The sequence below is a fragment of the Triturus cristatus genome, chromosome 4_1 (genome assembly GCF_964204655.1).
Source record: "Triturus cristatus chromosome 4_1, aTriCri1.1, whole genome shotgun sequence".
NCBI classification, from domain to species: domain Eukaryota; kingdom Metazoa; phylum Chordata; class Amphibia; order Caudata; family Salamandridae; genus Triturus; species Triturus cristatus.
The window spans coordinates 1,181,717,178-1,181,839,040 of NC_140585.1; the positions used below are offsets into that span (position 1 = coordinate 1,181,717,178).

At 45.3% G+C, this 121,863-nt stretch overlaps 1 protein-coding gene across 1 annotated transcript; it reads left to right on the top strand.

Annotated features, from left to right (window-relative positions):
- Nucleotides 1-30,968: 30,968 nt before the first annotated feature.
- LOC146856313 (uncharacterized) lies at nucleotides 30,969-73,760 on the top strand. The gene is made up of 3 exons (XM_085654423.1): nucleotides 30,969-31,109; nucleotides 38,970-39,084; nucleotides 69,335-73,760. The coding sequence occupies exons 1-3, from the start codon at nucleotides 31,077-31,079 to the stop codon at nucleotides 71,242-71,244; spliced, it is 2,058 nt and encodes a 685-aa protein (XP_085510549.1). The 5' UTR covers nucleotides 30,969-31,076; the 3' UTR covers nucleotides 71,245-73,760.
- The last annotated feature ends 48,103 nt before the right edge of the window (nucleotides 73,761-121,863 follow it).

Sequence of the window (121,863 nt, forward strand, 5' to 3'; positions counted from 1 at the left end):
CACTGGAGTGGTTCCAATCCTATCTTTTAGATAGGGAACAGGCGGTTGCCCGCCCCACGTACCAATCTCAGTTTATGAAAGTCCAGCATAGTGTGCCACAGGGGTCTGCAATCAGCCCCATCTTGTTTAATATCTATATGAGGCCTCTGGTTGCAGTCATCAAATCACACAATATCAATCTGGTGAACTATGCTGATAACACCCAATTGATTCTTTCTTTGGAAGGCCATCAGGCACTCTCACTGGATACATTTCATAACTGCTTGCAAGATACGGCTCTCTGGCTTCAAAACAACTATTTGCAATTTAATGGGGAAAAGACTGAGATCCTCTGCTGCTCAGTAGGGAAGGTCCCCCATCCATTCCCTACAGAGTTTAGGCCACTACTGGTGACAGCTCCGCTGACCCCTGCACAGGTTGTACGCAATCTAGGAATCAGCTTTGATTGTAATCTGAGCCTAGAGTCCTAAGTAAACAAGACAGTTGGTAGCTGCTTTGCTCTGATGAGAGTGCTACGAAGGATTCTTCCACTGCTCCCTAAACAGACTAGACCGCAGGTAGTAGGGAGTATTATCCTTAGCCGACTGGATTATTGCAATGCTTTGCTGCTGGAGTCTCCTAAATATTTGATGGGGAGACTCCAGAGAATCCAGTCAATGGCGTACAAGCTGGCACTAATGAGACCATGCCAGTTTTCATCATCTCAGGCCTTGGCTGAGCTCCACTGGCTCCCAGTTGTGCAGAGGGTACAATTCAAATCAATGTACATAGTTTTTAAGGATCTCTATGGCATTGGGCCCAAGCCTCTACAGAGCAGATTTGAATGGTATGTTCCCCCACGTAATCTCCGTTCCTCCTGAGCCAAATTGGTGAGAGTATCCAGGTTTAGAAGAGTTAGATCTGGTTGAAGAGCTTTTAGCATCGCAGCAGCTTCGGCCTGGAATAAACTCCCAGTCGAGCTGAGACAGATAGGTAACCTGTTGCCATTTAGAAAGAAGTTGAAGACTTGGCTGTTTCCTAGGGCGTAGTTTATAGGCGTGACCTTCCTATCGTTCAACCTTATACCCGTCGCTACACTCTAGGGTTACTGATCTCACATGTTTAAGCACCAGGATACATGTAGGGTCACAGTGCGCTCTATAAATTCTGTATACAATACTATACAATACACCATTCAATCTGTAACTGCTCCTGGGCTGCGCACGCCAGGAATTTCCCCTGCGCAGCCCCTACACGTGTGTAAATGTGTGTACACACATGTCGGCATGTAACCAGCCCTTTGCCCCTTACTCAGGCTGCAGCGGCCTACTCTCACTAGGGGGACACTGGTAAAATCCACATGCAGTCCCTTTTATCACAAGTTCACTAATGAGGTTCTCACACAGTAAAAGCTCAACAATTAGGTGTTCAAAAAGCGAAATATCCGGGTGGTTCAGATGGTCAGAACCACAGTCTAACAGGAACTCAGTGGAGCCTGCTGGTTCTCCAAATTGTACTTGCGTTCTGGCTATCACCAGCTTGTCCTTGCAAAGGAGTCCCGCTATATCACGACTTTCTCAACTATTGTAGGTCTGCTGTGATACAAGCAACTGAATTTTGGAATCTCGAGCGCGGAGAAAGTATTCCAAAATACCATACATAAACTACTAGTTGACCTCCCAGGAGTCGCCATTGATATACATGCAAGGACCATTCCAGAACATAACAATACGATTGAAAAAGGTACTTTACCGGATTCAAGACTCTGGCCTCACCCTACACTGCAGCAAGTGCAAATCCCTGAAACAGAAGTTGCATTTCTTCGGGTATGTGTTCTCGTCAGAAGGAGTTGCGCCTTACCCTGACAAGGTAAGAGATATCAAAGAAGCCTCCCCGCCAACTACAGTGACTAAAATGTGCAGTTTTTTAGGTATTGTAAATTACTGTGGCTGTTTTATCAGAGACCTTACGATGCTCACACAATCACTCAGAGACCTCACCAAATCCTCAACCCCATAGTCGTGGGGTTGTGAACAAGAACAAACTTTTCAAGCTACTGAAGAAGCCTTGTCAGCTGACAAAACTAATCTATTTTGACCCTCAGAAGGAGACAACAATAGCAGTGGACGCGGGTCCAAAAGGTCTAGGTGAGGTGCTGATGCAATGACAAGGAGAAGAGTGTATCCTTGTAGTGCTTGCAAGTCGAGCCCTCACTGTGACAGAGCAGCGATATTCTCAGATTGAGAAGGAGGCAATCGCTATTCACTGGGGATGTTTCCACTTTCATCTACATGTATATGGCAATCTGTTTACCCTCATAACTGACAACAAACCCCTCATACCACTATTTAATGCCACCGCCTCAAAGCCACCTCCGTGGATCGAAAAGTGGATGCTCCAACTTCAGGAGTACAATTGTAAAGTAGGTTACCGTCCTGGCTCCATAACCCCGCCGACACTCGAGGCGGCACCCTCGTGCTGCCACGCTCCAAGAGGAAGAAGAGGCGGACAAAAGCGAAGAATACTGTTAGACCTGGCATCATTGGCATGAGTCTCTCCTCCATTTTTTTCTGTTGGCCTCCTCTGTTTACGATGTTTTGCTGGAATATTGCTTTGGGCACTGTGCCACTGCTGATCAGTGCCACAGTGCAAGTGCTCCCTATATTAAATTGATACATTGATTGGTGTTACCATGATTGGCTTGGTTGACTTACTGTTCAGACCCTAGTCTATTGCACTGCGTGTGCCAAGGGCATGTAAGTTAACTGCTGCTGGTGGGCTTGCAGCACTGGTTGTGCCACCCACAGAAGCAGCTTGTAAAATGTGTCCCAGGCCTGCCATCGCAGAGCCTGTGTGCAGTCCCTGACTGCCATGTCGACTTGGCAAGGAAACCTACTTGCCAGTCTCTAAAACCTTCCCTTTGCCACATTTCAGACACCTCTATGGTAGGCCCTAGGGCTGGGTGCATTGTTGGTAAAAGGTAGGTCATGCCCTGATGTGTGTGGCATGACCTAATAGTGAATTACAGCCATTTTCGTTTTTCACTATTGAAGGGCTACCTGCCTTCCATAGGCAAGAATGGGTAGACTGATTATTAACTCCATTATAATCTTATCTGACTCAGGGAGCATGGTAGCGTCTCGAGTTTAGTATCCCTGAACTCAGAATTTAATAACACATCCTTTAGGATGGATGGTTTTTAAATTCTGTGTTTGAAAATAGCCCTTTTAGAAAGTGGCTATTTTCTTGTCCAACTATCCACCGGTCTCTGCAGGTTTGGTGTGTGTGTCAGGGGCTGGGTGGCTCCAGAGGTCTGACTGAGTCAGTGTGGGGGTGAATGAGGCATTTACATTTAGAGTGGGGGAAGAGTAGTCCCTGGTAGCCTGCCCTGCCTGACACAATGCTGGCTCCACCTCCTGCCGGGCGACTGATGGCCCTGCCCCTGCCAGTGACAATACTGGCTCCGCCTCCGGCTGGGCGGCTGATGACCCTGCCCTGCTCAGTGAATAGGCCAGGTGCCTCGGCCTGGCAACACCCACAACAAACCTGGGATGGGGGGAATTTCCCTGCTTGGACAAAGGGAACAAAGCAGAAAAGGGGTATAAAAGAAGGACCCCTGAACCAAAGAACTTAGATCACTTCTGACAAGGAAACCTCGACCAAGGACAAGAAGTCTGCTGATCCAAGGACTTGCCTCCCCCTTCTGCCAGTGTGCTGTTTGCTGGGGGGAACCTGAAGCTGCTTCTTTATTTTTGCCAAGGGACAAGGAGAGAGGAACTTAGTGTGTACTCCCAAGCTTGCAAGAAAATCTCCAAGGGCTGGAAGAGTGCCAGCCTCCTGTTGAAGTCACAGGGCTAAAGGACTTCACCCTCTGCTGAATTGCTTGTTGCTGGAACGTGGTGTTTCCAGTGCACAGGGGAAATCTGCAATCTCGACGTCGCCGGATGCCGCCGAATCCAGCTCGACATCGTGAGTACGGCTCCAGTGTTCCGAGCCTTCGACGCCGGCCGCCGGGTCCGATCGACGCCAGTAGCGACGCCAGTGAGTAGTGAGTTCGGCTCCAGCTCCAAGTGACCCGTCTCGACGCCGCTGCTGATCACATCGACGCTGCGCCCTTCTTGACACAGTGAGCGCTGCTCCGGCCCGACACCTCTGTACGCCGCTGCGGATCGACCCCGACTCCGAGGCACGATCGACGCCGACCTCTCGACGCCAACCTCTTGACGCCGTGGATCATCGTGTGGCTTCATTCTAAAGGTACTGTGTTTGCGGGGTCTGTTGCAACTCCAGGCTCGACGTAGCGCTCCTCGCGGTCGACGCCGAACCTTGGGAATATCGTAAACTCGACGTCGTGTGACTCCTGTGGGGGTTACATTGTTGCCAAGAACTGTGTTTTAAGAAGAATACTTACTTTTGTTGCTAAAGAACTATTTCCTAAGAAGAAACTTTACCTGAACTATTATTTTTCCTTCCAAAGAGTATTTATTAAGATTGTGGTATATTTTTATCGTTATTTGGTCTTGTGCTAAGCCTTATATAAAAATACTTATTTTTTATAATAACTCCTGTGTTGTGTCCGTTTGTAGTGTATTCATTTTATTACTGTAGGTGGTCATAAATGCTTAACACACTGCCTCTGAGATAAGCCTGTCTGCTCTGCCAAGCTACCAAGGGGGTGAGCAGGGGTTATCTGAGTGTGTAATCCCCTTACCCTGACTAGAGAAGGTGGGTCCCTATTTGTTAGAAGTGTATACCTCTGCCAACTAGAGACCGCCGGTTCTAACAAATACGTTAGATGTTACTCCAGTGATGTAACTGAATTGTGGGATTGTCCAATTGAGCACTAGGGGTTTCCATGTACACACCCCTTGCTGTATATGATAGTTGGAGCAGACCCCAAGACCATGTGGGGCAAAGTAATACATGGTGGGAGTCAGTGTAGTGTGATTCATTCTTACTTGTCCTGTTATGTGCACGCATGGATGTAATCACGCAACTGATGATGTTTGTACATCAAAAGCGTGATCATGCGAGCTGCTTGCTTTTAACTTGTACTGTGTTACGCGAGTCTCGTGGCCGCGTTCCTTCTCCATGGTATACACAACCGTATCTCCAGATGCAGTTTCATGGAGGGCTGACCTGCGGCCAGAGGTCTCCTGTATATTTGAGAATAAACTTCTTGATCTTAATCTTTATCATTCGTACTCAACATTTTGTCGACAAGCGGCAGGAGCCCGCTGTGCCTTTTTCTCTTCTTCGATGTCTACGGACTCCGCCAGCATCTCAGACCTCTCTGACACTGCCTGCGCCTGACTCTCCCCGCCTGAAGTGTAATTGTGGGCTTTCCCTGAACGCAAGGAACGGCTGGATCCTTTGTCATAACTGTAGTTCTTATTTGCTGGCTTGTTTGGATTCTACATTCAGTCCCCCTTATACTTGCTTCCATCTCATGCGAGGCATACACGCGTTCAGTCAGTCTGCCCTTTGACCCTTACGTAAACCTCATTCCTACGTGGCGGCCATTTTGCGTAGGGTCAGATTTTTTATTTTATTTGGATTCCAATGCAAACTCTGTTTTAACTTGGAACTCACTTTCTTTCAATTTAAAAAATAAATAACAAATAAAGTACATTGTTAAGTGAGATAATTGCTAAGAGAGAGTGATGTCTAACTTTCAGCAATTTGTTCAGATACAACCATGTTTACTAAATACCGGCAAACCTCTTCAACCTTGGTATAAATGGCACAATTCTTTTGAAAACTTTCTGGTTGCAACTGATGCAGAGACATTTAATGCGAAAAGGAAAAAGGCAATCGTATACTGCAACCTAGGTATTGAGAGACAGCAAGTCTTTGACAGCTTACCCCTAATAACGTCATCAGGACAGGGCGAGGGCTGGAATGAACACTTAGAAGACATAACCAAACTGAGGATTAATTTACAGAACAGCCAAGTGTGTTATTAGAAAGATTTAATTTCAACAAGAGGAAGCAGTCATCAGATAAGTCTGTGGAAGAATACAGCTTCGCGTTCAGGATTTTAGCTGCAAAATGCAAATGTTGCTTTATCTGTTGAAGATTCCATTAGATATCAATTTCGTATTTGGGTGCAATTCAAAGAAAATTCAAGAACGCCTTCTTTCATTCAGGGATCTAACTTTGATGGAAGCAATTGACATGGCGCAAGCAATTGAACTATCCATTGTCTCCAGTAGATGTATTTCTTCAGATGTAGTGACTCAACCTATTAGCACCGTTTAGATTCCTGAATCCATTAACCCTTTGTCTTTCAGGTCTAAAAATAACAAGCTCCATGGTAAAAAGACTTTTTTGCTACAGTTGCGGATCTAATACACACCTTAGGAACAACCCTGGTTGCCTTACCATTGGTAAGAAGTGTACCAAATATCATAAGACGGGTCATTTTTCAGGTGTATGCAGGAGTGGTGGGGATATCACTAGGGTGTGATCTGTTGACATTGCCACTGTCACAAAGGATTGTACACAGGACCTATCCAGAATTGTCCTCACCCTTGATGTTGACACAATTGATGCTATTCCAATAAAAGGACCCATCTGTGATCTCTACATTGGTGTCACCAAGCTGGATTTGATGGCAGATTTGGGTGCACCCATCACAATAATTTCAGATACCCTGTATGAACAAATTTGGTCGGCAACCAAACCCTTAGAAAGACCAGATGTATTTCCAAAAGTTTATGGTGTAAAATACATTGATATGTTTGGGTTCTTTATAGGAACTGTAGAGTGCTTGGGTAGAGAGGCATACACTAAAATCTGTGTGGCTAAGAAAGGTAAATTGATTTTGGGGTGGTTAGACTTTGCAAGGTTGGGTTTAATGCTGGTCCCTAGGTCACCCAATTCAGTCAGGATATGTGATGTTAACTTAGCTTCTATGCCATTGCCTTGCTGAAAAGTTAAAAACTTTTCCTGATGTGTTTTCCAACAAAACTGGCATGATTTACATGTTTGAACGCAAACTTAAGTTAAAGAGGAATGCTATTCCCATTTCACACAACTACATTTATCAGTTAGACCTGAACTTAAAACTTTACTTGATACTCTGGTGAAAGATCAGGTAATTACCCAGACTGACCCTTCTGGGACAGTCCCATCGTAATAGTCCGCAACAAGGATGGCAATATCAGGTTATGTGCAGACCTATGCAACTTAAACAAAAATATAGTCATTGATTGCAATCCATTGCCTAAAATCAATGAATTGCTGTCAAAATCAGTGGAGTGAAAATTTTCTCACTGTTGGGCCTTCGCTCTGCCTATCACCACCAGATTCTACGCGCTGCAGAATCTCAGGACCTTACTACATTTATCATTCCTTTTGGGGCATATAAATTCCTACGGCTCCAGTTTGGTCTAGCTTCTGCAGCAAGTGTGTTTCAAAAGTTCCTGGATTACATATAGTCTGGAATCCCGGGAACGCCTATCAAGACGATGTCCTCATTTTCTCAAGTACAAAAGCGGAACATAAACTCATTTTTTCAAAGGAATTGGAAGTATTTAAAACCGTTGGTATATCTCTTAAATCTGACAAATATAATATGTGTAAAACGGAAGTAGACTATCTTGGAATTTCTGACACAGGAATTCATCCAAAGTTTTCCTTAATACAAGCAATACAAGACATTCCCCCTCGCAAACATACGGATTCTCTCAGATATTTTTGGGGAATGAGTGAGTACTATGCAAACTTCATTCAAGGGTATGCCATCATTGTTCAACCCCTCAGGAATTTCATAAAAAAGAATGCTGATTTTATTTGGGATGAGATTACTGACCATGGGCCAGATGTACAACATGATTTTGCGTGTGGTAAATGGGCTTGTGAACCGTTTGCGCATGCAAAATCATTGTGGGCCATGTACAAACACTATTTCGCGATTCGCAAAAAATTGGAATTCGCAAAACAGTGTTTAGCAACTCGCAATTAGGAAGGGAGTGTTCCAAGGGCGTCCCTTCCTAATTGCGACTCCCAGCCCTATGTGTGAATGTTTAGCGACCGCAATTGCGGTTGCAAAACACTTGCAATTTACTGCCTTCTTCAAGAGGGTAGTAATGCATTCACAAAAGGGAAGGGGACCCCTTCTGTGAGAAAGTGGCTCTGTATATACTGTTCCTTAATAGGTACAGGGTGTACAGTGTCCACAGACCCCAAGGGTTTAACAGAGGTTAAAGTTAGATATAACCTTACTCTCCAAAGTGATAGCCTGGTCGAGCAGTAAGGCAGTATCAGAGGACGTATAAAGCATTTGTTGTACACACTCAGTCAGCAAATAGTTCCACACACTCAATGACTGAACTCTAGGCCAATGGTTTGTATATAACAAAATATATGCTTGTTTTATTTTAGAACCAACACTTGGAATTAAAATATACTTTCTCGACAGGAGATGTTTCATAAAAATACTTTTGTATATGCAATTGACTTTTTAGTAAACTGTTACAAATAGTTGCAATAGGCAACTCTATTTCTAAACACAATACATTGAGCTCATTGATAAATTCAGATTATATGCAACAGATTACTTTGTAGATTACTTTTGTAATTCCAGGCTTGGATCCTAGATCCAGTCCTGGGTCAGTTCTCAGAATCAGCTGTTAAAAGTCGACTTTGGTACTGTAATGATTTTTAACTAATATTTAGCTATTTCAAAAGTGAGCACTTAGAAAATATTTCAGAGCAAACAATCAATGATTCCCTATGGAAGGAAATGTAGGTTACAGGTACAGTAGGTTATCGTTACTTTTGTAATCCAGTACTGGGTGTCTAGACTCAGTACTGGGACATTTATCCAAAACAGATAAGTAATTACGTTTTCAGATGTTATACGATTTTTGAGGAATATTTAGAAATTGCAGAAATCAACACTTAGAAGAAATGTCACAGAAAAGCAGTCAATGGTTTCCTATGGAAGAAAAAGGAGTTAAAGGTAAGCATAGTTGTGGGTACTTTTCAGAGTCAGTGCTGGGCACCAAGATCCAGCACTGGGAGTTCACTTAAGAGCAGGTGAGTAAATTCGTTTTTGGTACTCGGCTGATTTTTGGTGAATATTTTGAGTTTTGAAAAGTTCACACTTAGAAGATTTTCCAAGAAAAAGCCAGTCAATGTTACCCTATGAGAAAAATGAAGTTAGCGGTTTAGGGGTAAGTATTCGACTGGCAGAGTTGAAGTTCTGGGCATAGACTCAGGGGTCCCCCAGTGTCAGGTAAGTACAGTCAGTTCACCCTCAGCGGTTTCAGGACAGCTGGGTGCAGAGAGAGTTAGGCCCAATGTTATCCTATGAGGGATAGGGGGGGCCTGGGTTGGTGGCTGCTGTCGGGCAAGCCACGCGGCTGTGGGAGCTGGGCTCCTGGTCACTTACTCAGGGCAAGTGTGGAAGTAGGTTAGAGTAGAGTTTTCACTGCCAGGGCCACTCGGGCGGCTGGCTGCAGGGTGCTTTTGAGCCGTCGGGCGCTCTATTGATTTCTATGGGAAATCTCCGGTTTGGAAAAAGACTGCAGGCTTGGGGACGAGGACTCTTCGGGTGCCACCACCACTTCGAGGGGTAAGTTGGGTAGTTGGAGGATAGGTAGGTACCACGGGATTGGGCACAGAGGGCCGTGGGGCGCCGGGTGCAGGGGTGCCTTTTGATGTCGGATATCTTACCCTCTTGTTGATCGCGGTTGGGGTGGCACTCTGTTCTGAGGCTGCAAGCTTCTTCAGGATAGTCGAGGGGGGTCCTTGGGTGCCGGACTCGGGGTCACAGTCGCCGTGGGGTCGTCCTCGTGGGTTTAGTTCACTCCGGCACCGGCCAGGCTTGGCGGGTGCATAGTGGGCTGGGATCGCGGTTCCGGGCTGCTGCCAGGGGTGAAAGGTAGGTTCTGAGTAGAGCCTCTACTCATGGGAGTCCCAGGGGATTAGAGTTCAAAGGTAGCCAGGTCCTCCGGGGTTTCTGAGGTTGCTGGCCACAAGAGATGCCGGGTTTGGAGCAGGAGCAAGTCCGAGGTCGACAGGCCGGTAGGGCTGGGGCCAAAGCAGTTGGTGTCTCCCTCTCCTTTGCAGCTGCAGGGCAGGTCTTCTTTTCTTCTCGCTCTTCTTGTAGTTTCGGAATCTGGAATCTAGGAAAGGAAGGTTCAGGGTGCCCCTAAATACTAGATTTAGGGGCGTTACAGGTAGGTGAAGGTCAGGGACCAATGAGTCCTTGTCCTGGGGTGGGTACACCCCCTATCCTGCCCCTCTCCTGTGGGAGGGGGGCAGTAGCCTAATCCTGATAGGGTAGGGCCTCCCATCTTCAAGATGGCGAGAGCCCGGAGATGTGCTTCACCTCGCCTCCCCCACCTGAGGGGTGGGATGGGCAGGCTGGCACATCCCCTGTCCTTGTATGGGGTTTCCAGCCAAGCTTCCCGCCAGAGTGGGGGGTTGCAGTGGCCTGGGGAAACTCCTAGAGGCGGCAGGCCTTTGAAGCTTCCCTTTGCTCATCCTGGGGGAGGAGATTTATCACCTCACCCAGGATGTGCATTGTTGCAGGCCCGGGAGAGCAGGGGCTCTCCCACCCAGGGGTCCAGCAACGTGTCTGCTGTGTGGCAGCCTGGGCAGCCTCAGAGCAGACGTGGATTGTAGGTTAGTTGTAAGGGGGCATCTCTAAGATGCCCTCTGGGGTGCTTGGTACATTAAATCTCACACTGGCATCAGTGTGGGTTTAATGTGCTGAGAAGTTTGATACCAAACTTCCCAGTCTTTAGTGTTGCCATTATGGTGCTGTGGAGCTCGTGTTTGACGAGCTCTCAGCACCATGTACTCTTAAATGGTAGCACTGCACTTACAGTGCCCGGGAATGGACCTGGGTACTGTAGGGGCACAGGGCTCCTGCTCCTGTGCCCACACCATGGGCATAAGGCACCCAGCCAGAGGGGTGACTGACATATGCCTTGGCAGTGTGGGTGTTGGGCATGGCACACAGGGATGTGTGCCATGTCGTCTCTTCATTTTGTCCTGCACCCAGACACTCAGCCTGCAAAGGCAGTGTGTGTGTGTAAGGGTACAGGGCCCCTAAGGGTGGCACAATGAGTGCTGCAGCCCTTAGGGGCCTTCCCTGGTCGCAAGGCCCTGGGTACCTAGGGTACCATTTACTAGGGGCTGACATGTGGCCAGGGCTTGCCAATTTGGAGTTTGTGTGTTTAAGGAAGGAACATAGGCCCTGGGCACCTGATTGGCAGGAGTCCAGGGTACACTCAGTCAAAGTACATTCAGCAATTTAGCAAAAAGTGGGGGCATACCATGTAAGAAAGAGGGCAATTTCTCACACCTTCCCCTTTGCATATGCAGGAAAAATATTTTTTAGGGGAAGGCAGTGGTCCCATGGACCACTACTCGCCCAAAAAACGAAACAAAAACGTTTCATTTTTTTTTTTTTAAATGCATCCTGTTTTCCTTTAAGGAAAACGGGCTGCATTTAAAAAGAAAAAACAGCTTTATTTAAGAGCAGTCCCAGACAAGGAGGTCTGCTGAGCCCAGCAGGCCACCAACTCTGGGAGGGCCAGCCATTCCCAATGGGGTCGCAAATTTCGAGTGCCTCATTAATAGTCATGATTCTCGCATTTTGAAACCCCATTGGGAATCGCAATTAGTGTCTCAGACACTGTTGTACATTTGAAATTGCAAATTGCGACTCACAATCGAGCGCAATTTGCGAGTCGCAATATCAAATGGTCGCACATCTGGCCCCAAGTGTTCAACACAGTAAAAAATGTAACCAGGTGCAAGATGTTTAGTGACTGTTGACGCCAGTCAAATTGGTATAGGAGCAGTATTTTCACAGTCTTACAGTAACAGTGAACACACTGTTAATTTTGCTTAACGGTCTCTCAAATCATCTGAATCTCGTTACAGTACCATCGAGAGAGAAGCTTTAGCCTGTTCCTGGGCCATTGAGAAATTCAAGACCTACCTATGGGAATGATTGTTATTCTGCTCACTGATCACAAGTCACTTATTCATCTTCTTAATGGAAATGGGTCAGGGAAAGCTTCCTCTAGGTTGGTCAGGTTGTTATAACAATTGCATGAGTACAATTTCACAATTTTATTTATTCCAGGTAGCAGAAATTCCAGAGTGGATTTTTTTACCAGGATGCCTATTCAGGAAATTGATGTGGGTGAAGATCATGAAGAAGTTGAGTCAGTGGTGGCTACCCTGGACGATATACTGAGTACTGATAGCATTGTTAGTAGTGATGAATGGATGTCTGCTGTTTCAGATGATGTAATAAAAGAGCCACTTTTGTGGTTGGGCACCCTATGATGACCTTCAACTGCCACCATTTTAACTGACTTTAGTGTGTTATTTTGCCCTAGCCTTGATGTAGGACGGTCCTGCATATGCCTGCTTCTCTTCTGTCCTGAAATCTTGCTGTCTTTCAGTGGGAGCTGTCACGGAGTAGAATAGTCTTGCCAAGAATAGAAGGTGTGGGATGTGCATTTGAAAGCGTGAGAGGGAGAGAGGTGTGGAATGTACTTTTTGGTCTTGAAGGGCAGTGTTGTGAGCGGTGGTGCACACGTGCTCGGTGTTGTACATTGAGAGATAAAGTATGCGATGCTATAGGACATTAAGAGATAAAGTATGTGATGCTATAAGCAGTTGTGTAGAAATGTGTATGGTGTTGTTTGGGTTATGTGAATTATGAGCTCTGACTATTGGCTTTGACATGGCCTCATGTCATCTTCTTTTCTGACTTTGATTATTGGCTTTGACATGGCCTCATGTATAGGTGCTTACAATTGGCTTTGACATGGTCTCATGTCTTCTTGCTTTCTGACTCTGCCTTGCTGCTGCAGGCACAACAGTGCTTGCAAGTTGTTTGGGCTATTCACAGTCAAGGCCTTTCTTTTTTTCTAGCGATTGCTTTTGTTTAATGTACTCTGGAAGGCCTTGTGGGAGCTTCGTTAAGATAGAGGCTGGAAGACGTGAGAAGGGAGGAAGGGACGTGAGAGCTCCTTACTGCCATGGGGATGCTTGCTTGGAACTAGGCCAGTTCTGGTAAAATCCCTCTGGCGCTGGGAGGAAGTCTTTCGCGAATCTTCTAGTGTGTTTAAAGCTGAGGGTTGCAGACTGAGAAACTGGGAGTTTGGAATCTGAGCGAGGGCAGACGTGTCTATCTCTGAGTAAGGACCCTGGTTGCTGAGCTCTGAACCCCGGCTGTGAACTCCCCCGGTCAGAAGTGGGCTAAGATGCAGATGCAGTGTTTGCACCAGGTGATGTATTGAGTTTTGGTTATTGCCATTGTGATGTTTAGCCAGTGGCTTTGATCATTGGAGGTGTTTTCTTTGGGGTGTGGGAGGTGCACATCCAGAGTGATCCTCTGCTGTATATATATATATATATATATATATATATATCTTATATCTTGTTTATTAATCAGTATTATTCATACATTTGATGAGTATTAATCAGTATTATTCATGCATTTAGATTATAGTTTGCTACATATATTTGAGTCTTGTGCATGTGGCATCTGAGACAGACTTTTGTTTAGAGAGCATTGTGTAATAAACCCCAAGCCTTATTCTAAAAGAGAGTCCCTGCATTTTATTTTACTGGTTCATTTAAAAATGTTTGATACCTAATGAATCTGCATTTACTGATATATTTGGCCTACCGTTCATTAATAAACTTGTGTGTGTTATTTCAAAGCATCTTATTAGAAATGGGATTTCTGGTTGGCTAAGGCTTGCGCAAAAGCCAGGCAGAAACCACCACTCTAGTCAGGGCAAGGAAGTTACACGCCAAAGATAACCCCTGCTCACCCCCTTGGTAGCTTGGCACGAGCACTCAGGCTTATCCCGGAGGCAATATGTAAAGCATTTGCGCACGCACACAGCAACAACATCCCAGGCACACCACAAAAGAAACTACACACAAGGTTATATCAAAAATAGCCTTTGTATTATCATAACACATTAGAATAGTAAGCACATATTATACATGGTGCCACCTGGCACTAGGTCATATTTACAAGGGATTATTTACACATGACAGGGCCACCTGGACCACTGTCAGAACCATCACAACGTGAACTTCGTAAATGCAGAACATATCATAATCATAGGACACAACCAGTAACTACTGGTAAGCACTGTACTTAGCATCAGCCTGTAACATAAACTACATTATGCACAGTATCACATCAGGCGCGAATTACATTCTGCGCCAACCTCACCATCATAAACACGAGGCCATCATCTCACAAGTCTAAACGCTTTAGACCCTGACCTCCTAAGTATAACTACATTAGGAAATAAATCTCACTAGCATAAACCATAATATGCGAACCAACCTCATAATCATAAAATACATTTAGAGGTATCAACACAGGTGCGTAAATCATTCTACATGAATCACATTTCCTAGCACCCAAAATCACAGTAGGGCCTGGTATAAACCTCACAATCCCCCTGGCCAACTGGCAATCCCAAAGGGGCTCAACTGCCCTCTGTCAAAAGTCAGGGCTGCTGCAGCGACAGTCAAGGGTGCGCACTTTGCGTAGGCCTAAACCTAGCAGCTGGCACTAAGTGCTGCGCAGCTGTGTAGGAAAAGATGGGGGCGAAGGAGTGCGTCTCACTCCTGAATTCAGCATGTCCCCTAAAATAAAGCAAGGCCTAAATGGTGCAGATGCCCACTACTTGCTGGGCAGCTGTGAAAGTTAAAAATGAGGCAGGGGCTCTCAGTGGCCCATAGAAGCAATATGCAAAACGTTGGAGCCACGCACGGCTCTATAAATAATCATGTCCCATGGAGCACACTGGCTCCTGAAGTAATTAGGCCACAATCAAGAAAAATAACTTGCCCTCAAAACGTGGAGCGCACTGGCGCTTTAAAAGTAACTAAGGCCAAGTGTTGGAGCCACACGGGGCTCAGTAATTAATTAATGCGAAGCGTAGGAGCCACTCAGGCTCTAGAAATTAACATGCTCTCAGGGAGCGCACTGGCTCCTGGAATAATCATACCCGAGCGGTGGAGCCACCAGGGCCCTAAGAACAAAGCTGGGGACAACACGGGCCCCTCTGGGCCCTTCAATAAGACTGTGCCGCCTTGGGGGAGGCACACGGGGCTCAGAAGATAATTATGCAAAAACGTTGGAGTGGCCCGCAACGGCGGGTCCGCTCATGGAGCATAGGCATGGTCACTGAACAGCACAAGCCCCTCAGGTTAGCCCTCCTCCACAGATCTGCCCCCTCAGCCCTCACTCACCGGCTATGCGGGGGCTCCTCTCCGTGGCGGTGATCTCTTTGCTCCAGGAACCGGCAACACTCCTCTTGCGGCGCGGGGCTTCACTGTCCCTATTGGGAGCCTCGCGCTGCCATCGGCGGCCGCTGCCGCCTCTTCACTTCTTCCGGGCCGATTCCTCTTCCGGGGCTCCCCACAGCTCGTGGGAGCCAACCAACTCTTGCTCAGGGCTTGTGTATTCTTAATTCATAGAATTCCTCTAAAACAAAGCCGTCATATCTCATGCCAGTAAATATCCAAAAACGCCAAACTAGAGCAATATTTAAATCCGAAGGTACCTCAGATTCCAGGACCTTACAGAATTCGTTTTTCAAAAGTCGCTTATAATCCAAACATTTCTTTCATAGTATCAAGAGGTACCCTAGAGTACTGGGACCTTCAAAATGACACTGCTACCCGAATACAGGCTACATTGGCCGATGTAGCCTGTATTCGGGTAGCAGTGTCATTTTTAAATATTGCTCTAGTTTGGCGTTTTTGGATATTTACTGGCATGAGATATGACGGCTTTGTTTTAGAGGAATTCTATGAATTAAGAATACACAAGCCCTGAGGAAGTCGCTTGGGTTAATCCCTACTGCGACGAAACGCGTTCGGAACGGAAGATTTCTTTTCAAGAATAAAGAAGAACAAGAGTTCTAATCAATGCCATTTGTCTATTGATTTTGTATACTTGTATTTAAAAGATTGTGTGTGCATCAATAGCTTGTCTTTAGTCTAATCAATCTTTGATTGAGTTATTTAGGGAATTGGGTGATATTCCCTACTATGATAGCACCGCATTTATTTGGTTCAGATTAATGAATATAATTGTGGATTCCTGTTGGAGCGCTAGTTTCGCTTCCCCTTACACCCATTAAGTATATACCCCGCAACTCTTGTGTTGCTTCCGTCCCAGCCGCAGGCCCCGCCTTGGCACAGGCAGACTTGCCTGACTTCCGGGCGGCCACGGCTGGGCAGCAGCGGCAATTTTTCCGAGCACAACGAGGGGTAGGCTCCCTCGAGAGTGAAAATAAATGTAGAAGCGGGGTGGGCACCCGCCGCCATTATCGTTGCGGGGGAATCCCGACGCTGGGGATTCCCTCTTAAAGGGCTTACAAAGCAAATAAGCACAGTGCTCCCAGGGCGCAACCAGGGCTGCCAAAGTCTCTTTAGGGTCCTGGAGTCCAAGCAATGCAGAAGGGTCCCAAGAAGAAGTCCTCCAGGCATCCAGGGGCAGGGCAGAGCCCAGGGAGGCAAGCCTTCCCCTGGGCCAAGTGCAAAAACAACAGTTGATGGAGAGAATGCAGAACAATGTCATACATTCACCCCAGTACAGAGATCTGGGCCTAAATCCATCGTTTTTTTGCTCACCATGCCATTCCAGTTTGAACCCAGCCATATGCAAATCAGTCTTGACCCTGTCCCTCATGGGAACAGTCCAGCCCGAACTGCCAAGCTAGGTCCTCCCTGGACTGGAAACAAGCATCCTAGGACCGGTTTCGGGGTTTCAACCCTCTTCAGCCAGGATAGCTTGATTCCAGTGGCATGGTGAGCACGGGACCCACGTCTGGGCATACCCTTCCCACTCGGGGTGACAAATGCAAAAACAACAGTTGCTGGACAGAATACAGAACAATGTCATACATTCACCCCAGCACAGAGATCTGGGCCTAAATCCATCTTTTTTTGCTCACCATGCCGTTCCAGTTTGAACCCAGCCATATGCAAATCAGTCTTGACCCTGTGCCTCATGGGAACAGTCCAGCTCGAACTGCCAAGCCAGGTCCTCCCTGGACTGGAAACAAGCATCCTAGGACTGGTTTCGGGGTTTCACCCCTATTCAGCCAGGATAGCTTGATTCCAGTGGCATGGTGAGCACGCCCCTGGCAGATTCGAGTCCAAGAGCAAGAACATTTACATGGGGTCACAACCCCTCTATTTATATCAGCAAATCCTTTGTTTTAAAAGTATAGGCAAGGGGAGAACCAGATACAACTGGTTCAGGGGAGTTGTTGAGCACTTTGTTTTGCTCAGCTCCTCTCTCCCTTTCACAGGACGGGCTAGGTGCTCAGACGCACCACAGGGGGCGGAGCCAGCATTGTGGAGGGAAGGCACAGTCCTATTCAGGTCCCAGGTGCAACTCCTCCCTCCCATGTACATGCAGATCTCTCCATTCACCACCGGGCAGACTCACCCTGGCTCCTGGAATTCCCCAGCCCTTTCAGCTCCTGTCAATCACAAGCCAGACATGCACTCCACTTCAGGCAGGCAGCCACACAGTACACAGAAAGGCCAACTTCTAGAAGTGGCACTTCTCCAATAGTCACCATAAATCTGCGCACACCATTGCCCAGCATTTATTCTCACGAGTTCGCACATACTAAATTCGACCCTGCACTCCTCTCACATCAGGAATTAGTATGGACACACATATCCTCCATGCATTCCTATGGGAGGGCAGGCCAATCTCACCACACGCACTCAGAGAGCGCACGCACTTTAGACTGGGCCACAGTGCTAAAGTGCCCAGAGGCCTAAAACCACTACCACCATGTCAGAGCTTAAGGCAAAATGTTCAGGGGTGAACCTGCCAAAAAGGGCCAAGTCCAACACACCTGAATTTGTCTTTTGCCTCCAAAGTAGGAGTGCTGTGCAAAGTGTGTATTTTAAAGGTGCAGTGGCAAATTAGCCTCCCAGGTGGGAGTGCAGGGTTTGGGTACGTCCTTTTTGTGAAAAGCAGATTTGTTACAGATGATAATATTTTATCCCAGATCATGGAATTTGTCACTAAAGGGTGGCCTAAAGAGAGGTGTCTATCGGTTCCAATTAGACCTTTTTCACAAGTTTAAAGTGAGTTGTCCATAGTGATGGTCTACTGGTTCGCAATGACCTTGTTGTTCCTCTAGTTGAAGTTAGATCCAAATTGTTTCAAGCAGCTCACGCTGGTCATTTAGGTATTGGAGCTACTTCCAAAAATGTAAAACTACACTTTTGGTGGCCCTCACTGGATTCCTAGGTTGCTGGTTGGATATCATCTTGCAGTATATGTTTATTAGCAGATAAACATTGGCTTACTCACAATACTCCCTTACATGTAGTGTCCTTACCAGAGGAGCCCAGGTCTAAAGTTGCTCTTGACATTGCTGGCCCATTTCACGTGCTGTCTTCTGACAAAAGTTTCTTAATAGGTTTAGTTAATTACTTTTTTAAGTGGATTTTTTTTTAGTTTTTCCTAATGCAAACACTGCATCAGTAATTACATTTTAGACAATATATTTGATTGTGAAGGACCCCCAGGGACCTCGTGACCGACAATGGTACACACTTTGTTTCAACACAGATGAAGGAGTTTGTTGAGAAACACCACATTAGATATTTCAAGGTAGCTTTATATTCTCCAACCTCTAATGGTTTAGCTGAGAGGGTAAATAGATTCTTGAAAGAGTGTGTGCAATTTGTTTTGGCAACTGGGATTCCAGTTGATATTTTTCTGAAACAGAAGGTTAGGGCATATCAACTGACCCCACGGGAGTGTCTCCTTTTTCTTGTTAAAGAAAATAAATCTTAAGTCAGATGTGTGTCTGGATTGGTTAAAAGACATGTTACCTAAAGACAAACTTTGTCATTGTACTATTAACAAAATGCTCAAACAGAAAGTGGAGTCTGTACAAGTGAAACAGAAACTATATTATGATGCCACTCATGGTACAAAATGTTTTGATTTTGAAAAGGATGACTGGGCTCTGGTTAGACAGCCTTAGAAGGTTAACAAGCATTGGCATAGCCAATAGGTCTCGCTTTTGGGACCCTATAAGTATTTAGTTATGCAGCATAATATCCTTGGTGTAACAACATTAACTGTTGCATAGTTAAACACTTATAAGGTCCCAAAGGCGAGACCTATTGGCTATGACAATGCTTGACACTCAATCACGAGTTGGCAACCTCACTTAATAGGGCCTAGGCGTCATGTTAATGAGGTATAGAACACCTCTCAGTGGAGTGGGTGGGAGTAGAACGCATAAGTAGTGTAACAGAGAGGGGCAGGGTTGATGCTGTGTTGTACACGTCTGCGTATTTGGTAAGAGGAGAAAGGTCGAAATAACTATACTTTAAAAAAGCCTTGAAGCTAGTTGGCAGCATTAGTGAAACAATTGCATTGAAAGGCAATATCAGATTCTGAATTACTTTAAAGAATTGTACTTCAACTGCAGAAGGAGAAATACCAGAACTGTGAAAATGTGTTCAAAACGTATTAGCAGTAACAAAGCAGTGTAATTGGTTCCCAGTTTACATAAACAGAGCAATGGAGTGTTCAGATGCGAGGGCCATCTGGCTGGATTGGGGTCAGGTGGGAGGGAGGGGGAAAGAGGCTACTGGAAACAGAGCGAGCGGACAGCTGTATTATAAACCCCGGACACGCATGCACCTAGACTTCAGACAAATCTGTTTGTGAAACGTATTAATATGACCGGGCGTTCTTTGCTCTGCATACCAAACGTAGCTACTCGATAACAGAATACAACGCAAAACCGGCGTATTTCAGTAATGTTTACAGCTCACTTGTGCTTCAAAGGAGTGGAGGTTAATGGAAAAGACGAGTCAGAACGGCTTCCTGTGAGGTCACAGTGTGCATCTATCCAGGCTCCCATGTACTTACCAGCCTGCCTTGTGTATGTGGTACAGCTTACTACAGCCGAGCATTTAATTTGTCCACTGTAGTGTCAGTCGATGTGCACCTGCACCCCTTTGCTACATGCTAACGTGCTGCAGTGTTCATCCAAGGAAAGCATACATTTGAATAAATTAGGCACCCTCTGAAAACAGCTGATCTCTAAGATCATGCTTTATAGGACCATTTACTAAAACGGTGCTCAGAGCCTAGGAGCCAGTGACAACACAAGGGCTTATGAGGACTGCTCTTACCGGCTGAACTGAACAAAGCAAACTCAAAGTTTGAAAATGCAAATGTCGTGAACTGTGCTGACACGAGCCGAGGCAAACAAAAACAAATACTGTGCATAAAGGAACCTATACAAATGTCGGGCAGCAGAGTGACACGATATGTGGTGGGGGAGGGAATTGAAGTGCAAGCAAGGCGGAAAGAGGCACGCAAGGCTTAATGAGCCTTGACAGAAACCCACATGGCGGCTGCGCGTGTGAACGCAAGCTGGAGGCCAGCAAAAGCCTCTGGTAGCACTTTCAAAAAGCCACTCACTAAATTTCTTGCAGCGCATGGCTGGCTCAGCAAGACCTAAAAAGGGAGAATCTACATATTCATAACCAATTCAAGTCTAAAAGGTCTCTAAAGATGCTGTTTTCTCACAAGGTAAGGGGCGGTGGTGTAAAAGAGATTTGATTAAGTTGACACCTGAGCAAGCTTGTGACATCTGTAGATACAATAAGTTGGAATCCGAAAGCTGGTTTAATGTGGGAAGTGAAGATTTATCTCCTGGCATGGTTCAACCATAGTTCCCTCGATTGTAACCAATTTTGACGTTGTAAGAGAAATTGCCACTGATCCAATACATGACGATATTTGTTTGCAGTTTCATAATTACTCCTCTCCCTGTGCATCTGACACAAGTGGGCAGTGACTCCAGAGCAGCACGCAATGTTTCCATGCCTGCCAGGCTTAAAGATTTTTATGTACATTAAAATTGTTTGTTCATTATAAACGAGGAGACGATGTAGCGTGCATCATTCTTACTAGTCCTGTTACGTGCACGCACGAATGTGATCACTTGACTGATGAGGTGTGTACAGCACAAGCATGCTCACGCGCGCTGCTTACTTTTAACTTGTACTCAGCGGCGGCAGGTGACATATGAAAATGGCGGGGCGTAAAAGTGCTGGAGGAAACATGCAAAACTCACGTTTAACATGGGCTCCTATGGCAGCTCTTTCCCTTCCTCGACTTTGCCAAAAAACACCCTTCCCATCGATCGATTCCTCCCAAACTTCCTGCACACCCATCAATTCCACCTCCCTGCCACTCACAGCAGCCCCGTTCCTGTCGATCCACTGGAACCCCCTAAAAAACACTTCTCCACGCACCCCAACACCGACCATTGGATAACATTGCAATCCGGGCCTTCACAAAAAATGCTCTTTTTTCGCACTTCCACTACTTCGATCATCTTCAAACTCACTGGGACACTAGTTCCAGCCATTCCCAAGAATCTCAGCAAGAATTACACAAATCCATCAACTGGAAGGGGTACGACTTTTCACCCAAACACAAATCCCCCGCAAACCCACAAAAACCCCCCAAAATCAGCCAAATCTGGATGGAATTTTGCAAAACCACCCTAAAACCTTCCCAACACCATTATGCACGAACCTGAATCGGGCCCTAAGCCCTAGACTCCGGGAACCCTAGCAAATTTCAACCCTAAACACCACCCCAACTCTACCACCTAACCCTAAACACCACCCCAACCCTACCACCAGCAGCGGGAGAACTGAATTAACCCCTTGTGTGCCACGCCCTTTCCCCGCCCTGTGCCGGGCGTTGCATTAGCGGGCGGGGTTCATGACGAGCTGGACTCGTCATGGGCACAGCGCAACCGCGGCCCATGACGAGTCCAGCTCGTCATGGGCACACAAGGGGTTAAAATAAAACCAAACACTTACCTGACCGCCTCTGCTCCTGGTCTGCGTTGGCGCCTCTGCCCCCTTCAAACCGGAACACCACGTCAGCACTGGAGTGGCAACCCCTCAGCCAATTCTGGCACTGCTGCAGCGCCAGGATTGGCTGAGGGCACAGCTTGCGCTACGCCCGCCGCCTGCCCATTAGGAGACCGAGGGGCTCCTAATGGGCATGCGCACGGCAGTAAAAACACAAGTACGCATGACTGGGCACGGGCTAAATATTTCTCTCCATGCCCACTCATGCGCACTTGTGCTGCCTTTCCCTGGCAATGCATGTCAGTCAACATGACGCCGGACCGCCCACGGTCCGACGTCATGCTGACTGACATGCATTGTCAGTTCTCCCCACCCTCGGTGTCTCTGAACTTAAGTAAACTAAGTTCAGAGACACCGAGGAGGGAGCTGCGGGCGGGTGCGGTGGCGGGGGGGCAACGCCCCAACGCCCCAATGGACGCACCGCGCCTGCTTGTACTGCGTTACATGAGTCTCATGGCCGCGTTCTTTCTCGATGGTATCCGCAACCCCATCTCCAGATGCTGTTGCAGTTTCATGGAGGGCGAACCTGAGGCCTCCTGCATATTTGAAAATGAACTTCTCGATCTTACCACGACTCCCTCTTCATCATTTGTACTCAACAGTCAGCTAGGCATGGTCAGAAAATAGATGACTCGCTGATGCAGGACACTACGCAACATGTACCAAAGCTGTGTGTTTCGTCATTTGATAAGGCCTTAGAATATCTTGTGCCTCTCAGAACGAGGACCGCGTTACATCAAACAAATGATGGACGGAATGCTGACAATGCAGACATTCTCCCCCAGTCAAGAGATCTGGGTTAAATCCATCGTTCTTTTGCCCACTACGCCACCCCAGTTCAGACATGGCCATATGCAAATCAGTCTTGACCCTGTGCCTCATGGGAACAGTCCAGCCCGAACTGCCAAGCCATGTCTTCCCTGGACCGGAATCAAGCATCCTAGGACCGGTTTCTGGCTATCAGCCGTCATCAGCCAGGATAGCTTGACTCCAGTGGCGTAGTCAGCATTCCGTCCATCATTTGTTTGTTGTAACGCTTTTCGCCCTAAGTGGGATGGGTATTCCCAGACGTGGGACCCGTGCTCACTACGCCACTGGAGTCAAGCTATCCTGGCTGATGACGGCTGATAGCCAGAAACCGGTCCAAGGATGCTTGATTCCGGTCCAGGGAAGACATGGCTTGGCAGTTCGGGCTGGACTGTTCCCATGAGGCACAGGGTCAAGACTGATTTGCATATGGCCATGTCTGAACTGGGGTGGTGTAGTGGGCAAAAGAACAATGGATTTAACCCAGATCTCTTGACTGGGGGAGAATGTATGCATTGTCAGCATTCCGTCCATCATTTGTTTGTTGTAACGCTTTTCGCCCTAAGTGGGATGGGTATTCCCAGACGTGGGACCCGTGCTCACTACGCCACTGGAGTCAAGCTATCCTGGCTGATGACGGCTGATAGCCAGAAACCGGTCCTAGGATGCTTGATTCCGGTCCAGGGAAGACATGGCTTGGCAGTTCGGGCTGGACTGTTCCCATGAGGCACAGGGTCAAGACTGATTTGCATATGGCCATGTCTGAACTGGGGTGGTGTAGTAGGCAAAAGAACGATGGATTTAACCCAGATCTCTTGACTGGGGGAGAATGTATGCATTGTCAGCATTCCGTCCATCATTTTTTTGTTGTAACGCTTTTCGCCCTAAGTGGGATGGGTATTCCCTGACGTGGGACCCGTGCTCACTACGCCACTGGAGTCAAGCTATCCTGGCTGATGACGGCTGATAGCCAGAAACCGGTCCTAGGATGCTTGATTCCGGTCCAGGGAAGACATGGCTTGGCAGTTCGGGCTGGACTGTTCCCATGAGGCACAGGGTCAAGACAGATTTGCATATGGCCATGTCTGAACTGGGGTGGTGTAGTGGGCAAAAGAACGATGGATTTAACCCAGATCTCTTGACTGGGGGAGAATGTATGCATTGTCAGCATTCCGTCCATCATTTGTTTGTTGTAACGCTTTTCGCCCTAAGTGGGATGGGTATTCCCAGACGTGGGACCCGTGCTCACTACGCCACTGGAGTCAAGCTATCCTGGCTGATGACGGCTGATAGCCAGAAACCGGTCCTAGGATGCTTGATTCCGGTCCAGGGAAGACATGGCTTGGCAGTTCGGGCTGGACTGTTCCCATGAGGCACAGGGTCAAGACTGATTTGCATATGGCCATGTCTGAACTGGGGTGGTGTAGTGGGCAAAAGAACAATGGATTTAACCCAGATCTCTTGACTGGGGGAGAATGTATGCATTGTCAGCATTCCGTCCATCATTTGTTTGTTGTAACGCTTTTCGCCCTAAGTGGGATGGGTATTCCCAGACGTGGGACCCGTGCTCACTACGCCACTGGAGTCAAGCTATCCTGGCTGATGACGGCTGATAGCCAGAAACCGGTCCTAGGATGCTTGATTCCGGTCCAGGGAAGACATGGCTTGGCAATTCGGGCTGGACTGTTCCCATGAGGCACAGGGTCAAGACTGATTTGCATATGGCCATGTCTGAACTGGGGTGGTGTAGTGGGCAAAAGAACGATGGATTTAACCCAGATCTCTTGACTGGGGGAGAATGTATGCATTGTCAGCATTCCGTCCATCATTTGTTTGTTGTAACTCTCAGAACGAGGACAACACAATATCACTGGCCACGACACACAACTAACGGTGAGGGTCGATAAGAGTTGAATGTGTACCCGATTGAACCATTCTGCGAGTCCGTTCCCTGCTGGGTGGTTGACTGGGGTGTGTTTGACCTCTATCCCATTTCTGGTCATGAAGGAGTTCCATCTCGCTGACACACATTGTGGGCCATTGTCACACGTTATCACCTTGGGTATTCCTTCCCTCAGGAACGTGGCCGTGAGAAATGCTAACACTGCCTCGGTGTCTACCGTTTCGCATACTTCCACCTCCGGCCATTTAGAGTACCTGTCCATCAGTACTATGACGTATTTGAGCACACCTTCTGCGTTCAGGACTGGACCCAGTATGTCCACGGAAATCGCTTCCCATGGGCTAGACAGCCCAATGAATTTTCCCAGCGGCGGGCGTAGTAAGGTTTGTGTTTTATCGGCCCTACTGCACTGTTCGCACATTCTGATGTGTCTCTCCACGTGCCCATCTATCGCTGGCCACCAGTATGCCTGCTTCACTCTCGCCTTGGTCTTCATGATCCCCAGATGTCCTTTGTGTAGAATGGTGAGGAGATGGCTCACCAGGGATTGCGGTGGAACCACCTTGTCACCTCTCAGTAGGAATACGGGGTTGTCTCCCAGGGATAGTTCTTCTCTGACTTCCCAGTATTTCCTCAGCTCACTGTCGAGGTGCCGTTTGTCAGGCCATCCTTGGGTCACGTAGCTTTTTACTGTACCAAGGGTTTCGTCTGCCGCGTATGCCTCTTCCCACTCTTGTGCGCTGACGGCTCCTTCATGGTCCTGCGTGAGCGCTACCATGTATTCCTCCCATTCCGAAGGTTCCAGATTGTCTGCTGGTTCCATTGCGGCTGCTCTGCTCAAGAAGTCTGCTACCTTATTCTTGGACCCTGGGAGGTACTCCACGTCATACACATAATCCAAAAGCCTCAGGCTCATCTTCGCTATGCGGGGTGTCGCATGCGCATGTCCGCTTGAGGTCAGAACTTTCACCAGCGGTTTGTGGTCGGTATGGAGCAGAAACTTCGAGCCCCACAAGAACTGTCTGAATCGTTCCATTGCCCAGACAGTCGCCAGCATTTCTTTCTCTATGATGCTGAATTTCTCTTCATTGGCCGCTAAGGATCTCGAGGCAAAGCTGACCATGGTGATGTCTCCGCTCCTGACTTTTTGCATTAAGACCGCCCCCAGGCCTTTGTCACTGGCGTCCGTGGTTAGTATAGATAAAGCTTCTTGATCAAAACCTTCCAGGGGAATTGCTGTGCAGACGTCGTGTTTTATCTCCTCGAACTCCTTTTGTTCCTCCCGTGTCCATTTGAACGTGTTCTTCTCTTTCAAGAGTTGCCTCAGTTGGTGCGTTTTGGTCACGAAATGAGGGACAAACTTACTGTAGATCTCCGCCATGCCTAGGAGGGATCGGACATCTTCCTTCCTTGTTGGTGTTGGTGCTTCTTTGATGGCCGCCATGTTCGCTCTTTTTGGTTCTATTCCTCTCCCTGTCAAGACCGCGCACTCCTAACCCGAAATCACCTAGTACACTTCCTGGTTCAACGCGCTAAATCGCTCAGAGACTACACGTCCCATGAGCATTAGCGGTCACGGCATGCGCGCGCAGACGCGGAAGGCTTCAAAGAGCACTTCCGCGCTGGCGGCGTTGCCGATTATTCCTTGGAGCAGAGAGGTCACGGCGCGTCCAAATGCCGGTCATCATTCTTCCAGCGAGAACGGTTTGGAGCTTTCAGGGGCCTTGAAGCTGCGCTAAGCGGCAGCATCTTGTGTGGGTGAGAACTAGGTCTGATTTCACGCTACGCGGTAGTGCTTCCGGTAGGTGAAATCGTGGAAGGAGTTTGCTATACTCCCTCAACCTTTGGACATACGCCCAGCAGATGCGGTAAGGGTGCGGTGCACCGCTTCTTTTCCGATTGTGTCCTCCGTTGACTCTTGGCTAATAGATACAAACAATTGTAGGCTACCAGGTTACGCAAGGATATATGCTTAGAGTGCTACCTAAGACACTTCGAAGCTAGGCATTGCATGGATAAACCACACCTGGTGTTCCTCCTCGTTGGAGAGCCACGCGTATGTAGGCTCATGCGAGTGGCAGGAATACCGGTGTAGGGGAGACATCCATATCCGGGGCATTTATGTATATGCTACTCTGTCAGTGATACCGTGTGGAGTATAACACGGAACCTTGGTCACAAACGTTCCACAAACAAGTGTGTGTGATATTGGACATTGCATTTTTCTCTCTGGATTGTGCAAAACGGATATAGAAAGAGCCGCGTGTAAATTGTCATGATTATGTTTCCCTAGCAGGGGGATTGTGGTTGAGTCGAGAAGAACTCATACAACCTCTGCGATGCCCTGACCTATAGCATTTAGGTACGTGTTGGTTTGGAAGAGGAATGCGTGCATAGCGAGATTACCCTGAGTGTAGCAAAGGCGTATGACTAATGATGTTTTCCTCATTATAGTGGTACATACATCTTATGTGATACGAAGCATTGTCCTCAGGACCCTCAAGCTGGGGGTGAAACACAAAGCCTAATATCTGATGAATTTCACAAATCGTTCTTTTCTTTTACAGGTAGTTATTTGTTATTAGAGAGGCACGCCCATACAGACCTAGGGGGGGTATAGAGGTGGGAGGAGGAATAGTGTTTTATAACGTGTTGGTCTTATCTCATTACAGGTCTCCTTCCCTGCTGTCCCCTCCCTTTCCTTCCCTCGCTCGATCACTTCACTGATCTGCGCTATAATAGCCATCAGACTTGAAGCTATCGAGAGGTGGACCATATTGAGCATCGATCCGATCCCGAGGAGCCGAGGAATCCGACACTCCCACTGATTTCGTGACCCAGGTACGTCACCGAGTCTATTCCAAATCTACACTTTTGCCATTCCGCCGTGAGCCCGTTTTGGGCTAAGATCGCCAATACTGCGTGCAGTTTCTCATCGTGATCTTCTTTGGATTTCCCCATGATGAGGATGTCGTCTTGGAAGTACTGGACTCCTTCCGCCTTCTGGAACAGCCGATGCATGAGTTTTTGGAAAACGGCTGAAGCTGACGCTAGGCCAAATGGCATCCGGAGGAACTTGTAACACCCAAACGGCGTGATAAATGACGTCAGATGATTGCAGGAGGCATGTAGTACGATTTGGTGGTATGCAGAGGTGAGGTCTATTGTTGAGAACCACTTGACTCCTTTCGTTTTTGCCAACATCTCATTTATCCGGGGCAATGGGAACTTGTCTACTAGGATGTTCTTGTTAAGTTCCCTCAAGTCCACGCACAGGCGTACCTTCCCATTCGGCTTCTGGGCTACTACCAGCGGTGCGAGCCATTCCGCACTTTCGATTGCTTCTATGACTCAGTTTTTCTCCAGTCGACGCAGTTCTTCTTGGACCGCTTCTCTTCTTCTGAAGGGAATGTTGCGAGCTTTGTGGCTCACTGGCTTAGCTCCTGCCATGAGGCGGATTCTGTGCGTGAATTTCGTCATCCTCCTATGGTACCCTTGAACACTTCTGGGTATTCTGTCTTCCATCTGCTTTCTTCGTGCACTTGTTTTGTTTCGATCATCAGCACTTGTGTGGACCCACCCGGGTTGAGTTGTATCCCTAAATTTCCTTGGTCCATCCATCCTAGCACGGACGGTCCCTTCTCTGCCACGTACAGATTCCCTTCCGCTCTGCGTCCTTTGAATTCGAATCGTAGCCTTCGGTACCCCACCATGGGTATGGGTTCACCTGTGAACGTGACTGGGTGGATGTCTGTGGGTAGTAGCTCTTCCCCTACTCTGTGCCTGAACTCATTTTCCCATATGGTCCTTTGGATGGTTGTGTATGGGGAGCCAGAGTCCGCCACCATGTTCACTTGCACCCCGCCGATCTCCATCTGTAACGCTGGTTTCTTGGAACGCGTGCAGTTTACTCCCAACACCTGGTCGTCGATGCATAGTACTTTGTCTTCCTCTTCTCCCTCTTCTTGGGTTTCCTCCTCACCCTCTGGTTCTTGAGCAACGTACTTCACTTCCGTCCTGCTGAGCTTACGCCTGCATACTTTCTCGTAATACCCCATAATATTGCAGTAGGAGCATTTGGCTCGAAATGCAGGGCATGCTCTGTCGTTGCCCGCATGTGTTTGGCTGCCACACCTGTAGCACATGTTTTTGCTCTCTCCTTGTGGTTTCTGGTTTCTCGTGGTCTTCTGAGGGTATCTTCTCTGGTACTTTGTGTTGGTAGGTGTCTGCTGCTTTGGAGTTTCTGGTTTGCTTTTGTCTGTTATCCTACAGACCGGTGTTCTGTCGCCACTCTCTCTTTTGGCCGCTTCTGCGCATCTTTTTGATAGCTCTGCTTTCTTCACCAACGCCACCACCTCCTTCAGCGGCGCATCGCCGTTGACCCATAGTTTCTCCTGTATGGCCGTGTGCATAACGATCTGGTCTCTGATGAGTTCGTCATGAAGTGTGCAGAATCTACATGTCAACGCCAACTTCTGTAAAGCTGACACATACTCATCTATAGACTCTCCCTTGCTCTGTTTTCTTTGGAAGAAATTGCATCTATCTATGGCCGTGCACACGACTGGGCGGTAGTGAGCGTCTAGGTCTTCCAGCGCGTGTTGAAACACTTCTGCATCCCCCGCTGGTCTGGTCACCTTCACTAGGCTGTCGTATACCCTGATGCCCTCCGGGCCTAGGTTGTGTAGTAGTATTTTCTTTTTCCTTGAACTTGAGAATCCTCCTTCCCCTTCTTCTTCTAAGGCTTCAAGATAGTTCAGGAAAAAACGCTTCCAATCCTCCCAGGGCATCGCTGGTTCTCCTCTCTTGGGTAGGAAGGGAACTAGGTTGGTGAGAGACATCGCTTGGGCGCACATCCTGCCCCTGTCGCGTTGGGCTAGGCTGCGTCTGTCTCCAGTGGACTCCCTGGAGCCTGCCTCTCGCCTGATCTGCCGGGTTGGGTGGGTGAAAGGCTTCCTTGCCCTCTCCGCGATGACCCTGGGTTCGCCAGATCTGTTGCTTCCCTTGGCTGGCCGGACGCAGGTTACCCTCTGGATGGTGCGCTCTGTTGCTCCGCTTCTGACTGCTGCTCCCGCTTGCTCCCCGTGTCGTTTCGTGTGCCTCGCGGTGAGCCTTGCCTTTATTCGGCCGGTCTTGCTCTCTCTGGGTGTTGCCCCCTCGCTTTGGGGAGTCCTGTCTCATTTGGGGTGTTGCCTGGGTCTTTCCCTCTAGGCCAAGGGCCTCAGGTGCTTGCACGGCCCCCCCCCCCCCGTGACTCTCATCCTCGAGGCGTGCCTGGCCTCTCCTTCTGTCGCTCCTCCGGCTCACTCGCGGTTCCACGGGGCGCCGGTGACTGCGCCGGACTCCTCCGTACCGTGTGTCGGCCTCGGCCTGTGTTGATGCTCCTCTGCCACGCTCGGTTCTTCCCCGGTCTTGGGTGTCTGGGTTCTGTAGTTTCTCAACTCCCTCAGGGGTGATATCTCATCCTCGTCGCCATTTTATAGGAAGCCGGGTTAATATACATATATAAGACGCTTACGCTTCGTGGGGAGGTTAATTAACTTTATTTAATTCCGAGCGCCGGGACGCATCTGCCCGCTAGCTCTCCCCGCGGCTAACTGGCGCGAACGCGCGCCGCTACCCAGCATGCACTGGGGCGCTCAAACACTAGAGCGCGTCGCTACAGAATGGTGCAAAATTATTGACAGAAAAAAACCTTGTTCATTTTCTCGCAAGTCGATTAGGAGCAATAAACAATTTCCCACAGCTTCTCCTCATAGATCACTCGTTTCCAATTTGTTGTGTATGTACAACTGAAGGTAGGTCTGAACAGCTACTCTGCCTCAAGTGTTCTGTGCTACTACAGAACACCCTCCCCCATGCATCATTGGAATTCTCTACAGAATTTCATTGCATCAGAGAATCTCATTACATCAAACCAACACAATAACTCTCCCACAATAATAACAGTGCAAGCAATCATTTTACGTTACGCCACGGGGCACCACTTAGCAGGACAGCGAGTGGCTGTCCTGCTCCTCAATGCATTTTATCAATTGGACTCATGCCTACCCCGAACTACTACGCTACCGCCGAAGTTACTATCTGATGCTGCTGCTGCCTGCCTTCCCCTCCAGAAACATGAGACGCACTAAGGTCTGCGCAGCCAGTCAGTGCCCAGTTCAGACAATGTTTCTGAGACTTGGTGGCACTGGTTGACTCCACAGCCAATAAGCACGTCGGAAAACCATGCAACGGACTAGGATAGGCTGAGGCGCTAAAATGTTCCAATCCTAGCTCAGCCTACGTTTTGCTAGCTCCTCCCACTACTCGAGGACTACCAGAATATGCTAGAGCCGTGGGATTGGCTGCCGTGCGACCCGGAAGTACTGAAGTTACAGACCAGTGTCGTCTGCAAGCATATCAGTAACGGGCAATGGATATTGGGTTGAATTTACGGATGGTCCATGTAAGTAGGAGGCAAGTGGTCACCTTCGGACCTCTCGTTTCCAGTTGCACCTCTAGTACGCTCTGTATAGGAAGTGTGTAGTATCACCAGATTTACTGTTTATAGGTATTATTACCCACCATCTATATAGTAATCTGTGTGTATAAACTATGAGCCACATGTCCCCAGATTCGATACTAAGTTCTGTGTTCCCCGGCAGTGTATATTACCCTACCATAAATCAGTTTCAGTGGCTTTGTTGAGAGCAGAGTGAATGCCATGTGTTTATTTTTCCACTGGTCCTCCGTGTACCGTCTCGTTTTCTGTGGTTCTTTAGGCTTTCTCAGTTTATTTGTGTTGTATCACTTCTCTAAATATCGGTAGCTTGTGCTGCGATGCCCCCACTGTACCTGTTTTTTCCAGATGGGATGTCTCTCGCTGCTGAAAGTCGTATTTTATCAGTTCTTTGTTTGAGGGGGTACATTTCACTACTTGTGGCCATTCTGTACTTATTGTAGGTAAGCTTATATTCCTGATTACGTGCTGTACCTATTCCATGAGTGTTGGCAAATGTCACTACTGATGTACCTATTTTTCAGTGAACGATGGAAGCTTGTACTATAAGCTTGCTTTACCAATTCCCTGTTCTATGACTAACGAAAGCTAGAAATGCGAATGCTCATACTATAGCTGTGCTTTAGGTGAGGGAGGGAGAACATTCACAGTAGAACCTCAATGTTGCCCCTGTGTGTTATTTATTTGAATAATGTACTCAATCTAACTGTAATATACTTGACCCACAAACCGGTCTCAAAAATTGTGATGCTGGGCAAATATTTTATTTCACTGAACCACCTTTCTCTTCATTATCACAAATGAGAGCACTTTGAAATATGTGACTTCAGTGTGTCTGCTGTACCAAAAATATTTTTCTTTGAGTTAATAGACTAAACCTTTGCCCTATGTAATATATACATCTAGCCTACATGACAGATAAACATGACCCTCATACTTGCCTCTTAGTTCACTATCCGCATTATCTTCAGGGCATAAGTAGAACTGTTTCTCAGTTCATGTTTAAAAACTCTCCCTTTTAATACTCCAGTAATGGGGAGAACCCAGCTGCGATAGTTTCTTGCCCTGTGCGACCGCCCCATGCCCCCTCAGATCCCCAGACTGTTCAGGAACTCGGAGATCCTTTTACAGTGGCGGAGCCGAGTAGAGCCCTGAAAGGGCTCTCGGTTGGAAAAACGCCAGTCACAGACAGCTTGGTAGTATCTTTTTATAAGCTTTTCTTCTCCCACCTGAAAGACCACTTGCTTGAGCTTTATAACATATTTATGCACTACACCTTCCTAATGCAAATGATGTCTGCAGCCTAGAATACACTTATCCCCAAACCAGGCTAGGACCCCACCCTTTGGGCTTCTTATGTGCCAATTACATTGCTTAACACAGATGCCAAGCTTTACTCAAAAATGCTGGCTGACCCTGAAGGGATGTGGAATTTAATAAAATATCTACTTGTCCATCGGGTAGGTTGCTTCTTAAATCTACTTGTCCTGTAACAAAGTCCACTTGCCCCTTTTGTGTCATGTAATGCAGCGACAAATTATGGCAGCAATCTCATTCTATAAGAGCTCTGATACAGCCTTTCCGATTATGCCAGGACTTATACCACATTAGGGTTTGAATACCATCAATTCACTTATGTTTCCACGTTTCCACGAATCTACATACTGGGGCTGAAGGCAGTGGTAAACAATAGATCTATAGTTGGAAGGCACTTTTGAGTCTGTGCAAGCCTACTAACTTGCATGTTTTAAGGGTTTTCACCAACTCTTCTCTAATCTTTTCTCATACTGAGAAAGGTTGAAAATGTACTCCTGATAATGGCAGACATAAAACTACAAGTTTTATCAAAACTGGACGAACCCAAAAGGTGTTGGTACGATCACTGACAAGCAGTGCTTGGGAACCCACCAGGTGAGTAAAAGGCCCCTCACACACCAACCTAGTTGGTGTCATGCTCCATCATAGGGGCCCCAACCGGGTGGCCGAGCGCCTCCCGGTTGTGCTGCGACGCCTGACTACAGCGGAGCTGGTGTGGTGTAATAGTGTGATGTGGTGGAAGTTTAAAAATACCTCTGAGAATCCTTGCCGAGGGAAGTTTATTAATGGCGGCTCAGGATATATTAAAATTAAGATTATGTGATGCAACTACGAAAGAGTTTAATTTCTAATAGTTGACTATGTGGTTGGTCTACATGTTTCAGCCCACGTCAGGGTGTAAGGGGCTTTCTTCAGGACCAGGAAGTGCAGTGAGTGGCAAAGTGGAGCCACGTGAATAGTGAAAAAATAAAAAGGTAATTTACCTACACACTCTCTAAGGTGTGTGGAAACGGTATCGGCTCAGTGGCAGACACCGCAGCGAAAAAAGACACTATGGCTGATTTTGATCGCTGATCAGGAAAGGGAGGAGTGCGCTCCTCGGAACACAGATTTTAGTCAGGAAGCAGCACCCGCTTGGCACCTACTGTGGTCTCCCGGATCCTGGATGGGGACATAAAACTACTTCCAGGGTTGGGAAAAAAAGATGTTGGAGGGAAAGTTAACTTGCAGACACTCAGATTTTTGCATGATCAAATCTACACATGCATATTTGCCCATGCTAAAATGCAGTTCACAAATATTTTCTAGGAGTACTATTTCTTGGCCTACTTCTGTAAATCCTTTTGAATTTATGAAAGTCATATATCTGCATTTAATGCAAGGACATACACAGTGGGTGCACTTTTGAGACTTTCTTTAATAATTGGTCTTCTAATGAGGTCTGGCGTTAACCATCACCTTTTGTGTTTATTAAAATTCTGTCTCTCTCTTTCTCCCTAACCTCACTGTTAGTGAAAGTAGTCTGCTCTTTCACAAGGAGCATATCGGCACACAAGGTTGTTTTGTTCAGTGCCACCACCTACTGTGTGCTTTTTGGGACCAACATTTTTATTTTGCTTTTGCCAATGTTTGTTATAAAGGTGAGGGCCTGGCAGCTTCCACACCAATAGGGTTTCCCAGAAACCATGCCAAAACAAGTCATGCATTGACAAAACTGAAAGGCTGACTACAAATTTCAGATCTACCGGCTTTGCCAAAGCTTGTTTATTTTGATGATTTCCATAATCTTATTGAAACTAGCTACACTGATTTTCCATTAAGAATATTTTTGGGAAATACTAGCATACATCAACACATTTTACTAAATGATGCTGCAAAGAAATGGCCCACTGCTTCTAGCTTCGCCACTGAGCCCTTTTCCCCTCTAATAGTGCAGGTGCTACGAGTCCCTTCACGTCCTTTGAGACTTTGGTGCATGGTTTGGAGAGATCTCATTTTTTTCAAAACATACAGTGTTCTACAGCAGTCCCACTTACTCCCCTGACATACCTATCAAGCTATATGGGAGGTAGATGGCACCCTGGGCATTTCCCAGGAATAATGAGAATTACTGTGGCTTGAGATCCCCTCAACCCACAGTATTACGCAACAAAAAAACACTTATAAGCTCGTGATACAGTGGTCCTACACCCCTGCACTGCTACATTCCATGTTCCCAGTGACCGCAGACTCCTGTAGGAGATGCAGGTCGGTGATTTCCAACATATATGGTGGTCGTGCCCCAATCACTATTTCTGTAAGGATATCCTGGGACGTATTAAGAACACCCTGGGATACCCCATACCAGAAGACTATTGCACAGTCATCTTGGGAACTCTCCCAGTTACGCTAACAGCAGCAACCCATGCGGACTGTTATCTCATCCACCATATGACCGGAGCAGCGAAGCAACTAATAGCCTTACCCTGGAAAACCACGGCTGCCTCTTCTGTCGCTGCTTAGTTTACACGGCTGTGGCACATCTTAGCCATGGAGCAAATGCCTCATAAGATTTCATTCTCTGAAAAGAAATTTACACACTTCGGCGACCCTTGATTGACTACATGTCTCAAATGGAATATCTCTTTTTTTCTGGTCACAGACTCCGAGCCCATCACCTGTTTAACTGATGAATATCCGCAGCAGCACAATGGCTCCCCGTACATTATTGGGCAGCGATGGAGGGGTGGTTCTGCCCCAACGAGGTCCCCTCTGCTACCCGTTGCTGCTCTTCCCTCCATAGGCCTATAAAACTTGCTGGCACCATCCCCCTTCTTCCCCATTCTGCTAAGCTGGAAGTTTTAGTTTAAGTCCTGTTTGGCCTTTTGGTCTTGCTGTGCAGAGCCCGATCGCTCTCCCTCAGTCGTCACTCCCTCGCATTGCTAGAATTCCAGATTCAGGGGGAGAGGAGATATTGTTTAGCGGGCTCTGCACTCATACTTATGCATAGACATAGTCAATTTGATTATCCCTAAATGTTAATGCCATGGTGTCTTCTATCACTTTCTCTTAAAATATCTCCTTAACCTTAGGCCTCAATATGCAAAGCTTGTCATACCTTTTCTAAATATTGCAACTGTTGAACAGTGTAATTTATATATATGTATCAAGCTTGCCTCAAAACCGCCACCGATATGGTGCAATTCTCTGCTTTGTTATTGTGCTGATTGTTGAAAATCTAATAAACAGATATTGAGCACACAAAAAAACCTATCACTTTTAATAAATATGTTACTAAAGTATGATTTGGTTGTGTGCTGTAATTTATAGTCAGCATATTTTGCATTTAAATGGCCAAAACATTTCCCACTGACATGCAGTTTTCTGAAAAAAACGACATATTATCCAAAAGATAATGTTTGGATATCGGGTTTTAACAAATATTTATCATGTGCACATCACCAAGTTAAGTTTTATTATTTGTATTGAGCCTGTTAAAATATTTGTTACCGTCACACCTGTTAATTACAGAAAGAATGTGCTTTTGTATTTGGTGATATAGTTTAAAATATTTGTGCTGTTCATTTGCAAGCTATATAAATACTGTGTTAGGGAAAAAACTGACATCTTACCATCTTTCGTTTAATGATTAGCAGACAGTTCATTTTGCAAAATCCTCTAACTTTGCAGTCAGAGAAAGAAAAGTAAACCCCATTCTCCAGGATAAAGTAGACCGTAATCTGTAAGAAAACATACGCTGACATTTGATCTGTCTTTGAATGCGCTGCAAATATGACCAGATAAAAAACAAGATTTAAAGACAACTTTATTGCTCATTCCTTTTCTGAATGAAAAGAACACCTGTGATTTTGCCAGCTGGAGCTCTCGCCAGAAGGGGCCAGTAGGCCCCATAAATAGTTTGCCCTGATAAAATCTGGTTAACCATAGGATTGAGTGAGTGGATTTTTCGAGGCCTGCTTGATGCATAGTTTTTCTCCTGCCAAGATGCTGAGACCCAATTATAGAACATGGGGTAAACAAAAATTGCAACTTTTCTTTGGACGTTTTATCCCCTTGCTTAGCCAATGCAGTGAGCAAGTAAAAATAATCAACCTTGCACTCTGTCAAAGAGTCAGAATGAATCAACAAGTCCTCAATGTACAGAACCAAAGTGATCCCTCATAGAAATACAAGGGTACCTAGGTCTTTCTTAAGTGCTAGTGAAAAGATAGATGATGACTTGGTATACCCCAGGGGAGAGTTGGGACCCGAAGCAACTGAAAGCGGAAACTACCTGGCTTTTGGGATGTACAGCAATAGAGAAAAAAGGCAAAATGTTAATCAAGAACAATAAACCATGTTTTTTCGCTGGTACGCTTGACAGAATTGGAGGTGGGTTTGGTACCATGGGCAAACTAGGCAATGTAACAGTTTTTATAGCATCTAAGTCTTATAAAAATTAGTTGGTGTCTGTACTAGACTTTCTGAGAGCCACCATTGAGGGTTTTTTGGATGCTTACAGTGGGTACCAAAACCTTTTGCATTATCGAAGCAGGAGAAATTGGGCAGATTCCTGCTTCCGCCTCGGGCGCAAGGGTCATTGAGATATACTCAGGAGCTTTTTCCTTAGGTTAAAACTAATATTGACTGGTTCAGCAACTCACATTGCTAGAATGTTGAGACCACATTAAAAGTGAATCTTAATCCAAAACATCAAACATAATTTGGAATGGAATAAAGCAGCATGTTGTCTATATCTGTAAGACAAAGAGATATCTTAAGTACATGGTTTGCTCTTACTTGTAATATTGAATGTATACCGTAGCTATTTATAACTTTAATGAACTCTCTCTACTTTGATGTGAAACTGGTAACTCCTGAGAACTAAAATGTAGAGCGAATGGGTATCTAGAACATACATACGGAATCTAGAGTGAATAACTACCTCAGCCTTCGTCACTATGCATTCTCTTAAGGAAGTTTAGTAATAGTTTCTCTTTGACTGATGTAGAACTGCAAAATAACCGACAATGTTAATATTCAGTTACCTATTTTTAGTAATTCATATATGAATAGTAAAATGCTAATAAATTGTACATAATATTCGTGTATACATGTCCAACATAGTCAAGTTGAAGAATCCTTACTACTGTGTCATAGGACAGCTCTTAGTGTAGTGTAACATCCCCAAGTCTTAAAAGAGTTTGGATAAGTGTTAAAGTAATAGTTCACAGTTGGTCTGCATCAACAACACAACTTTTTTGAAAATATTTCTGTATTCCAGCTTGCATTAGTACAAATCTTTAGAAAGCAACTAGTCTTTGCAATGGAAATTTGAGAGATGTAAAACAAGGACCCGGTTGCAGAAACATTGTAACGTAGTTGCCTGACAAAAAAACGCTGTGAACCACGAAAACAGTTTTTTTCAATCCAAGATGGCCACCACCATATCAGAGTATGCAAGAGTTAATGACCATGGTGCCACGTAGCATATTTATGAGCATCTTCTGTCCAGACAGCAACGAGGTGTCTAACATCCTTTCCTTCTCTGAAAGAAACTCATCACAATTACGTTTTGAGTGTCACTTCCGCATGCAAAAACCACAGTAAGCAGTGACTCCAGCTTGCTTCCTTACACCAAGTAGGAGAAAGATTTACCTCAAGATTGGAGATGATGGATGTGTATTATTCCAAACTGTTTCCCTCTACCCGCAAGAAGAGTGCTTAATTGAAGATAAGCATATTTCTCTCTACAAAGGAATGTTAAGACAGCACTCATACGTACCTCGATGTAAAGTATAAAAAAAACTTTAATAGTAGAATGCTATTCTATTTTGTCACAGCTTAGCTTATGGTTCCCATTCCATTCAGGTCTAGGCTAGTAAAAAAACGTTTTGGGGAAATTTAATCAGTTTAGTACCCTTACCGAAGAGGATCTAGGTATCTAAATGAAAATTGTTTAATTGGCTGAAGTGTACGTCATGATTTAATGCTGTGCATATAGTTCACAGAGCAGGCCATAAATGGTAATTGTAGCTGGACATTTACATGGTTCAGGGGGCTTTTATTTTGCTAAACAATAAGGGGGGGGGGGTGATCTTATGGATCATAACAGTGCTCTGGTTCAATGTCACCCTAAGCATTGTCGTTACAGAGTTCCTGTTTGTGGCCCCAGCAAGGTGCTGCTTTGGGCACTGTCATGCTAAGATGTCTGTTAAGCAGTCAGCATCTCTTTCATGATGATTGAGCTTGAGTGGCTATTTTTTCAGCTCCACCTTTACCTTCTCTTCATTATTAAGGTTTTATTTCTCTACCCAAACTGTGTACTTCAATGACAGTTAAGGTCAAGAGACTCCAATTATGTAACACTAATAGACCAGCTAGAGCAGAGTAGGTTATCATACTAGGATTTAGTTGATGACATGTATCTGATTTTGTTTAAAGCAGGAAGGGAAAATCTCTAGTGAGATTAATAAAACTAAAATATAATTTTGTCTCTTGTTGTTACAGGGGCCACTTTCATGCCATGATTATGCCATCAAAGAGGAGCTTGAATGTATTGAGACATCTTCACTGCAGTCTGATGGCACACCAGTGGAACCTAACCATGCTTTACTATCATCGGGTGAGTATTTGTTAATGTGTTTCCCACTGTCATTTGAATTGGTTATGCATTCACAATATAAAAGCTCTGATACTGCAGTCTCCGCAAAACATTCATTGGATCTTAGTGACTTTTATTGTTGTCTTTAAAGTGCTAGATGTAGCACACTATATTTTTCAATAATCACCATAGTACCAACTAGAGAAAATGTTTACAGAACAAAGTGTAGGATGGTCTCTTAAACTGAGTTACACTTAAGGTTGTGCAGATTAATACTACATTGTTTTTAAAAATCATATGCATTGTGTTTAAGAGCCTTCATCAACTCTATGCAATCTGTCTCTCTTCCAAACCTGAGCAACAAGTTTATCCTTGAGATAATGGTTGTCAGATCCCTTTTCAGAGGGCCACCGGGCAAGCAGGAGCTACTGGACCGAACCATAGAGGTGTACATCTGTTACTCCTGATGTTGTGGGGCCTGACCAACTATGGGTTCTGAGAAGCTGGGCACAGTAGCCCTTCAGCACTTGATTTTCAGTGGTAGTGCAGGTGAAGCAGTCCAGGTCTTCTCTGGGGAAAGGTAGATTCAGGTGAGTGAACACAGGCCCACTGCCCAAAATACTTGCTGTATCAGCAATAATTATTTTTGCTCCCCGGGGTCAGGCCTCTAGTGTTCAATAGGCAATTTCCTAAGTCCCGCTTCCTTCTCACTAGTGGTGGTAGTTCTTCTCCATTCACTATAGGAGACATTCAGGCTAGGCTCCACTAGTAGTCAGTCTCAGGAGTCCCACTCTGACCCTGATACAAGTCAAGTGTTCCAGCATCCAAAGTGCTGTGTAGTAAAACAAGTTCCCCCGGGGTCTTCCGGCCCTGAAATCAGTCTTACCCACTCCTGGATGAATGGCGCGACTGGAGTCTCAGCAGGGAACGGCTGCTTTGGTGAGTGCTTTTGCTGAGTATCTCTCACGGCTCCGCAGGGGCCGTGCCTGGGCATCCATGCCATTTTTCCACCGAGACTGAAGTTTCTCTGGTTCTAATCATTTGGGGTTTCGTCCCTTATCGGTTACCACAACTGCCTCTCCTCATGATCATGGCTTGAACCAGACTACAGTCCTTGTCCATTCTCTTTGCCCCATCTGGCATGCAGGGTCACTGACATTACTCTGCACACGGTCTACAGCCTGACGGTAGCCCTAACTCCCCTGGGTGATCGCCAATTTTTCTCTGCACGTGGACCTTCTCAGTCCTTCTCAGCACAGCAGTGATGCTGACCACGGCTAACTTTATGGCGGACCCCTCTGACATATGGGGACACCGACTTGAAACTGAACGTGGGTGACAACCCGATTGGTGCAGCAGCCGTCTCCTCACACCCTTACTCACCCAGCACCTTCCTCTTCCTCACAGGGCACACTGGTTTTGGCAAGCACACAGACAATGGTGTTCCAGGGACAAAGGTCTTGGATATCCTTGGGTAATGGCCCCTCACCCAGCTGGGAGACTGGCAGACTGGTCATAGACTGAAGACTTGCAGTCCCTAAAGATAGCCTCCTTGATTTTGCAATTCCTACAGACTGATTTTAAGTTCTCAACTATACTTTTAAACTTGTGGAAAAGCTGATTTTCTGCCTTTGTGGCTAGGCAGCAGTTAGATCAGCAGCAAGTGGTTCCATTGCTGTGATGTGCACTATATCATTGCTATCATATTGTACGTTCTCCTTAGACAATGGGAATGTGATTTTGCTTGAAAGTTCTTATACATTCAAGGACCTTTACTCTTCAGTAAGTTTTCATTAACAGCCTGAACCAATCATTTAAGTTTGAGTTTTTCCTCAGTACCTCATTTATATCCTGTGCCTCCAAACTTGCCTCCAGATCCTCAACTTGTGCTCTAGGTTTTCATTTGCGTGTGCAGTTGTATTGCCAAAGCAGGGGTGGGGAAATCATATCGTTCAATGCCCGAACCAAGTAGATTTTTATAATGGGCAAGAAGATTTTTTGTCTATTTTGCCCGACGGACAAGTAGACATTAAATCACTAAAGATATTTGAGCTGTGGGCACTCCGGGGCTCACAGCCAATTAGAAATGCGGTCAGAAAGCTTTTGGAGGCCATTGACTGGCTGGAAGCCCACGACTAGGCTCTATCTAGCCAGTGATTGGCGGGGGAGTCTTGAGCTAAACGTCAGTGTTCTAGCACGGATTCCGTCACTGGTGCAGCCCACCTGCTCTTGGAACCCAGCTGCTGAACGTGCAAGGGCAGGCCCCGAGGCAGGAAACAGTTTTTCCACTGCCAGGTCACAGCGCTGTGGGCCGAAAGGTCTCTCTGCCGTGGATTGCTGCATGGCTCGATCGCCCTGTCCCGTGGGATCCGTCCAAGGCAGGTCACTGATCTTTGGTGCGCTGCTGCGCACTTCCTGGAATTGGGAGCAACAAGTCGGCGTCTCACTGTATGCCTCCCCAGCAGGTGAGTCCGTCTGATAATGGGTTTTGCAGCAGTCCGAGCTTTAAGAAAATAATATTAACCGTGATTCTGCATGCAATAGTCTGGATTCAGTGAGCGTGGGGGCAGGGTTAAATGTGTGGCATGTTAACAATTTACCATAAGGCGGGAACCTCTCCTTTTGCAATCTAGCAATGGAACCAGTACAGTGCGAAAACACTATGAAAGAAAGTTTACTATAGAGAGACATTGACCTTTACTTTGTGTCTGCTTTTATGGACGAGGTCACATTTGGGGGCACGGAGCGAACGATAATACTTTAAACACCTGGCAGGCTTGCAGAAAATGAAGCCTTGAAAGATTATGCGTGCCGCTGTTAATAGAAACATTTTTTAAATTGCATTGTTGTCTTGTTGTTAAACAAAACAAGCTATAGTCGAATAAAGGAAACACCACATAATGCAGAAGGCAGAAAGTATCCTCGTAATCCAGGCAATGCTATGTGTGCAGCGTATTTCACACTGTTCACTGAGATGTGGGCCTCTCTTGGTGTCTGAAACGTTTCACTGCCCACATTTTTGCCCAAGATGAGATCTCCTTCACCAATACCCTCCCCCACAGTTTTTTTTTTGCCTTTTCCTTATTCCGTTACCTCTCCCTCAATTAGTGCCCACACTGTATTTTTTAATCTTGTCAGTGCTGCAGAGGAAAAGCCTCCCATCCGTGTCAATTTTTATAGGCGTAATCCTGTCAAGAAACGGGGTTTTCTCCACATTTAGGGCTCATTTCTGTTAGCCTGTACCTTTTTTTGGTTGCATTTCTCGTCTCCTGTACCTACTGTAAACAGCCCTCACCATGCACAGTTCTCTAGCAGTTTGGGCTAAATAAGCAAAGCCATTGTAATGAAGCGGTAGGGAAGGTCTAATTTATGCGGCAGGGAAGGTCTAAATTACGCAGCAGGGTTGACTAAATCATGAGGCCACAAAAATGAGAATTATGTAGCATAATGCAGCAAATTTTCGTTGATAGTATTACTTCATTATTTTGACATCTGTACACCTTAACACTGTATAAATGCTTTGCCTCATTACTTTCAGATTAAGACCCAAATACAGCAATAGCAATGTAAAAGAGACGAGTCACTACTTGTGATGGGCTTTTCTCTGTGTGGCAGGACGTTACTCCCTTTTAAGTAACTTGATCTGTTTAAGCTAGTATCAACATTTTGTTGTTGTTAAAATATGCAGTTTAGGCAGCATGTGTACTATTATATGGCAAATTATGTGGGAAACGCCTCGTCTGTAGAACCTCATAATTAGAGTGGCTCTGTATATAAATCACACGGGACCTGTCACCAGTGGGGTCCCATATTTCATTTGCAACAATATAAAATGGCAAAAATTGCAGAAGCAAGCTCAATATAAAGCAGAAATTATCAAAATATAAATTTGTAGGTATTACAATCATGTTTTATTCACAACTGAGTGAAAATATACAATGTTCCAACCTCAGAATTTTATGCAACCGTTGTAGTGATGCATTTTTGTGGCACAGTTACGTCAGCAGTAAAAACGAGCCCATTCCAGATCTAAGGAAAAGTGACTCTTCCGCATGTGTGAATATTCGTCCTATGTAGACATAAAGGTTTGTTTTTCTTTCCCTACATGATTATTTTGCCAATGAGTGTTTTTCCTGTGTGTCTGTCTTTGTGCCTTCTTTATGCATGTGCCCATTTTCAAATATCCAAGTTAGTATCATCCCTTGGACCCTCATGATGCTCAGCTTCTGAAATAAAGAAACTGATTGCACAAGTTGCTGCAACGTTAAAACTGTGTCTTTCACCAGGCTTCCCAATACTCGGATATCAGCTTCCTGCAACAGAATTACAGGATTTCCCAGAAGATCACACACACATTTCAGTGGGCAGTGGGGAGCTGGGGACATTGGAAGGAGAGAGACGAGTGGCAGAGAACTTGGATTTTAAAGAAAAAACTGAGTACTTTACAAATCTCAGTGAGACAAACTTGCACATCTATTGCTGATCTGCACCCCTTCATGTTAGGGAAGCTTACTCTGCTGGTGCCATTGCTAACCAGTACTTTGCACAAGAGAACCCTGTACTGCTACTGCCAGTGTTGCATATGCTCTTTGTGTGGTAGAAGAATGTGGAGATGTAGCAGTGAGTGCACATTAATATAATCACACCACACCTGCCCAGGAGTGTAAAAGTCGAGATTGATTTAACTGCCCATTACTTTCTCTTGTGTATTCGTACTTGTGGATACTGCTTCAGTGAACTAAACACCTCTGCTATGTGATTTTTGCTGCCCCATGAACAGTTCATAAGCTCTGCCAAGAAGCCGTTATTCCCATCCACACGTTTATCAGAGCATGATCACATGTGAGTATTTTTGAAACTGGACAGCTATGAGTTGGCCCTAGGACTGATAACACCCTTTTGCCCTACAGGTTCATATTCCGGCACAGTCTATGCCAAATACGCTTCAAGAAATGTAGTCAATTACCAGCCTGCACTCTGCCTTTAGGTACTAATTCTCTAAATTTGAAAATGTGTCACATGCATACTGTTTAATAATTGAGTGCAGTGAACACTGACACATATGCTGTACATCCAGCCAGTACAACAGTTGAATTTAAGGATGTATGACCATGCACTGCACAATTGGACTTGCATTTGAAGTATACATTGCACAGTATCTTGCACTGATTGCCGTGCAGGTTCTCTCCGTGCAGACCCACCTCGTGATTTATGGAATAGGTGGGGCAAGCAGATATTTCCCCAGGACAAGTAGATTTCTGTAACATTTTGTCCATTGGCCAAGTAGAGTTTTGTAAAATTTCCACACCCTTGGCCAAAGGCATATCTGATGCATCCCCTATTAATATGTGCATCAATTGGCACCACATTTCGTTCAAGTTCATGCACAAGCTTAACAATTACCTTTTTTGACTTGCTTTAAAAAAAATACAGTATCCAAATCACTAATTGTGGTTGATATCCATTCTAAAGTAGGTGGTGGGTGTGTTATCCTGTACATTCACCTTTAAGCCATTGTAAGGTTATTGGGGAGAATGTTTAATGTATGTCATCACCTTTATGGAACTCTGTTTACCCAAGCTCCATGTATAGAATGTGATGATTCAAGACAGAATGGTTGGATGAACTGGATCTGGATTAGCAGGCTGAGGTGTGAAGACCATCTTAATAAAGGATACATAAAGTTACCATTTGCTGTTGGAGTAATATTTACAATGGCAACGAGTTGAAAGAACCCAGATGGATCTCTGGATACACTCATAAGTGGGACTGCCTATTACCTGCTTTGTGCTCGCTAAGAGGGGAAAGAGACTGCCAGGTGTGTTCTATTGGAAATTCACTGTGCATCTAGGAAGTATTAAACCAGCCACGCTTTGCGCGTGGGAAAGAATAAAAGGTACTGCCCCTGTCGGGGCCTATGGAGGAGGGAGATAGTTGTGTGCATTTTATTTCAGTTGCTTACTAGGCGTGTTATTACAAATCAAGGTAAATCTCGTATACTTTGTGCGTGTGAAAGACAATGGTATTACGTTGTTTGTGCCGCTTTGTGACTTTTCTTGAGAGAAGGTAAGCACACTTCATGTGTCAGTTGCTATTCATTGTTTTTTTTAAACGCTCAACGAGCCACAGGCTCGCCCCAGTGAGCACAACCTAAAACTCTTACCTGCTACCTCTTGTGACTCACGCTCCTCAAGAGCCTGTGTTCGTGGCCAAAGACGTCTTCTTCCTTTCCGGTTGCTTATGTCGTTCTCTTCCGAGAACTAGCCTGCCAACCTCTTTCAAGATTGTTTTCATTACCTCTGTAGAAATTGGAGCATTTGGAAACAAAGATTCTTTTCTTTATTCACACGTTCTCCGGCTGGATAGTCTTCAAAAGAATTTCAATAACAATCACATATTCATTCTGAAGAACCTTCTTGTTGTTGTTGCGGGCCAAAACTTGACTTGTGCATTGTTTCTTATGAAAGCCTATTGTTTCGTATGGAAAAAGTTCCACATGCTTCACAAATAAATAAAAAAAAAAAGGTGTTATCAGACATCACATAAGAAGATAATACACAGTGACAGGCACACTTAAACGTACGCCTGTTAGGAAGGAAGCAGCACTCAGATACATAAAAAAAAGATTTGTCTGTCATTTCTTCTGCCAATGACAAGCGCACTAAAAAAATGTATACACCTGTTGTCCCCAATTCTTCAACCAGTGACAGGCACACTTAAAAACAACGCTGACTTCCTTCCATTCTACTGCACATGGTAGTGTTCTGTGACAGTTACACTTAATAAGGCGTCCATTGTGCTTGGTTGCTGAATTTGCTAGGTGTGAATTTTTCTTTTTCCTAGCAGGTAGATTCTTGGTTAATAATTGTACACATGCGGTAACCTATTACTTTATAGGTGGAGTCTCGGGTACTAATCAGGTACTGGAGTTATATCGTAAATTGTTTTGTACATTTTTCTTTCTGTTGACTTATTCTGTACACCATGCAAAATGTACCACCTCCTCCATTTTTTTATTGTCTCCTGGTGATCCTCCTATTCCGTGGAAACAATGAAAAAATGTTTTTTCACACTATTCTCGTGTATGCGGCGTCTGTTAGTACAGAGTGGAAAATTTCACTTGTTTTACACTGTTTAGATCCGGAAGGAGGAGAAAGTTTTCACCATCTTCCAGAGTTACCTTCATAGGAAGCTATCAGTTTAAATGATTACCAAATCTGTCTTAAGAAACTTGATTTGCATTGTCTACCTAAAGTATCAACAGTGTTAGAAAGGCATTCTTTTGGGAGACGAATGCAAAGGTTGGGGGGAGAGTGCTGAAGAATATATTACGGTGTTAAGAAAGTTAGCCTCTGCTTGCAATTTTGGGGCTAACTTTGGGGAAAGATTAAGAGACCAATTTATGTTGGGTTGCACTTTGGACAAGGTTAAAGAAGTATGCTGGGAGAAGGCTAATCCATCCCTTTCTGATGTTATCACCATAGCTAAGTCTTGTGAACATACCAAATCATGTGTAGAAGAATTAAAAGAAAGGATGATGAGGTGTGTAAGGAAGGTAATGTACAAATTGTTAACAAATTTAAGGATAAATAAAACAGCGCAATGTTCCTTCATCAGAACAAAAGTGGTAGTAGGAGTTTGCAACAAAACAAAGGCGGTGGTAGTAGAAAAAATGAATTTTCCTCGAAAGTTTCACCCGATGGGTGATAGAGTGGGGGGGAAAGGAGAAACCCTCGACACACAAACGTCTCTCCCTCTCAAAAAGATGGAGTGAAAGAGCAAGAAGGAGCGAGAAGCACTCCGTACCGGAGTTAAACACCTCAAAACAGTTGAAGTGGGACTACTCTGCAACTCGTCAGGTCTATAGCGATGTGGAAGGAGAGAGATCTGGTACACCACGAGGGACTTCACTACCTGACACGAATCCTGCTCCCACATTGGACACAATCTTCTCTATGCTGAAGCAGATGCAATCAGAGGCAAGAAATGAACATAAGAAAGCACATCTAGCCACAAAGAAGATGCAAGGCGCAGTACGAAAAGTCACCAAAATCTGCTCTGAGATGGCAGAACGAGTCACCTTAGTGGAGGATCGGACTGCTGCAGCAGAAGCACAGTGGCAACAATCAAGAAAAACAAAAACTTCAAGAAGCACTGCTAGTTGACGTGATGTGGAAGATTGAGGATTTTGAGAACCGGCAGCGCAGAAACAACTTGCGTTTTCTTGGCCTCACAGAAAACGTAGAGGGAAACGACATTACACACTTCATGATCGAGCTGCTTAATGGTGCCTTTCCAGAGCTTGCCCGATGGGATTGGGATGCTGAAATTCGAAGGGTCCATTGATTTCCCCTGACTCCCAAGAAAAATTCCTCTCCTCAACCAGGTCATCCTGGAGCCATCATGGTTTACTTTGGTAATTTCATTCTACGCCAGGCGATCTTTGACAAAGAAAGGCCGGAGGCTAAGAGATCATTTGACAGGCATACCTTCTCGTACGCCCGGACTTTTGCCATGTGACAGTCGAAAGGAGGTGGAGACTCCGGCAGCTATTTTCTCCCTTCCAACATTTTGGATGTCATGTATTTTTGCTAAATCCGGCCAGTCTCAAGGTGATCTTCAAGGGAAACCTCCGGACTTTTCTCTTGGAGGTCAAGGCACAAGAATATTTGAAAGAAATATCTAACGAAGCTGGACCGATCTGATAAGACTTCCTCTTTGTATTTTCGCACCTCCGGAATAAAATGAACACTTTGCTAGATCATACTGTTCTTTCCCCTTAGGGGATCTTTATTTCGCTCAAAATATGTCTTGAGGATTCTTATAAGGCCTTTCTAGGCTCATTGTGCTGTGGATCTTTCCCCGTTGATGTTGGATGTTTCCTTTCCCATTTTCCCTTTTCTTTTTTATTTTTTTTGTTTCTCTTTCTCTATGGCTTCTTTTTCTGTGTTTGACAAGGAGCCGAGCGGTTTGGGGCGGGGGGCTCTGGAAGCAGTGGCGGCATATGGGTTGACACCATCACCAGGGTCAGGACTGATCCTTTTGCTCATGGAATGGGGGGTGATGGGTGGCGGTGGGATTGTGGAGGTGGGCGGAGGGGGGCAGGGGGGATCCAAGCACAGTTGGGGGTTGAGTTTGTGGTGTGTAACCTGCAAGCAGTTATACTTTGTATTAAAGAATGATTAGTTTAAGAATTGCCTTAGTTAATAAATGTGTTTTTTATTAATTTCCGGAAAAGACAGAGGGTTAATATTGATATACAGTATCTAAAAGGCAATATACTCTGTATCCAGGATACCCACGTTGAAGGGTCTCAGAAATATCTATTGGAATTAAAGGTAGCAAGTTTTTTCTAGAACGTTACAAGGTACCCGCACGGGAGGGGTGGCAATACTTGCACGTAAGCTTAGATTCATTAGATCTAATGTGGTTAAATTCGGGAGATAGGCCATTGCAGAATGCATATATGATGGAGGGGTGTGTACACTCTGCTCTATATACGGCCCTGTCACCGATGATTCTGCACTATTGGACTGGAATAGTGTTGAATTGGTGGGGTGGCCTATGCCTTTAGTATTATGTGGGGATTTCAACGTTAATCTAAAAAGGGAGGCCTTGTTATCAAGTACTGCAGTGTATCAAGGGCGTAAGGCCAATGTTTTTCGAGCATTGGCTCAGTTGATTAATTTACATGGGCTACTTGATGTATGGGCTGATAAAGAACCACTAGACCCAGGCTACTCCTATTATTCCGCCCCTCATCAGTTCCATTGACGCCTAGACTACTGTTTTTTTTATCTCTAATATGTTGGTCACTGCCTCTCGTATGTTTAAATATACACGGGTAATGTCCGACCATAACCCCCTTGTATTAGAACTTGATATCCATGCAACTTTACAACCTAGAGTGGGATGGTCATTTGAAAGGGCTATGCTGCTGGATGAGAATATTTCATATACTAGGGAGTGGATTTCGCTATTTATGGCTGAAAATCATGGGACAGCTGCCATTGAAGTAGTGTGGGACACTTTTAAAGCCAGGATCTGTGGGGAAACTACGAGAAACAGCTGGAATAGGCAGACAAAATCGAAACGCCATCTGCAGGGACTCTACCAGGTTCAACAACAGGCGGAGGTAGGCCTGGTGGAGGCTGTTACCAGGGGCCTGGGCATCGAAGCAGCCCAACTTCAGGTTATATTAGCAAAATCAGCTATAGGGGCTATCTCAGCTAAAAAAGCTGGTGAAAAATATACGTTATGGAAAACAAAGCCTATGAATTGAGTGAAAAGTGGGGCATAACTTAGCATTTCGCGCTAGACAGCAGACAACATACATCGATATCAAACAAATTTTAGATCCAGAGCTGGGCCCCATCTCTGAAGCAGGGGGGATACGCTCCTCCTTCCAAAGATTCTACCAGAAACCGTATGCTGAGGAGGAAACGGATCTGGAAGCGATAGTCATATTTAGATCAAGTGTCTATGGATAGTCTGGGCAGGGAGGATCGGGAGTACTTAGATCTTCCCATTTCAATTGGAGAAATCACAGGAGCAGTGTCTGGATTAGCACCTGGAAAGGCCGTTTCAAAGGATTTCATCCTGGGAGAATTTTACAAAGTTTTCGCTTCTACCCTTAATAATTTTATACTGGAGGTATTTCTGGCCATTCAGAAGGGTAACTCTCCTCCTGATTCATGGGCTTCAGCTAGGATGGTAGTGTTTCCTAAAAAGGGAAAACCAATGAATCAACTAGGATCCTATCGGCCCATCACATTAATTAATTCGAACACTACGCTTTTCACTAGAATTTTAACCTCAAGACTATCCAAGGTTATCAAAAAAAATGTCTCACCTGTTCAACATGGTTTCATCCCAGGAATGGACACTACAGGCCACATCCGTCGGGTAATCACACTATTTGACATGGCCAAAATCCAAGGAGACCCTATGGCGCTGTTATTAGATGCGGAGAAAGCATTTGATAGGGTCTCCTGGCCCTATCTGTGGGCGATATTGGAGAAGAAGGGTCTAGCGCGGATTTCATATCATGGGTGAAGATGCTGTATATCAATCCAACGGCTAACATTTCTCTAATGGGGAGAGTCGGAGATGGTTAAGATCTAGCGGGGCACAAGGCAGGGTTGCCTGTGCTCTCCCTTATCATTTGCCTTCTATATAGACCCTTTAATCCTCCGGATTCAAGATAATGCTGTTATTTCACCAATGGTCACTAGAGACTGGGAGACGAAAATTCTTGCTTACGCAGACAATCTTGCGATTGTTACTCCCGCTCCAAGTGAAGCAGTTGGGGAATTGAAGAGGAGGCCGACTGCTTTGGGCACATCACGGGATACAGACTTAATAGGGACAGATCCCAAATACTTATAAATGAATACATTAAGTTTGAGGATACACCGGTGGTCCTCAACGCAATGGACCTGGGCGTTCATATTAGTGCAGATCCGGATGATGTGGTAAAGGGCAATTTGGGCCCAGTAATTAATAACATTTAAGTTGAGCTGTCAAGATGGAATAATCCCAGACTCTCCCTGATAGGAAGGTGCAATTCAATCAAAATTATGTTTCTTCCAAGAGTTTTGTATTTCTTTAGGGCTTTATCCCTTGAGGTGGATAATTCTTGGTTCACGGCTTAGGATAGTATGATTGGGCGGTTTCTCTGGGCATATGCCAGGCCCCAGAGGGCCCTGAAGTTCCTCTCCTTTTCCAGGGAACGGTGCAGGTTGGCCATTACAAACTTTCGGTTGTACTACTGGGCCTCGGCACTATGACGAATAACACCACTAATTGATCCGCCTCATGAAGAGCTCAGTCGAAATACGGTTCCCTCATGCTTCGAAGTAACCATTGGAGCTTCAGTTTGTGGCTCCTTGTTCCGGCAATTAGAATTTGGCTATTTTAAAAAGGTTTGGTTTAAGACACTTATATATGCTTTCAGATAATGGACTAATGTTAGGAAAAAACTTGGGATTGGTCGCTTCAGTATCTATACTCCTCTTTTTGATAACCCTCTCTTACCGGATATTTTTCACGACTCGTATATTAAGCGATGGAGGACAAATTTAGGTCCATTTATTTTTGGGGATTTCTTTTTTGATAATAGTTTTACAACTTTCAGAAATCTGAGGAGTAAATTTCCCCAAGTGAATAACTAATTCTTTGAATTTCTGCAAATTAGGGATTTTATAGGGAAGAAAAGGGGTGGTGTGGAGGGGTTTAACTGGTGTCAACTTGTAGAAGTACTAGCTCGGCACAAACCTAAGATTAGAGACACGTTCAAACTATTAAATGATAGGATGGGGGATGATCTAGATAAGCACACTGCTCGCTGGGTGAAGTCTCTACAATCAACAGAGGAGGACGCTCACTCTTCCTTAGAATTAGCTCGATCAACACTTATATCTAACAACCTCCAGATCCAACATTATAAAACCTGGTTCAATCTATATATCACCCCGGCTAAAATCTGTAAAAGGGGGGGAATTTCCGGCACAAACTGCCCACTGTATCGGGAAATGGGGGCAGATTTGGTACATATGCTGGCAGAATGTCCGGGCCTGGCAAATCTGAGAAGGGAGGTATCTCCGTTTTTCGAGGCACAAATAACCCTGCGGATCAAGGTATTTAGATATGCAGCACAATATCCTTTGCTGCAACAACATCAACTGTTGCATGGCTAAGCATTTATAAGGTCGCCAGACCAGCGCATGCGCTGGCTCAGGCGAGACCTAAAAAGCACTGTGATGCTTCCAGCGATTGCTGCTTGACAGCACTGTTTCTGTACTGTCCCCTTTCCACGCCTTCCCTTTCTCCACCGCACCAGCCTTCCCGTTCTCCACCCCCACCCGATTGGCAAGGTCAATAATTCACCATCGGCAAGACCGATTAGCTTTGCCAGTACTTGTTTTTCTGTCCAAAACCAGTTTCTCTGCTACACCACTCAAGCACTTGCTCTTTTACTGCCCTTCTAGCTTTTACCCCTTCTGTCCCAACCTACTAGTACATTCTGTCATCTGCTCCACCCACAAGTACTCTTATCTCCTCTGTTGCCATAAACCTATTCTTCTCTCTCCCGCTGTCTTTCAAATACACCTAAGATATCCATTCTCTCTTACTTGTCTGTCAAGTGTTCTCTCCCCTCTTCCATCCTCTTCATACACCCATTCTGCTTTTACCAGGACTTCAATATACTTTATACCCCTCACACTTAAATTAATCTCCATCCGCTTCAGGTATCTCCTATCTCTGATAACCATGCCCTGCCATCTGTTTTGCATAGGCATTCCAAATTCTCTGGATGTGTTCAAATCCAACTGGAGTTTTCACCGTATTGAATACATGCACTTCAGGATTTCTTGTTTGGGAATGCTCATGTAAAGAGCTTCAACGTCGATGCTAATCATCAGCTCTTAAATCATGACCAAAACTCATGTTGATCAGGATATTTAGTATTTCTTATGTATCCTTGGATATGTCGGGAGTTTTTCTACTAGACGTCCAAGCAGCCAATCGCAGAATTTGGATAGTGGTTCTAGGGCCAAGCCAAAACAGTGGTTCTCCCTAGAGGAGGGTGGACACCGGTATGCACCTTTGAAAAAATATAAAGATAAGTATGTGGCTGCGGTGTGATTATAAATCCTGCTGCTTTTTTGTAATTAAATTGTTTTCCAGTCCGGTGTTCACCAGGAATTTCACTTCCTCTTGTACATCCCCTGTGTGGTCTTTTGTCAGCTTTTTATAATTCCTTCCAACCTCCAGCAGTTTCATGCACTATTGCCACCGCCCTTATTGAATGGTTTAATGATTTCTGTGTCATCCGAAAGCTGAGTAATAGCTTGTTGTTCAGCTCTCGTCATATTGTGGAAATGCTTATATGCCTCGTTACTCTGGTTTATCTGTCACTGTTGACTGCTACTTCAAATGACAACATTGGCATTTCGTGAGTGGGAGGTGTGAAAGTCGCCTTTCTCCTCAACCTAGTGTCCCGTTCTCTATCCAGTGTGTTCATCTGATCTTTGAAAAATATCTGTAGTCATATCTTTCTAAAAGAAAAAAGAAAAGGCCATTTATGTGCATAGCTCGCCGTTTGGAATAGGGATGTAGCCTAAGCCTTTGAGTATGCTGATCTCTGTCTCTTTCAGAGTCTTTCCTCTCCAGTTGAGTATTGTGTTGGTATCCTTTGTAAGTTTTTGATGGTGCGCCGTCCCTTCCTCATCTAATTCCACGCCCGACTCTATAAAAAAACCTGTTGTGCTTACTATTGCAATGGGAAGTATGATTGTGACAATGTTGCAGGTATCCATAGATATATGCCCTACCCTATTGTGGTTAGCCTGGACCATATGGTCTTGGAAGTGACGCAGCTCCCCTAGGGGTACTTTTCCCTTATGGTCTGTATTTACCTCAATAACTTCTACCTGAGTCACAGGAGCCGCCACTACTGGAAGAAGCTCCAAATTGACTGTTCTCACTCCATTCGTAATCCTCTTTTGAATAAGTGTAGATCTTCTTATGAGAATTTTTTTCAATCAATATGTTTATTTCGTAACAAAAATACCCTTAAAATAGTCTTCACAGTACTAACGAGTTGAGACTAAATACAGTAAGTAAAATACAATTCATCATTTATCTTAGCATATTCTAAAATCGACTGTAACATTGTATGTGTGTAAAAAACACAATACATCATCAGTGTTTATAAGTAAATCTAAAATCAACCGTAATATAAGTATTTTAAAAAGTACACGATCAATTTATTGATTTATCATCGAAGTTCTGTTAGGCTATAGTACAGGATTTCCTTCTCATTTTAGATATTTTAAAATGTATGCACTTAATTCATTGAGTCACCATCCAAATTTGTTGCGTATAGCACCAAATTTCTTTCTTGTTGTCCACATAGAAGTTAAACATTTTCGTAATCCATAGCAGTGAAAATCACAGGACCGGTAGAAGTAAGACATATTCTTTTTTTTTTTTTGTCCTCATTTATGCAGTTAATTAGGTTACGGGAGACAAGGTCTTTTTTCTTTGTGCCATCCCATAAACTGACCATCGTACAATTTCCAAATCTGGAAAGAACCTTGTCTTCAAACCTTCAAATTCTTTACACAAAAAAGCAGTCCAGGGGCCCCCGTGCTGCTTTATCGAATTTGAAAGACCACATTAAGTGAAATCATAGGACAAAATCTCCCTATCCTACCTCAAACATTTTTGTCCCATAATTCCCAAAACCTGGTTCTATTCAACTTCCCTCGCAAATTATCTAATGCTCTAACCTTATTTACAGAAGAAACCCATTCAGACAACTCAGGAGGAATACTACAAACCCACTTAATGCATATCTCACGTCTTGAAAATAATATAAGCATAAATAATAAACTTTTTTGTTTTTTGCTTAGAACTACAGACAAATTGTTACTATCCAAAATGGCAAAAATAATAGTAAACGGGCTTACCTCAATCCTGGCATTGAATACTTTATCGATACTCTTACCAACATCTTTCCAAAATTGTAAAAGTTGAGGGCACTGATAAAACATGTGTATATCATTCACTTTAGGTTCCCCACATTTTGGGCACTTCTTCACCTCTTACTTATTCATCTTAGATATTTTTTCCGGAGTCCAATACGGCCTGTGCAGAGTAAAGAGATGGTTTCTCCTAAGAGGTGCAGAAATTACAGTTTGCCATAAAAGGATACAAGATACTTGCCAATGATGTTGCAGGTCTTGAGCTGGAAGGACCTTCTCCCCATACTTCATCTAGAACTTTAAAATCGACATCTCCCCGTTGAATCAAATGCCAGTACCATCTGGAAATTTCCTTTTTCATTGGATCTCGTTGTAGTTCGTTCTCTAGAGTTTCCGTGGACTCTCCTGGCTTTTCTTGATCCTTTGACCAGCTCAGCAGCTGGTAGTATTTAAACCTGGAAATTCGTCCTTGTGTTTCTTTCTATAAATCGTCCCAGCTTTTTAAATTGCCCAAATCCAACAACTGTCCCCATCTTGTCACCCCTGCTTCTCTCAGTGAAATTGCAAGAGTGTCTTTTAAGCAGTCTGGGGTTTCCGGAGATCTCCAAATAGGGGCAAGTTGACTGTAGTACGGGATCCTCCATATTCTCCTTATTTCATACCAAAGCTTATAAACTGAACTAAGTATTTTTATTCTAATCTTCTTAAAATACTTTGGGTGTCCAATTTTGTACAAGCTATAATCTCCGTCTGTTACACTTTTCCAAAACAGGGGATATTCCACATATGGTCTGAATAGAATTCTTATATTTTTAAATTGAAAAGCCCTAAAGTAGGCAATCAAGTCCGGACTTGCTATACCCCCTCGATTCTTTCTCTGGCACAATTTTCTCCATGCTATTCTTACCCCTCTAGAAGCCCAAATGAAACTATTAATCTCACCTTTTTAAGCCAATGAATTTTAAATTCTAGGGGAATAGCATTAAATAAAAACATGAACTTGGGCAGAATAGACATTTTTATCACATTTGATCGCCCCAGAAAAGAGAGGAATAAGCCACTCAATGATTTTAATAACTTCCTCATCTCTTTAATTTTTAGATTCAAATTAACTTGAGCTATTTCATCAATGTTTTTCGAAACCTCAATTCCCAGGTACTTAATTCTATTTTTTGTATCCACTATTACTGACTCTTGATTCCAGCACAATATTTCTGTTTTCTTAATATTCACTTGGTACCTAGAGATTTCACCATAATCCGCTATTATCTTTGTAATAATAGGGACAGATTTATTTACATCACTCATGTAAACCAATAGGTCGTCAGCGTAAAGCGCCACTTTGTTAGACCACCCATTGAAGTGGAAAGGGACAATTTCCTGTGATCTCCTTAATGTGCTAGCCAGAGGTTCAATATAGAAATTGAATAGATGGGGAGACAGGGGGCAGCCGTGTCTTGTCCCTCTCTTAATCTTAATTTCTTTTGATAAGGTGCCATTTATCAAGATTTTCACGACTGGAGCTGTATATATATTTTTTATTACTCTCTCAAATTTCCCTCCATGGCCAAAATGGTTTATTGCGTTCTGCAGAAATAACCAATTGACACGATCAAACGCTTTAGCAGCGTCAAACGCAAGAAATGCTAGTGGGATCTTTTTTTGTGTTGCTATATCGATGGCGCCAATAAGCTGATGGATAAGATTGTGTAATTGTCTCCCTTTTATGAATCCTTTTTGATCGCTGTGTATAAGATTACCAGAAAAGACAGCAACCCGGGCAGCCAATATTTGCATAAAGATTTTGTAATCATTATTTAATAATGATATAGGTCGTTATGACTCGCATCTGAGGGGGTCCTTTCCAGGTTTCAGTATTAAACTTATTGTTGCTTCGTTCCACGATCTAGGAGGCAGCAACCCCTTCAAGTAAATATTGTTGAAGAGCCCCACTAATCTAGGAGTTATTATTTCCTTTAAAACTACATACACTCAGATATTTTTTTAGTAAGTTCCTCTTTCACACTTTCTAGATCTTGTTCAGGAATTGCTGCCTCCAAGATTTTATTATGGTCAGCGATATCCAACTCTAATTTATGTGTTGTATACCTGGTTTCCCTGTTTCTCTTTGCAGCTAAACTAATCAAAAGTTCCTCTAATGACTGCTTTATAAGCATCCTATACTATCTGCAAAGAGACTTCTCCATTCATATTTTTATTAAAATATTCCTCTGTAGTTTCTTTGTTTTTCTACCACTTGATTATTCAACAGAAGTGTACGATCTAGCGTCCATCTGAACTCACCCTGCTGCTTGTCTTGCTTTATTTCTAATTGCACTAACGAGTGATCAGACAAATGGGCAGGTATATGTTCTACCGTACTTACATATTTACTTAGCGTTTTATCTACCAAAAAAAGTCTATTCTTGATGCATGACCATATTTTTGATTTATATATGTGAATCTATTTTTTTCATCTCCCTTACTCTTCCATACATCCACTAGGCCTAAATCTTCTTTAAACCTCGTCATCCACTCCCTCATTCTAGGAAGATTTAGTGCTTTCCCTGGCGGAAGTCTATCCTTTTCAGGGTCGAGTAGTAAATTAAAGTCTCCCCCCAAAACAATCGGGGTGGAGATGTCAATCAAGTGTGCATATAAAGCCTTCAGGGGAGCTGGGTCGTCAATATTTGGACCATAGTATCCAACCACATAAAACAAATTCCGCTCTGTTTTAATCTTGGCTGCTGCCCATCTGCCTCTTAGATCGACGTATTCTTCTAAGATGCAAATGTTCAATATATTTTTTTTTTTAAATAATAATTGCCACTCCTTTAATACAGCAAGTCTGATTCGTGCAGACATATGATTCCACCCACTTTTCATATTTAATAACATCCGACCATTGTGATTTCAGCAAGTGGGTTTCCTGTAAAATTATGGCATCACATTTAATTAATTTAAGATATTCAAAAATCCTTTGTCCTCTTCTTTTTACTCTCAACCCATTAACATTCCAAGTTATGATTTTTATTTTTCCCTCCGATGCCATCCTTTTTTTTTATTTTCATCCTAACTTTAATAACCTTAAATGGTATTAAGTAGGCAAAACCATTCCCAGGACCTTGGTTTCCCTGTTTTTTACATATCGGACAATTTTTTTTAGTTTTTTCCCCCCAAATGCTCCCCACCAAAACAAAATCAGAAATTTGTATACAACATAAACCTTAAACTCCGCGTTCCCTACACCCTTCCTGGAGAACCCTCCCTTCTCTCTTTTGGACAATTCTGGTTGCCCCATTTGAACTCTGCTGTCCTGAGGCATAGTGACATATTAATCTAGCCCTTATTTTTTGCTTTGATTTGATCTAACAGTGCCTCTACTTCTGTTGGATCTCTAATATTGTAGGTTTTGTTATCCCACATAATCTTAGTAGGGCCGGGAACTTTAACTGGACTGTAGCTCCAAAAGACCTTAATTCCTGCATAAAGCCCCCCAATGCCCACTGTTTGTCGAGTGTAGCTTTTGATATATCTGATCGATTTTTAAAACTGTAGTCAGATTTGGAGAGAGTGCCTGCTTTTAAAGCCATACTTAGTATGTTCTCCTTCAAAGTATACGTTTTAAAACATACAAGTATTTTCCCGAGGAGTTTTCTTTGAGATGTTCCGTCTGAAAGGATCTCTATGTATTCTTTGAATGTCATTTTCTATCATCTTTTCACCTAAGTCCGAAAAACATTCTTTCAGCAAATTTACTTCAAGGCTTTGTATATTTTGCCCTTCCGAACCTTCTGGAATATTTAATATGCGAATATTGTTTCTCCTTGAATTATTCTCCAAAACTTCAATCTTATCCCGAAGCTCTTTCTCGTTTAATTTCAGATTGTTTATGTCGCTTTGGCAGCTATAGACATCTATTCTGATTTGCTCGACCTTATTTCCTACTTCCGAAACCCGACCTATTAAGGAATTTACTTTATGTTCTAACATCTCGCAAGTGGCTTGGATTTTGTTCTGATTTTGTGAAGCCTGATTTTGTTTCCTTCATTAAAGAGGTTATCATTTTGCGTAAATCTTCTTGCATAGTGGGCTCCGCCTTTCCTCCTTGATTATTAATGGGCATATCTTCCTCCACCTCCAAGGTTTCTACCCCATCTGGTGTGCTTCCCTCTACATTGTCTGTTACCGTCAAAACCTGAAAATATGGGGATTCCATTATTCCCACCTTGAAAGAGGATATCGGATACTGGCTTTTCTGTATCTTATTAAGCGGATTCTCTTCTTTTTGCGGAGCAGTGTTTGAGCCGGGTTTCTCCTGCACCTTAAAAAATGTGCGGAGAGAAGGTGTTATTTTTAAATTGGCTCCCTTCTTACTTGCTCTCTCTTTGCCGCTTTGATAGTTCTGGTTGATGCCACTGTTGCTGTCTTGCCTATGGTTTTTTGCCCCCTTTGCTTCTTGTTAGACCATTTTCTTATTTCTTTTCCAGAAACAGACGTCAGAACTTCCTCCGTTTCGCCTTCGCCCACCGCCTTTAAGCCCCCTGCCAATAAGCCAGTAGTCAAACGCCTATTTCTCAAGGCGTCATTACCATTTTACTGTCTGATTTAGATAAGCAGGGCGCTTGAGTCTTAGACTCTCCGTTCAGATCCAAGTGAGAGGGGGAAGCAAAGGCTGTCACCTGAGGCGCTTGGGGCAAGTCATCTTGAAAAGGAGTAACCACAATCTTTGAGGCTGACAGACCCCCTGCTTTACCCCTTCCCCTTCTCCTTACCGGACTCATACAAACAAAGTATCTCCGTATTTTCTCAGAGCATTCCCGCTTCTCTTCTCTTTGAAACTTCAGCCCGTGGCTGCAGGCAAAACCACTGCCACTGCCGCCTGGGCTCCCAATGCTTGTTTTTGCTTGCGCTCTACGACAGGCTTGGAGGCACCAACCTGCAGCAGCCCAAACCCCGCTTTTCCCCAGCGCCTCCCTCGAGACCGGGCGCTGCTTCTCCCTGAGACCCGCCTCCACCTTGAATCCGCGTCTATGCAGACGCCGCTCCACACAAGCCACCTCCTCGCTGCAAGAATCTGTTCCTCGAGGGGATATTTCTCAACAAAACCAGGTATCGTTTTCTATTCCACTAAAAAGTTAATTCGGGCTTATCATATTGTGATCTTGGGCTCACTTGCAGCCCATTTTCATGCCTCTCGCAGTGGAGCTCCCAACCGCGCTCTTAGCCGGCCGCCATGTTCTCCTCCTCCTATCCATACACCTCCTGCAATTCAAGACATATTCTTACCTGCATGTAAACAGTAGTACTTGGGGCAAACTTTAGGGGGTTCCTTTGTTAGGCAGTCTGGGATTTAAGAGAGGCTAAAACATGTTGGCATATCTTGAAAAAAACAGGATGATCGAGACCTAATCTCTTACTAATCATTCAAAAGGTTTTTTTTTGTGGTTTTTTTCCCCCTGCTCTGTGTACTCTTCAAACACAGGTAATTACTGGTGTATACACAGAGGTAGTTTTAAAATATGGTCTGGACCCCTTGTGCAGCTAGAGTCACTTATTATCATCTCCCTCCTCCTGCGCTTGCGATCACCATGGTGATATTATCCTTCCATGGTGGAACGAACTATCCAATGATGAAGCATGCCACAATAATGTGGGTGAAGCTTTTTCTTTCAAAATCTTAAGTCTTTTGTTGCCGTAGGACAGAATCACTTATTCTAGTGAGAATAAGGGAATGAAGGCTACCATACCTTTTGCGTGGACTAGTTATGTGTGAAGGATGTATATTAGCTCGGAATAACCTCTAATTTTTACGTGATATATCAGTCATAACTGGCCCAGCCTAGTGGACTTTGTGTGCACTTGTTTTAGTTACGCCCTTTACTGCCACACATTACCTTTTAAATTCTTCATAGTGCACTCAGCTGCATGTGTTTTACATGATGGTTTGTAGCCAATGAGAGCACATTTAGTCATGTTTTGAGGGAAGTAACTGAGGCGGATAGCCCCCCCCCCCCTTCACAGCGCCTTGAGATCCTAAATGGGAAAGTAGTCATGCTTTACATGAATCTTGATTGGAGGGGCGATTTTACGTGTGTTTGCAGACTTGCCTTGGTGTCGAAAGTCTGCATCAGTCGAGATGTAAATGCTAACTCAGATGAGTATAACCTCAGCATAGCAGCCCGATGGTCCCATGCCATGTGGCACACATTCAGCTTATCGTTCCTTTTAAGGCATATACACAGTGTATTCTAGAAAGTATAGTTACCTTTTTTAAGTTGCAGGACTGGGTTCAGAAACGGCTGCTTGCAAAATGCTTTTAACACAAACTTAGAACTGGCTGAAGGTGTATTGTGATTGCATATGCATAGCGCTACGTATCGCTGGCAAGGCACAGAAACATTTTGCAGATTATAATCTAATAGTGGGGGTACAACTTTGAGCAGAGAATTTCAGCAGTTTAATTGCATTTCTGTTCTGGCGGACTTAATAGGGTAAACCTAGTAAAAATAGCACAGTTAATTGCATATTTCTTAATGTCCCGGTTCATGCAAGCAGATCATTTATATTTCAGTTGTATTGGCCCTTAGGAGAGAAGACATAATAATAAGAGTTTTAAGTGAGTACATGCTAACCCTGTGGTCAGGTTCATGGAAAGACGGCAGAGCATACCTTTCCTAGAGGCACAGTTTATGATACTGACTGTTATGGCTCGGCGTGCAGGATCAATAAATTAGAGTGCCACTTACATGGATCTTGTCCAGTGTTGGGTTCAGCATATGGGGGGCTGCACACCAGCTTCCAGTGTCTGTGGGCTCCATGGTTGTAATGAAGTGAACACATCTTTAGGGGGCAAGCATAAATGTTCTCCACCTAGGCGCTGCACAAACTGTTGACAGTGTAGATAATAGACTTTCAATTCTGGTAGTTAAGATGTGGCTGTTTCCACCCCCAGCAAAAGGAAGGCATGATTGGTGAATACAGAGAAAAAATTCACCCGATTGGCCGAAGGCTCAGGTGAGCATGTACTTAATTAAAAGGACTTATTAAATTGCGCAACTAATCCCTATGTTCACAAGAATGCAATATTTCCATCAAATGGCCTAGTCACGTATTCTGTGCCTCTTGGCAGGCAGGAAGTAACACTTACCCTATTTGTTCCCCATAGGCCTGCATTCGCAACTCCACAAACACCCTTTTACCAGTGTTCAGGGTTCACTGTACTGATGTGCATTGCTCTGGCCGAAAAAGTAATACAGAAATTCGATTAGACCAATGCAATGATTGTGAGACTGGACCTGCTACACTACTTGTGTGAAGTCCATCGGGGTAACTGTGTCCTGGGCTCTCTGTCACCCTCTGTCCCAGATATAATCACAGGCTTGCAACTGTTGCTGCAGTAGTCATCCTTTGCCATAAGCAGCATGAGACCTACCCTGAGACCGTCTTTACTAATGAAGAGCAGTGTTTTATTTGATGACTAGGTCAGTTCTCGCAGTCCAGTGATATTGCTTGACCCCGTACAATGCTAAAGCACAGGAGAAGGAGTGAGTCTGTGCAGGTCGCACACTAATCTAGAAACATAATCCTTGATCAATTGAAGTTTCTGGCCCAAAAATGCTGGAAGATTTAAATGTATGGCATTACAGTAATCTAGTCGGGGCTAGACAATCCATTCAAAAGCTGGGGTAAAACGTATGGAGTTGAGAACAGGATTTGGTTTCAGCCATAATTTGTTCAAGTGCCAAAGCCGAATCAATTTCATATTTACGTTTATTTCACCTTCTCAGGGTAGTGTGGCTTACACAGACAATCTGGCCAAAAGCAAAGTTCCTAAATTCAAAAGGTTTTAAAGGACACAGAGGTTTAGTCTTGCTTCCATTTATCTTCATATGATTGGCAGTCATCCAGAGATGAACAATAGACTGACAGATATTAAGTTGTATGACTATGATCTGTATGACTGTTGATCTAGGTTCAAAGTAGAGGAGAGGCTTGACCCATCCTCATCCTTGGAAGCAAAGAGGTTGACTCTCCTCTTCCATCCCATCATCAGTAACCAGTAAGCTCTGACCTCTTGAAGTAGGTCTTGGGCCGATTGACATGAAGGACCCTTAAAGGGTTTTTGAGAGTCTTGAGGTCCACCAAGTAGGTGACATCACTCTTGCGCTCCTTCACCTCATAATGCCTAGACCAATGGTTTGGAGGGCTCCATTACCCACACTTTTTGACAAGCCTGAAACTCAGCCAAAATGGAATTCTGGTTATACCAGCGTTTCATGTCCTCCCGGCTAGCTTCCAGATTCTCCTGTGAGTTTTCGGAAGTGGGCTGTCTGGTTGCGGAATGCCAGCATGTAGCTAACTACATCCTGGGGTTGCTTTTTTGGAGCTTGCTCCCAGCCTTCCTTAACCAAACTAAAAGGTCCTCTCACACGGTGCCCGTACAGAACTTCAAAAGGGTTGCAGCCAACCCTCATCTGTGGTACCTCCCTGTAGGCCTGAGGTCTTCAAACTGTGGGGCGCGCCCCCCTGGGGGGCGTGGATGGGTTCCCAGGGGGGCGCTAATGCCTCTGAAAGTACATGTAAATGAAGATGGCCTGGAAGTGCAGCGATCTTTATTTGCTGCATTTCCAGGCCGTCTTACACCCAGGCCTTGAAGTGAAAGTGAGAACTGTTAGCAGAGTGCGGTGGGGTCGGGGGTCAGTGAGTGTGCTGGCAGGATCAAAGAAGTTTCTTTAAAAAAAAAAAAAAGGCAAGTGTTTTGTGTTATCACAGTCTTTTAAGTGTGTATGAAATAATGCAATAACAGAAGAATTGAAAAAATTGAAAAATAAATGCAAGTTAAACTAACTGGTGATAAATGCACTCTTTTAGGTTATGAAACCTCAGTTTGCAACTACCATCACTGTAGATGTGTGTGTATGTGTGTTAGCATTTTGAGCATAGTTATGGATTTCTTGCATTTGCCACATAATCCATCATCTGCTGCATGATTTGCCGATTTAAAAAAATACTCATTTCGAGCTCAAACGGCAGCAGCAACACGTTACCTTGCAGTGGAAAGCCCTTTCTAAAGATTGACTGGTCACCTTTCTGTTGCTTATTGCTATATGTGAGTGTTAAAGTGGTACTAATGAGGGGAAATATATGCCAGGACACTGTTAACAAGTCGAAAAATGGCAAAATAATGCTATCACAAAATAGGCAAGATTATGCAGCATTATTCGCCTCTGCTTGTTGCATAATTTGGCCTTTTCCTGCCACATAATTCCAGTGGCCCTGTTTATAGTGCTATGAGGTCCCAGCCTGTAGCAGAAAGCACTCTGAATATGTAAGTCAATATTTTAAAATAGTATTTAAATAGTCTAAACTAGGCTGCTGCTGCAGCAAAATGATGCAGTGCTTGAGGTAAAACAAGTTCTTACATAATATATTTTTTAGTAATAAGTAATAAAACTGTATCGAATGCAGACATTTTTGTAAGTGCCTCCACATTTCCAAATCTCAGCTAACATCCCTACATTACATCTCAAAAAAAAAAATCTTTGCCTCCATGAAGCTTTAAGCAGAGCTGCTGGAATAATTCAGTAGGAGAGGACCACATTATGCTGCAGGGTTGACCAAATAATGCAACAAAAACAGGTTAATTATGCGGCACATTTTGTGGTTAGCATTACTTCATTATTTTGTAATTTTAACTCATGGTAACGCTGTCAAGGGAAATATTTCATCTCACCCAAATACAGCCGTAAGCAACTACAAGATTGCCAGTCAATCTTTGCAAAGGGACTTCCACTGCTCCGAACACTTTGCCTCATTTTAAGTAACTTTTGTTCCGTTTAAGCTAAAATCAAGTTTTTATTGTTGGAATCTGCAGATTATGGATTATGTAACAAATGCGGTAAACTCATAATTATGTGCAAAAATGATACTGCTGCAGAAACTCATAATTCCAGTGGCCCTGGCTTTAAGTGACTCAATCAATTAATGGCTGGTTTCTTTTTCAACTTTCTGCACTACCACCACACCCTAAGCTTTCAGGCAGAGACACCTCAAAGTCAATATTAACCATTCTGGAGCAGTTTTTTGTGTGAAAGCTGAGCCCATGGAGTGGCAGGTAGAAGGCCAGCAGGGTTGCATTCAGATGCAGAGCCCCAATCCTCTCGACTACTGGAGCCTCACAGTAAAAGTCTAGGAGACAGAGGAAAGGATTGAGATTCATTGATATTGTCAAAGAGAATGCCCAGATTATGGAGCACTGTATGGGGACTCATTTTTATGTTTACAAATGGCCAGAGATAGCTTCTTCAGAGAGATACCCCAAAGAAGGGGACAATATAAGTGGCCTCTTTTTTAATTTCTTTTTAAAAAGGCCATTCATTAGTGAAGCTGGTACTGCTGCCAGGTGTGTAAGTGGCCACTGCTGGTTATCATTAGGGAAGCACATGAAGCCGGACTGGGGCTCAGGGGTTTGAGGGGCCCACTGCATCACAATTATGACAGTTTACATTTAAAAAAGGGCATGGAAGAATATTTTTCTTTCTAGCATTAGGGCCGAGGTGATGATCCGCCAAGGTGGGGAAGAGGTTAAGAGAATTGCAGCAGGTGTAGTTGCATTGGGGGCAAAAGTGGGAGGGGCTCACAACACCCCAATTATGGGGGTAAGTATGTTTGGGATAATAGATGTTTTTGTTTGAAGCTTTTGCTGTTTTAGAAGTCTTATATTTAGTGAGGCTTATAAGCTATAGAAAAAGTACACCTGAAATCAGCTCATAAGCCCCACTCCCTATACGCACCCATTTCCCTCCTACTCCCCCCAATCCTTGCCATAATGTTTTGGAGGGGGGCCCGACTTCGAAATATTTTGCTTAGGGGGCGCTCTGAGCAAAAAAGTTTGAAGACCTCTGCTGTAGGCGAACAGATGACATGGCAGGAGGACGTCCCACTTACACATCATGGGTTCGGGTAGACCCATAATCATGCCTTTTATGGGAACAGTTGAATCTTTCAGCCAACCCATTGGTTTGGAGGTGGTAAGGAGTGGAGAACTTGTAGGTTACCCCTCTCTTGTTCTACAGCGCCTGCATGTATCCAGACATGAAATTGATAACCCTCTTTGGGCAAACTCTTGCGTGTCAAAATACCCATCCGTGCCCTGGCCACAACAGGCACAGTCACAGTCCTCAAAGGGATAGTTTCAGGGTACCGAGTAGCATGGTCCACCAAGACCAGAATGAATCTGTTGCCCATGGCTGTCTTGGGATCCAGAGACCCCACAATGTTGATGTCAACCCGCTCAAAAAGGTTGCTTACGACAGGAAACGATTGCAGAGGGGCCTTGCACTTCCCCACTGACTTGCCACTTGGCATATAGGACCGGACCTACAGAACGCATTTGAGGTCTTCCTCATTTGAGGCCAATAGAAGTGTGTGATAAGCCTGTCAAAAGTCTTGTCTTGAGCCAAATGACCTGCCAGTAGCACTTCTGAGCCAGACCCAGTAGGAAGGCCCTGAATCACTTGGGGTTCACCAATCCTCGTGTTGCACTAGGTCATTCTCCCAGTAGATCAGGTGTTTGCCAGAGGTGTCACCAGCTGCCTGGGTCTCAGCATTTTGCTGTAGACCCAAAAGAGTAGGGTACTCCTTCTGCTTCTTGCAGAACTCCTACCTGGTGGGACCTCCTTCCTGCTGCCATTTGGACAGCTCAAGCAGGTTCCGCAGTTCGACCACATCCTCCTCTGTAGGTACTGGGCATCCTCTTCAGGGTCAGCGTCCTCCCGGATATTGCAAGTTTCAGGAGCGGGTTTCCAACGCCTCTTGCCCTTCCTCCTCTTTGCAGGCACTTGGGCTTTTGTTCCAGGCTCCAGTTCAGCTTGACCACCCTCACTAGCTGCCACATACCATGTTGTCAGGCACACCCACTCGGGCAACCCCAACGTCTCCAAGTGTGACCGGAGCTCTGCCTCCTTCCAGGGGGTATCATCCAGGTGGTTACCGTACAGACAATCCACAGGCATTGCTCCCAGTTAACCTCAAGGAAACTGAAACACCCCATCCCCCTTCCTCCCCACTCCAAGGGAACCAGAACCACTGGGTAGTGGCTCTCTCGGTTGGCAGCAGCAACAACTTGGTGGAACACATTAGGGACTACCTGCTCTGAACATGCCAGATGACGCCAAATGCTTGTCATGTTAGCTCCTGTGTCTCTCAGAGCCTCCACACTTCGTCCATTAATGGTGACCTACTACCCGTGCTTTCTTGTATTACTGGGCATGTGGTTCTCTACACCATATCTCAGTTACCCAGGGACATTAGGGTAACCTCAACTCTGTCTCCCCCACTAGCTAGACAAGGTCCTCCCCAAGTGCTACAGCCAGCCTTAGTAACTGCCCACCAGTGGGGTAGTTGTGCCAGCTTGGGATACTTTTCATCCCCCTTGTAGTGTCCTTCCTATTGACACTTATAAGATTTCTGGACTGCCTTCCATGCAGACTTACTGTTAGGGAACCACCTCTTCTCAGCAGGTTGGGTGGAAATGCTTTTGTTTATTGCCCCCCCCCCCCTCCTTCTGGTGAGGACCCTGCCCACCCTTGTGGTGATGCCCAACGCCCAAGCTACCTTCTTATGGACCCTGGTGCTGACCCAGCAGTCTGCCTCCTTAGCAAGATCCCTGGGGTCAAAGAGCTTACTACCAATCAAGTGTTGGTGCAGATCTTTGATTGCAAAACATGTACTCTTTTGCAATCCAGTCATACAGCCCCTGATAATCTTTAACATCACAGCCTTTCATCCAACTATCCAGTTCCTTGCGAAACGAATGAAAACAATCTACCTAGGTCTGTGGGTAAAGTTTTCTAACTGTCCCTAAACTTATGCCTGTACTTCTCTGGGTTCAAACCATATTAACTGATTAGGGCTTCCTTCATGAAGAAATACCTCATCCTGTCATTCCCATCTAGGGAATTGCAAGAGAGATTATACACATGCACTCTCATGGAGTGCTTTACAAATAGGAAAAATGATTTCCTTCCAAGCAAGCATTTGTAGAAGGCCACAAGGAGCCATCCATTAAGGCAGTAAAGAGGCTAGGCTTCAAAGGAGGGACAAACGTAAGCTGGACTTCCAAACCAAACTAGAGCCAGCGAATAAAAAATAAAAATAAACCGCAAATGTGAGTGACAAAATGCAAAACCAATGGTAAGCAATGGACGGAATGCATTTCTAAGTAAGCTTTCAGAATGTCTTTTTTAGAGAGTCCTTTGCATACATGCATGCTTGTCATGTGTGCTGAGGCCAAAAATCAAAAGCATCAAAAGAAACTCTGAATAGGCCACTTAGAGCAGAGGTGTACACTCTCCAGAGCCATGAAGGCGATATTTCTGTTGCAGAAAATAAATAAATACCAAGTCAATTTAGCAAGAATTCTACCTTAATTTATTTTAATTTTAGGGTGTTTGGTCTCTTCTAGATGGGGTACGCCATAAAACCGATGTAGATGTGCCTTTTACCAGGAAGACGATATACAAATGCATTATTATATATGAGCTGTAGTTTCCAGTTTGTAGAAAATGTGACATTTTTTTATAGTTGTAAGTAAATAAGCGATAATGTTTGTATTTGAGTGCTTTTTGGAGCCGTTTTAAGAATCAACTTGAGGTATCCATATGTCCTTGGCATTGGGCAATACAATTCCACAGTCCCTGGCATTTAACAGGGGTATAGCTGTCATGAATTGAAAATGGGTAGTGGTAGGTTCCACTCTAGTGAGGATCTGCACATACATAAAAGTTAATCTGACTGGATACCGCCACCTACCTACCTGTGAACATTTTTGTTTTTGGAGAGGGGCTAGAATATGTATACATGCCGGGTTCAATCTCCTTGATGAAAATTGTCAACTAAGTGCAAAAATGGCCTACATCTTGCAATACACTCACAAGTGTAGTCCATTAGTCTCTAGCTCTCATTCTTCCAGGTACAATTGTATACACATACCCACCACCAATGAAAAGTACTTTATCTAAAAGGGAGAGAGGTCCCGCAACGGGGTTCAGGTAAGAAGGCATATGGCCCTAACTAGAGTCTGCCCTGCCACCACTGTTGGGTTCTCACATCCCCTGTATAGGGGACCATTGGCACTCTCTTAAGAGAAGCGCTCCTTTGATAATACAGCAATATCAGAACTCATCTCTGATGTTAGAAGAAAAGGCACTCCTCCAGTCTGCTTGTTTTATTGTTGATCTCGCTGGGCAAAAAGAAACACTGGGATGGTCAGAAACCTACTAGAGCCGGGCTTCACAGGCACACTAAGGTATGCAGAAGTCTTTGGTCCAACCATAAAGAAATTAGTGTCCTTTTTTTCAGCGATTCCATTTATTTATTTATTTTTGAATTGTAAAATATGTAAGGTAGTTCAGTAATGGATCTGTGTAATCAGAGGGTCACATTCTCTAATCCACATGTGTAGTACATAGCTACATTGAGTGCCATCATGCTGGATAACAATATGACCTGTTCCGTCGTAAGCTGATGTCTTGACTATCCTGTCTTTACTAAGATACTTGCCTGTTAATTATGTGCAATAAATGCTGAATTAGCGACTTGAAAAATCCTTTGTGCATAAGCTTAGCATTTGTAGTGCTCCCATTGAGGCTCTATTCCTTATATTTAATACTTATCAGTAGAATCTCATGCAACAGATCTAAAATTTGATATTTCAGGACTTTAAGATGTGAAACCTGCTCGGAAATTAACATGTTATTTTTCTGCCTATCCTACAGGAACTGAAATAGTTATCAAAAGTGAGGATAGCAGTCATCAAGAATGTGCTGAAAACCTTGCATCACAAACAAAAACCACAAGAAATTCCAAAGAAAAAGACTCGCAGAGCAGTGAGGAGACCTGCATAATACAGAACAAATTGCCTTGGAAAAAAGGAAGCCATGTCAGTGGAAACTCTGACAACTCAACCATTTGTAAAAGAGTTACCCGACAATCCACAAAGTCTAAAGGACAGAGGAGATCAAAAAAGACAAAAACTTCATACACATGCACGGACTGCGGGAAAGTTTGCCACCATCGGTCAAACTTAATCATCCATCAAAGAACTCACACAGGAGAAAAACCATATACGTGCACTGATTGTGGAAAAAGTTTCAGCCAGCGGGCAAATCTTAACATTCATCAGCGAACTCACACAGGTGAAAAGCCACACATATGTTTCGAATGTGGAGCCAGTTTCACTCAGTCATCCACTTTGATGAATCACAAGCAGACACACAGTGAGGGGAAACCTTATACATGTAGTCAGTGTGGTAAGAAATACGGTATGCTATTGTCATTGATCAGACACCAGAAAACTCATTCGGGAACTAAACCTTGCACTTGTAGCGACTGTGGAAAAAGCTTCAGCCGTACCTCATATTTGATTATACACAAGAGAATTCACAAAGGAGAGAAACCATATTTATGTTGTGAATGTGGTAAAAGCTTCAGTCAGAAATCACATCTTGCTATCCATCAGAGAGTACACACAGGAGAAAAACCCTATACATGCAAACAATGTGGAAAAGGTTTCAGCAGTCGGACACATCTTAGTGGTCATCAAAGAACACACACAGGTGAAAAACCATTCAAATGTACGGATTGTGGGAAAAGCTTCAAACAGAGCGCTCACCTTCGTACTCATCGAAGAACACACACAGGTGAGGCTCCCTACACATGTACAGTGTGTGGAAAAAGCTGCACTCAGAAATCAAATCTAATTACCCATCAGAGAATTCACACGGGAGAGAAACCGTTTACATGTGAGTGCGGAAAAAGCTTTGTTCAAAAATCAGAACTTGTTGCTCATCAGGGTACACACCTAAGAGCTAAAACAGCAGAGTCAAATGCAGCAAAACTAAAAGAAAATCCAGAAATTGATGGTGCCAACAAACAAGTTCTATCAAATGTTTCAGATGAGGAGCAGGCAAAGGAGAATCCCACCCTCTTTGAGAATAAGCAAACCAGGAACTGGGATAGAAAGAAGAAAATAGACCTCATGTGGAGCTGTGTTTATGTTGAAATACAATCCGAAAGGAATGATCTGAGCAGTCATCAAAAAAATGATTTATTGGAAGAAATGTTTCGGAAAAGACAGCCTAACATGACAGAACTCACTAGAAAAAACTTAATCAAGCATAAAAACTACATAAAAAACCATAAACTGTTTAATAGCACTAGAAAAGAGATTCTACGACAAGAGGTATTGGAATACATGAAAAGGGAAGAGATGGTGATTCAAGCTTCTAAACTTGATAACACAAACACACAGAGAAGAGACAAACATCCTCCAGTAGAGAATGGTGCAATTTTGCTATCAGCATCTTCTCTAACTGTGCCATTGCACATTGCTTTAACGCCTAGTGTACCCCAGACTCATGAAACAAGACACTCAGGTGAACCAAACTCCATTTCAGACACTGGGGTCCTTGAGAAGGAAAACACAAATGAACAGAACAGCATAGTCTTGCTGCCTACATCACAAGCAACTCTCCCAGGCGATACAGGAATAACCTGCATTATTCAACCATCCCAAGAAACTGAAGCACTTTTTGGAACAAAATCCTATTTACACATTGGGTCCCGTGGACCAGACAATCTTGAAGAACAGCTAGTTGTTTACCTGGGGGAAGGAACATACATCTAAATTGACTCAAAGAGCTTATGTTAATTCTAAAATAATCCAAAGATGGATACTTGATTACTTTAGTTATTAAATGTAGTCAATTTGTTTTAGTTATTAAATGCAGTGAGCCATTAACAGAAGTGATAGTAAAGTAACTACTGCTATCACCACAAAAAAACAAAACTCATGCAGGAAACAGACCCAAATACACTGTAAAATAATAAGAAGCAGTGGTAGCAACTCTAGGTTGATATCCTTTGGATACAAAGGTCAACCACATTATCTAGACAGAAATGGGTGTTTGTATTTGGTGTTCTTGTTGTAGGTGAACTCAACACACCGGTACACCTCAAAGCATATTCGCTAAGAAATCTTAGAGTGGCCTCAGTCTGAGTTGAATCATTTGTGGATTTTTTTTTTACGATTCTCTTGTTCCTCTAAAACATGAACAAATGGCCTGAGTATATGCGCTGAACACTAGATGAGGCCGATGATCAATATAAATTGACTAAATGTACAGGTCTCATGTTCCAGATCCAAAAAGACACCGCTTGTACCGGAGATAAAATAATAGGATGGGGAGAAAAAACCTCAAATTTTGCTGAAAAAAGACTTGCACTCAGTTGCAACATTGGCTGCAAGTTTAGGAAAACTAAAACTTGTAGCAGAGATTTTTTTGGCATCAATATGGTGACAACATTTCACATATAAATATAAAAAAGTCCTCTGATTATCTCTTTGGATCTCTGTAAACCATTGAAACCTGAAATTAGTGAAAGAAAAACACAAACACATCGTCTTCACACCTATCATTTTTTTGCTGCGTTTCATTCATAGTAAGCCAAGAAGAAGGCAAATTAATGGGTACGATAAAAGTGGTATCGGAAGGTGATACTTAAGGATTAAGACTTATTGGGGACGCCTTCCTAAAATGTTCCCACTGTATCCTTGCACCCATTCATATACAGATTATTGATGAAAAGGCATTAGAACATGCTCCTTTAAATGTCTTCATTATAAATCTATCTAGACTTGTCTTTTATTACAACATTTCCTACTTCTAGCAATACTCTTACAGATGATTTTAAGTCCTTCGTTCTGGAAATCTGAACTGATATACAAGTATCAGCTGAAAGGCTACTGATTCCCTCAGCAGTCCCATATTAGTGGTTCCTTTTTATTCCTTGGTGGGGAAGAAAAACAGAGTACTGAAAATAGGGTAAGACTGGTATGTCATTGTAGTTATTGGAATTGTTTTCCTTTATATCTGTATAAATGCAGAAAACATGGTTTCCTCACAGAAACTAGATGTGCAGTTAAATATATTACATGTTGAAGGGAATAGGATAAAATATGATAAAAACTAAATCTGAAGGACCGTAAAATCATACTGTGCTATCTGGCCATAGTATTTAAAAATTCTAAATCTTGTTGACAGTTTTAAGTTAGGTGATAAAGATGCTAAAAGATATCTTTGGCTGCATGCAAGTACTAAAACTACTCTTAATTTAAAACACCATAAATGCTGATCATTATCTCAAGACACACTGAATCTTAGTCAAGGTCACTGACTTCTCTCGTGCTTGCAGAAGAAAATTAATTCAAAACATTATTAATGAGATATAATTGTGTTCCTGCTGTAAATATGAGAAGAGATATTAATATACTCAAATCTGAGTGCCATGGTAGCCAAGTGCAAGACAGATGCTGTGAGGAATGAAGAAGCATTACCTATTCAGTATCCACAACAAAGGAATGTCACCTCCTGCACAGAAATTAGAATCTTGGCTGTAGAAACTTTCTTCCAGTATTGAAAGAAGTTGAGGATCTGTGCACATCTTCTGAACAGACAATGAGTTGGTGGAAACAGTAAAATTAAAGTTGGCTCTTCTACCCTTTAAGCGGGTAGATTGTATTTTGCTATGTTGAACTTTGCTTAAAAAGCTGAGGGATGCATGTGCTAGAACAACAGTGACTTACTTCAGAGGTGGTAAAATAGGCTTTCTGCCTTTGAGAAGCTACAGTTGTGGACTGTCTCCAATTTTCTTAACTTTGTAACTTTCACAGCCATCATCTAGGCCCAGTTCTGGAGCTGAAATCACACTATCTCCTAAAAGAACGCCTCTTATTTTTTAACAACTTGCAGTGACAGTAATTGGTAAAACCCTGAAAAAAGGTGAGGGCTTCACACGAGAAACAATATTTTATTTTTGGTTTTCTCCATGGACACATACCTCATGTCGAAACAAATTTTTTCAAGGGAGTGACAAAACTGTGTTTTCTACAAAACCCGAAAAAGAAAATAAAGGTTCATAGCTTGTTGGTAAGCTTCAAGGTCTAGACTATGCTCAGGTATCCCAATGAAGTGCTCAATCAAGGTACAGTGTGGACACACCCAGGAACTCGTGCTTCCTGCCCAGTATGGCTGGAAGTTGTTGCATATTGTAACATGAGCTTGGAGAGCAAACTGAGAGGCCTCTGTAATCTGTTTACATAATTGAGTGGTGGCACCTAACTTAATAAATGTTATCACATTATTTGACAAGTACTTGTGAACTGCTTTTCATAAGTGTTACATTTCTTAACCAGTAACATCTTGTAATTAAGAAATCCATAGCAGATAATAACAAAGCTATCTTTCATGAGTAAACTTTTTGGACGTTTGTTTCCTCCTGATGTGTAGAGGATGTCATCAAGGAAGTCTGGTTTTAAACTCTGCGGTGCTTGTCACCGCGCCATGTCGGTGCATGACCCGCTCATGATGTGTTTGTGGTGTTTGGAGATCAACCACGACTCCCAAGTTGTGCTCCGACTGCCGGGCCATTGCGTTGCAGGCTTTGGGGGAGCAGTCCCTGAAGCTGCTAGAGGACCGACATGCAACCCCACGAAAGTCATGGTCCCGCTCAAGGGGAAGGTCTCAGGAACGTTCCAGGAGTCCGAAATCCTCTTCGCCCCATTCGAAAACATCGGGGGCACTCCGGTAAGAGGCACAAAGAACACAAGAAGTCGAAGTGCGCTTCAACTTCTCCTCGTACACCAGGCAAGTAGCGAAAGAACATCGACGTTTGAGGGCTAATTCCTCGGAACCTGAGCCTGGGCCAACTCTTCGCCTCCTCCGTTTTGTCTACTCCAAAGCGACCCCCGCTCAAATTAAATTGTTCTATGAGGCCATGCTTCTCTATATTGAGCGGCCTGACCCCTCCGGCGCGTAATCGGGCTTGTTAGTGTTGGAGGTGGCCCTCCAACACTGTGCCAGCTCTTATAGGTCCCATGGATCTGGACAGGCACCAGTCGTGCCACTCTGACCTGTGCCAGCCCCATTCTGATCCCCCGAATCTGGCACGGAGCTGCGTCAACTAACGCTAATTCCGGCACAACAGGACTCCCATGTCCTAGGTCAGAATATGCGTCCTATTCCAAAAGGCTAGGCGTCGGGGGGGGGGGGGGGAGGGGGGAGGAATGGGTGGGAGGCATCACTGGACCCTTCAAAATACCACATTATGAACTGGTGTGAGGAACTGGGTGATGCCAGATGATTGGATACGTCTCCAGGTACTGATTTGCTTTCTCCCCCTACCATGGCTATGATGGAGGGAGCTACATACACACTGGTGGTGTGGGGGGGGTGGCTGAGGTGCTCGACCTTCAAATGCTCTCTGTCGTAGTCAAGACCAACATCTTAACGGAGGTGCTGAACCCCTGCTCCCATTCAACGAAGCCTATGCCCTTCCAGGGACCTGGTCCAAACCCAGCAAAGGGGTTCCTGTGAATAGGACGATTGCCCACCGCCACGTCCCACTCCAGGGGAACCAAAATTCCTCACCCAACACCCTACCCCGGAGAGATGAGCCAAGCCTCCACTTCCCATTGTCCGCTCCCTGCCGCTTCCCCGGACAGGTAATCCAAGAGGCTGGACAGCTTGGGAAAGAAAATGCTGCCTTCCGCCAGCCTTGCATTGTGGTCCATGCTTATTAGGCCGCTACTCATACACACTGTTGGAAGTGGTTGCGCTAGTGCTGCCACAGGTCCCGTATGAGGCTCGTGCTGTTCTATCCCAAGCAGTTAAAGACGGGAGAAACGTAGCGAAGTTCACTATACGATGTGGCCTGGGCATGACCAACACACTAGGTAGAGTGGTTTCGTCGACCGTGACCCTCAGACTCCACACCTGTATGAAAACATCTGGCTTTTTGGTGGATGACCAGGCTTCCCTCATGGACATGCCCTTCGAAGGCACCTGTCTCTTCATAGACAAGGCAGACCGCTGGAGCGCTTTATGGACTTGTGGCTACGGCCAAGTCCTTGGGCCACGCAGCTGCCCCACGCCCCAGTCTGCCTTACACTCCTTTTGTGGCCACGAAAGAGGCTTTCAACCACGCAACCCTATTCCAGCCACTGAGTCACGCAAGATTCCCGTCGTAAGTGTGGATGATTGTGCGATTCCTACCAGCCTCGTGGGGCTGGTAGTCAGCGGTCTGGTCCAACCACCCCTGGGTGCTGCAGCCAAACCTTTCTAATCTTTCCATGGGCTTACAGTTGGTGGCAGGATCCACTATCATCTCCACTACTGGCAGTTCACAATATTGAACAGGTGAGTTCTGCAGATTTTCCAAATGGGTTACTTCTTCCCCTTCAAAACTACCCCTCCATCGATGTGTCCATCTTACAACTGGCCGACTGAGTATTATTTGTCACTGCTCCGCGAGGAAGTCTTGGGTCTCATGGCCAAGGAAGCCATAGAGAGGGTTCCAGTACCAGAAGTAGGCTGTGGTTGCTATTCCCACTACTTTCTGGTCCTCAAAATGAGCACATGTCTTTGTCCTATCTCAGATCTCTAAACCCTTAACTACTTCCTCAAAAGAGAGAAGTTCTGGATACTCACATTGGCTCTGGTCTTGTCTGCCCTGGATCTAGAAGACTGGATGGCAGCGTTGGACTTGCACGATGCCTATTTTCACATCCACGTCCTGCCTGCCCTTCAGCGCTGCCTGCGGTTTACGGTGGGCCACAAGTGTTTCCAGCTCACCGTGCTGCCTTTTGGCCTTACCAGCTCCCCTCGTCTGTTCCCCAAGGTAATGGCTGTGGTCGCAGCTCATTTGTGCTGGTTAGGGGTGCCAGTCTTACCCTATATCGATGACTTGCTGCTGAAGGCGAGCTCGCCCCAGGCTGTTGTCTCCCTCCTCCAGGCTATGGCGAACCGCAAGCATTCGCTCGGGATCACTATCAACATACCGAAGTCACACCTGATTCCATCTCAGACTCTTCCTTTCATCTGAGTTGTTCTGGACGCACTGCAGTTTTGACTTATCCTCCAGAGCAGCGAGTTCAGGATATTCAGGCCATGGTACCGATGTTTCAGCCCCTATCCTAAGTTTTGGTGACCCTGACTCTGAGGCTGCTAGTCCTCATGGCCTTCTGCATCCAGCTGGTTACCCATGCTAGATGGCATATGCGGGCTCTGCAGGGGGACCTGAAGTTCCAGTGGGCGCAGCATCAGGGAAATCTCTCCTACATGGTCCAGACCTTGGAGGGAACTGCAAAGTGGTGGCTAACGAATCTTGATTGGGTCAGAGGCAGACTCCTGACCCTTCCCCAACCAGATCTCACAGAAGTGACATGCACCAGTTCTGGGATAGTGCAGCCACCTGGGAGAGGTGGAGATCAGAGGACTCTGTTCTCTGGCGGAATCCGGACTCCATATCAACGTGCTGGAGCTCCATGCGATCCTATTGGCATTGAAAGCCTTTCTATCCTCCAGGCGCAGGTATTCACTGACAACACCACCACCATGTGGTAAAGCAACAAACAGGATGGGTTGGGGTCATGCGCCCTCTGTCAAGAGGCCCCGTGTCTCTGGACAGGGCTGGAACAGCAGGGCATATCAATGGTGGTTGAACACCTGGCAGGTTCTCTGAACGCCAGAGGGGACAACCTCAGCTGTCAGTGCCTAGCGGATCACGAATGGTGTCTCCACCTGGAGGTGGTGCAAGATTTCTTTCGTCCGTGGAGAGAGCCTTTGTAAGATCTGTTCGCCTCCGCTGAGAATGTTAAATATCAGCAGTTTTGTTCGCTGATGTTTCCAAGTCGGCTCTTGCTGAGAGATGCTTTTATTCTTGCGTGGACCTCTTGTACGCCTTCCCGGCCATACCATTCCTGCCCAGAGTTCTTAAGAATATTAGGAACGACCTGACCCAAGTCATCCTTATGGCTCCGCACTGAGCATGGATAGTCTTGTATCCTGAGCTTTTGAACAGGAGGGTCGATCATCCGAAAGGACTACCCCTTTGAGAGAATCTGTTGCAGCACCAGGGGACAGTCCTCCACCAAACCTGTCAACTCTCCGCCTTCTTGCATGGAAATTGAGCAGCGGCAGTTGATAGCTTTCGACCTCCCCTGAAGTCTGCAATGTTACTCTGGAAGCCAGGTGTCCCTCCACCAAGACCGCATAAGACTGCTGTTGGAAGCGATTTGTATCATATTTTACAGAAAAGTTCATTGACCCACTTTTTGCCTCCGTTTCTGATATATTGCTTTTTATTCTTACCCTTGCCCAGTAAGGTTCTGCTTTGGGCACTCGAAAGGGTTATCTTTCTGCTCTGTCTGCCTTCTTGCGGCTGCCTGACCAACCCTCTTTATTTAAATCCCCTTTCGTAAAAAGATTTTTGAAGGGGCTTGTACATATGTTCATCTTCTTTTATTATGCCTCTGTGGGACTTAAATTTATTCCTCACATTCTTGATGTGGCTCCTTTTGAGCCTCTGCACAATTGTCCCCTCAGGCTGCTCACCATAAAAAACAGCCTTTCGTGTGGTGATTACTTTGGCCTGGAGGATGAGTAAGCTGCAGGCTTTATTTTCCAAGCGTTGCTTTCTTATCCGTTTATCCGGACAAACTGGTGCTTGAGGACTAGGGCTCCATTCCTGCTGAAAGTGGTGACACCATTTCATGCGGGCCAATCTGTCACCTTTTTGACTTTGTCCACCTTCTACGCTCCTCCACATCCTTCTAAGGAAGAGGAGCAACTCCACCATCTGGACCCAAAAAGAGTGTACCTTGACCGCACATGAGAGTTCCGGATGGACAACCAACTCTTCGTGGGGTACCTTGGTGAGAAGAACGGTGGGGCAGTGCACAAATAGACCATCTCTCTGGTCGTTCTCTGCTTCAAGATCTGCTACGCACTGGCAGAGAAGCAGCATCCTGAAGGCTTATGGGCTCATCCACTGGAGTTAAAGCTGCAACCACTGCATTAGCTCGTGGAACCCCAGTCCTGAACATCTGCCAGGCAGCAATGGGGGCTTCCCTGCAAACATTTATAAAGCATTACTGCCTGGACGGTAAGGTCCATAGAGACAGGCATTTTGCCTGCTCGGTCCAGCCGGACTTCCTAGTTTAAATTTGTCTGCAGACCTAACACCTGGAATGGTATTACTTGGGTAGCTATTCAAAGGTAAGGGGAATCTGCATGGACTTCATTTGGAGGTAGTCTTTGGTCGCAGCTGTGACCTCTATCTTGCTCCCATCTAATCCTGGCACTTTTTGTAACCCCTGATCTCTGAGGAGGCAAAGGTTTTGCCCCCTTGATGCCAGGGGTTGCAAAGGAAGTGCCAGGAGTTACAGGGAGCAAGCTAGAGGTCACAGCTGCGACCCCTGACAACCTCCAAATGACATGCATGGGAATCTGCGGCTAGAAGTCTCTACCAGAAGTTATTTACCTTAGGTAACACCTTATCTGGTAGAGACAATATCTAGTAGCAGATTCCTGACTTGTTTATTGTGAAACTCAATTGTTGCAGTCCTATACCTTTACACAGTGGTCTTCAACGTGTGGCGCTCCCCCTTGGCATCCGTGATTTGATCCCCGGGCAGTACCCTTTTCCCCGGCACATTTGTGGATCATTGCACATTAATGCAATTGGGGAGGGCAGTGCATTAAAACATCTTTGGAAGAGCAAATGTCTGTTTCATGTTTCTACGTTCTCTAAAAAGACATGGGAGAGGACTGGGGAAAGTGTGTTGGAGGAGAGCCCCCCCAATCATAGAGGCAATGGAGCTTGTATATAGAGCCACCGGTGACCTGACTCCAGGAGGGCCTCTGAGCCCAAGACCCAAGAGAAGAAAGCAAGGTGCAGAGCCCATTCCTTTACTTGAGGCATCAGAGGGGAGAGATAGCTGAAGGCCTTTCTGCTATGGCCCATAGGAGGGAGGTGAGAATTCAGGCATACTTTTGTCACTGGAAGGCCAAAGGGGGCAGACTGCTGGAGCAGCACTCACATTTTCCCATGTTCATGCATGTGTAATTCTTCCAGACCATGCATTTTTACTCTACGTTCAGAAATGTTTATTCTGGTTTATTATATTACATATGTCAGGACTACGAGTCATGGAGTACAAATAAAAAAAACTATCCTGCATCAGCTGCTCAAGTGTGTTCCTGGGACACTTGAGAGCTCTCTTGGGAGCCTCAGAGCTACAGTCCACGGGAGGGAATCGAGATGCAAAGCTTAAAAAAAAAAACAATCTTAGAAATCCATTGGCAGACTTCTGGGGGCCACTGTGCTGTAGCCCAGTGGAAGACTGCCGGGGCAGCACCCTCAAGTTTCCGAGATAGCTTCTCCAGGCCAATTCTTTTTATTGTGTGCATTCTGGAATTTGAAGTCCTGTATAGTAAAGCAGAATTATGAATCCCAGAAAGCTAAAAAAAAAAAAAAAAAAAAAAAAACTATTGGACTTTGATGCTTTTTCCCTCAAATACTGGATGCATGTACCTAAGAAACTTGAGAGCTTTTCAGGTGGCGAAGGGGAGAGAATTGAGGTGCAGACTGTGCAGCAGCATTCCCAAGTTCCCTAGGTTCTTGTGGAAGTCAATTTTTTTGCGTTCTGGAATTTGTAGTTCTGTTTATTACATTATTAGATCAGGACTACAAGTCCCAGATTGAAAAGGAAAAAAGCAGTAGATGAGCTACTTATGCATGTAAGTGGGAAACTTGAGAGCTCTTTTGGCAACCTCAAAGCTGTATGTAGGTCAGGTGAGTACCTCCTCTAAATACTGCAGATATAATTTAATCCTACCCATTAATGACACCCAGACATTCTTTCTTCTGGACCGTAAACCTTTGGAGGGGGGTCAGAATTGAAATTATTTTGCTCTTTAGGCTCGGCACAAAGTTTGAAGACCTCTGCTTTACGGATAGATTGATATTAACGTGTTATCTGCTAGAGATTTCTAGCTGCAGATCCTTTACCTTTTAATTTCCCAGGCATCAGACTGGATATGGAAACTTTTACGTGAGTAGTTCCTGATTGCCGCCAGGTGGCTACGTTTGGTTACGCTTGTTGTTTCTTGTGTGTCGAGGGAAGGTCTCTAGAGCGATAGGTTTCAAGCCGTGTGGCGCCTGTCACCGTGCCATGTCGGTTAGCAACCCGCACCTTGTGTGCTTATGGTGTCTAAAGTGCGACCACGATTCGAAGTTGTGCTCAGACTGCTGAGCCATGGTGCCAAAGGCTTTGAGGGAGCGGTCCCTAAAGCTACTTGAGGCCAGGCAGTTGACGCCATTGAGTGCGACGCCTAGGAGGTCTCGATCCCGATCGAGGAAAGGACGGTCAAGGGATTGCTCCAGGAGCCCCAAGTTATCTTCATTGCACTTGAGGTCCTCGGGACACTTTGGGAAGAAGCACAAAAAGAAATCATCTAGACAGACTTCAACTTCACCTCTCCCGTCTAGGATTGACAAGACGAGTAGGAAACATCAACATTTCAGGGATGGTTCTGCTGAGCCTTTGCCAGGTCTGATTCTGTGCCTTCCCCATTTGTGGGAGCTGGAGCGCACCCCCTTCCCCCCCCCACAACTCAAATAGGAGTTTACAAGTCCATGCGCCGACTATATGAGCAAACCGACCCCTCTGGTGCGCCTTCGGGCCCGAGGGGTTGGAGGATGCTCCATCAGGTTCCACGCCGACTGCTCCAGCCTCTGCTCTGGTGGGGTTTCATGGATCCAATTCCGGATTGGTGCCGGCCGTGCCAACGCAACTTTCTCTAGCACTGATCCCAACGTCTATGGTACTGGTGCCCACCGGCAGCGCCAGCCTCATTCCTGACGACTATGAATCGGAACTGTGTAGATCAATGTTGATTTTGGCACCGATGGAGCCCAGTGGCTCTAGGTTGTTACCTTAGCATTTTTTAGGAGCATACAGGCACGGGGGAAGAGTAGGAAGGGGTCACTGGACCCTTTAAAACCCCAGTTATACACCCCTGGCGAGACTTTGGACTGGTATGAGTAACTAGCAGAGGCCACTGGACTGGACACCTCTCCAGAAACTGGTATGCTTCCTCCACCTACCGTGGCTATGTAGGAGGGTGCATCTTATGCAATGGTGGTGAAGAGGACAGCAGAGGTCATGGGCCTGGAGCTGCCCCTAGTGCAGGTCAAAACAAATCTTTTAACCGAAGTGCTCCAGCCTGTGGCTTCCTCAGCCGAACCCCTTTTGCTCTTTAATGAAGCACTGACGGATGTCTTCCAGAAACATGATCCAAGCCTAGCACAGGGGCTCCTGTGAACAGCACAATAGCATGCCACCATCGCCCTGCCCTGGGTGATCATAGCTTCATCAGCCAACACCCCACCCCTAAGAACTTGGTAGTCCATGCCCAACATCCCACGGCATGTTCCCTGCTGCTCTCCCAGCCAGGGAATCCAAGAGGCTGGAAACACTTGGGAAGATGTTTTCTTCCACCAGCCTAGCATTGTTGTTGGTGACCACCACATGCCTTTTGGGCCATTTCTCCCATACCATACCCTATGGGAAATTGTTGCGCAAGTGCTGCCACAGGTCGTGAAGGAGGCCCGGGCTATCTTCTCCCAAACAGTGAAGACGGGAGGGATGCAGCAAAGTTCGCCATTAGGTGTTGTCTGAATACGACTGACTCGCCGCACAGAGCAGTTTAGTCGACGGTGGCTATGTGCCGCTGTGCCTGTCTGATAACATCTGTCTTTTCTGGGGATGTTCAGGCCAACCTAATGGACATATCCTTTGATGGAACTGGTCTCTTCGGAGAGAAGGCAGACTGCGTGGGAGCGCTTCAGGGCGGGCGAAGGCAAAGCTCTTCGACCTCTCAGTGACACCTCGAACCCAGTCTGCGTCTGCCTGTTTTGTGGCAATGGAAGGAGCTTTCAACCGTGCCAGCCATACCCCAGCCACCGTGCTGTGCTGTGCAGGCTTCCCAAGTTGTGCGAGGACGTGGACATGGTGCGTTCCAATAACGTGGTAATGGTAGCCAGAAGTCGTCCACCACCAACTCCTCGGCAGCTGAAGCCTCAAAGCCTTCCTAGTTTTGTTCTCCAAGCCTATGGGTTCCCAGTTAGCCGGGAGAATCCAACATCATCTCCTCCACTGGCAGTTCATAGCATTGGACAAATGGGTCTCTCAGAATATTTGAAGAGTTTACTCCCTCCCTTACCAATCCCCCCACCCCCCCCTTTACTGCCATCTCACAACCGGCTAGCGAGGATCATCTTAACTTGCTCCGAGAGGAAGTTGCAGCTCTCCTGACCAAGAGGGCCATATCGGAAGTAGGCAGTAGTTGTTATTCCCTCTACTTTCTGATATCCTAAAAGAACAAAGGTCTTTGTCCTATTCTAGACCCCAGAACAGTCCATCTCTTCTTCAGAAAGGAGAAATTCAAGATGCTCACATTGGCTCAGGTCTTGTCTGTCCTAGACCAAAACTGTCTGGTAGAGTTGGACTTGCAGGATGCTTATGTTCGAGGCATATGAGCTGCAGATCACACACTTAGGAAAGTAGATCGCCATCTGGTGTTGGGCTCGGATGCTTGCAGGTTGTTGTTGTCTTCGAAAGAAGTCTTTGGTCACGAGATAGGTGACTCCTCCCTTGGACTACAGTGCTTATGGGCATCAACTCCATCCTCAGATTGTTTTTTTCCGCCACTGGGTTCGGATGTAACTTTTCCGCTCCGGCTGAAAACCTCTATTTACAAGCTTTTCGAAGCACAAAAACTCCTACAACGATACTGAAGCACCTCCATTCTACATCTATTTCATCGACTCTATTCCGGACGTCGACGCGGGCTGCTGGACCTATCCACGCCGTAAGGCCTACGGCTCATGGAAAGGATGCCATTCAAAAAATGCCCCCAGTGTGGAGCAAAAATTCCGCACAGTGACCACCACAAGGTCTGTAACCTGTGCCTATCACCGGAACACCACGAGTTCAGCTGTCCAGCCTGCGCAGCATTTCGATCCAAAAAGACCATTCGAGATAGAAGGGCTCGACGCCACATCATGCAACAGAGACCAGCTCCGGAACCAGAAAACATCTTTGACGAGGGTCCAGATGTCCCGGAAGAAGATTCCGAGGATCTCCAAATCATCTCCGAGGCAGACGACTCAGACGACCCCATTACTCCTGGGCAACGCGTGAGTACTACTGCCCCTGCCCCAACCCCTCCAAAACCTAAGGCATTGGTCAAGACTTCGCCTGCTGGCCTCAGTCGAGACCGAAAACATCCTTCAGAAGCCCCGCCTCCGGGCTCAGCTCCGAAGAAACATAAGCCTTCCGGTAGCTCGGGCCCGAGCAAGCCGCATGTCATTGTTCCACCGGCACCTTCGGCACCGAAGACACATGACCTCTCGGCACCGAAACCGGCTCCGGCGCCTTCTGCACCGAAAACATCGAGGCCCATAGATAAACCGGCACCGAAAGTTCCCAAGCCAAAGGACTCAATGTCGGCACCGAAAACTTCATCGGCACCGAAAACTTCATCGGCACCGAAACCACCGGCTAAGGACTCTAACACACCTCCTAAAGCCAAAAACTCCACCGATCAACCAAAACCTCGATCGGAACCGAAAAAATCGACGCCAAAGACTGTTCCCCCAAGAACAAGAACTTTTTCATCCAGATCCATTGCAGAAAAATATATATATTAACTGGACATGTCACTGCGGTGCCACGTAAGAAACGAAAACTGGACACAACACCTGCCCCAGTTCCTATCAACAAAAAGGACTCTGCAACATCACCTATTATTCCTTCCTCTCCTATACAACCTTCTACCCCACCCCCTCTGCCTCCACTACCCTTACCTCTCCCCTCTCCCCTCTCCATCACATACACCACCTCCACAGGATGATGATGATGACCTAGGGATAGGGGGTGACCCTAATGATCCGTTCACAGATCCAGATGCCATACCACTGGATGATTGGGCATACCCTCTACCAGATATGCCTGACCCTACACCATATCCCTCCAAACCATCACCTCCAGATGACCACCTGGGGTTTGGACAATTATTAAATAGGGCAGCACTTTACCATGGCGTCGCCATGCACTCTGACACACCTGAGGAAGACTTCCTACTAGACACTTTCGAACAGTCACAAAAGTCTGTCCAGATTTTACCTGTGATTAAAGGGGTCATAAAACACGCCACAGAGGTATTTAAAGACCCCGTCCTTGCCAGGGTGCTTAACCCAAGAATCGAAAAAAAAATATAGACCTGCCCCAGAAGATCCTTGTTACATCAAAGGGCAGCTCCCTCTGGATTCTTTGGTCATTTCCAACGCAAGGAAACGAGCCAACTCACAAACCACAGGAGATACACCACCCCTCGACAAAGAATCCAAACTGTTAGAAGCCTCTGGCAAACGAGTAGCAGCACAAGCCGCTAACCATTGGCGTATTACCAACACTCAGGCCCTACTAGCACGCTATGATAGGGCTCACTACGGCCAGCTAGAGAATCTGCTACAACACCTACCAGACCAATATAAGACCCAGGCACATGACCTTATTCAGGAAGGTAAACTTATCTCGAATGCGTCAATTAAATGTGCGCTTGACGCAGCAGACACCGCCTCTAGAGCAATAAACACAAGCGTGCTCCTTAGACGCCATGCCTGGCTACGCATTTCAGGCTTTAAGCCAGAGGTACAAACTACCATACTTAGTCAACCATTTAACCAAGAACAACTATTTGGGCCAGCAGTAGACACTGCACTTGAAAAGATGAAAAAAGACACCGAGACCGCTAAATCCATGGGAGCATTACAGTCTCCACAACCACGTGGCTCCTTTCGACGCTCCTTCTACAGAGGAGCCTCCAAGAATATCGGAGCAGACAACTCCTCTACGTTCAAACCCTCTACACAAACATCCCCCAATAGAGGATATATTAGAGGATATAGAGGAAACAACAACAAGGGCCGAGGCCGAGGCAATGCCAACACTCGTACCTCCCCTGCCACAAAACAGTGACTTTCCTCCTCTCCCCCCAGACTATTCCACTCCAGTCGGGGCAAGACTGAAACAGTTCCTACCTGTCTGGAACTCCATCACAACAGACAAGTGGGTAAGACAAATTATCTAGTATGGTTACTGCCTGGAACTCACCACTACCCCCCCCCCCCCACACACATACCACCCAAGCAGCGTTCCATGTCATCAGAACATCTTACGCTCCTCAAACAAAAGGTTCTCTCATTGCTTCAAAAACATGCAATAGAGCCAGTTCCCTTACAACATCAGAATACAGGGGAATACTCTCTATACTTCCTAATCCCCAAAAAGGACGGAACTCTAAGAACAATACTCCACCTCAGACCCCTACATATCTACATAAACTCAGATCATTTCCATATGATCACTCTTCAACAAGTGCTCCCACTACTACAACAAGGCGATTTCCTTGCCACACTAGATCTCAAGGACGCCTATTTCCACATTCCCATACATCCTGCTCACAGGAAGTACCTAACGTTTGTGGTGGACGGACAACACTATCAGTTTACAGTCCTCCCATTCGGAGTAACAACTGCGCCCAGAGTATTCACCAAATGTCTAGCAGTAGTAGCAGCACATCTCAGAAGACAACAAATTCATGTCTTCCCGTATCTAGACGACTGGCTAATAAAAGCCAAGTCATTCAACAAATGTGTCCTACACACTCACCAAACTATCCAACTGTTACACAACTTGGGATTCACAATAAACTATCCCAAATCTCATCTCAAACCCTCTCACATACATCAGTATCTGGGAGCCACCATAAACACCTCAACAACAAATTTCAAGCCCAACACTCTCTTCCAGCAAGAGTGTTCATGCAACTCATAGGGATGATGGCGTCATGCATCTTCATTGTGCCTTATGCAAGACTTCAAATGCGTCCCTTGCAAGAATGTCTAGCACGTCAGTGGAACAAGGCTCACGGACAACTTACAGATCTGGTGTTGGTGGACAGCCGCTCACATCGCTCTCTAAAATGGTGGAACGTAATAAACCTGTCCAAAGGGCGGCCGTTCCTAGAGCCTCTTCCACAAATAGTGCTGACAACCGACGCATCTCTCACAGGATGGGGAGCCCATCTCCTCGGACACACCACTCAGGGCAAATGGACCACTCAACAGAAAGTGCTCCATATCAACTACCTGGAACTGCTAGCAGTGTTCCTAGCACTAAAATCATTCCAATTACATCTCCAGAACAAAACGGTCCTCATCCGGACGGACAACATGACAGCCATGTATTACATACAAAAACAGGGAGGCACACATTCTCTCCAACTATCACAGCTTGCGCAGAACATTTGGAGATGGGCCATTCCCCAGAACATATACCTCCTTGCAGAACACCTTCCAGGGGTTCACAATCAAATTGGCGATCTGTTGAGTCGACAAAATCAACAGATCCACGAATGGGAATTACACCCACAAGTCCTATTGCCCTTTTTCCAACAATGGGGCCAACCAGACCTAGACCTGTTTGCCACACATGAAAACGCAAAATACCCAACCTTCGCCGCCAGATTTCCCCACCTGTAGTGGAAGGGCAATGCGATATGGATGAACTGGTCAGGCATATTTGCGTACGCTTTTCAGCCTCTCCCACTCATTCCATTAGTGGTATGCAAGCTCAGGCAACAGTCTCTCAAACTGATCCTAGTGGCTCCTACATGGGCACGCCAGCCGTGGTTCCCAACACTACTGGAACTCTCGCTAGTTCCACACCAAAAACTGCACCTCTCCCCGTCCTTATTAACCCAGAACCGTGGAGAAATCAGACACCCAGATCCAGGTCAACTGAATCTAGCGATCTGGCTCCTGAAGTCCTAGAGTTCGGTTACCTAAACCTGCCACCAGACTGCATGAATATTATAAAGGAGGCCAGACGACCTACCACTAGAGCCTGCTATGCTGCAAAATGGAAAAGATTTGCCATTTACTGTACTAACAATCATATAAACCTGTTGGATGCATCCATCCAAAACATCATTTGCTTCTTACTGCACTTGCAAAGATGTAACCTGGCATACTCATCCATACGTCTCCACCTAGCAGCATTAGCAGCCTACTTACCAAATCGACAACATTTGTCACTATTTAAGAGTACCTGCAATCAAAGCCTTCATGGAAGGCCTTAAAAGGATTATTCCTTCCAGATTACCACCCTCTCCAGTGTGGAATCTAAACATTGTTCTTACAAGGCTCATGGGACCCCCATTTGAACCTCTGCATAAATGCGAACTACAATTCCTCACATGGAAAGTGGCTTTCCTTATAGCTATCACATCCCACAGAAGGGTAAGTGAAATCCAGGCTTTAACCATACAAGAACCATTCTTACAATTACACCGCAACAAAGTGGTTCTTAGAACAAATCCCAAATTCCTTCCAAAAGTCATATCTCCGTTCCATCTTAACCAATCAGTAGAGCTACCAGTGTTCTTCCCAAATCCGGACTCGGTAGCTGAAAGAGCTCTTCATACCTTAGACGTTAAAAGAGCCCTGCTTTACTACATTGACAGAACCAAATCATTCCGCAAAACAATTGTTTGTTGCGTTCTCTCCACCACATAAAGGCAACCCCATTTCCAAATCTGGGATAGCCAGGTGGATAGTTAAATGTATCCAAATATGCTACCACAAGGCTAAACGCACACGAACAGTTCCCCCTAGAGCGCATTCCACACGCAAAATAGGGGCTTCCATGGCATTCTTAGGAAACGTTCCCTTAGAAGATATTTGTACGGCAGCCACATGGTCTACAACACACACCTTCACTAAACACTATTGTGTTGACGTGCAAGCAAAGCAACAAGCTTCTGTGGGTCAGGCTGTCCTTAAAACTTTATTTCAAACTGCTGCAACCGATACAGGTGACCATCGCTAGGGGAGACACTGTTATATAGTCTATCCTAAGTGTGTGATCTGCAGCTCATATGCCTCGAACGGAATATGCTACTTACCAGTATGCATCTGTTCTTGGCATGTAGAGCTGCAGAGCCACAAACGCCCACCCACCTCCCCAGGACCTGTATCTGTTCCATCAGCGTCTTACTTAGACATTACACATGGACATCTCTCTCTTTTCTACAAACGCCATCATTTCCCATCAAGGCGAAAAACAATCTGAGGATGGAGTTGATGCCCATGCGCACTGTAGTCCAAGGGAGGAGTCACCTATCTCGTGACCAAAGACTTCTTCCGAAGACAACAACAACCTGCAAGCATCCGAGCCCAACACCAGATGGCGATCTACTATCCTAAGTGTGAGGCTCTGCAGCTCTACATGCCAAGAACAGATGCATACTGGTAAGTAGCATATTCCTTTCACATCCCCATCCTGCCAGCCTACAGTCATTTCCTGCGGTTCAAGATGGGCCACAAGCACTTTCAGTTTACAGTGCATCCATTTGGCCTTACCAGAGCCCCTCGGGTGTTCACCCAGATGATGTCGGTGGTGGCAGCTCCTCTGCGCAGGTTGGGGGTTTCAGGGTACCCTTACCTGAATGACTGGCTGTTGAAGGCGGCCTCGCCCCAGACTGTCGTTCTCACCTCCAGACTACGGCAGACCTTCTGTATTTGCTAGGGTTCTGTATAAACGTGCCAGTCACACCTGACCCCTTCTCAAATGCTCCATTTCATCGTAGCTGCTCTGGACAGTGCAGTTTCGGGCTTATCATCCCGACAAGCAAGTCCATGGTAATCAGATTTTGATAGCGATGTTTCAGCTTCTATCCTGGATTTTGGTCTGAATAACTCTGAGGCTGCTGGGCCTCAGGGCCTCCTGCATCCTGTTGGTAAATCATGCCAGATGGCATATGTGGGCTCTGCAGTGGGACATAAAGTTCCAATGGGCGCAGCATCAGGGGAATCTCTCTGACATGGTCCAGATCTCGAAGGGAACTGCAAAGGGCCTGCATTGGTGGCTAATTAACTGCGATTGGATCAGAGGCAGACCCTTCTTTCCCCAACCGAATCTCACAGTAGTGACATATGTTTCACTGCTGAGATGGGGCGGTTATTAGGGGGAGGTCGAGACTGAAAGACTCTGGTCTCCAGCGGAATCCGGACTACAAATCAACCTGTTATAGCTCCGATCACACTAGCGTTGAAAGCATTTCTTCCCCTAGTCAAGGGGAAGTTGGTGCAAGTGTTCACAGACAACACCACAGTTATGTGGTACTCCTACAAGCAGAGTGGGGTGGGGTCGCGGAGCCTTTGTCAAGAGGCCCTGTCTTTCTGGACATAGCTGGAACAGCAGGGCTTAACCCTGGTGGTTCAACACCTGGCAGGTTCTGTGAACGCCAGGGCAGACTAACTCAGCCATTGATGCCTAGTGGATCACAAATGGCATCTCCACTCCAAGGTGGCGCAAGATCTCCTGGAGAGAGCCTTGGTTACATCAATTTGCCTCCGAAGAGAATGCACAATGTCAGGAGTTCTACGTGTTGCAGTTTCCAAGGTGGCTTCATGGAATCTCATAGTTTACTGTAGTAATCAAGAATGTTTACGTTGGTTACTTCCTTTGATAAAGTTGGTTGGTAGAAGATTTGCACTGTGCTAATCCTTGCTGGACCCTCTTGGGAGAACTTGACAGGCATCATGGTCTGTCAGGCCCTTGTAATTAAAAAACACAAAACTATACATAACTAGTGTCTTTTGGCCTGCCCTCTTCTGTCTGAGTGCCATTCACATTGTATCTCTCTTAACAGCTTACTGCATAGTTCGTTTTTCCTTTGGCTTTATAGCTCCTCTGTGAGTAACAGCATTTTTCCTGATTACATGTGCACATCTGTTTCAAGAAGTGAATACAGTGTCTCAGCTAGTGACCAGGCCTTATTTTTCTGTTTCATATATTTTAAAGCATCCTGCAACTGCCGAGACAGTACTGATGGGACACTTGCTTGCCACTCATTTCATCTGCAGAATGCTGCATCCTATGCGTCCACACTTACTACACTGAGCAGCCATCTTGGAATGATGTTGTCCACAGTGTATCCTTGTTTTACTCATCCAAGATGACCACCATGTTTTGAAGCATTATGTTGGCCACCTTGGATGTTACGCTAGACACTTTAGCTTTTGAATATGGCCACCAAGTGCAATGTTTACTGAGTATCCATCTTGGAATAGTATTGTGCATAATGTTTAGTTGTTCTTACCTTTCCAGGGTGGCCAACACTTAGCTTCCAAATAGGGCAATTATAACTGAACTTTAATATGAAGATACACTATGAATAAGTCTCTAGGAGTGCCATCCCCTTAGGTACTGACTATATAGGGTCTGTCAGCGAGAGAGGATGTCATTTGCAAAGAGGTGCAAAGAGTGGTTTTTGCCCTCAAAAGTCTTGCCTGCTATGTTTGTGTGTTGTCGGGTGGCTGCTGCTATGGGCTCAACGGCAAGGATAAAAAATTAGGACCAGCTGCATCAGTTTCTTATAGCTGGCTGTCATCCATGTTAGCATTCAGGGGCTTCCAGCACTTTGGTCAAGAAGACCTGGTTCACTCTATCAAACATCTTCTTAGCATATAGCAACAGGATCAACATGGGAATGTTGGCCCACTTATTTCTGTGGGTTTGCCTGGTCTATGGGTTGGTAAGGTGCTGCTCACTGGGGCCACTGATGGGGAAACCTTCTTGGAGGACAGAATCAAATTCAACAGGGAAACGAGATGGGGAGTCAGCACAGATCTATAATGTTTGTAAAACCAGTTTATGAGCATGTCAGGTCCTGGGGACTTGTCCGTGTGCAAATCTGAAATTGCTTTGGAGACCACCTCTTTAGTTTTACATCTGTCCAGTTTGACACTAATGGCCTTGGAGAGCTTTGGGAAACTGGTCGATGCAATATAGGCCTCATCCTCGCCCAGGGACACAGGTTCCTCTTGATAAAGGAAGTCTTGAAACACGTTCAACTTATCCCTATTCTTATCAAGTATCACACCTGCCATCCCCAATTAATGAAGGAATCGTCCTGGAGGCAGCTTGGGCTCTTTGTCTTCTCGCTAAGAGTGATCTAGTCTTGTTGGTATGCTCATAAAACCTCTGCCGCAGCCCAAAATGAGCCGTTTCATATTTTTCAGTGGCCAGTGAATTGGCCTTGCCCTTGGGGGCAATAGTGGTCTGTAACTCCTTCAAGTGGTGTTCTGGGACTGTTTCAGATCCGTTTCCCGAGAGATCCTGTGGGCTCCACTGACCTGGAATAATTTTGCCCTATCCGCTGTACCTTATCCCCTAAAATTTGCCTTGAAGGCATCCCATACTATTATGTGAGAAACCTTTTCTGTGTCGTTTTCAGCAAAATATTGAGTAATAGCATCCCTCGGGTCCAGTCGTGCCAACCTATCTTTCAATAGAGATTCATCAAACTTACATGAGGGGTGTCTCATGGGCACTGCATGGTGTTCACCTTCCCAGACAACCATTGCATGATCCGGCTCCGCTATTGCACTGTGTGTAACCATCCCTGTGGCATCAGTATTTTCTGTGTTCCCCATAAGAGATCAGTATGGGAATAGGATCTGTGGGGGTGGGAGAAGAAAGTGAACTCTTGTTCACCTGGGAATTTACTTAGACAGAGGTTGACTAGGCCCAAGTCCTTCATGCTTTGGAGTAACATTGCCAACAAGCCTATCATGAGGGTGGCTGTCTAGCACTGCGTCAGGTGCACTTTTGAAGTCACTAATATAGATTGAACTGGATGTATCCCAGGCCTTAAGATTTATTTGGATTTAGGTTATATATTGTTCTTGGTCTTGGTTAGGGACATATGTCTTGAGGATGGTTTAAGGACGTCCTTGATGTAGACCCTTAACTGAAATATATCTTCCCTCAACCTTATCCACAATTTCTTTCATTGCTTCTAAGAGAAAATCCTTATGTAGTTCTATCATGATTCAACCCTTCTTAACCTTAGTGGAGGCAAAGAATAGGGTAGGAAACATACTATGCTTCATTAAGGATGTGTCTGTGGACCTCAGATATATCTCCTGTAGACAGATCACGCCAGGGTAAGCCTCCCCGCACTTCCCTCCATATTTTATGTTGTGTAGTTGAAGAGTCCAAACTATGTTCCACGATATGATTTTTACTATGATCCTAAGTGTGTAATATGTTATACTGCACAGCGACGAGCAATAGCGCTCCCACTCAAGAGCACCTAATGTAATCCTACTAATGGGTGAATATTGTGGCCAACTCCACTGAACAAGACAAGAAACTGAGTGAGCCCCAGCCCTTTGGCCCCCCAAACCCCTTTCCATCCCAACACCACCATCCTCCTCATCCCTCAACAAACCCAAAAACATTCCCACCTGTCACGAAGGAGGGATTAGATACATCCATAAGGCGTTGATGAGTTGCGTCATAGCCCGTGAATCTACCCCCTTCAGCCTCCCCTCCCATGCAACTCACAACAAAGTCTTGAGCAAGTAAATCCTTCATGGATATAAGTGCACCCTGGGTGTGGCAAAAAGAGTGAAATAGATTAGAGCCCATCAGTGTGTCTTAAGCTGAGCCATCTCTCTCTCTGAAACGCCTTCAGACATCATGGGTCTCAAGCGTATGCTGGTAGTTATGTTTTCATGACAAATACCCCTCCAGGCCACATTCGGCAGTCAACCACCCCACAGAGAGGGTGCTCTGGGTCATCATCATCATAATAATAACTTTATTCAGTTATTACAAACCATTGATATACTTAAAACATGATAAACAGTATAATATGACAGAAAAAAATATTCAAAAATAGAAATCATACAACAAGTCTTAAATGGACCACTCAACAAAGCGAAAAGGACAAAATAGTGCAATCACGTGCAGGGGTCATCACTTAAGAATCCAAGTTAGAGAGAAGGTATGAAGCTAAACATTATAAAATGAGAAATAAGGAAATCTAGTGATAGTTAGGTAAGACATTCAATTGATAGCTGTGCAACAATACATGGGAGCTAAAGTGCAAATACATGTGCAAATGAGCAAGAAAGTGCAACCAAGATGAATTTAAAAGTTACACCTGAGAGAGACAATTAGTTATAGATTCCTTACCTTAGAATTACCACGAGGCTGGATCCGGAATTTTTTTTTCTTAGCAGCACCCCTGCACTTCGGTAGGTGGCGTCGGTCGACTTTGCGTCCGGCATTGTGGTCGCGGGGATGACGTTGCGGTATTTACTTAGACGCCGCCCCTGCGCGCTGACGTCAGTTCTTTCTTTTTCCGCGCCAGCCAGCACAGATCCGGAGAGAAACTTGCCCCTTTTTGTCACTTTTTGACAAAACATTTTTGACTTTTGTCGAACTCTTTTCAAGTCTTCTATCGGCTCCTGGTGCGTGAGGGGTGTCCCATCGTCCAGGCTTCAAGCTTTGTGACTCCTGTCACAAGCTGTTGTTCGTTACTGATCTGCACCTCGTGTGCCTCTGGTGCCTGGAGCGACTGCCGGGCCATGGCCCCGAAGTCTTTGCGGGAGCGATCCCGAAAGCTTTTGGAGGCCTAGTAGTCCGCTCTGTGCCACTCGAAGTCCAAGTGAAGAGGTAGGTCGCGGGACCAGTCGCAAAGCCACCACCACTCGTTATCTAAGTCTTCTCACTCCTTGGGTAAGTCGAAACACAAGAAGAAGGCAAAAAAGCATGGTCACTCTGCGCCTTCTCCCCGTCCATCGGCCGACACGGGATGCGAAGGGTTGACACTCTCCGGTGCCGCCTGCAGAGCCCGCTGGGTTGACTCCACACTTCCCTCCCTTCCCGGGAGCCGAGCTTCGTCAGTTTTACGAAGCGTTGCATGCCATCTTTGGGCAGCCCGACTATGCAGCCGCGCCTTCGGGCCTGCGGACTCAGTTGGGGGACCTAGGCCTTTGACGCCGGCGGCTTCGGCCCCAGCACCACATGTTCCCTTTGGATCCAGGCCTGGATCCGGATCGGCGCTGGTCGACCTCACTGGCCCTTCCCCAACGCCGATTCGACAGTCGACAACCCCAACGCTGCAGACGCCGGTTGTGTCCCCAGCCGGCGTTGACCCCGGCCTCCCTCTCGACTAGAACGTCGCTCGACGCCGGAGGTTAATTTTGTACCCACGTTCTTCCCTGGCATTCCCTTTCGCCCTGACTGGAGGCCAGTGGATGATGAGGAGAAGGACTGGGAGGGGTCTGGTGACCCTCCAACAGACCAGCTGGAGGAGCCGTACTGGAGAGAGTATGTGGGTGATGACAGTGGGCTGGATACCTCTCCAGACCTTGGCATGCTTTCTTCCCCTACCGTGGCTACAGAGGAGGGAGCGTCATATGCAGTGGTGTTGCATAGGGCGGCAATGGCCTTGGGCCTTGAGCTTCCTACGGTGGCGGTCAGAACTAACCTCCTGACTGAGGTGCTTCAGCCAGCTGCATCCTCTTTGGAGCCCTTGCTGCAGTTTAACAAAGCCCTCACTGATGTCCTTTTGGGCTACTGGTCCAAGCCCAACACAGGAGCTCCTGTGGACAGGAACATCGCCCGACGCCACAGCCTGGCTCCGGGCGACCCACTTTTCCTCCCCCAACACCCTACCCCCGAGAGTTTGGTGGTTCAAGCCTCTTCATCCAAAGGTAGCACGTTCCTTACTGCTCCACAGGATTGGGAATCCACAAAGCTGGACCATCTTGGAAAGATAGTGTTTTCTTCTGATAGCTTAGGACTGCGGTCAGTGAACACCACATGTCTCTTGGGCCGGTACCTGCACTCTGTGTGGGACACGGTTGCGCAAGTGCTGCCACAATGTCCGGAGGAGGCCCGGGCTGTCCTTGCCTGTGCTGTTGCAGAGGGCCGAGATGAGGCAAAGTTCACCATCGGGTGTGGACAGATACCGCTGAATAACTAGGCAGGACGGTTTCAACGTCGATAGCACTTGGACGCTACGCCTGGCTGAGAACATCTGGATTTTCGGGAGATGTCCAATCGACTCGTTTGCACATGCCCTTCGATGGCCGTCGTCTGTTTGGTAACAAAGCAGACAACGCCCTCTAAGGCTACGACCAGGTCCTTAGGCCTCGCAGTGTCCTCTCGTCCTTTGCAGTCTGCTTTTTGCCCTTTTCGTGGCTACGGAAGGGGTGCCCCACCACATTCCACCCAGAGCCACCGGCCAGCGCAAACTAACCAGCCTCTGTGCGGCTGGAGACATGGGGCCCAGCGACGTGGGTTGGGGGGGCAGAGGGCGGGCCAGTCCACCTCCGCCCCCTCTGCGGCAGCCTCAAACCTTCCTAGTCCGATCCTTCAGGACCACCAAAGACCAGTGGGCAGCAGGATTCGCCATCCCATCCCCCACTAGTCCACCGTCACGTGGGACATGTGGGTTTTGCAAATAGTCCAAAGGGGCTACTCCCTCCCCTTCGAGACTACCCCTCCTTCCATGCCACCTACATTGAGACGCCTGTCGGAGGATCATTTGGACCTTTTCCGTCAGGAAGTTACACTCTCTTGGCAAAGGGAGCCATCAAACGTGTCCCTCTGCCAGAAGTAGGTTGTGGCTGTAACTCCCACTACTTTCTGGTGCCCAAGAAGGACAAAGGCCTTTGTCCTATCTTGGACCTCAGTGACGTCAACCACTTCCTCCGGAAGGAGAGGTTCAGAATGTTGACACTGGCTCGGGTCCTGTCTGCCCTCGAGCCTGGAGACTGGATGGTAGCGTTGGACTTGCAGGACGCCTATTTCCACATCCCCGTCCTGCCTGCCCACCATCGCTACCTACGGTTCACGGTAGGCCACGGGCATTTTCAGTTCACGGTGCTCCCCTTTGGCCTTACCAGTGCCCCACGGGTGTTCACGAAAGTGATGGCGGTGGTCGCAGCTTATCTGCGCAGATCAGGGGGTCCAGTCTTCCCCTATCTGGACAACTGGCTGTTGAAGGCGAGCTCGCCCCAGGCTGTTGTCTCCACCTTCAGACTGCAGCGGATCTCCTGTATTCGCTGGGATTCACTATCAACAGGCCGAAGTTGCACCTGATTCCCACTCAGAAGTTCCTTTTCATCTGGGCGGTTCTGGACACAGCGCAGTTTCGGGCCTATCCTCCCGAGCAGCGAGTCCGGGATATTCGGGCTATGATACCGATGTTTCAGCCTCCCGCATCCTGCTGGTGGATCATGCCAGATGGAATAATGGGCTCTGCAGTGGGACCTGAAGTTCCTGTGGGCGCAGCATTAGGGCAATCTTTCGGATTGTGTCCAGATCTCGGAGGGCACTGCATGCCAACTGCAGTGGTGGCTTTCAAACTAGGATTGGGTCGCTGGCAGATCACTCTTCCCCCCCCCCCCCCCCCCCAACCAGTGTTCACTGTAGTGAGAAATGCGTCACTTCTGGGATGGGGCGGCCACATGGAAGAGGCAGACATCAGAGGCTTCTTGTCTCAGGCAGAGTCCCAGCTCCATATCAACCTTGTGGAGCTACGGGCAATCTGTCTCACAATGAAAGCATTCCTGTCTGAGGAAGAGTAGTGCAGGTGTTCACGGACAACACCACCGCCATGTGGTACTGCAACAAACAGGCGGGGTGGTGTCGTGGCCCCTATGTCAAGAGGCTCTCCGCCTCTGGACATGGCTGGAACGTCAGGGCATGTCCCTGGTGGTTCAACACCTGGCAGGATCTCTGAACTCCAGGGCAGACTAACTCAGCGGCAGATGCATGATGGATCACGAATGGCCCATTCACTCGGAGGTGGTGCAAAGTCTCTTTCGTCAGTGGGGAGAGCCTTGGTTAGATCTATTCGCCACCGAAGAGAACGCGCAATGTCAGCAGTTCTGTGCGTTGGAATTTCCAAGGCACCACTCGCTCGGCGGCGCTTTTCGTTACGAGTGAAGTTGCGGTCTTCTGTATGCTTATCCGCCTATCCCACTTCTACCCAGAGTGTTGAAGAAGATCAAGCGCGACCGGGCCCAAGTCATTCTTGTGCCACTGGACTGGGCACGAAGAATCTGGTATCCCAAGCTCTTACACATGGCCATCGATCCTCTGTTCAGACTGCCTCTTCGGGAGGATCTTCTGTCGCAGCGGAGGGTCAGAGCCACAGGCACAGTCCCAATCTCACTAGACCAAAAGTGCAGCAGGTGCAGTCCTCTTAATGGTTCAGCCTCTCGTTGCACAGTTAAGGGGCAGCAGGGCAATCCTTCTTCGACCCTCTCTTCTTCTCCAAGTTGAACTAAGGGATAGGGGGCCACGGGTGCCATATTTATCCCTGAAATGAGCCCTGCGGAGACCACGCGGTCACTAGCCAATTGGCTCCTGGGTCCCGCCTCTCTAGTGGTGTGGTGTGGTTCCTGTGATGCTATCTCAGAGTATCCATTCTAGCCCCTTTCAAGATGGCACGACCCTTCCTTGATCGTTAAGAGCAAAGTTGCACAGCATTTTAATAACTCTACTATTTGACCAGAAATATACAACTCAATATAAAAATTATATATATAAAATTAAGACAATTAAAAAATGTACATGATGATGAAACACTTTAATTTTGAATTATAAAAACATGTTATTCATTTATTATTCAGTTAACTTCTCAGACTATACTCCCACAAACCTAGCAGCCCACACTCAAAATATAACTAAAATAAAGAACAATTAACATATCTAATGAACAATTAAATATTTATTAATAAATGAATAGTTAATTATAGTCTAACGTCCCACCCTATGCCCCTACAAACACAGCAGCCCACACCTAATATATAACTATTAAACCATTTAGATCATTAATAAATTACATAATAAATTAATATTTAATTGGTAATGAATGACTACTTTACATCCCGCTGTATACCCCTAACAACCCGCACCTAAAAGAAACTTAAAAAATATAAGGTTTACACAATTTACATAATTAACAATCAAATAATGAATAGTAAATTAATAATGAATTATTAATCAATTATTATTTAACTTCCCACCCTATACCCCTACAAACTCAACAGCCCACACCTAAAATATAACTTTACAAAAATAATTACACAGTTTAAATAATTACTATCAATTAAATAATTAATAATAAATTGATCATTATTATTCAATTATTACTTTAACTTCCCACCCTATACTCCTACAAACCCAATGACCTACACCTAAAATATGACTTAAAACAATATAATTACACAATCTACACAATTATCAATAATAATTAATACTAAAATAAAAATAATTATTAATTGATTATATTTAATTAACTTCCCACCCTGTACTCCTACAAGCCTCACAACCCGCTACAACACTACAAATTACTATTAACAATTACATTTAAAATTATAAAAAATTTGAAACTACAAACTATATTTAAAACTATTGTCAACAATAAGACAAACAATATTTATCATATAAAAATATATGAACTAAAACACAAAGATAATTAAAAACAATATTTTTACCAACTATATTATTGAAAACGCTATTAAAAACACACACATTTTTAAACGATATTACTTACCTAAAAGATCGATATTCTGCTCAACTATATTTCTGCATCACGATATGTGTCACGATATGTGTCACGATATAAAAAACTCAATATTTGTGTATCTTGATATTTATAATTCGATATTTTATCCCAATACCAGAAAAGCCCTAGGTGCGTGCATCCCTGGTGAGCGTTCCAATTAATTCAAGCTTGTGGGGCGTGGGTACCGTGTTTAGGGGTAGTGCCAACCACAGGAGATCCAGGTTTAGCGTGAGCTGATCAGGGAGTCTCTTGTGTTGCCCTCTGTGCACAGGGACGCTGCTGCATGTTGAACTCAAGCGAGATAATTCCTCCATCTGCATGCGTTGTGCAGTGTGACTGCTAGTATTTTTAGTCTCTGTTGTGCTGTGCAAGAGCCAGTGAAGTGGTTCATAGTCAGAAGGTCCTTCCTGGAGGAGGCACAGGATGGTTCATTCCTCACCGACCATGCTCACAAATTGAGGTCGGCCTCGCTATCATGCTGTGGGTCATGAGGAGGCACCAAGATGGCTGCTGCCAAGTGCTCTCTTCCTGTCTGTGCCATGGACTAACGGCACCTCCTTCTCGCTTCTGATGCACCAAAGACTGCTCTCGAGGCTGCCGGTGCTTATGTCTCCATTTCCTCACTTCCACCACAGAGCCCTGCAAACGTGGCCGAGGATCAAATAAAAGGAATCCGAGTCAGGAATTAATTGATCAGACGCCATGTTTGTCGGACCGCGGTAACACCCATTTTCATTTTGTAACTTTTTTTACAAATGTCTGCCCCATCTGATGAATAATTTTAGTCTTTTTTAATGGATGTTAGTGGACTGAGTTACAATTCGAGAGAGCTAGAAATGTAACTTTAAATGAATGAATGAATGAATGTGAACTTTATTCGGATATGCATTATATCCATAAAAGTGCAATAAAAATAGAACACAATATAAAAACACAGTTAATATAAGCATATCAAATAGCGGAATTATATCGAGTACATAGTATTACGAGTGCGTACCGCCAATTTTAAAAAGGATCCAACTCTAAAACACAATTCATCATTATTGATAGCGAGCACCATATCATAAGCAGTCTTATAGTCCGAAACACATTGTGACTTAAAGTATGGGATTAAAAAATGTTTTGTGGGGAAGGAATAGAAAGAACAGAAAAATAAAAAATGTAACATTGATTGTTTCGAGCTATTATTACATGGGCAGAGGGAGGATTCAAGGTTAGCAGTATAGCCAGTGGGAAAAGACAACAGGTATTTCATTGTATCTGTTCTCAGCCTGAAGAATAAGCCCCTTTCCCATCGACCAACAGGATTTAATAGATATTTAGGCAAGTCTGGGGTTACGAGCTCTGCTTGCATATATCTAGCAACTGAGGTCTTATTATATTCAGTTGCTAGTCTAGTTTTTTTAAAAGATGCATAAAGTGAGCTTTCTATAGTTTTAATATTAGCAGGGCTATAATCTAAAGGATTTAGGAACTTTAAATGAACCACAACTGATGAAAGGGGAAATCTCATAGATGTTAAAAAGATGAAGCCTGGTCGAACTTAATACTCTGCTAACTAGGTCTCATGGTATATCATTATTCATGTTTCTTCCTCAAACTACCCACAGAATCCATAATTGGCTTTAATGCCAAAATTCAATTGACTTTTAGGTGCATGCTACACATATGTGAAATTTAAGAGAATACTAAATATATCCTTTTCAACAAGCAAAGGCAACAAGAATACTATACAGAAATGACTTTCATACACACCAACAAAATATTGATCCAATTAAATATTTCACCCCTTCAGTCCTACTCTTTAGCCAGCCCCCTAGCTGCATTACAAGTCTCATCTCCTGCCCATAGCTTAATTAGTTGAGTTTGTGCACTTATTTACCGCTCTGGGTGCCTCCCTGTCCTGGCTCCTCTATAGGCTGGACACAGGCATCAGACATTTTGTGGATCTTCTGAATCTCCTACACCCTAAACCATGGCTAGATTGTGCTGACTTTGGCCAGTTTGTCTCCGAGCTGAAGACTGTCTGCTCTCACCGTGGAAAACTGTGTCCTTTCTTGGGGATTACTGAGAGAGTAATAAAATTGAGGTATTTGCTCATTCTGATCAAGCTGGAGTTCTCTACTCTTTGTAATATCAGGCTGTATCATAATATTTGTGTCTAAAATGCAGTTTTATTATCGGTTAACAGAGTATAAGTGAAACAAGAAAAATTAAAATCTTTCAAAACACGATGCCCATGAAAATAACTTGTGGCCTGATTTACAAGTGGAGGTGTTATTGCCCAGTATAAATAATGATACAACTGGGTACGTTACTTCTTGGGTGCTATAAATAACACATATTATGAGATTATGGGGAAAACATGTGGATATTGGTGTTTAACGACCCAAAATCCGCATGGTATGGCAAATACCATATGTTTTCTCTTCTATTAAGTTTCATTAGGTTTGACCTGCTGAAATTTCGCGAATGTTGGGTTGTTTAACGCATTCAATATTTATCAAACGCGTTAAATAAAGCCAAACTCATAATTCTGTCATGTGCGTAAACAGAGGTTTAAGCATGGGACGGAATCAACCACCCAACTTGTAATCAGGCCCTTAATATTTGGGGCCTGAATCCTATCTCGTTTGTAAAGCATACTGACCAAATCAGTTCCGGAATGCTTTCTGTACGACTCGGATCGGGGTAGTTCGACCGACCGAGTATAATGCATCTGTATGCATCTGGATAGGATTTGGTCAGACTCCCATTGACTTCAATGGGAGCCTGTGTTCCAAACGTGAACACAGGCTCCCATTGAAGAAAGGGGTGGCTGGGGAAAATTGTGCACGGATTCCAGCAGCCGGTTTGTTCCAGGTAAACCGAATCGGAAAGGCTATCCGAATCGGTCATCGTATTCGCTCGTTCGGAAATCAAGTCCATAGAGCTGTATGAATCGGCTCCGTAAAGGCTTGACCTGTCCGAATGCCTTTTGTAACCGATTTGGTCAGCCCTTACGGTTTCCAGGCATCGTACTTGGTCGTTCGGAACTGGGAATGAGTCGGTTGGAAACAAGGGTTCTGGATCGGATTCGGCAAACCTGAATCAGATTCTGAGCCCTTCCAACCGACATCGGAATCAACCCATAATTCTGTAAGGCACTGTGAGGCCTGTTCATTGCTGCTGCACACCTTGACTTGTCAGCAACAATAAAGAAAATCCATAGCGCGCTTCAGGTTTTTGTGCATATTCTACTAGTGTCTAGATAGTTATGTTTTTTTTTTTAAAGATTCTTTTTATTAACCAAAGAAAACTAATGCTTCAGAAACATTACAGTATACATAGAGTGAGTTTGGCGTATATTAATACAAAATATTACCACAATTCAACCCTCCCACTAGCCCTCCCGCTCCATCTGTCTAACACAGTTCACAATCAATGAACAGTAGTCATGAGCATACCTGTGGCCAATTACGAAGCCGGGAACTGCTCGGTTTTGTAACCCATCCAGGCCCCCCCTGATCTTCTACCATTTGCGTGGGCATCCCCCGCTCTGATATATTGCCTGCTCAGCCCGGTGGCACCAATCTAAATCATTTTCCCAGGATACCACCATTGGAACTACACTGGAGCCCCATGCGCGGGCCATGTTGCGTTTCGCCACCACCCCCGCCAGGGCGAGCCATGCCGTGGCCCATTTAGGCCACACTATTTCTCCTGCCACCCCCCGGATATGCCATCTCACTTCAAGTGGGACCTGCTCCCCCACTACTGATATCATCACTCCGGCCACCCCCGCCAGGAATGCCTGAATCTTGGGGCATGCCCACAATATATGGAAAAAAGTTCCTGTCTCGCCATACATAGTTATGGTTAAAATATAAAAATTCTATGCTAGTGTTTATAAACATGCTTATATTTTTATCACTAATGGTTCGAAATGTGATCCATACCTGTAGCCTTCCTTGTGTTTCTTGCCATAATCCTTCCCTTCTTGCATACTTCCCCTCATTTCCCCCTCTTTCTATTTGTGTCCCCTAAATGTCTCCCTTTTTGTCCTCTCTCTCTGTCTCCATCCAATACTCACTTCCTACATTCCCTTCTGCGGAATCTCTCTTACTTCAGCAGGGCGGCATTTTGTCTACAGGTCCCATAACAGAACCTTCGACTGTTAATAATTGCCAATCTAAATCTGACTTTTAGTTGAAGTTTAACTGCTTTCATTGTTTTAGTGAATTGAAAGAAAAAAACAGTTTTGTCATTTTTATTGAGTTGTCTTTTTTATGAATGAATTGAACGTGTTTATATTGTAATGGTTTTAAGAAATCAAACAATAAAGTATAGTACATTCCCTTCTTTGTCTCTTTCCCTTTCTGCCTCCCTCACTTCTATTCCTCCATCTCCTTAGGGAGTGCTCTTTGTTTTTTCCTTTTTTCTGCACCACTTCACACACAATGTTACAGGTTTTGGCTTAAAAAAATGTTTTTGTAGTGTGAAATGATCCAGCAGATTCTAAGGAAATTACTTTTCAGTGTGCACTGGTTGGTCTAATTCTTTTAAATAAAACACGCTAAAGATGATGGGAGAATGCATTGGCAATCCTTCTGGGTAGCATTCCAAACTAGAAAATCTCATCTACTCTAGACCGATTACTGCATTCTGCTCACAGTAGTCCACCATCTCTTCGTGGGATCAGTCCATTCTGATCTGCCAGACAGGCCTCCTCCAAAAGGGAACATAAGCAACCCCTGGCTGGTTTCTGCCTTGTTAGGTCTCACCAGTGAGATGTTGCTTGGATTATGTTGCACAGCGAACAATCGGCCTATGTTTTGGTATACCCGGTCAACTAAGTCACTTGCAATCACTGGGTAGCATTCCAACCCATTTATTTTCACCCACTCTGCCACTTTAGACAGAGGACCCCAGATCAGTGCTGACCCTGCTCCTCATGGAAACAATCCATCTTGACGGCCAGGTGAAGCCCCTTCCAGAGGGGAATACAAGCAACTCCTATAAGTTTCACCCCTGTTGGACCTTATCAGAGAAGTATAGCTTGGATTAAGCAAGGGGCTTTGTTGCAGTAGTGATCCTATGTGTGACTGGTATTCCCAGATGTGAGTACCATCCTCACTGTACCACACAGTGGCATAAAGAAAGTTGAAGGGGTCCCCCTGCAAGGTACACAGAAGGGCCCCCGCTCCGGATTTAATCCGGAGCTCTCTGGCGTGAGTACAGTGCTGAGGGGGGCCCCCTGCAGCTCGGCCCCCCCACCCGCACTGCGGGGGCCTGTGTTACGCCCCTGGTACCACAGGACTCAAGCAATACCTCACTGAGGAAGCGTTAGCAGGCCAAACCAGTCTGGTGTTGCTTGTGTAGCCAATTGTAGGGAACCTCCTGGCCTGGCCGTTCGGGCTGGACTGTTGCTATTGGAGCAGGAGCAAGATTTCATTTGCAGATGGCTGGCCTCTGTCTAAAGAGACATAGTGGGTGAAATATGATAGTATGGAATGCAGCCTGATCAATCGCAAGTGACAGTGGCTATGAGTTCTTTAGGTATTCCTTTCATTTTGGTGTTCATTGCAGTTCTTTTAAAGGCAGCTTTGATGCGTTTAGAAATACAGCAAATAACCAATTTTAATTCATATTCTAAGGAGAGCACCTACGGTTGGGTACACCATTCCATAAAAACAGAACAGACTTCAAGTGAATGCTTCTTGTGGTCTTTGGTTATTGAGTTGGATGACTTCATCATGTTGCATATTTGGAGTTTTCTGCTAAACATATAGGGCCAGATTTACTAACTTTTCATGCTACGCAGAGAAGCAATGCGATTTGCTGTACTGTGTTTGATAAAAAGGAGAGAAAAAAAATGCGCCATATCTGCTAAGATATGGTGGACGTCTGCTTTCTCATAGCGCTGGCACACTTCAGGCAGCCTAGTGCCAACACAGGCACCCTTGCACCATGGTGCAAGGGTGCCTACATTACAAGGCAAATTGTGCCTGTGTTACAAGGAGAATTGTACCTGTGCAAGAAGAGATACTTTCCTGGACAAAAACAATCTCTCGAGGCACTTTCCTCTTTGTATGTGTGCTACCGATTGCAGCACACCTAGAAAGAGGAAATAACGAGGGGAAAAAAGATTATTCTCCTCATTATGTCACCCTCTGGGAGGCCTTTGTAAACCTTGGCTTGCGTAAAATCCATGGATGGATGCATGGGAACGCCCCTGTTCCACCCATGGAATGACTCCCAGAATGAAATGTAACCCAATGCCACTTCAATGCTTTACATTTTTATTTTTACAAAGCCACGCAAGGTGGTGCAAATCGCCGCTTGCGTGGCTTTGTAAATATCTATTCGCATTTTGCATCATGGATGCACCACGAAAGTGATGCAACCGTGATGCAAAATGTTAGTAAATTTGGCCCATAGTTCGGTGTTTGAAGCAGAGAGCCTGTGAATGAAGTGTAAATGGGCATAGGCCTGGCTGAGGAAGTTTAGAATAATGTGCCAATAAAGCCTTATTGTCTGGGTGGATTTCATACACTTGGAAGCTGTCTCTAGTTGATGGAAATGTTGTTTGACAGTCATAACTATGTCATTTTACTCATCTGGGTTAGATGTTCTAGTTGTAAGACTGCAAGGTTATGTTGGTAGCGTTGGTTGTGTTTCATCAGTGGTGTTTGGAGGTGAGAAGGTGACGTGCTTTAGACGGTTTGGTTGAGTCATATAGGGAGATACTGACATACATCTGGAAAGGGGGGTTGTGCCCTTTATATATGGCTGTTATGGCATTAGGTTGTCAGTGGAGTAGAAGTACTGAAACCTAAAGGACGGGTCGGCTGTCAGGACGTCTGCCAGTGTTAATGATGAGTTTTTGGATGAATTCTTTGATGTATTACCAAATGGGTGTAGAGAAGGGTATGATGATATTGGTTGCATGGTGCCTTGAGGCTTTAGGGGAATTTAGTTTTGTGAGGTCCACTTTCCTCTCCTTATTGTTAATTTTGGCACTGATTTTTCAATTTTTTATTTGGTTGTCAAACTGCTGTGACATTCGATTGCAGTGCCATTTTAAGGTCATTGCAATCACCTTGAAGTAGTGCGGATGTGGTTTGAAAAGTGGGGCATAGCAAGCCCCAGAAGTCATTTGGTTTCTCTTTTTATTTATTTATTTATTTTTTAATTTTTTTTTAGGTTTATTCATTTATTTGGGTGTTGCCAGTGAGGGATGGGAGTGTCTACGTAGGATGCCAAGCTTCCTTAGATCATTCTTTCCAATTCTTTTCCACTTTTCACTATTGTCTTTACCAAGCTCTGGCCGCGCTGACCTGGGCAGCATTCAGAGTCCCCAGTTGTCATTTTTCTGCATTCATAGACAGGAGATGGAGAACCACTTTGGTGGAGCTGCTAACACATTTGAGAAGTGAAAGAGGCATCCTGGCCTCTCTGAGATGCTGACTGAAGTCCAGGAGTAGCGACCATTGGGGGTGGCCCATACGTCTCCATGGTCCTAGTGCTAAGCCATATGTAGAGCGCCCATACGTTCTTGCCCTAGGTCAAAGACTGTGTGATTACCTTTGTGGCGGCAATGGGGTCTTCCACTTCACACAAGGCCTGTAGTGCGAGTGAAGTGTGCACCTATTTCCTCAACCTTCCAACAAGACTTGGAAGCAGTTTAATATGTCAACCCGACTCTTGAGCAAGCAAGGCCAGGGTATATTTTTAAACACCCTAGGTAGCGGTGGGCTGGGAGGGGGGAGGGAGAGTAATTTTTTTAATCTAAATTTTTCGGAAGCCATGACAGCAAGGGTGATAATCCAGATGTGCATTTTCTAATTGCAACAGCAGATATCCTTCTGTGCTGCAGCTTTTTCACTCCTCTATTTGTTTGCAACCATCAAGAGGGTTTTTTTTTTTTAAAGTAAGGGGGATTTAGTCCTCCTCACACACCAAAATAAACCACATTTGGACTTTTATTTGTGAAAGATTTAGCATGTTAGTTGTGGGAAAAACAGCCCCTTTATCTTTGCTTACCCTTTTGTTTTTCATGTTGGCAATCAAATCGGATGGGATTTGACTTCTTTTTTCCATCTTTGCAGTTCCCAAGTGACTTTGAAGAAGAGCAACCAGATATCTTCTGAACAGTCCTGCATCTTGGATGCATTCCAGGTGTACTGACAGCTGGATAGTAGCAGGATTCCCCAGTGTCTTTGAAAGGTACTGCTCAGAGCTGATGACATTACTATGGGTGCTTTCCGTGACAGCCTCGCGCCAACTGATTCACCAATCGCGGGTCTGCTGATAGCCTTGAACTCTCTGCTTTGGAAATGGAGTGGTCCATAACAGCCAGTTTCATACAGTATCCAAACCATTCTTTTGCTCCCTTTTTATTGCTCAGCTGTCTAGGTTTATAACCAATTCAGTTTTTTTTTTTTTTTTTTTTTTTAAAGAAACATGAAGTTTGGACCAGCAAATGGTTTAAAAGCATTTGGCAAGGATAATCTTATCAAAGATCCCATCAACAAGCATATTTTTGAAGGGAAAAATGCGTAAGGCCGAGAAATATGGATTGCCTTCGAGAATGCTCGGCGTATAAATATGATCGACATTTGCTGACAAAAGATGAAGAGGCTAGAAGTTCTACTTTGTCAATAACATGTAAAGTCTACAATTCATTACCAATCGCACATGTAAGCTGCAAAGCACAACAAAATGGTCCAGCCACCACTACACACTGGAAAAACAGCCCTTTCTGGTTAGCTGCACCGCTAGCTGCATTTAATACGAAAATGGCATGGCTTTGCTACTGCCAGACAGCACCCTACTAAGCAAGGATTTCTCTCTGGCTTGGCTTTCTGGGCTGCTTCTGCACATCACATAACTCCATCATTTATTGTGAGGCTCCTATCGGTTTTGATGGTGAATTTAAACTCAGTGGTTTTTCGTTTTCTTCTAAATTGTCCTACCATCTTGGAGATGGTGGAAGTTGAGGGAGAGAGGCTCTCCGTTGTATCCCAAATGACACTGACCCAGATAACTGGTAACAGGAGACGGCATATCTGTGGTATATGCTGGTGCCTCGTAGTCCGAATGTGTGGAGAGACGGTAGACAAGGGATGTTGATTGGGTGGATGTTTGCATTGGACAGCAGTTACAGCTATCAGTGGATCTTGCCTGCTTCTTCTCCTTATTGCTCCAGCTGTGTGGTCATTCTTAACACAGGCCGCCATTTATTCCTAGGGAATGTGTTTCATCGAAGAGTACCATCACAGCAATGATGACGATGGGATATGGTGTGAGGGCTGTTTGGCTCCAAAAGAAAGGTTTTGAGAAAATTAAGAAATAGAGTGCAATTCACAAAGGCAATTGTCTATACTCAAACTTTTCTTGGGCACTCTTGAGTTAAAGGAATTTTACAATCTTCAAGTTTTGGAGAATGAAGGGAATTTGAATGTATACTAGGTTGCTATGATGTACATTCACGAGCGGTATGGGAAAAAAAGTGAATTTAATGTTGGAGAAGTATATGTTTTACTTGAGTAGTCCGAGAGATGGTGGAGACATAGCAGCCTTAAGGTTTTGCGGGCCCAGCTACTGATATAACAAAATAGAAAACAGTACAGGGAAGGCTGTGGGTGGACTGTGATACTACAATGAGGGGTGCCATCAATGCTGCTGGGAATGTTGAATTGGGCGTATGTCCAAGAAGTGCATAGGGAGATGGATAGTACGGTGGTGAATGCAATAGCAAAACGCATTACTTACAGTAAGAAACCAAGTGAGAGGAGGGGAAGTGATGTGCATGAGAAAAAGAAGGAAAGTCATTGTTACAGATATGGCAGTTTTTCTCATATGGCGAATGCTAAAAAATGTCCTGCCATTTAATGTGCACAATCACTGCAAGACGAGGGCATGTATAGGCACAGTATGCAAGGAATTTGATCACAGACTAAATTGTGTGATGGTAAATAAGGATGTGCGGTTTATGGATGAAGGTGTGGTTGATGAAGTGGCCTTGTGTGTGGGTGATGTAGTCTTGAAAGCATGGGTAAAGCAGTAACCAAAATGTTAGACTCACCAGCATGGTACCCTGTTGCAGGCAACTCACTTTTTTGAAAACTGTGGTTTTACAGGAAATCAGAACCAAACAGTGTGTGTCCTCACTGTTAATTGGGGCAAAAAATGGAACTTGAGGTGTCATGGTCTGACCTAGATTTTGAAGGTAGATGGACTAGAGGGAAGGTATTTATATATAAATCTATACATTCACAATTACTTCCTACCCATTCTTTCTAAAAGACGGATGCTAAACACAAAGATTTTCAGACTATCCGAATAAGAGGTAATCCAATATACACTGGAGGTGGGAGATTAACCCTCCACACAGTCCAAAGAAGTGTGTATCCAACTTCCTTGTGTAACAATAATGATCTGTCGGGCTCCTATGTCCTGTAGTGTCGACGCGTTTCGGCCCATAATTCGGGCCTCATCAGGACATGGGCAAAAGGAACAAACAACACCGCATAAATGGGACGAATTCAAAAAAGTATGGGCGGCCTCTGGTGAAAAAGAGGGATCTGAAGATCTCTGTGGTCAACAAGGTAGAGCCTCAGCGCAAATTCCATCTATGGTTCCTCAACCCAGTTCTCTGCAGGGTGAAAGGAGTAGGGAACCCCCCCACAGGAAACAGCTTTCAGCGGGGGTGGGGGAGTGGAAGAACGCAATAGCTGTTATAAATGCCCAGTGCTCCAAACAGCAAATGTGGAAAACGCCCTTGATCGAGTCAATAAAGTTTTCAGCAAAGTATAGGCAGCTTCTTCCACCAGCACAGGCTCTAAGGGGGAAGGATAACAATGCTATTCAGCCGTGGGAACAGCAAACATGCTAAATGCTGCCCACTCCGAACCAGATGCCGACAACGCAATCGCACTTCTTTGGACTGTGTGGAGGGTTGATCTCCTCCTTCCAGTGTGTATTGAACCACCTCTTATTCTGATTGCCTGAAAATCTTTGGGTCTAGCAACCATCTTTTAGAAAGAATGGGTAGGAAGGAATTGTGAATGTACAGATTTATATATATTCTGTGTACATGGTTATATTATCTTTGTGTTGAAAAAAACGATAAAGAACTGCTTTAAATCCTTTTTTGAGTGGGTATGTGATTGCTGAAATAAGTATAAATAGTAACGAGGGACTGAGTATCCATGTGTAGGAACTAATTCGTCTGTTTTTCCCCCACAGGAACCTGTGCATTATTTATTCATCTGCATCATCTTGTTCTTTGCCTGATGTTATTGCCCAGATGTGGTAGAAGGATTAGGACAAACACCATTTTTTTGTTAAAAAAACTTTCTAAAAGTGGCATTTCTAAAATAGTAATTTTTAAATCCAACTTTACCAGTAAATAGCATTTATCATTACCATACCAAAGACATAAAACATGATGCAGCTACTCCTTTCACAGGATTTATAACTTAAAAGGGTTTTGAAGGAATTCCTAATGCTATCCTATGAGAGGAGTAGACCTCACAGTAGTGAAAAACTAATGTAGGCGTTTTTTACAACATAGAACATGCTAAACCTAAAACTACATTTGTAACTTTTACTTGCATAGCACCCTGCCCTGTGGGCTACCATGGTCCTACCTTAGGGGTGACTTGTGTAATAAAAGCGGAGTTAAGTCTTGGCAAGTGGTTTTAAATGCCAAGTCGATGTGGCAGTAAACTGCACTCACAGGCCTTGCAAAGACACTGCTTAGACAGCTTTGAAAGGCTACTTATGTGGGTGGCACAACCAGTGCTGCAGGCCCACAAGTAGCATTTAGATTACTGGGTATAAATTATACTAGTTTCTAAGGAACTTACAAGTAAATTAAATATGTAAATTGTGTATACACCAATGTTACCATGTTTTGGGGCGAGGCACATGCACTTTAGTAGTGGTCAGCAGTGGTAAAGTGCTCAGAGCCCTAAGGCCAACAAAAAGATACAGAAAAAAGAGTCGATAAGCAGGCAAAATGTTTGGGGGAAGACCACCCTACGGTTGGCAGGTCTAACACCTCATCTTTTTAATTGCTTTACAGGCATCAGACATCACTTGTACCTGCTGTCTCACATCTTGCATTGTAAAGTCCTAGTGTCTTTTCTTCAATTCTAGCCACTGAATCAGTCCAAAGCCCAGACTTCTTAAACCTGCTCCCATATGAAATACAGTTGGTTGTCTCAGGTAGTATGAATTTCTTCACTAGCATAATTTGGACATTTGCTGGACGAAAAAAATATTTGCAGGTGTGGACATCTGAAAGCGGGTGACACCTGCAAATTATGAGACAATAGATAGGTCTGTCTTAGCAAAGCTCTCACATTGCCCCATGTTTGGCATGAGTAGCTTAACAAGTCTGTGTAGTGTCTTGCTTACAGACAGCATTAGTTGTTTCTTGTCAAAAGACCTGTTGCATACAGTACCAATACTTATAGTGGGCTTTGGGTTACCCCGTTTCTTTTCATGGGTTGGCTTCCTTGTCAGTCTCATTTGCTTGCTTCTTATTTGATAGCTTTCCTCCTTCTTGTTTTGCTATTACCTTCCCTGGAGAATTGCTTTTCTTTCATCCTTTTGATTAGATGACTTGTATTCTTGTACTGCTTACATTCAGGGAACTACTTTTGTTTTTGCTTTCAGCACTACATGGAGTTACATGCATTTTCTTGTTCTCTCCCCTAGCTGATCCAGAATTCTCAAGTTTTAGAAATTAATTTGAGGCAGTATTAATTACTGTAACTGATATCACAGGAAGTGACATAAAATGACCTCTGATCCCAATTAAATTACAGGAAGTGGCATCATTTAATCTCTGAAACTCATGACTTCACTGAAACCTAAAGAAAAACCTTCAAAGTTCCAAATGTATGCTTTCTGAGTTATACTCCGTTCTTTAATGCATATGTGTAACTCACTGAGCTGTATAACCAGGATTGTAACTTCTGCTATGAAAAGTTATTTCTGTGGCGGAAATTCTGCAAAGTTTAATTTGCATTGGAAATCGTTCCTAAGTATGAAGAGGAGATTGAGGGACCTACACTTGCAGTATATGCTTCTATATCCTGCGAAGATTAAGGTCCTGTTGCAGGATAAGGCGTACTTCTTTGAGACGTCTGAGGAGGCGTGGGAATGGCTGGAGATGCGAGGGGATGCGCTTCCTCTGCGAGAGCCTCTGTCACGAACCAAGAATTGGGGAGCCAGACCCATTTCAGGAACGCAAGCTGGGGGGGGGGTTCACCTGTTAAGGATGCTGTCCCAGATAACAGAATCAAAGTTGGGAGCGATGGGACTCTGCATCTGAGTGCGGACTCACTCTCGTCTCCAGTAGCAGAGGGTGATACTGCAGGCCAGGACTATGGTGCATCGCTGCAGTGGCCTACCGCATCGGTGGAGGCGGTCCCAGAGACGCTGCTTGAGCAGGAGACTGATGCCGTCAGGGGGGCGGTGGAGGAAGATGAGTAAGGGCAGAGGGGTTTGACTGTACCCACGAATATAGCTTAAATAAACAAATATTTACAGGTTGAAGTGAGGCATGGCTTTAATAGGCTGGGTGCTTGTTGTAGGCATCGGGGTGGCTTCATGATCATGCTGCTTGTTGTCTTGTTTGGCGACCATTGCAACTGCAACATGGGTCACTTAAACCGGCTGAAGACGGAAATTGGGGAGGGGAGGATGATTGTTCCAGATTTCTACACACAGGGTGGTTTGAGAGTGTTTGCCCGAGTTGGGATATATAAGGGTATGTGTGTGGCGTGGCACGACATTAGGGGTGACATTTGTGACCAGATTTTTGTTTGCAAAATGTCCGTGGGAGGGGGAATGGGTATGGGGGTTATTAGTTTGTTTGGGTTGGTTTGTTCTGAAGGTATGCACTGTAGTGGCGGATGCAGGGGTGGACAGGGCTTGACATAGGGGCCTGGAGTGAGTACACTTCACAATAGGGAATGACTATAAATGTCTGACCTGGAATGTGAGGGGATTGAGCACTTGTACCAAGAGACATAGGGTGTTAACATTTCTTAAACCACATCATATGTCGATTGCCTGCCTCCAGGAAATGCATCTAGATGATAGCGGGGCAGCCAGAGTTGCCAAAAAGTGGCAAGGTCAGATGCTTAATTCCTGCTATTCTACCTATGCTAGGGGCACTATGGTCTGGGTGTCTCCGGGCACACTATTTACTGTGACGTTCAGCAAGGCAGAATTAAATGGAAGATATGTACTGTTGCATGGCTCTCTGGATGACAGAGAAATTGTCATATTGAACACATATGCACCCAAAATAGACGACCCCATATTTTTTCAGGTCACACAGGAATTATTGACCAATGAAGTAGATGTTCCCTTTATATGGATAGGCGACTTCAATTGCGTGCTGGACTCAGCTCTTGATAGATCTCCCCCTAAGACTGGCACGAAACCTAGAATGACTCAAATGCTTAGCAAGGTCATGCAGGATGTGGGGGCACATGACATACGGAGGGAAACTCATTGCGCACTTTCTTTGTTCACCTGCCAATCCCAGCACATGGTACACAGAGTAGGCTGGATAGAGTATTGGTATTGGGGGCGCCGGCATTCCCTGAGGCGGTGGTGACCCATTTGGTGCATTTCTCGTCCGATCACTCACCGGTGCTATGCATGGTGAGGTGGGGGACCCCAATCCTGGGCCCTAGGCGTTGGGGGTTCCTGCCTGACCTCTTGGAGGATCAAGTGGGAAAATTTACATTAGCGCAGTGGATCCCAGACTACTTAGGGACGAACTGGGGAGCACGACTGGGAGGGCCACTGAGTGCGAGGCCCTTAAAGCTGTGATCCGCGGTGTGATTATGGGGCTCATGTGAGGGGCGAGGAGACAATTGCTTGGGGAGCTCGATAAGGAAGAGAATATCCTGGCTGAAATACAGGTGCAAAGCCCAGCAGACCCGGCTGAAGATAAGAATGAGTGGGAACAGCACATGTGCATAGTGGACATCTGGGACAGGCTGGACAAGTACACTCTGACGCGTTACCGCCAGCGATTGCACGCTGAGGGCGACAAGTCAGGCCGATTGTTGGCCTGGATTTTGCGAAGGGAACAGACTCCCACGCTGACACTGCCTTGATAGCAGAGGGAGGGGGCCTTGTACATACCAGGGCTAGCGTCCTAGAGGTATTCCGGCAGAACCTACAGCGGGTCTATACTGCAGACAGCCGTGGTTCCCGTGCTCACTACACCACTGGATTCAAGCTAGCCTGGCTGATGAAGGGAGATTCCCTGAAACAAGTCCCAGGATGCTTGTTTCCGGTCCAGGGAGGAACTGGCTTGGCAGTTCAGGCTGGACTGTTCCTATAAGGAACAGGGTCAAGACTAATTTGCATATGGCTGGGTCCAAACTGGGGTGGTGTGATGAGCAAAAGAATGATGGATTTAACCCAGATCCTTGTGACTGGGTGTGAATGTTTGCATTGTCCAGTATTCCGTCCATCAGTTGTTTCCTTTGTGTATAGGGCAATGAGGGCAGACACCGGGCTCCCCCTCCTGTCGCATATGCGGCTTGGAATGTGGATCTGGAGGAGTCATTGGAGGAAAAGGATTGGAAGGTGGTATGTGTGCTCACACACACAATCTCCTGCAATGCCCGATTTCGCTTAATACATTATAATTACGTGCACCGCACATACATGCCCCCGGCAAACATTATAATTACGTACACCGCACATACATGACCCCGGCAAGAATACATTGCATGGCTCCTAGTAGGTACAATTCATGTCCCAGGTGTCATAAAATGGGGGCTCATTTCTTGCACTTGGCTTGGGAGTGTCCTGCGGTCAATTACTTTTGGGCTGAGGTAGTGGAGTTGATAAGGGGCCAGGTGAATAGAAGAATTCAATTAACACCAAAACATTGCCTCCTAGGGCTGACAAGGAAAAGAAAAAACAAACTAAAATAGGGTATAGACTGCAGCAACTGTTGCTGGTGCTGGCAAGGCGCCTAATTGCAATAGTATGGATGGGGACACGCCCTCCGGAGTTCTCGGTATGAATACGGGACGTGTGTGAGTGGACCTTAGCTGAGGAGGTACACATGAAGTGTCGCGGGGATGAAAAGCTAGAGGACGACTTAAGGCTTTGGAGGGAACTATGTCATGATTTACTGGCCGAGAGCTCTCAAATGGGCACACAGAGCACCACTTTGGGGGGATAACTCTGTGCTCCGATGTGGAGGATGAGGAGGAGGGGAGAAATGTCTTAAATGCTCAGTTCTTGCCCAGGAATTTGGAGGGGTGGGAAGGTGGAGGGCTCGGTGTCTTGCATTATTGTCATTGTATTACATGTCTATGTATTGCCTTTGCTCACTACTGGGTGCACACCCATGGCTGTGTTCTTGAGAAACTTAAGTAGTTTAAAAAAAAGAAAAAGTTGGAAGTGCAGTGTCTGAGCTTACGATTGGTATAGTTCTCGAAGTTGTGATCAGTATTCGCCTTTTGCCATTAGAATTTTGATTTATGTCCGAAATTAGCAAAGAAACTATCCTAGGAGAACGCTTCCAGTCCACTGTAATACAGAATTGTGTTTGCTGGTTGGTACCTGAGAGAGACAGGAGTCCATTTGATAATATACCTCTTGTGAAAGGTAGTTCTGAGAATGCTATTAGTTCTAGCTTATTTCATTTACATATAAAATAAACAGTATCTTGTCTGACTACATACATACTTTTGTACTTTAACAGATATATGTAGTAGTTCAACGATAACTTGATAATATATGCAGTCTGTTTGTCCAGAAGAAAAGGCTGTTTGAATAGATGGAGGAATTTTTTAGTGAATAAGAGCAGATGTATTTTCACATTGATCCAATACCTTTTAGCACTTTAGGTATGAAAGGCCTCAGAGCCTTTAACTTTTTCATCTTTTAAATGACCACCACAGAACATTGTTTTTAATCAACTTTTATTTTTTTTAAGAATCCACGTTGCAGGGACGGCTTTGTGTAGTTTTATATCTGTATGTTTTACTTTTTCTGCTTAATGTGTTCAGAGATCATGCTTAAGACTGAAATGAAATGATGAAGCCAAATTAGATTGTTTTCTTGTTCATTGGGTGTAATGTGTTTGTGCCAAAACATGTCATGGAAACATAAGTGGCACCTCTGTTTTAATCACATTTCATACAGTTCTAAATTTCAGACGATTTCTGGTTATTCAGTTTCTGTTCTTTACGATGGGATCATGAATTCGCTACGTGCTGCAGCACCTTATTTTAACCTTAACTTTTAGAGAAACATCTGCTAATGCAGGATTTTCACAACAAAAGCATTAACTCACTGATTTGTCCTACATAAAGTAAAAATCTGTGACTGCATGTTACAAGGTAGCCACATTAACCCTCTACAATAGTAATATGAATTAGACCTGTGACCAGATCCCTCCAGCAATTGCATTACCTTGTAAAAGATCTTAAAATGCAATCTATGACACATTAAGTACTCCAATTGTTCTTGCTGCAAATGTATTTGGGAGCAGATTATTTTGTTAATAAAAATGTACAAATCTGATTCCTGTCTCTCAATGTGTCTTTTTGCTCTCATCTGTTCCCCTTCACTACTTCCTTTCTCTGACACACAAATGCTGTGTCTTCTTTTCCTTGCTACAGCCCGTAATGTTTTCACAGTTGTATACAGTGGTGGCTCCTCTGCTAAGGCGGAGGAGCGTCTCCCCACTGCCAGGAGTAGCGAAAAAAGGAAATAATAAAATGATTGTAGGAAGGTGGAATCTGACTGCATGGTTGACCCCACTTTTTTCCTGGTGTTTTGCTGGTTTTCGACTTAGTTTGGCTGGGATCCGGCTATTCAGGACCCCAGCCTATCTGCTTTCCCCTTTATATTGATTCCAGGTACTTTAGGTACACTCCAGATTGGATACTGGGGTACCCTTATAAGTCCCTAGTATATGATATACTATGTACCCAGGGCATAGGTACCCCAGAGGCCTACCAGGGGCTGCAGCATGTTTTATGACACCCCTGGGAAGCCATCCAAAATGACACCACAGGTCTGCTACTGCAGCCTGTGTAAGGGGGTGTATGCACCCCTTACTGAGATATAGGTTACCTATATCTCTCCATATCACTGCACATGTAAACCTATCAGTCACCCCTATGGCAGGCCTTAACAATCCTGAAGGCAGGGTTCTGGGTTTCATGTAAGAGGGTGCCCATGCATGAGCAGAGCCCCTCTGCAGTTTTCGGAACCTTTATTCCGGGATTGTTTGTGATGCAGCCAAACCATATACTCTTTTTTTTATATCTCTTTTTATTGAACAGTTCGGCAAAGGCACATCAATTGAGTACAAGCAGGCAATTTCATCTCTTACAGTGACATTGAATATTATACAAAATTTGTTACAGTTATAATATTAAGAAGATCAAGGGGTATCAAGAGTGTCAGCATCAATCTGAGGATCAGGCGGAAAACAGACGTCCCCTCTATATCTGTTCCATGCTCCCCACACCTTAAGCCATTTCCCAGGGCATCCTCTAGCAATGAAAACCGACCTCTCCCTGTACATGGACCAATCTAAATCTTCCTTCCACCTCCTCAATTGGGGCGGCTGACTAGCACCCCACTGCTGCGCAATGTTACGCTTAGCTATCATATATTCTAACGTTGCCCATTGCGTAGTGTAGGTGTTGAGATCTGTGGACTCCCAGACATTTAATATGCATCTCTGGGCTTCTGGCAGCATGTCGACCCCCAGTACAGACCGCAGTGTGTGGTGGATATCTCTCCAGCATTGCTGTATCTGCTGGCAGTTCCACAGTATGTGGATAAACGTTCCCAATTCCCCACACCCCCTTCTGCACTCTCCGCTGTCCGCCCATCTCATATAAACCAGGCCAGAACCCGTTACATAGATTCTATGTAGTATTTTGAGCTGCACTAATCTCAGTCTGGCCTGGATTGCAACTACTCGTGGGGAGGAAACTGCCTCTTGCCAGTCTTCATCATCAAGTTCTAATCCGTCCCTGTTCCACTTCCCCTTGAGCGTCAGCAACGGGTCTTCCATGTTAATCAATTTTCTGTATATTAGTGAAATGGTCTTCTCTGGGAGATGTCCATCTAGTACCCTGTCCTCCAGGGGGGAGGCTTCCGGGAGCGCTGTGCCTCTAGGGATTTGAGTGAATAATGCATGGCGGACTTGGAGGTAGCAGTAGTGCTCAGTGTCTGTCAGGCTGTACTGTGAGTGACGCAGATGGTAGAACTGTTCCTTCCCCTCAGATGTCTTTGATTCGTCAGATCCCTATGAGGTCCCACTTATCGAAACCCTTGGATTGCCAGAGATTTCCCAACTTCTCCGAGCTCCATAATGGTGTGGCTAGCGTGAGTTTATTCTCCCATTTCAGGTGTTTGGTGACTGTGTGCCATATCTGGACGGCGTGCGCAGTAGGACCAGTCAATGGGAACCTACGGGGTTTGGCATATAGCGCTCTAGTATAATCACCCCCCAGGGAGCAGCCACTTGTCCATAGCGTACCCGGGATCTTCCGGGTGCCCATAGATCCCATGGTTGACGGCTGCCAGTTGAGATGCCCAATAGTGTTTCTTTAAGTCTGGAAGACCAATTTCCCCATCATACCCAAACCATATACTCTTAAGTGCATTATAACCTCACAGTAAATGCTAACTTTGGAATGGCTGCATGGAAACATGTTGTGTTTGGTGTCAAACACCTTGGAATCATACCTCCACACCAGTAACTGGTGTGGAGGTATGATTCCACCCTTAGAGGGAGAAACATGACAGCACCGGTATACCCAGTACCAGCTTAACAGACCCTGGCATCACAAAATGGATGCTGCCAGCCACAGACACAAGTCTGCCGTCCTGCTGCTGGACAAACCTCCGGCAGGGGAGGCCTGGACAATAGGTTTCCTGTCACAGGTAGTGTAACCATCTCCCAGACAGGCTTTAGTGTATTGCGGCTGGGTGGGTGCACTCCAAGAGTGCTTTGATGTCTGCACTGGGGGCACATTTGGTGTCCCTGTGCATACTCCAGCTCAAACCGGTTGCAGGGGCTACCAGCCACTGCTCTGGCGAGAAACCCGACAAAGAAAATGGGTGTAGCCACCCCTCTTTTCTGACCCTCCCATAGGTGGGTCCCCAGAGTTTGTTTCACCCCTTCCTTGGGTATGAAGTAGGAACCCCTGACTACAGGACTTTAGATTTACCTGGATGTAACTCTGCTACAGATTTACCAGAACTTCTACTATCTACATGACGTTGGATGACTGAAGAATCTCCCTTGGAGTAAAGGAGTTACTCCCCTGCAAGGCAGGCACCAAAGACGCATCTGTCCGGTTTGCATCAATGCTGCTCCCGAAGGACACCCATGAATTTGCAACAGAGGAGGTGGGTTTCCAAGCTTCCCCGAGGCCGATCCATGCTCTCAGCAACTCTGAGATCCAAAGCCCTCGTGGGGACCGTGCAACCCGAACCCCTGGACACCGCGACCATTTGCAGCAGCATATGCTTCTTGGCGATCCCTGAGGCTGTGCTTTGGGCTACTTGTAGTCCAGACCCTGAGCAGTGATTCCACCGAAGATTGCTGGCCTACACTCCTCGAGTGACCCGTGGGCTGGTATCTAGTGATTCCTCTCGAGGTCCCTTCGCGATCCCTTGTCCGTCAACTTGTGGGTCCCTGAGAAGGGTACTTGTACTTTCAATGGGCTTTCCTGGTTGCCCCAGACGTGCCCTGACTCTCCATCGCTTGGGGTGTCCACAGGACCTTGCTGGTCCACACCGAAGCCATTTTCTTCTCACCGCGTGGGTTGCAGTTGCCAAGGCTTGTGGGTCTCCAATTCGGAAACTGACCCCCCAGCACTCGACATCCTTTGTGGGACAGCTCGCCTGCGGACTGTGGTCATCGTCGACGCCTCCTGGTCCCGGTGGCAGTGGAGTCAAGCTCCATCTCTTCGCACCTGAAACACCCGACATCGTTGGGCATTCGTCTTATCGTGCCCCTGGTCACTAGCAAGTGACCCAGACTCTGTCCCCTCTGCTTTCAGGTTCTTCACATCTTCGATCCAGGCTTGGATCACACCGGACACTTCTACTTTCCACAGCAGCAGCACTTTGCAGCATATCGCCATTGAAATCAACGACGATTCCCAAACCATTTGACACCTATGCACCCGGCTTCCCTGGTTGAGGTAACACGAGTACTCCGGTGCTCCCGTTGGTGCTGGCACTAGAACCCCTTAAGTCTCAAGGGGTTTGCACAAAGTCCTCTTCTAAGTGTCCTTATTCTTTAAAATTCCAACTGTGACTTTCCTATTGAATTGTACGGGGCTCGCGGCTGTATTCTCCCACTGCACATGTCCCCCGTGGGTCTCCTGTGTTACTAACTTGGGTGGTTCCTTGGGGTCCCAGCGATTCTACGTGCTCTAGGCACTGTGTCTGGTCAAGTCGTGGTTCTTATACCACTTTCTTAATAAATGATTTCGTCTCCCCCTGGGGCCCATTGTATATTGTGCTATTTACTGTCATTTAATAACTGCATTATTGTGTGCCTCGCTCTCTAACTTCATAAAGAGGTTAGTAGAAATGTTTAGAAATAAATACATATATTTTATATATATACCTAGTGTGGTTCTCCTTTCAGTTAGTTATTCAAGAGGTTATAATCTGGTAAACCAAGCTGCTTTACACTCCTTCAAGACTTAGCCTGAGGGCTGCTCTCCATAGCTACCACTAGGATAGCTTTCAATAAAGGTTGTCTTAAACCTAATCATCAATAAGGGTTGTTTGGACTGGTGCAAGGTGCCCACTATAACTAGTGGACAGCATATACCAGGCCAATTTCTCACAATGATAATAACAGAATGTTATTATCATTTTATTTTTCCTCCAGCTACGGCAGCGCGTGAGGGGGTGGGGCAGAGCTGCAGATGAAGCGTGGTAGAACACTCCTGTGCGCAATGACTGTTTGGTCGGCCCTCTCGGGCCACCCACAACAATGACACGCACACTCCCCTGTTCTCGATGCAGGCTGCATTACAGCCTGCCTGGAGAACATTATAAAGAAATGGTCCCAGAGCATATATGCTTATATAGCAATGTCAAAAACAACATCAAAGAAGAATAAGCAATTAAGTAATTCTGAAGTGTTATTTAATCACACTTAGCAATTGGTCATTTGTGAATTAAATCAGCAATAAATAAGCAACATACGACAAAGAATTGAAGGTGCCCAGGATAGGGAGGTCTCCAGAATGGTGCGATAATTAATCTTGACCAAGTGCCTTTCACTCCCACCCTCTTTGGAGCCTTGAAGCCCTAGTGTCGTCTACGCAAAGCCAGTACCTACTAGGTTCTAACCAGGGCACAAGTCCTATAAAAAGAAGTGGGGGGACGCTCCAAGTTAGGTGGTGTCTCCGGAAGTGACGTCACGGCAGGAAGTGTCGTCACGAAAGGTGAAGGGGGCAAGCTGCCACCAGCAAACCTCGGCGTTGTCATCACACTTCCTTCCTATTCCAAACCCGGGCCCCTTGTGAGCGCGCGCCGTTTCCTCTCTTGCTTTATTTGGTGGTGTGCTGGGATTATGTTTTCCTCGTGAAGCCCTCAATGCGGCCAGCTTTTGCGCAGGGGGGACGGCGTCCACCCGGTAAAATAAGTGGGGGGACGCCGTCCACCCGCGTGGTACCCCAACTCGAGCCCTGGTTCTAACCTTTCATCACGGTGCCCCCCCCCCGTTTACACCGTCACTTTTGTCCTGATGAAGACCCCGTCAGTAAGGACCCAATCAACCTACCTGGGTTAAGGGGTCGAAACGTCGACATACAACTTACACCAGTACCATCAATAGTGCAATTTGCACTGTG

Bases quoted from the DNA above. Each gene is read 5' to 3' on its own strand.
- LOC146856313 (XM_085654423.1), top strand. From the start codon at position 31,077: ATGGATATTGGGTTGAATTTACGGATGGTCCAT. The intron at 31,110-38,969 runs GTAAGTAGGAGG...TTGTTGTTACAG, and splicing joins TGAATTTACGGATGGTCCAT to GGGCCACTTTCATGCCATGA. The intron at 39,085-69,334 runs GTGAGTATTTGT...CCTATCCTACAG, and splicing joins CCATGCTTTACTATCATCGG to GAACTGAAATAGTTATCAAA.